This window comes from Nicotiana tomentosiformis, chromosome 3, assembly GCF_000390325.3.
Source record: "Nicotiana tomentosiformis chromosome 3, ASM39032v3, whole genome shotgun sequence".
Lineage (NCBI taxonomy): Eukaryota > Viridiplantae > Streptophyta > Magnoliopsida > Solanales > Solanaceae > Nicotiana > Nicotiana tomentosiformis.
This window is the reverse complement of record NC_090814.1, coordinates 113,198,164-113,342,342: the sequence shown is the minus strand read 5'-3', so window position 1 is coordinate 113,342,342 and position 144,179 is coordinate 113,198,164. Positions and strand designations below refer to the sequence as shown.

The following is a 144,179-nucleotide window of genomic DNA, read 5'->3' as shown; positions in this document are numbered from 1 at the left end:
GTAGTATGCCTTTCCCTCAATTTTCCGACTCCGATCGACTCAAATCTAGTCATAATAATTCGATACACTCTACAAAAATTATAGGAATCAAGTTCATAAGAAAATATTACTTTTTTCAATAAAATCCGAAATTAACTCAAAAATCGCCCGTGGGGCCCACATCTCGGAATCCGGAGAAAGTTATGAAATATGAACTCTCATTTAACCACGAGTCTAACCATACCAAAATTACTAAATTCCGATAACAATTCGGCCCTCAAATCCTCAAATTTATCCAAGAGGGTTTACAAACTTTTCCAACTTAATTCACCAATTAAATGATAAAAATAGTGATGGATTCGGGTAATCTAAACAAAATTGAGTTAAGAACACTTACCCCAATGTTTTCTCTGAAAATCTCCCGAAAATCGCCTCTCCTCGAGCTCCATTTCGTCTAAAATCTCAAATAAACTCTCTGTCCAGTGGTTTCTTCTTCGTGAACGCGGCCCTTGCCTCGCATTCGCGAAGCACAAAAATGTGCTGCCCAACTTTACTCTTCGTGAATGCAGGGATCCTCTCGTGAATGCGATGCCTTGCCAGGCTTGGCCTTCGCGAACGCGAGCTGCCCTTCGCGAACGCGAAGACCAAAAATCCTCTTTGGCCATTTCCCCTTCGCGAACATGAGGGTTCGATCGCGAATGCGAAGCTTTGCACCTCGACCCTTCGCGAACGCGTGCTCTCGGTCGCGAACGCGAAGCACAAAATGTGCTAGTACAAATTTCCTCTTCGCGAATGCGAGACTCCCTTCGCGAACGCGAAGAAGGAAATCAGAACAGGCATCTGAAAATTTCCAGCAGCATTTCTAGTCCGAAATTGATCCGTTAACCTTCCGGAACTCACTCGAGGCCTCAGGACCTCAATCAAATACACAAACAAGCCCTAAAACATCATACAGACTTAGTCGAAACCTCAAATCACATCAAATAATGCTAAAATCACAAGTCACACCCCAATTCAAGCTTAATGAAATTTAAGAATTTCTAACTTCTACATTCGATGCCTAAACCTATGAAATCAAGTCTGATTGACCTCAAATTTTGCACACAAGTCATAAATGACATAACGGAGCTATGAAAATTTTCGGAACTGGATTCTGACCCCGATATCAAAAAGTCAACTCCCCGGTCAAACTTCCAAACTTAAATTCCTATTTTACATTTCAAGCCTAATTTAGTTACGGACTTCCAAATAAAATTCCGATCACGCTACTAAGTCCAAAATCACCATACGGAGTTGTTGGAATCATCAAAATTCTATTCCGGGGTCGTTTATACATAGGTCGACATCCAGCCAACCTTTTCAATTTAAGTTTTAAACTTTGAAACTAAGTGTTCCAATTCATTCTAATATCTCTCCGAACCTAAACCAATTACTCCGACAAATTAAATATCAGTTATAAAGTATAAAATGAGCAGTAATTAGGGAAATAGGGCTACAACTTTTAAAATAACTGGCCGGGTCGTTACATATCCCAACACATATAACAACAGTGAAATGCCACCCTTATGCCCGCATAATGTCAACAATAGGATGCCACCCTTATACGCCGCATAACAGTAACCCAAATCACACAACAATTCACACAGAATATTATCACAACAGCACATCATCATCAACTCGTATTTATAAATTTCCCGTAGACCACAACCATTCCAAAGATACAATAAAGTCAATTAATTTTACAACAGATAGTCCACGGTTCAACACAATGTATATAAAATCTCAAAAATAACCATAAGGATGGGAGAATAACTCATTATAGAACAACACCTTCTTTAATACAAATTTTAGATAAATATATAAATGCCTCAATTTAAACATATTTAATTAATTATAATGTGCACAACATCTCAACACAATATTCGGGAGTGAACAACTCTACCGAATAATATTTCACAATTTAGCACTTTGCCTCAATATGATTCACGGCCTTTATATTTCAATACCAAGTTTTTAACAATATGAACTGAAAAGTAATTCATCAAGGAACAACACCTCTTTTAAATCACAACATCGTAAAATAATAGATTTATTCATCTTATTAACCAAATTTTCCATTTCAATTATCTGTAGATAAAATCAATAATTGTTACACCCCATATTTTTGTACATTAAAGTATGCCATAAATAAATTAATGGAAGCTCGGAAATGAGATGTTACATCCCGCATTTTCGAACGTTAAAGTTTCATCGTAGGTTAATCGACCCAAGTTCGGGAATGAAATTTATTTTGTGATTATAAGCATTATGCTATTTTAAACAAGTGATGAGTAAATTGGTGAAGGTGAGAGGATAAGCAAATCGAAGAAAATGAATTTCGTCAAAGTTTGACATTTTGGGATAAAATATGGCCCGAGCTAAAATAATCGTTATTTATGGACTAGTATCATACACGGTACCACATGGCCATGATAGTAAGGTGTATAAAGTTTGTTAAAAGTGAGTAGTATTTTAAGTAATTTGAGATAATTCTTAATTATTTGGGTAATTGATTAATTATTGGGTAATGGGATATTACCCAATTAATTAAGGATTAATGGCTGATTAATAATGATTTTGGATAAAGTTTGAACTCCATAACGTGGCAGCAAACCCATCTAAGGATTGTGACTCATAAGTTACTATGATTATGTGGAAAGACTTAAAGAGCATGAGTCATACTCATTAAATAAGGAAATGAGCATTTTGGCTTCTTTGGACATTAGATATTCAAGTAGTAATCTGATAATGATTTCTTAATTGAAAGGTGGCATCATAAGTGAGTACGTGTAAGTCATTTAGTATTTGGCTTCATTGGACTTAAAGAAACAAAGTAAGAGATCTTATAACATTTTTCCTAATTTAAGCATTTCAAACAGACGCTACACTTAGCAAGTTTTCAATAAATTTCATTCTCAAAAACACTTCAAATCAGATTCTAAACCTTACACTAGCAACGTGATTCTTCATATTCCTACACACACACAAAAAAAAAATCCAACGAGAATTATTGAAATCATAGCAACGTAAAATTTTACGGTTCTAAAGGAGTAGGATGCAACCTTTTCCAAGAACATCATATGGACTTTTACCTAATCCAGGTATGTTAAAGCTATCCCTTCTTTCTTTTTGGCATGATCCAAATGATACAAACGAATCGAGCAAAATACGCAACTTTCATAAATGACTCTATTCATAGAAATATTAGGGGTGTCTATATTCTTGATTCCCATGTGAATTATTATTATTATATCCTCTGTTCATGGGTCCCAGAAAAAAATATATTTGATAAAGTTTGTCCGAAAGGAATATTAATTTTATGATATTCGAGAAATCTTATTAACGTATTTCTTATGCATTTCATGCATTTATACATGTACATTGACCCATGACCAGAAGGCGTTATATATGCTTATATTATATGTATATGGGATACGGGAAAAGGTTAAGGCGTTATATACGCACCACCACCTGATTAACTGGTATACGTTGATGATTTTGCCCACAGTGGCTGAGATGATATGATGGGATGCCCTCAGAGGCTTGATGATGTTATGTACCCATATACCTATGCATGGTATGACATTTATACGCACATGTATGACATTATAAATTTTTCATGATTCACAGAGCTATTCAGAATTACAGGTTGAGTTCTTTACTCCATGTTTCTTTCATGTCTTTTATATACTACTGTCATGCCTTACATACTCGGTACTTTATTTGTACTGACGTCCCTTTTGCCTGGGGATACTGCGTTTCATGCCTGCAGGTCCTGATAGATAGGTTAAGCGTTCTCCTAGTAGGCTATTAGCTCAGCAGAAGGTGTTTGTGCACTCCACTTGCTCCGGAGTTGCCTATTTGGTCAGAATGATTTGAATATGTATTGTTTGGTATGGCAGGGCTATGTCCCGACCTTTATGATATTTATCTACTCTTAGAGGCTTGTAGACAGATGTCATAAATATGAATACTGGTATGGCCTTATAGGCCAATACGTCATATGTATAAGTCGTTATATCAAGTTGGGTCACCCTATATTGAGTATTTCCTCATATTTTATTCTACTTATCTCACGACATCCTCTCCGGCTCAATTACTTATGATAGTATGATACGAAAGATACGTTACGTTGGTACTCGGTTGAGTAAGATATTGGGTGCCCGTCGCGGCCCGTCGGTTTGGGTCGTGACAATAATGAAAGTACTTTCCATAAATAGCAACTCAAACAAACACAAAGTTCACATAAAAGTCAAATGTCAATCATACCAAATTATCATATAAAATACAAACTCGACAAACAAAGAATAAGGCATGACAAATCAAGGATTTACTAAGTTCCAACAATTTTCTAATTTAATACACAAGGGAGTCTACGAATTTCAACCGATATAATTTGCACATATAAACCAAGTACGTACTCATCACCTCGCGTACATGGTTTTCAATTACACAATTTCCACATAAGACTCAATGCCTAAGGGGTAATTCCTCCACTCAAGGTTAGGCAAGATACTTACCTTTTTGAACTTAGGCCGATATTCCAAAATAGCTTTCATACGTGAATTGACCTCCGGACGGCTCCAATCTTTCTTGAGCCTTCCTTATATTACTACGAGGTTCCGAAAATCCTAGAAACTTCAATCTATTTAGAAACATAACAAAAGTGAACCATAATTAGGAAGATTTTCATGGTTTCAGCTCATTTGAGCATTTTATCAAACACTAGGTGTGCAAATTTGGTTACAAGATTCTTCTACAAGATTTCCTTCATTCCACAACCCAATATTTACTTATTTTATCTCAAAAATCTTCTCACAAACCTTATTGGTACAAGCATATATACATAATACTCTTACACCCAAGAATCATACTCCCAATCACCAATCTTTTGCCCCAAACTCGAAATTGAAGACTAGGGGTTGAATCTTACCTCTTAGATGAAGATATTGTGATTAGCTTCCTTGATTCTTGAAGATTGGATGATTAGAATATTAGGTTCCCTCATTCTCTCTCTAAAACACTCTTACCTCTCTCTAAAACCCTCAGAAAAACACCCCAAAATAAGCCCCAAAGGCTATTTATTAGAATGCGGTTGGGTTATGAAAATAGAAAAATTAACCCTCCGAAATCAGGTCTTCGGTCGCATAATGGACCGTAGAATGGGTATGCAGGCCGCACAACTGATCGCAAAAATCGGTGCCCAGAACTGGGCTGTTCTGGTCCATTCTGCGACCAGTTTTGCGGTTGCAGAAGAATTTTCACGATCGCATAACGATTTTGCGATCGCAGAATTGGTTGCAAAATCGCATTTTTCCAGCCTTTGGTAATTTGGTCATAACTTCTTGTAGGAGTGTCCAAATGATGAACGGTTTAAAGAGTTAGAAACTAGATTCAAAGGTCTTTTATTTGATAGGTAATACATCATATAACACTTCATATCATGAGAGTTATGCTCATTTAAAGTTAGGTATTGTGCGAACTTACTTAAAACTTTAGTCTATTATGAAATTTGCAACTTGACCATAAACCATTCTTAATGCACCTCATACATATATTATCATGATCAATTGATATCATTCACATAATAGTCCTTGTCTGCACCCGAAATAATATAATTAGAGCACATCAACTTTCTTAATAGCGCTTAAGTACTTCAAAATTTTTACGGGGTGTTACAAATAGTCACGAAAGAACACAACCCTAGAACGTGAAGTTTAGCTCCACATAGATATGTGTGATCACCCAAAAGATCATCTTATGTTTTAGAACTAGAATCTGTGATCTTAAGCCTTAAAAATCTTATTTTTACCTTCTCGATTTGCGTGCACATTCTGGGCATGTTTCTGGAAAGCTTTTATGTTGAAAATAAGAATTTATGCCTTAAAAATTGATTTTAGTTGACTTCGGTCAATAGTTTTGGTAAGCGGGCCCGAATCCATATTTTGACGGTCCTGGTAGGTCCGTATCGAATTATGGGACCTGGGCGTATGCCCCGAATCGAATTCGGAGGTCCCTAGCTTGAGTTATGAATTTTTGAAAAAAATTAAAAGTCTAAAAATTATTTGTTTTTAAGAATTGATTGATGTTTGACATTGTTAGTATCAGGTCCATATTTTGATTTCGGAGACCGGTACAGGTTCATCATGATATTTAAGACTTGTCTGTGAAATTTGGTGAGAAACGAAGTTGATTTGACGTGATTCAGACGTCCAGTTGAGAAAATAGAAATTTTAAAGTGTTCTTGAGAATTTCATTTGATTTGGTGCAAAATTTGGAGTTCTAGGTGTTATTTTGGCGATTTGATCGCGCGAGCAGGCACGTATGATGTTTTTAGACTTGTGTGCATATTTGGTTTGGAGCCCCGAGGGATCGGGTGAGTTTCGGATAGGCCACAGGATGTTTTGGACTTGGGAAAAATCTGATTTTCTGCAGATTCTGGTGTCTGGCATATCCTTGTTCGCGTTCGCGAAGGTTCTCTCGCGAACGCGAAGAGTAAACTGGTGAGGATGAGACTTCTTCTTCACGAACGCGACGGCCTGGTCGCGAACGCGAAGTGATGGGGGATTTACCCTTTGTGAACGCGACCGGGTCATCGCGAACGCGAAGCTCTTGGGGACCTGGGGGGGGGGGGGTCGTTCCTTCATCACGAACGAGCAATGTCTCGCGAAGGCCAGGGGGGAGTAACCATCGCGAATGCGAGCAGCGTCTCACGAATGCGAAGGCTTGGCAGCCAGTACCCTTCGCGAACGCGACAGTGTACTCGCGAACGCGTTACACACTGTCGCCGAGTGCATAAAACAGAATCAAACACGGGTTTAAGCCATTTCTTCAACATTTTTCAAGAACCAAAGGTGTAGAGGCGATTTTCAAGAGTTATTTTCTTCCCCAAAGTGTTGCTAAGTGATTCTAAACTATTTTTTTTTAATTACCCATTACATTTCTTGAATTATCAACCTAAAATCTAGAGTTTTCATGGTAGAATTAGGGGTTAGGGTAGAAACTAGGAAATTCGGAAATTTGGGGATTTACACTTCAATTTGAGGTCGGATTCCAAAACTAATTACATATTCGGGCTCGGGGGTGAATGGTTAAATGGATTTTGGTACGAATCTCGGATTTTTACCAAGCAGGCCCAGGGTCGATTTTTCGACTTTTTAGAGGAAAATTTGGGAAATTTAATTTATACAATATAATTGATTTCTTTAGCAATATTTGATATTATTGAGTCATTTTTGAATAGATACGAGTGGTTTGTGATTGAGAATTAAGTGGCCTTCAGAGCGAGGTAAGTGTCGTGTCTAACTTTGGCTCGAGGGAATATGTATTATGTGTTTATTTGCTTCGTGTTTGGTTGTTAAATATGATGTATAGGTGAGGTGACGAACATCTATGTGTCGTTGTCGAGTCATAGCCTGCGAGTGAAATTTTATTCTTGTCTATTTTGTAGCCTTAAATTCTACTATCCATGCTTAGCGGGTTATTTTAAATGTTGGGTGAATTATATCTGGTTTCACTGAGATTTGGTAACTTTCGAATATTGATTCAAGGCTGTGGTTACATTATGCTATTGATTATGGGTAAAATACTGGTTTCCTTTTGATACTCCTATCTATCCGTTGTTATTGATTCTGCGATTTGTGAGGAGGAGTGTAAAGCACGAAGGGTGATGCCGTGCATACATTATTTATATTGTGAGGAAGAGTGTAAAGCATGAAGGGTAATGCCGTGTATATTATGAGAGTAGAAGCACGAAGGGTGATGCTGTGTCGTTCTATTTATTTATTTGGTGAGGTTGAGAGTAAAAGCACGAAGGGTGATGCCGTGCAGTTTTTCCCTGCTGTTTTATTTGCTCAATTCGTTTAAGGATTTTCGGTTTAATTCTGTCTTTTCATTATTCTCACTCTTTATATTGTATCCCCCCACTGTATGTCCCCTTTCCATTATTTTTGCATTATTTCTTTATTTATTGTTGTTGCCACTAGCATGATTATACTGTTCAGGTTATATGTGGGTGTCTTGTCCTAGCCTCGTCACTACTTTGTCGAGGTTAGGCTCGACACTTACCAGTACATGGGGTCGGTTGTACCGATATTGCACTATGAACTTTCTGTGCAGATTTTGATACCGGCTCGGGTTGATCGAAATTTTGCTACTGGTCCGCTGTCCGGAGACTCAAGGTAGATCTGTCAGCGTTCACAAACCTTGAAGTCCCCGTCTATCTTTTCTATTCTACTGTTTCTTTCATTCAGACAGTTGTATTTCTTTCAGACTATTACTTGTAGTAAATTCTAGAATGCTCGTGAATTGTGACTCCAGATCCGGGTGGTAGTAATTAATATTATATTTTATCTTAGTTAATTATTGTTAATTACTGAATGGAAATAAGGAATTGGTTTAATGATTCTCTAACGTTGGCTTGCCTAGCAAGTGAAATGTTAGGCGCCATCACGGTCCCGTCGATGGAAAATTCTGGGTCGTGACAGTTGGTATCAGGGCACTAGGTTGCCTAGGTCTCACGATTCACGAGCAAGCTTAGTAGAGTCTGGAGGATCGGTACGGAGACGTCTGTGCTTATCTTCTAGAGGCTATGAAGTTTAGGAACAAGTTTCACTTCTATTATTCTCTGTCGTGCGATTTTTCTTTCTTAATGCTGATTAAACTCTTCTACTCTTATTCTCTCACAGATGGCGAGAACACGTACCTCTTTCTCAGCTGAGCAGCAGCCAAAGCCTCCAGTGGCAGCTCCTACGCGGGGCAGAGGTCGAGGCCGCGGCTGAGGCCGAGACCGAGGCCGTGCCAGAAGCAGAGGCAGGGGCAGGGCTCAGCCTAGAGCCCGAGCAGCAGCCCCAGCAGTGGAGCCTCAAATAGAGCTTGACGAGGAGGTTCCAGCCTAGACTGTTCCTACCGGACTAACTCAGGTTCCAGAGGGGTTCATTGCCACCCCAGTGCTTCAGGACGCTTTGGTCAGTTTGGTGGGCCTTATGGAGAGTGTGGCCCAGACTGGCACATTTCCCATGGCACCAACAGTCTCTCACGCTGGAGGAGGAGCCCTGACTCCCACCACTCCCGCTCCGGAGCAGATAGCTCCCTAGTATCAGGCTCCAGCAGCTCAGCCAGTCGGATTAGTTCAGCCGATTATTGCGGCACAGGTCGGAGATGGGCCAGCTATGTCTTCTGAGGCTTTATGGAGATTGGACAGGTTTATCAAGCTCTTTCCTGTTCACTTCAGTGGTGCTCCTTCAGAGGATCCCCAGGAGTATCTTGATAGTTGTCACGAGGTTCTACGGAACATGGGTATAGTGGAGACCAATGGGGTTGATTTTGCTGCATTTCAGATGACTGGTTCCGCCAAGAAATGGTGGAGAGATTACTTGTTGACCAGACCGGCTGGGTCGCCTGCTCTTACTTGGGACCAGTTCTCTCAGCTCTTCATAGAGAAGTTTCTGCCTATCACATTGAGAGAGGAGCGTCGCCGTCAGTTTGAGCGTCTCCAGCAGGGTAGTATTACTGTTACTCAGTTTGAGACCCGTTTTGTGGATTTGGCCTATCATGCTATTCTTCTGCTTCCCACAGAGAGAGAGAGAGAGAGAGAGAGAGAGAGAGAGAGAGAGAGAGAGAGAGAGAGAGAGAGAGAGAGGGTGATGAGGTTTATTGATGGACTTGCTCATCCTATCAGATTGTAGATGGCTAAGGAGACTGGGAGTGAGATTTCTTTTCAGGCGGCTGCTAATGTCGCCAGGGAGGTCAGGGGTCTGACAAGAGACCTCATCATTCCGGTGAGTTCAGCGGTGCCTCATCTAGAGGCAGGAGTAATTTTGGTAGAGGCCATCCTCCCAGGCCGTTTCATTCAGCACTCCAGGCATCCCACGGTGCCTCAGGTGGTCGTATTAGTGCACCACCAGCTCCTATTAGTGCACCTCCACTCTAGAGTTATCAGGGTGGTTATTCAGGTTGACAAGGTCAGTTTCAGGGTTAGAAGTCACGACAGCCGAGGTTATGTTATACTTGTGGTGATCCGAGGCACATTGCTTTATTTTGCCCTCGGGCAACGGGCAGCTCACAGCATTAGAGTTCTCGTGCTTTGGTTTCGGTACCAGTTGCTGCACCATCTGCTCAGCCATCCAGAGGCAGGGGTCAGGCAGCCAAAGGTTGAGGCCAGACTGTTAGAGGTGGAGGTCAGGCCGTTAGAGGTGGAGACCAGCCAGTTAGAGGCCGTCCTAGGGACATAGTTCAGGGTGGTATGGCTCAGCCCTGGTGTTATGCTTTCCCAGCCAGGCCTGAGGCTGAGTCATCTGACGCTGTTTTCACAAGTACTATTTCAGTTTGCAGTAGAGATGCTTTAGTTCTATTTGATCTGGGATCTACTTACTCCTATGTGTCATCCTATTTTGCTTCTTATTTGGTTGTGCCCCGTGATTATTTGAGTGCTCATGTGTATGTGTCCACACCAGTGGGAGATGCTATTGTTGTAGATCGTGTTTATCGTTCGTGTGTGGTCACCATTGGGAGTCTTGAGACTCGTGTAGATCTTATACTTCTTGATATGGTTGATTTTGATGTCATACTGGGTATGGATTGGCTATCACCTTATCATGCTATATTAGATTGTCACGCCAAGACGGTGACCTTAGCCTTGCAGGGATTGCCTTGATTAGAGTGGAAAGGGACTCTTGGCCATTATACCAGCAGTTTTATCTCTTATGTGAAGGCTCGGCATATGGTCGAGAAGGGGCGTCTAGCTTATTTGGCTTATGTCCGCGATTCTAGTGCGGAGGTTCCTTCCATGGATTCAGTGCCAGTTGTTCGTGAGTTTCCAGAGGTGTTTCCTGAAGACCTGCCGGGGATGCCACCTGACAGGGATATTGATTTTTGCATTAATTTGGCTCCGGGCACTCAGCCCATTTCCATTCCGCTATACCGCATGGCCCCGCCAGAATTGAAAGAATTGAAGGATTAGTTACAAGATTTGCTTGATAAGGGCTTCATTAGACCTAGTGTATCGCCCTGGGGTGCACCTGTGTTGTTTGTGAAGAAGAAAGATGGATCGATGAGGATGTGTATAGATTATCGGCAGTTGAACAAAGTCACAATCAAGAATAAGTATCCATTGCTGAGGATTGATGATTTATTTGATCAGCTTCAGGGTGCCAAGGTGTTTTCAAAGATTGATTTGAGATCTGGCTACCATCAATTGAGGATTAGGGTATCTGATGTTCCTAAGACAACCTTTCGGACTCGGTATGGGGATTATGAGTTTCTAGTGATGTTATTTGGGCTGACAAAATATCCAGCAGCATTCATGGATTTGATGAACCGGGTGTTGACCCTACTTGGATTCCTTTGTGATTGTGTTTATTGATTATATCTTGATCTACTCCCACAGTCGAGAAGAGCATGAGCAGCACCTTCGGATCGTTCTTCAGACTCAGAAAGACAGCCAGTTATATGCTAAGTTCTCAAAATGCGAGTTTTGTTTGAGTTCAGTTACTTTCTTGGGTCACGTTGTATCAGCAGAGGGTATTCAGGTGGATCCTAGGAAGATTGCGGCAGTTCAGAACTAGCCTAGACCCACATCAACTACAGAGATCTGTAGTTTCCTGGGTTTGGCGGGCTATTACCATTAATTTGTGGGGGGATTTTCATCCATAGCAGCCCCGTTGACCAGATTGACCCAGAAGGGTGCCCCGTTCAGGTGGTCAGACGAGTGTGAAGCGAGCTTTCAGAAGCTCAAAACAGCTTTGACTATGACACCGGTATTGGTGTTACCCACAGGTTCATGATCTTATATAGTATATTGTGACGCATCTCGTATTAGTATGGGTGCGGTGTTGATGCAGGGTGGCAAAGTTATTGCATATGCTTTGCGGCAGCTGAAGGTTCACGATAAGAATTACCCTATTCATGATCTAGAGATGGCAGCCATTGTTCAAGCGCTGAAGTTTGGAGGCACTATCTTTGCGGCATGCCATGTGAGGTATTCACTGATCATCGGAGCTTGCAGTATTTGTTCAAGCAGAAGGAACTCAATTTGAGGCAGATGAGGTGGCTGGAGCTATTGAAAGACTATGATATCACTATATTGTACCATCTGGGAAAGGCCAATGTGGTGGCCGATGCATTGAGTAGAAAAGCAGTGAGTATGGGCAGCCTTGCTTATATTCCAATTAGTGAGAGACCACTAGCATTGGAGGTTCAGGCCCTGGCCAGCCAGTTCGTGGCGTTAGATGTTTCTGAGCCCAGCTGTGTTCTAGCTTGTACAGTTGCTCGGTCTTCTTTGTTTCAGCGCATCAGAGATCGGCAGGATGACGATCCTCATTTACTTGTCCTTAGAGACACAGTGCGGCACGGTGGTGCCAAGCCGATTACTGTTGGATATGACAGAGGTTTAAGGATGCAGGGTCGTATTTGTGTGCCTAATGTGAATGGGCTTCGTGAGTTGATCCTTGAGGAGGCTCACAGTTCTCGGTATTCTATTCACCTGGGCACTGCCAAGATGTACCAGGACCTGCGGCAGCATTATTGGTTGTGGAGGATGAAGAAAGATATAGTTGCTTACGTGGCTCGGTGCTTGAATTGTCAGCAGGTGAAATATGAGCATCAGAGACCCGGTGGTTTACTTCAGCAGATGGAGATTCCTGAGTGGAAGTGGGAGCGTATCACTATGGACTTTGTTGTTGGACTCCCATGGACTCAGAGGAAGTTCGATGCCGTGTGGGTTATTGTGGATAGACAGACTATGTCAGCGTATTTCATTCCCGTGGCAGTTACCTATTCCTCGGAGCGGTTAGCAGAGATTTATATTCGGGAGATCGTCCGTCTTCACGGTGTGCCCGTGTCTATCATTTTTGATCGAGGTACATATTTTACCTCGTATTTTTGAAGGGCAGTACATCGTGATTTGGGTATGCGGGTTGAGTTGAGCACATTATTCCATCCTTAGACGGACGGGCAGTCCGAGCGTACTATTCAGATCTTGGATGATATGCTCCGTGCTTGTGTCATAGACTTTGGAGGTTCTTGGGATCAGTTCTTGCCCCTTGCAGAGTTCGCCTACAACAACCGTTACCAGTCGAGCATTCAGATGGCTCCCTATGAGGCATTATATGGTAGGCGGTATCGGTCGCCTGTTGGGTGGTTCGAGCCGGGAGAGGCTCGGTTGTTTGTCACAGACTTAGTACAGGATGCCTTGGATAAGGTCAAGATTATTCAGGATCGACTTCGCACAGCTCAGTCCAGGCATGAGAGTTATGCCAACCATAGAGTTCGTGATGTTGCAATCATGGTCGGATAGAGAGTGTTACTTCGGGTATCACCCATGAAGGGTGTAATGAGGTTAGGAAAGAAGGGCAAGTTGAGCCCTAGGTATATCGTACCTTTTGAGATTCTGGAGAGAGTGGGAGAGGTGGCTTACAGGCTTGCGTTGTCACCTAGTTTACCAGCTATTCATCCGGTATTCCACGTGTCCATGCTTCCAAAGTATCACGACGATCCGTCCATGTGTTAGATTTCAGCTCTGTCCAGTTGGACAAGGATTTGACTTACGAGGACGAGCCGGTGGCAATTCTAGCCCGGCAAGTTCGCCAATTGACATCAAAGAGTTACCCTTCAGTTCGAGTGCAGTGGAGAGGTCAGCCTATTGAGGCAGCTACTTGGGAGTCCGAGTCCGATATGCGGAGTAGATATCCCCACCTTTTCACCAGCCCAGGTACTTTTCTATGTCTGTTCGAGGACGAACGGTTATTTTAGAGGTGGAGAATGTGATGACCTAAAAGGTCATCTTATGTTTTAGAACTCGAATCTGTGCTCTTAAGCCTTAAAAATCTCAATTTTATCCTCCTTGATTTGCGTGCGCAATCCGGACATGTTTCCGGAAAGCTTTTATGTTAAAAATTGATGAAAATAAGAATTTATGCCTTAAATGTTGATTGTAGTTGACTTCGATCAACAATTTTGGTAAGCGGGCTCGGATCCATGTTTTGACGGCCCCGATGGGTCCGTATCGAATTATGGGACCTGAGTGTATGCCCAGAATCAAATTCGGAGGTCCCTAACTTGAGTTATGAATTTTTGAAAAAGGTTAAAAGTCTGAAAATTATTTGTTTTTAAGAATTGATTGATGTTTGGCATTGTTAGTATCGGATCCGTATTTTGGTTTCGGAGCCCGGTACAGGTTCATTATGATATTTAAGACTTGTATATGAATATTGGTGAGAAACGGAGTTGATTTGACGTGATTCGGACGTCTAGTTGAGAAAATAGAAATTTTAAAGTGTTCTTGAGAATTTCATTTGATTTGGTACTAAATTCGGAGTTCTAGGTATTATTTTGGCGATTTGATCTCGCGAGCAGGCCCGTATGATATTTTTAGACTGGTGTGAATGTTTGGTTTGGAGCCCCGAGGGCTCGGGTGAGTTTAGGATAGGCCACAAGATGTTTTGGACTTGGGAAAAATCTGGTTTTCTGCAGATTCTGGTGTCTGGCTTATCCCTCTTCACGTTCGCGAAGGTTACTTTGCGAACACGATGAGTAAACTGGTGAGGCTGAGACTTCTTCTTCGCGAACCGGGGGAGGGGGGGTGGTCGTTCCTTCATTGCGAACGCGAGCAATATCTCGCAAACTCGAAGGCTAGGGGGGAGTAACCATCGTGAACGCGAGCAGCGTCTCGCGAAGGCTTGGCAGCCAATACCCTTCGCGAACACAACAGTGTCCTCACGAATGCGATGCACACTGTCGCCCAGTGCATAAAACAGAATCAAACACGAGTTTAAGCCATTTGTTCAACATTTTTCAAGAACCAAACGGGTAGAGGCGATTTTCAAGAGTCATTTTCTTTCCTAAAGTATTGGTAAGTGATTCTAAACCATTTGTTTTTCAATTACCCATTACATTTCTTGAATTATCAACCTAAAATCTAGAGTTTTTATGGTAGAATTAGGGGTTAGGGTAGAAACTAGGAAATTCGAAAATTTGGGGATTTAGACTTCAATTTGAGGTCGGATCCCAAAACTAATTACATATTCGGGCTCGGGGGTGAATGGGTAAATGGATTTTGGTCCGAATCTCGGGTTTGACTAAGCGGGCCCGGGGTCGATTATTCGACTTTTTGGAGAAAAATTTGGAAAATTTAATTTATGCAATTTAATTGATTTCTTTAGCAATATTTGATATTATTGAGTCATTTTTGAATAGATACGAGTGGTTTGGAGGTGAATTCCAAAGAAAAAGTTGTGATTGAGAATTAAGTGGCCTTCAGAGCAAGGTAAGTATCATGTCTAACTTTGGCGTGAGGGAATATGTATTATGTGCTTATTTGCTACGTGTTTGGTTATTAAATACGATGTATAGGTTAGGTGACGAGCATCTATGTGTCGTTGTCGAGTCATAGCCTGCGAGTGAAATTTTATTCTTGTCTATTTTATAGCCTTAAATTCTACTATCCATGCTTAGCGGGTTATTTGAAATGTTGGGTGACTTATATCTGATTTCACTGAGATTTGGTAACTTTCAAATATTGATTCAAGGTTGTGGTTACATTGTGCTATTGATTATAGGTAAAATACTGGTTTCCTTATGATACTCCTACTATCCGTTGTTATTAATTCTGTGATTTATGAGGAGGAGTGTAAAGCACGAAGAGTGATGCCGTGCATACATTATTTATATTGTGAGGAAGAGTGTAAAGCACGCAGGGTAGTGCCGTGTATATTATGAGAGTAGAAGCACGAAAGGTGATGCCGTGCCATTCTATTTATTTATTTGGTGAGGTTGAGAGTAAAATCACGAAGGGTGATGCCGTGCAGTTTTTCCCTGCTATTTTATTTGCTCAATTCGTTTAAGGATTTTCGGTTTAATTCTGTCTTTTCATTATTCTCACTTTTTATATTGTATCCCTCCACTGTATGTCCCCTTCCCATTATTTTTGCATTATGTCTTTATTTATTGTTGTTGCCACTAGCATGATTATACTGTTCAGGTTATATGTGGGTGTCTTGTCCTAGCCTCGTCACTACTTTGCCAAGGTTAGGCTCGACACTTACCAGTACATGGGGTCGGTTGTACCGATATTGCACTCTGCACTTTCTGTGCAGATTTTGATACCGGCTCGAGTTGATCGAGATTTTGCTACTGGTCCGCTGTCCGGAGACTCAAGGTAGATCTGTCGGCGTTCACAGACCTTGAAGTCCCCGTCTATCTTTTCTGCTCTACTGTTTCTTTCATTCAGACAGTTGCATTTCTTTCAGACTATTAGTTATAGTAAATTCTAGAATGCTCGTGAATTGTGACTCCAGATCCGGGTGGTAGTAATTAATACAGTTTTATGATATTCCGCACTTATTATATTTCATCTTAGTTATTTATTGTTAATTTCTGAATAAAAATAAGGAATTGGTTTAATGATTCTCTAACGTTGGCTTGCCTAGCAAGTGAAATGTTAGGCGCCATCACGATTCCGTCGGTGGAAAATTCCGGATCGTAACAACATGGTAGCCAAATAATAAATCATACAAAGAAACATAAAAATTACTAAGTTTGCCGAAGAAAGATGGAATTTGATGAATTTCGGCCTGCACGACGGCTTCATACTTGTGTTTTTCTCTAAAAAACGCCCCCTCTAAAATAGGTTAAGGACCCTTTTTATACGAGTTGGGGGAGTATAGGGCCGAAATAACCAAGTTCCGGGTGAAATAGGACAAGTCCCCATCACGCAGGGTCCAGGCCAGCGCTGTCCCTGACGCACAAACCAAAAATGTTTTGCCTTCAATTTGCTCTAAGCGCGATAGAGCATGTGTTATGGTCTATTGCAAGGTATGGGACTTGAGTCCCACATCGGTATTGCAATGTGCTGATATGGGGTTTATATAGCATTGGGCTCTCCCACCTTAATAGCTAGCTTTTAGGGTGTGATTCTCCCTAGGTTGTATCAATGGTATCAGAGTCGCCCACCGCCTTTCGTGTCCACCGTGCCATGGATGGTGACACCGGTATTGCAGTGTTCGCCCGGGGCTAGAAAAGTCTAGCGCACAACTGTCGGGGACGACGAATGTGGAGCGTGGTGGTTTGTTATAGTCCATTGCAAGGTATGAGACTTGAGTCCCACATCAGTATTGCAATATGTTGATGTGGAGTTTATATAGCCTTGAGATCTTCCACCTTAATAGCTAGCTTTTGGGGTGCGCTTCTCCATACGTTGTATAAGCATGCGTCATTGCCCAAAATGCACAAACTCCAATTCGATGTCTATTCCTTCCAAGTGCTCCTTCACGTGTTGCTTTCCAATGGCTCCATGCTAATAATTTTTCTTTCTTTCTAATTAAATGACTATCCACGTGATGCCTCCCTCTTCTTCCTCTTTTAGCATGTTTTTATCCAATTCAGTCTATATTTGTCCTAATTCAACAATTATTAAATAATTAGTATAACCTCCATAATTGAGTAATATTGGACATAATTTATATAAAATATAACCCAAAAGCAATAAAAATGTAAATCAAGTAATATTCAAAAACACATAAATACGTCCAACATCACATTCTAATAAAAAAGGCCAAGTACGTAGTACGGCAAGCGAAACTTGAAGTGAGCTTTTCCTCTCGTTTTGGATAGTACGGCAGTTATAGTGTGATTATTAAAACAAATATCTTCGTTTAACAATCGATCAAGTAATTTTTTTATGAGAATAAAATATCCTTAAATATGAAATTCAATTTGAAGCTCTGAACCAACCAAGTCTTAAAAAGTAATGATACTCCTGACATGCAATAGTAAAGACTTTGGTAAAACAAAGTACTAGTTTATTTAGTATTTTACACTTCAATCCTATTTCCCCAAATCGTAATTTCTATCTCGAGACCGTGCGGACTCCTGCATCCATGGAAGGTGACTTGAAAGTGTCATACAATTTGTTATTATATATTCGAAATAAACTCAGGTAAATAAAACTAAAAATAAAAATAAAAAGACAAATACATATGAAGAATAGAATCTAAGTTCACTGATTTCACAGTGTGTCCTTAAGAAACTTAATCTTTGGTACCTGAGGTATAGAATTATTTCCTTCCAGAATAGAACGGATTAACCAAACTGGTGTAGCGCGGTACTTCAAACACCAGTGAACAATGAATAGAAATAGCGGCAACAAATCACACTTTATTTTTGCAAGAAAATAATGCAAAAAAGAAGAAGAGATTTCAAAATTTTCGCAAGAAAAATTTGAGAGAATGACTAGTATTTATAGCCAATAGGTTGCGCTAAACCGAAGAGTTGCAACAACTCTTCCTTTGAGGATGCAATTTACCTAATGTCTATTCACGCAAAACAATCAATTTCGAATTTTAATGAAAAAATTAAAAACGAAGGTCAATCATTCAAGTCAGGAATAAGTCCAGGATTTGAAGGCGACGGGTGCCATATTTGATTAGTGTATCTGACTGGTTCGGATCCTTTTCAGTTTGATATTAAAGTTACATCTCTTCTTCAACATAACAAGCAAACATTTTCAATAGGGAATCATACCTCAACTACCATCAACACAACTGAAAACACCATTTTCAATAGGTAAACCACAAAATTTCCTATTTTCGTCCAATTAAAAGTGAATTTGCATAAGTAAAGATTAACAACATTTTCAATAAGGGAATCATTACGTTTCTATTAAAAAGAAATTTGCACAATTAGAACCGCAATGGGGCAATCTCACTAATTTTATGAAAGTATAAGAAAAAAATAACGTCTTCAATATTAATACAAGCAAAAACCATTGTGAAGAAAACAATTATTATAACTTTTTTTTATTAATGTAAGTGTTAGATTTCAGCTTCATCCTCGGATAATTAATTGAAATGCAATACAAAGATAGCTAGTAGCTATACATTCACATCAACTCTATCCGTATTTCAAAATACTTTATATATGCAAAGGGATCAAATTTAAAACAAAAGTATTTATAGATTAATCTAAACTAGATTAATTAAAATTAAGTTTCAAACACAATACTAAAAAATTTCATGGTTTCTCTATCCCAATTTATAAGTAAATTGAATTGAACAACCATAGAAAATCACAAAATTTCATGATAATAAACACAAGAAATAATTTTAATTCGATCGCAATCCAATTTTGCCAATGAGATGAATGTTTTCTAAACTTGATAAAAGAAAGTTGGATTTGAGGTTAAGATCTATGACTTTTATTTATGAAATTTTGAATTCTCGATCACTTCAAGGTAGCTGACAAAGAAATTGAATTGTGGAGGAAAAGGATAACGTAAAAAGAAAAACAAGGAAAAAAGGGAATGGGGGTAGACGAAAAGGAAAAAGGATTGAAAAAATAAGAAATAAAAAAGGCAACGAAAAGGGAAAGAAAAGAGAAAGATAGCAGGAAAGTTTGTGAATTAAAGCAAACTTGAACTCTGGACCTCACACTAAAAACACCTTTAAGGGCATCTCTAACCTTTACCCCCATTTTGGATAATTTTTTTATTTTGAGGACAACTTACTCCCACCATTCATTCGTTTTTTCCCCCAAAGAATATTCTTCTCTCTCTTTTATATTATATTATTATCTTTCATTTCAATTTTAATTTTTAATTTTTATTAAACAAATTCCATCTTTTATTTTTATTAATTTGTAATTTCCATTAAAATAATTTCATAAAATTTTAAATAATATAATTTGTAAGCAATTATTATAGATTAACTAATAATTCAAATAAAAGTGAAATCATATTTTATATTTGCACCTTTTATTTTTTGTGATGGTTATATCTTTTTCATACAATTATAACTCATAATAAAATTAACTACCAATTTTACATAAAAATAATAGATGCAAAATAATTAATTTTTTAAAATTATACGTCAAAGTTAAGATGAAAAATTAATTAGATAACTATATTATATAAATATAATTAAGTATATATAAAAAGATAAATTAAAAAATTAAATAATAAAAATAATAATATTTTAATGGAAAATAGTAAACGGAGAGATGAATAGTGTGTCCCCAAATTTGGGGAGACACTATTCACTCCCCATTTTTGTCTCCAAAATGGGGGAGGGTTGGAGTGAAATTTTTTCATTTTTGGGGGTGAAATTTCTCCATTTTTGTCCCCAAAAATGGAGAAATCCCCATTTTGGTGACAAGGTTGGAGTTGCTCTAAAGAACATGTTCTCAGCCATTGCACCCGTCTTAAGTTTGAGGTTGTAGTTAGCAAGGTAATATCTATATTATATTAAAAGTACGAAGGCCCTTACCAAAATATCATTCGCATTTTTTACCCTTTAAAAATAAGTTTCACGTTGGACAAACTTGTAATTGTAATTTACTTATTTTCCTAATACTTAGGACTTTAAAATCTACTAAACTTTATTTATTAAATTCTTCCTTATTTGAACTATGTGGAAACTCCTAATACTTAGGAATCTAAAATTGAGTAAAATTTTACATATGTAATTATTTTCTTATTTAAATTGTGTAACTATAATAAAAACGTTATTTCAAAGTTTGTCTTCTTTTTAATTCTTTGTAGACCGAACCACGTAAAAATATCATCAAACATGTCAAATTTCAATTTATTTTGTCAATTTCTTTTTTAAAATATGTGAGTATTTTTAACTCTAATGATAGATAACACGTACATCATATTATACATTAAACAATATTTTTCTATTTAATTATTTATTAACATTTATAACTTTAAAATTTACTACAAAAATTTACCATAATATAACTCCTAAAATTTACAAATTCAAAATTGAATGATATTTCAGCTTATATGAATCATTTTCTTATTTAAAAGAACATAATTTTTGAAACTTTGATATGAAGTAATACTTGAGGGAAAATTTAATATTAAGAGAAAAAAGATGCTATAGAAGATAAGTTTGGTCAAAGACCAAAAAATTGAATATGGAGAAATCATCTATTCTTTAAAGTTTGATTTAGAGACAACTGACAAGCTCAAAGATAAACTAAAGTTAGAGCTCTTTTGTGAACGACGATAACAATTCAGTGATCACAAGTTCACAACTATAAAAAGGTGTATTTGAAAAGTTCTATATATTTATTAGACAAGAAAATAATTAAAATTATCTTATTAATTCTACTAATGTTTTGATTTTAAGTTAGTGAACTTCAAATTCAATTCGACTTATGTCCACTTAATTATTTTTTGATAAATCAATAATGGACTATATTCTTCGTATTCAAATTACTTATGGCATTCTTTTGTGATGCGAAGGAAGAAACTATAGGTTAATCAAAATCGAGTTAAATGTATGTGTTGTTTGGATTTATATTTTATATCAATATTTTATTTTAGAGTTTTATCCTATTAGTTTTTGTATTATATGTTTGGGAATTTTGTATGGTAAGACTTCTTCCTTTATCGATCTATAATATTAATATTAATATTCATTTTCAAGAACTTACACTTTTTAAATTTTTATTTATAACTCAATTATTTTATTTAATAATATTTTATTGATTTTGAAAAAAAATTATATACTCGTTGATATAGGTACACGCGCAACGCGCGTACACTAAAGCTAGTTATTTTAAAAAATATCAACATAAATATATGCCAAGTTGGCAGGTGCGTGGATAATCAAGCCGAAGCCGAGTTACGACGGCGTGAGGCTGGCCTTCTTCTCAACTCTCTACGGGATAGAAGAAGTGCATTTATATATATATATATATATATATATATATATATATATATATATATATATATATATATATATATATATACTAACAAAATATCTCAGGACAATGTTCCTTTATAAAGGATAAAAAATCAAATATTATTTTTTTTCTCTTTATTTCTCATTCACACAACTTTAAGCCAAAACACTCATATATATATATATATATATATATATATAAAGTAAGGGATGATTTGGCACTTCTCCTGGGATTAGAAAGACATTTATCTTTTTTGTCATTTTTTTTGCCTTTTCCTCTCATTTCTCTATTAAATTAACCCCAGGAAAAACGTTTCGGCAACTTTAGACTTCAAAAGACACTAATTAAAGTCCCAATTTGTCTTAAAGTTCTATTGAGAGTGATATTTAATTATCTTAAAGTAAGAAAATGAGCCAGCTCCCGTTACACAAAGTTTGTAATGTTTGATGAAGCGGCCCACGCGTCGCAGATGCGGGAAAGGGGGAAGGGGCAGCCTTGCACAGAAGCGGACTCCTTTCGCAGAAGCGAGTCCGCAGATGCGGAAATTGGTCCGCAGATGCGAAAAAGTTGGACAGAATACATAAAATCGGGTTTTAGCCATCTTTACTCATTTTTGAGTTTTGAGTCTTGTATTTGGGCGATTTCAAAGGGGTTTTTCATGACTTTGAATTGAGTAAGTATTCTATAACTAAAAGTGATTATATTTCATAAATCCATGTCTATATTCATCATTTATTTCGGATTTAGATGGAAGAAATTGGAATTTTTGTAAAACTTTCCAAAAACGAAAAATTAAGATTTGAAGGTCCATTTGACATCGGAATTTGGTAATTTTTATATGGTTGGACTCGTCTCGGAATGGGTGTTCAGATTTCGTAAGTTTTTCCGAGATTCGAGACGTGGGCCCCACTGATAATTTTTGAGATGAATTTCGGATTTTAATCTGAAAAATTAGTAATTCATATGGAATTAATTCTTACGATTTGTATTGAGTATATTGAATTGTTTATGACTAGATTTGAGGATTTCGGACATGAATTCGTGAGGCAAAGATTTATTGGATTCTTTAACTTGGCTGCAAAGCGAGTGTAACGACCCGACTTGTCGTTTTACGAATTAATGCCCCATTCAGCGACTTAAGGTCTCGAGCAGCTTCGTATTATGTGTATTGTCTTGCGTGCATAGTTGAATTCAGTTACCGAATAATTTGGGGTGATTTGGGATACTTGGTCCCTAAAACGGAAGCTTAAGTCTTAGGATTTTGACCATAGTAGGAACTATGTGAAGACGACTCCGGAATGCAGTTCCGTTGGTTCCATTAGCTCCGTTGGGTGATTTTAGACTTAGAAGTGTATTCGAAAAATTATTTGGAGGTCCGTAGTGGAATTAAGCTTGAAATGGCGAAAGTCGAATTTTTGAAAAGTTTGACCGGGGAGTTGACTTTTAGATATCGGGGTTGAAATCCGATTCTGGAAATTGGAATAGCTTCGTTATGTCAATTATGACTTGTGTACAAAATTTAAATAATTCCGGATTGATTTGATGTGTTTCGGCACAAGATATAGAATTTGAGAGTTCAAAATTCACAGATTTTGATTTGAGGTGTGATTCGTCGTTTTGATGTTGTTCAATGTGATTTGAGGCCTCAAGCAGGTCCGTGTTATGTTATGAGACTGGATGGTGTGATTGGACGGGGGTCCCGAGGGGCTCGGGTGAGTTTCAGGGTGGTTTCGGACCATTTCTAGGCCATTTTTAGTTGCTGGTTTTTGGCTACAACAGTATGCTATGCGATAGCGGGTAAATGAGCGCGATAGCGATGAGTAAAACGGGACAAAATTGGCCTGTGCTTCACGATCTCGGATGAGCTTTCGCGATCGCATAGAGGAAACTTATGCTGCACTGAACCGACTTTGGAAGCTTATATCTCGCAATCTATAAGGAATTTGGAGATAATTCAAAAATAAACGTTGTAGCCCTTTGGAAATCACGATGAAGAAATTTGTGTTGCACAGGGCTAATTTTGGCAGCTTATATTTCGAAATCTATAAGGAATTGGGAAATGACCAAAGCATGAAAGTTGTAGATCTTGATGTCAGTTTTCAGAAAGATAAACCTATTATTATTATTTGTAGTTTTGTACAAAAAGTTATGACTATTATACTAGAGGCAGTCCGAAAGAGTTGGAAAAATTTGTTCTTCGCGATCGCGGGAGAATGGCCGCGATCGCATAGAGTAAAAAAATACTAGAATAATTTTGTGCTTCGCGATCGCGGGAGTTTGGCCGCGATCACATAGAGGAAATGACTGGGCAGCAAATTTAAGTTCTGATTTCCATCTTTGACGATTTGGATCTCGGGGAGAGGCGATTTTCGGGAGATTTTCAAGGGAAACATCGGGGGTAAGAGTTCTTAACTCAATTTTGATTAAATTATCCGAATCTATTATTATTTTTATCATTAAATTAGTGTTTTGGGTTGAAAATGGTAGAAATTGTATAGACTTTAAATTGAAGATTTGGAGGTCGATTCGTTATCGGAATTTGATAAAATTGGTATGGTTGAACTCGTAACGGAATGGGTGTTCGGATTTCGTAGAAATTCCACCGGGTTCCGAGGGGCGAGCCCCGCGTTGACTTTTGTTGACCTTTTGGAATAAATTTTTAAGTCGACGTATTAGTATCCGGAATTATTTTCGATGAATTTTAATGAAGTTATACAATTAATTTGGATAGATTTGAGCGTTCCGGAGGTCAATTCAAGCAAGAAGGCGATTTTGGAATATAGACATAACTTCAAAAAGGTAAGTATCTTGCTTAACCTGAGTGGAGAAAATACCCCTTAGGCATTGAGTATTATGTACAAATTGTGTAATTGAAAATCATGTACGCGAGGTGACGAGTACGTACTTGGTTTATATGTCCAAATTTCGTTGATTAAAATCCTTAGACGCCCTTAGGTATTAAATTGGAAATTATTGACACTTATTAAATCCTCTATTTGTCATGCCTAGATCCTTGTTTGTTGAAATTGTTTTATACGATGATTTGGTGTGATTGCCACCTTGATTTTATATGAAATATTATTTTGTTGAGCTGTTCACTTCCGGATATTTTTGTTAAGATTTTGAGCACATTATGGTCGAGCCATGGGCTCCTTATTGTGAAAAATAATGTACTGTTGATTTCTGTGGCAAGTTGTAATATTTGGACACTTGATGTGCAATTTGTGATATATTGTAAGATTTAAGCACTTGATGTGCAATTTGTGAAATATTGTAATATTTGGGCACTTGAGGTGCAAGTTGTGAAATGATGTGATATTTGAGCACTTGAGGTGCGATTTGTCAAATATTGTGATATTGATACGCATGCGGTGAGATAAGGGCGGCTTGAAATGCGTGGCTAGTAGGGGAACTACTAGAAGTCATGCGGTGATATAAGGTCAGGGTGTTGAAATGCATGCGGTGAGATAAGGCTGGCTTGAAACGCGTGGCTAGTAGGAGAACTATTAGAAGTCGTGCGGTGTAATAAGGATGGCTAAAACGCGGGATGCTATTTCGGGAAAAATAAATTCTTTAAAATTAAATGTGAAGGCTCCCGCAGTGATATAAGGAAATGAGATATTGTGAATTTATTTATGATTTGGGACTACGAGGCGGTACCTCGGGAGTGCCCTGTTGATATTTCTTTATTTATATTCTTGCCTTGGGTGATTTTGTTTCATTTAATATGTAAATTCTTGTCTTCTTCAGTGATGTACTAGTTGATTTTATTATTATATGTTTTGTGCTCCTAGTTGTATTGTGTTGGCTTTGGCTTTTTAGCACGAGACTCTGAAAAAGTATATTTCTGATTTTTCTTACTGATTTTCGATGATTGAGTTGATTTAAATAAAAGGAATTATTATTATATTTTAAATTAAATAGTTTTACAACCAAACCAGTAGTTTATCTGATACTTTAATTTAAGTACAATGTTATTTTTTTCGCCTAAATGATTCCAAAAAAATAAATTCAATTCTTTGTTGATTTCTTACTTGATTTAAAAATTCTAAACTCACTTTAGTGGAAATAAATTGATCATGTGGATCTTATATACATTGAGGATATTGGCATGTGAATTGTCCTTGCAGTTGTGATATGAAATTAGGGCACGAGGTACCGGAAAAATATGATGATTTAATTATGGGCACGAAATGCCGTGGAGATATGAAAAATGGACCGAGACCTGTGTTTATCAAAAATATAAAAATGGGCTGAGACCCGTATTTTTATGATTATGAAATGAGGTGTCTCATGGTGACTTTTTAATTGAAGAATTATATTCAAAATATTTATTTGAAAGAATTTTTTTTAGAAGTATTATATGAAAGAATTATATTTGAAAGATATTTATTTGAGAAAAATTATATTTGAAAGAGAGTTATTTGGTAGAATTATATGTGAAGGATATTTATTTGAAGAATTTGATTTAATTGGGTGTACTTGTATTTATTATTTGTTGAGCGACATTAAATAGTGTTTTGTTGTCTTGCTGTGCATATCACTGGTTGTTTTATGATATCCTTATTGTTATCTGTTTCCTACTATCTTGTATATTGTATTGCACAGGATATTAGACTAGTGAGTGTCTTGACTGTACCTCGTCTCTACTCTACTGAGGTTAGTCTTGATACTTACTGGGTACCGACTGTGGTGTACTCATACTACGCTTCTACACATTTTTGTGTAGAGCCAGGTATTGAAGATATCAGACTTGAGCAGAGTTAAAGCAGGACCATAAGGATTCAAAGTAGAGCTGCTTGGTCGTCGTAATCCCTTGGAGTCTTTTCATTTCATTGTACTGTTAATTTTTAATCAAACAGTATTGTATATTCGGTCCTTGTGATCATTTCATGTATTCAGTTAGAGTTCGTGACTCAGTACTACCAGTCTTGGGAGGTTGTATATTCATATTTATTCCGTTGTTAGTTTTGGTTACTTATTTTATTCAAAACAAAATGGCTTCAAAATGTAATAGAAATCGGCTTACCTAGTCTTAGAGACTAGGTGCCATCACGACGCCTGTGGTAGGATTTTGGGTCGTGACAAGTTGGTATCAGAGCTCTAGGTTCATAGGTTCTACGAGTCACGACGAGTCTAGTAGAGTCTTGCGGATCGGTACAGAGACGTCTGTACTTATTTTCGAGAGACTACAGAGCTAGTCGGAAAACTTTTTACTTCTTTCATTCCTTATTGTGAGGCATTTATTTAGCTTGAAGCATATATCTTATGTTCTTTTGTATCTACTCGTATATGAAATTACGCACTCGGTATCAACTATGTGCTATCGGTTCGTGATATTACAGAGGAGTTATAAGGGAGCCAGGGTTGCTCAACCATTGTTACAACGTGTCGTCCAGATCGAGGATGCGGAAGTATTGAGAAATCATTCAGTTGTGCACATTGGGGTGCATCAGGTTCTAACATCTGGTTGATAAGTATGATCTTAAGAAGGTTTGATTAACTGCCTAATCGTCACAATCGTGGCAGGGTCACGAGGTGGATGTAGGTCTGAAATAGTTGGTAGTATTAAAGACTATGTAGTTCGTATGGGATTTCTATTCAGCGAAGGGTACATACGCAGCCAAGGCACTGGAGGAAACGAGTTTAACTGTCATGAGGATGACATGCGCCAAATAAATGGCTTGAGGTGTCTTATGACCGGTGTCCTACGAGAGATGAAGGTTAGTATTGTGGATCATCGAAATATGTCTTATGGCTTCGCGTCAAGTCAGGGAGTCCACTATCAACGATCAGATTGCGGGGTCATGTGCTATATCAGTTTTGTCCTGAGATGTATTTATATGGTATTGAAAGGTTCTCCAAAACTTGTATATGATTAAGAGGTGAGATTTGTATGGGATGATGCTGGGGCTTGCGGTATTTCCGCGTCCTTAATAATTCTACATTTTAGTATCAGCGGGGTCACAAAAATAATTTCAGAATATTCAGGGTGCTACAGTAAGTTCTTTTAATGCACCACCAGTACGTGGTTCTTACACAGTTATCCGGCAGAGATTCAGTAAGAATAGTCGCGTCCGCAAAGGGGTTGTTATGAGAGTGGTGATACTAGTCACATCAAGAGAAATTATCCCAGACTTGGGAGGGGTGGATTTCATCAGAACACTCGGGCTACAAGCTTTATTCCAGTTAATACTCCACGTGCAAAGTCAGTAAGAGGTGGAGGACATGCGGGTAGAGGGCGCCTAAGAGGTGGAGGCCCGACCCGTTAATATAATCGCTATGATTTGGCTGAGGCCGATACACCAAATGGTGTCGTTACAGGTACGATCCCGATTTGTTATAAAAAGGATATTTTTCCTTAATTTGATTCGGATCTGAATATTGAGGCGAGTCCTCCTATTATGCTCCGCATATGGGTGAGCTTCGTAATTTTGTGACCCACTTATATATTTATCCATGTTGGGAGATTTGAATATGTGAGCCCGTGTCTGTCATTTTTATTTTTGAGCACCATTGAGGGCTATAAGTCTAAAAAGTAACTTTTATTATTCATTACAGTGGGTTTGATGTGTTTCGGAATAATTGATTCCAATTTTATGAATTATATGCCCTACCTGTATGAGGGTTCATTATGTATTATGAAAAATATTTATGAAATTTATTGAAAAGAAGAAAAGAAAGGAAATTGAAAATTTCAGTTGGCACAATGTGCAAAATATTTTTGATTCGGAGTTGAGGATGAGATCCTCGTATTTTTATATGATGTGAAATATTTAAACCAGGTTACAAGCTGCGGTGGAAGTTGTATAAGGACAAGGTCCTTATGGTAAAATATTCATGAGTTTAAAATTTCCCCTTTGTGAGATTTAATTTGTACAATAGCATTAATAGGGAGTCATGCATGTTAGGCTTATTTAATAGTTCTTGTATAATTTCTGTGCATATTCAACCATTTTCGTACTATAAACATTGAGTTTTAGCCTATGAGGCGAGCGCCCAGGTGGTGTACAAAAAGTTATGACTATTATACTAGAGGCAGTCCGGAAGAGTTGGAAAAATTTGTTCTTCGCGATCGCGGGAGAATGGCCGCGATCGCATAGAGTAAAAAAATACTAGAATAATTTTATGCTTCGCGATCGCTGGAGTTTGGCTGCGATCGCATAGAGGAAATGACTGGGCAGCATATTTAAGTTCTGAAAATGGGACTTCCCATTTTCCATCTTTGACGATTTGGAGCTCGGGGAGATTTTCAAGGAAAACATCGGGCAAGAGTTCTTAACTCAATTTTTGTTAAATTACCCGAATCTATTATTATTTTTATCATTAAATTAGTGTTTTGGGTTGAAAATGGTAGAAGTTTTATAGACTTTAAATTGAAGATTTGGAGGTCGATTCGTTATCGGAATTTGATAAGATTTGTATGGTTGAACTCGTAACGGAATGTGTGTTCGGATTTCGTAAACATTCCACCAGGTTCCGAGGGGCGGGCCCCACGTTAATTTTTCTTGACTTTTTGGAATAAATTTTTAAGTCGACGTATTATTATCCGGAATTATTTTCGATAAATTTTAATGAAGTTATACAATTAATTTGGATAGATATAAGCGGTCCGGAGGTCAATTCAAGCAAGAAGGCGATTTTGGAATATCGACATAACTTCAAAAAGGTAAGTGTCTTGCTTAACCTCGAGTGGGGAAAATACCCCTTAGGCATTAAGTATTATGTACAAATAGTGTAATTGAAAACCATGTACACGAGGTGACGAGTACGTACTTGGTTTATATGTGCAAATTTCGTTTATTAAAATCCTTAGACGCCCTTAGGTATTAAATTGGAAATTATTGACACTTATTAAATCCTCTATTTTTCATGCCTAGATCCTTGTTTGTTGAAATTGTTTTATACGATGATTTGGTGTGATTGCCACCTTAATTTTATGTGAAATATTATTTTGTTGAGCTGTTCACTTCCGGATATTTTTGTTAAGATTTTGTGCACATTATGGTCGAGCCATGGGCTCCTTATTGTGGAAAATAATGTACTGTTGATTTCTGTGGCAAGTTGTAATATTTGGGCACTTGATGTGCAATTTGTGATATGTTGTAAGATTTGAGCACTTGATGTGCAATTTATGATATGTCGTAAGATTTGAGCATTTGATGTGCAATCTGTGATATGTTATAAGATTTGTGCACTTGATGTGCAATTTGTGAAATGTTATAATATTTGGGCATTTGAGGTGCAAGTTGTGAAATGATGTGATATTTGGGCACTTGAGGTGCGATTTGTCAAATATTGTGATATTGATACGCATGCGGTGAGATAAGGGTGGCTTGAAGCGCGTGGATAGTAGGGAAACTACTAGAAGTCATGCGGTGATATAAGGTCAGGGTGTTGAAACTGTAGTGTCCCGACCGGTCGTTTTGAGAATTTAAATCCCGTCCGGCGACATAAGGCCCTTAGCAACTTCGTATTATAGGCCTTGACTTGCGTGCGTGGTTGAATTCAATTATCGGGTGATTTTCGAGTGCTTAACGGATCAAAATTTGGATTTGAGTTGCTGCTGAAGTCTTCAGGCATCTGTCATTTTCGCACATGCGGTGGAGAGACCGCAGGTGCGTGATCGCACATGCGGGGAGGCAAGCGCAGAAGCAGGAAAATGGAGGAGTGCCAGGGGTCGCAGGTGGGGGGTGAATTCCGCATCTACGATGCCCGCAGATGCCTTAGGGTCATCGCAGGTGCGCAAGGTCCGTAGAAGCGGAAGGGATTTCCGCAGGCGCGCACGCACAAGTGCGGCCCTTTCATTGCAGGTGCGAAGGCAGAGGGGGTAAGTGATTTGCGTAGATGTGCACTTTTTGGCCGCACAAGCGCACCCGCAGGTGCGGAAATACCTGGGCAGTGGTTAAAACCGAAGGGCTTCGCGATTTTTGTCATTTTTTGGACCTTGCAACTCGGTTTAGGGCGATTTTTAAGAGCATTATCGAGAGATTTCTTGAGGTAAGTCCCTTGTGCTTATTTTTGATCAATGATCATGCTTCCCCATGTATTTTCCCACCTAGTTAGTGTATATTTAAGGTGAAAATTGAAAGTTGGAGGCTATGGATTTGGGGAAGTTGGATTGTGAATTTGGAGGACCATTTGGTGTCGGATTTTAGTAAATTTGATATGGTTAGACTCGTGAGTGAATAGGATTTCAGATTTTGTGATTTTTACCCGATTTCGAGATGTGGGCCAGTGTCGACTTTTTAGGGCGAATTTCAGAATTTTTGTTAAAGTATTGATTTAATTAATTAGATGAGTCTATTATGATTGTAATTATGATATGTAATTGCTTTTGGCTAGATTTGGGCCATTCAGAGCTGGATATTTGTTGAAAGGGCATTCTTACGGATTGATTGAGCTTGACTCGAGGTAGGTATCTTGCCTAAATTTGTGTGGGGAACTTCCCCTTAGGATTTGAGTCATCTATGTTGATTGTAGTCTGTGTACGCGAGGTGACGAGTGCGTGCTCGGAATTATTTGTGGAAAATTGGCCTTTTAGGGTTCTTATGTTCTTATATTCACCGTGTATGATGTTGTTTTCGATACATTTGAATTCCTATTTTCTAGGTTCACCTCCACATGCTTTGATTATAGATAATTGCTTTAGGATTCACTATTACAGTTTATTTGACCCTTATTCGACTTAACCAAAGATTTTACCTCTTCTATCGTCGTGCTATATTTTTCATAACTGCTTATCTTTAATTGAAATCATTATTTTCTCATCTTATAATTGTTTAGTCTTAATTGGGGTTATGATTATCTTCCGCTGCTTATCCTTACTTGAATTGTTTAATATTTATCATAATTTCTCAACCTCAAAAGGAGTTTAGATAACCTATATCTTAGTTGATTTGCCATTATTTGGAACTATTTGACTCGTGTTGGCTTCTTATTGTTGACTTAAATATTATGGAATCGTTGCTACATTTTTGTTTTGTTTTCCCTTGTTAAGCTGTTCTCCTTGTGCCTAACATTCTTTACTGTGGTTATTTCTTGTGAATGAGTTCTACCGTTCTTGTGATTTAAATTCTTGAGTTGATTTGCTCGCCGTACTTTGCATTTCTATAATTATTGCTTTTGTACTCATTGTGGTGATGTATAAGGTTTCTGTCGTGTTATAGTTGTTATCTCTGTTGTTTGCGCTGCATATTTAAATTGGGACTATGGACGTATTCCGAGAGATCCCCCAGCACTGCATATTTATTTTTTGACTACGGACGTATTCCGGGAGATCCCCCAGCACTGATATTTAAATTGGGACTACCGACGTATTCCGGGAGATTTCCCCCATACTACATAATTAATTCGGGACTACGGGATAATATCCCGGTAGATTTTCCCTGTGGTTATATCTGTGTTCGGAGCTGCTAATCTTCTATGCTTAGGTGTCACAGGGTGACTTATACTCGAAGGATATTACTTGAAAAGTTTATATTTGAAAAGTATTTATCTTGAAGGAACTATGTTTGAAGATATTTATTTGAAAGGGTTATACTTGAAAAGTTTTTATCTTGAGAGAACTATGTTTGAAGGCTAATTATTTGAAAAGTTTATATTTGAAAGGTTTTATGTTGAAAGAACTATGTTTGAAAGATATTTATTTGAAGGAAGTATATTTCAAAAATAATTTCTTATTGGAAAGGATTATATTCTAAAGACCTCAATTTAAAAACTTACGGGTAAAAGTTTACACTTGAAGGATTTGACTAATTTATTGGGGTTGTTGGCTGAGACCTGATGTGAAAACTATTGTAGCTGCTGAGTTACTACTTGCCTTTACTGTATTGTGATTTTTGGATTTGGGTTGTGTTTTCGTTCATTCTTCTGTGTCTTATTCTGGTGTTCTGTTGTTACTTGCTGTTTTTCCTTCCTTATTGCAGTTGCTATGTCGTTAGCCATATCGCGGGGTCCTTAGATAGATGTCATGTTCTGTCATCCCTATACTTATGCTTGTTCAGTTTATTAGACCAGTGGGTGTCTTGACTAGTCCTCGTCACTACTTCACCGAGGTTAGTTTTGATACTTACTGGGCATCGCTGTGGTGTGCTCATGCTACTCTTTTTCACAATTTGTTTTTTTGTACAGACCCAGGCATTTGTTCGTTAGCTAGCTGTGTGGACTGTCGCTGCGGAAACTCAAGGTAAACCTGCCGCTGCATTCGCAGGTTTCGGAGTCACCTTCTAGTTTTTGTTTTGCACTGTTTATTCTTATTTCTGGACAGTTGTATTTAGAAGTTTTCTAGCAAATACTTTGTAGAGCTTATGACTTGTACTACTGATTTTGGGAATTGTAAGAGATTTCTATTTATTTTGTTAGATGTTAATTAAATAATGTTGTTTCAATTAATGTTAGACTTACCTAGTCCCTAAGACTAGGTGCCATCACGATACCAAACGGAGGGAAAAAATTGGACCGTGACAGTTGATATCAGAGCCCTAGGTTCATAGGTGCTACGAGTCATAAGCGAGTTTAGTAGAGTCTTGCGGATCGGTACGGAGACGTCTGTACTTCTCTTCAAGAGGCTACAGAACTATTAGGACAATTTCATTTCCTTTATTCCTATCGTGCGAGTTCATTGATCTTGAAGTTTGAAATTTACCATTTCATTCTCTCACAAATGGTGAGGACACGAGCTGCGGTTCCTGATGACTTCACCCCCAGAGTAGATGCCGCTATGGTCAGAGGCAGAGGCCGACGAGGAGCACGTGCCGCAGCTAGGGCACCTAGCAGAGCAACAGTTGGGGAGCCGCCAGTAGTTCCAGTTGGGGGCAAGTACCGGAGGTGCGTGATATTACCCCGGACTTCAGGAGACTTTAGCACAGTTCCTGAGCATGTTTGGTATATTGGCTCAGGCGTGGATATTCCGGTTGCACCAGTTACTTCACAGACCGGGGGAGGAGCCCAGACTCTCGCCGCCTACACTCCAGAGCTGTGAGTTCACATTGGTCAAGTTCCAGGTGTCAAGGTAACACAAGCCGTGGTTCCAGTTTAGCTTATGGTCAGAGCAGCAGCATCCGAGGAAGGGCAGCTTAGATTTGCAAGGTTCAAGAGATATAACCCTCCTACATTCAGCGGTTTGGCTTTAGAGAGTGCACATGGTTTTCTGGAGGAGTGCCATAACATCCTCCACACTATGGATATTGTTGAGACGAGTGGGGTTGCTTTTACTATGTTTCAGCTTAAGGGAGCGGCTTATCAGTGGTGGCGGGCATATGAGATGGGTAGCCTAGCCAAGTTAGCTTCACTTACATGGGTTCAGTTATCAGAGATGTTCCTGAGAGAGTTTGTACCTCAGTCCCGTCGAGATGCATGGCGCACAGAGTTTGAGCAGCTGCGCTAGGGCACTATGTCAGTGTCAGAGTATGCCGTGAGATTTAGTGATTTGGCCAGGCATGCACCTGCTTTGGTCGCCACAATTAGAGAGCGTGTCTGTAGATTCATTGAGGGACTCAGGCATGATATTCGGTTCAGTATGGCTCGGGAGTTAGAGTCAGATGTTTCGTTTCAGCAGGTGGTAGGGATCGCTCGCTGTGTAGAGGACATGCGGGGCTATGAGAGAGAGTACAAGCGAGATCAAGAGAGAGAGAGGACATGGAGGTGAGGAGGCCTCGTAGACCGGAGAGATCTACTGGTCCTTATTTTGGAGGCAGGGTACGACATGGTAGAGGTTTTGTGGGTCAGCCAGTTCGGTTTGCACTTCAGGCTTCGCATAGTGTGTCAGGTGCTCATGGGTCTCAGAGTACCCGTACCACACAGTTCCCACAACCATGTCAGTATAAGGTTGCTTCGAGTATGGAGATACCATCCACAAGGTGAGAGATTGTCCTAGACTCAGGATAGGTGTGTCACAACAGAGTATTCAGGCGAGTAGAGGGCACCCAAGAGGGGAAGGCCCGACCCATTGATGTGTTTCATATAATAGGCTTGAGGCCACTGCACTAGATGATGTCATACAAGTATGCTTTTGATTTGTTACAGAGGGGCACCATTCGTATTTTGATTCGGTTCTGCTTATCGGGGCGAGTTCCCCTATTTGTTGTCCCACCTATGGGTGAGTTCATGACTTAGTATTATTTTTAGGTGTTTACCCCTGTTGGGAGACTCTATGAGTGGTAGCCCGTGTCTATCTTTTGTTTCTATTCATTATCGAAAGTTTTGAGACTAGAAGTGAATTCATGTTGTCCATTATGGCAGGTTTGATGTGATTCCTGAGTAAATTGGTTACGATTTGTGATTTGATACTCTACTAGGGTGAGGGTTTAGTAAGTGTTGTGATTTTATTGGCAGAATTGAATTAGTGGAATATTTCCATTGGTATGATGTGTATTCGACTTGTGATTCAGAGTTGAGGGTGAGACCCTCGCGATTCCATGTGATTTGATATGTTTGAACCGGGCAGAGTACTGTGGTGGAAGTTATATCAGGATGGGACCCTTGTGATTGTTCATATGATTTAATTCTTTCCTTGTTATATTGTTTTGTAGGTTAGTATTGATAGAGAGTTGTGCTTGTCGAGCTTGCTTAGTAGTTTCCTTATGCGTTTCTCTTTTCATATTCAGTCAATTGCATTCTGTGCTTCTTCAGTTTTAGCTTGCGGGGTGTGTGCCCAGTGGTGTTAGTTGTGACTTGTTGATTCGAGTGTATAGTTAAGAGGTCTTCGAGTTTCTTGTATCGTTGTCAGTGTTGTGGAGGTTTGAACAGGGTTATAACGGATATGAGGCTAATTACCGGTGATGGTTTTGATTACGGGCAACTATTGTGATCAGAAATGCTATTATGGGCCTATGTATGGTGTGTCTTGTTATATGGTCGTACCTTGTGGGTGTAGGCATGAGTTGTTACAACTGGTTAAGACTGATATCGATTATGGATTTAGAATCGGGTCTTTTGAAGACAAATGAAAGGTGAGAATTTTGATTCTAAGGCTTATCGGTGTTGATAGAAAGGATAAATTACAGTTGGGATGGTGTCGTTAGGCTTATGTGGATTGGGGTGACGTGGGGTCCCCCGCGGGTGTATGTTGAATATGTTCTTTCAGTGATTGAAGACTTCGCGGCGATTCTTAGCACGTTCGAGGATGAACGTTTGTTTAAGAGGGGAAGGATGTAACGACCCGGCCGGTCGTTTTGAGAATTTAAATCCCATCCGACGACATAAGGCCCTTAATAGCTTCGTATTATGCTCCTTGACTTGCGTGCATGGTTGAATTCAATTATCGGGTGAGTTTTGAGTGCTTAACGGATCAAAAGTTGGATTTGAGTTGCTGCTGAAGTCTTCAGGCATCTATCATTTTCGCACATGTGGGGAGGCAAGCGCAGAAGCAGAAAAATAGAGGAGTGCCAGGGGTGGCAGGTGCGAGGTGAATTCCGCATCTGCGATGCCTGCAGATGCGTTAGGGTCATCGCAGGTGCGCAAGGTCCGCAGAAGCGGAAGGGATTTCCGCAGGCGCGCACGCGCAGGTGCGGCCCTTTCTCGCAGGTGCGAAGGCAGAGAGGGTAAGTGATTTGCGCAGATGCGCACTTTTTGGCCGCACAAGTGCACCCGCAGGTGCGAGCCTAGGCTCCGCAGGTGTGGAAATACCTGGGTAGTGGTTAAAACCAAAGGGCTTCGCGATTTTTGTCATTTTTTGGACTTTGCAACTCGGTTTAGGGGCGATATTTGAGAGCATTGTCGAGAGAGTTCTTGAGGTAAGTCCCTTGTGCTTATTTTTGATCAATAATCATGCTTCCCCATGTATTTTTCCACCTAGTTAGTGTGTATTTAAGGTGGAAATTGGAAGTTGGAGGCTAGGGATTTGGGGAGTTGGATTGTGGATTTGGAGGACCATTTGGTGTCGTATTTTAGTAAATTTGATATGGTTAGACTCGTGAGTGAATAGGATTTCAGATTTACTGACTTTTACCCTATTCCGAGACGTGGGCCCGTGTCGACCTTGTAGGGCGAATTTTGGAATTTTTGTTAAAGTATTGATTTAATTAATTAGATTAGTCTATTATGATTGTAATTATGTTATGTAATTGCTTTTGGCTAGATTTGGGCCATTCAGAGCTGGATATTTGTTGAAAGGGCATTCTTACGGATTGATTGAGCTTGACTCGAGGTAGGTATCTTGCCTAAATTTGTGTGGGGAACTTCCCCTTAGGATTTGAGTCATCTATGTTGATTGTAGTCTGTGTACGCGAGGTGACGAGTACGTGCTCAGACTTATTTGTGGAAAGTTGGCCTTTTAGGGTTCTTATGTCCTTATATTCACCGTGTATGATGTTGTTTTTGACACATTTGAATTCCTATTTGCTAGTTTCACCTCTACATGCTTTGATTAGAGATAATTGCTTTCGGATTCACTATTACTGTCTATTTGACCCTTATTCGAATTAACCAAAGATTTACCTCTTCTATCGTCGTGCTATATTTTTCATAACTGCTTATCTTTAATTAAAATCATTATTTTCTCATCCTATAATTGTTTAGTCTTAATTGGGGTTATGATTATCTTCCGCTGCTTATCCTTACTTGAATTGTTGAATATTCCTCGTAATTTCTCAACCTCAAAAGGAGTTTAGATAACCTATATCTTAGTTGATTTGCCATTATTTGGAACTATTTGACTCGTGTTGGCTTCTTATTGTTGACTTGAATATTGTGGAATCGTTGCTATAGTTTTATTTTGTTTTCCCTTGTTAAGATGTTCTCCTTGTGCCTAGCATTCTTTACTCTGGTTATTCCTTGTGAATGAGTTCTACCATTCTTGTGATTTAAATTCTTGAGTTGATTTGCTCACTGTACTTTGCATTTCTGTCATTGTTGCTTTTGTACCCGTGGTGATGTACGAGGTTTGTGTCGTGTTATAGTTGTTATCTCTGTTATTTGCGCTGCATATTTAAATTGGGACTACGGATGTATTCCGGGAGATCCTCCAGTACTGCATATTTATTTTGGGACTACAGACGTATTTCGGGAGATCCCCCAGCACTGCATATTTAAATTGGGACTACGGACGTATTCCGGGAGATCCCCCTGTCTTGCATATTTACTTTGGGACTACAGACGAATTTCAGGAGATGCCCCAGCACTGCATATTTATTTTGGGACTACGGACGTATTTCGGGAGATCTCCCCCGTACTGCATAATTAATTCGGGACTACGGGACGATATCCCGGTAGATTTTCCCTGTGGTTATATTTGTGTTCGGAGCTGCTAGTCTTCTATGCTTAGGTGTCACAGGGTGACTTATACTCGAAGGATATTACTTGAAAAGTTTATATTTGAAAAGTATTTATCTTGGAGGAACTATGTTTGAAGATATTTATTTGAAAGGGTTATACTTGAAAAGTTTTTATCTTGAAAGAACTATGTTTGAAGGTTAATTATTTGAAAAGTTTATATTTGAAAGGTTTTATGTTGAAAGAACTATGTTTGAAAGATATTTATTTGAAGGAAGTATATTTCAAAACTAATTTCTTATTGGAAAGGATTATATTCTAAAGACCTCAATTTAAAAGCTTACGGGTGAAAGTTTACACTTGAAGGATTTTACTAATTTATTGGGGTTGTTGGCTGAGACCTGATGTGAAAACTATTGCAGATGCTGAGTTACTACTTGCCTTTATTGTATTGTGATTTTTGGATTTGGGTTGTATTTTCGTTCATTCTTCTGTGTCTTATTCTGGTGTTCCGCTGTTACTTGCTATTTTTTCTTCCTTATTGCAGTTGCTATGTTGTTAGCCATATCGCAGGGTCCTTAGATAGATGTCATGTTTTGTCATCCTTATACTTATGCTTGTTCAGTTTATTAGACCAGTGGGTGTCTTGACTAGTCCTCGTCACTACTTCACCAAGGTTAGTCTTGATACTTACTGGGCACCGCTGTGGTGTGCTCATGCTACTCTTCTGCACAAATTTTGTGTGTGCAGACCCAGGTATTTGTTCGTTAGCTAGTTGTGCGGACTGTCGCTGTGGAGACTCAAGGTAAACCTGCCGCTGTGTTTGCAGGTTTCAGAGTTACCTTCAAGTTTTCTTTTTGACTGTTTATTCTTATTTCTCGACAGTTGTATTTAGAAGTTTTCTAGCAAACACTGTGTAGAGCTTATTACTTATACTACCGGTTTTGGGAATTGTAAGATATTTCTATTTATTTTGTTAGATGTTAATTAAATAATATTATTTCAATTAATGTTAGGCTTACCTAGTCCCTAAGACTAGGTGCCATCATGATACTAAACGGAGGGAAAAATTTGGGTCATGACAGGAACGCATGCGGTAAGATAAGTGTGGCTTAAAACGCGTGGCTAGTAGGGGAACTACTAGAAGTCATGTGGTGTAATAAGGATGGCTAAAACGCGGGATGCTATTTCGGGAAAAATAATTTCTTTAAAATTAAATGTGAAGGCTCCCGCAGTGATATAAGGAAATGAGATATTGTGAATTTATTTATGATTTGGGACTACAAGGCGTTACCTCGGGAGTGTCCTGTTGATATTTCTTTATTTATGTTCTTGCCTTGGGTGATTTTGTTTCATTTAATATGTAAATTCTTGTCTTTTTCCGTGATTTACTAGTTGACTTTATTATTATGTGTTTTGTGCTCCTAGTTGTATTGTGTTGTCTTTGGCTTTTTAGTACGAGACTCTGAAGAAGTATATTTCTGGTTTTTCTTACTGATTTTGGATGATTGAGTTATTTTAAATAGAAGGAATTATTATTATATTTTAAATTAAATAGTTTTACAACAAAACCAGTAGTTTATCTGATACTTTAATTTAAGTGCAATGTTATTTTTTTCGCCCAAATGATTCCAAAAAAATAAATTCAATTCTTTGTTGATTTCTTACTTGATTTAAAAACTCTAAACTCACTTTAGTGAAAATAAATTGATCATGTGGATCTTATATACATTTAGGATATTGGCATGTGAATTGTCTGTGTAGTTGTGATATGAAATTAGGGCACGAGGTGCCGGAAAAATTTGATGATTTAATTATGGGCACGAAGTGCCGTGGAGATATGAAAAATGGGCTGAGACCCGTATTTATGAAAAATATGAAACTGGGCTGAGACCCGTATTTTTATGATTATAAAATGAGGTGTCACATGGTAACTTTTTAATTGAAGAATTATATTCAAAATAATTTTTTGGAAGGATTTTTATTTAGAATATGAAAGAATTATATTTGAAAGATATTTATTTGAGAAAAATTATATTTGAAAGAAAGTTATTTGGTAGAATTATATGTGAAAGATATTTATTTGAAGAATTTGATTTAATTGGGTGTACTTGTATTTATTATTTGTTGTGCGATATTAAATGGTATTTTGTTGTCTTGCTGAGCATATCACTGGTTGTTTTATGATGTCCTTATTGTTATCTGTTTCCTACTATCTTGTATATTATATTGCACAAGCTATTAGACTAGTGAGTGTCTTGACTGTACCTAATCTCTAATCCACTGAGGTTAGTCTTGATACTTACTGGGTACCGACCGTGGTGTACTCATACTACACTTCTACATATTTTTGTGCAGAGCCAGGTATTGGAGATATCGGACTTGAGCAGAGTTAAAGCAGGACCATAAGGATTCAAGGTAGAGCTGCTTGGTTGTCGCAGTCCCTTGGAGTCTTTTTATTTCATTGTACTATTAATTTTTAATCAAACAATATTGTATATTCGGTCCTCGTGATCATTTCATGTATTCAGTTAGAGTTCGTGACTCAGTACTACCAGTCTTGGGAGGTTGTATATTTCTATTTATTCCGCCGTTAGTTTTGGTTACTTATTTAATTCAAAAAGAAAAATGGCTTCAAAATGTAATAGAAATTGGCTTACCTAGTCTTAGAGACTAGGTGCCATCACGACGCCTGTGGTGGGATTTTGGGTCGTGACAACGAGGTAAGTGTCGTGGTTAACCCTGACTTGAGGGAATAGAACCCCTGAATTATTTGCTTTGTGAATTTCATATGCAACGATGTATAGGCAAGGTGACAAGTGCCTATACTTTGTCAATTTAATTGTTTGCTTAATTATTTAAACATCTTAAATTATTTTAAGACATGAATTAATTGTTTTAAGACAGGATTATCTTGACAGCTGTCATGAGAAATTGCAGAACAAGGGTATAGTTGAGACCAATGGGGTCGATTTTGCTGTATTTCAGATGACGGGTTCCTCCAAGAGGTGGTGGAGAGATTATATGTGGACCAGACCAGCTGGGTCGCCTGCATTGCCTTGGGATCAGTTCTCACGGCTATTTCTAGAGAAGTTCCTCCCTATCACATTGAGAGAGGATTACTGCATGCAATTTGAGCGTCTACAATAGGGCAGCATGACTGTTACTCAGTATGAGTCCCGTTTTGTGGATCTAGCCCACCATGCTCTCCTTTTACTTCCTATCGAGGGAGAGAGAGTGAGGAGATTTATTGATGGAATAACTCACCCTATCAGGCTTCAGATGGCCAAGGAGACCAGAAGTGAGATTTTCTTTCATACGGAAGCTAACGTTGCTAGGAGGATCGAGATGTTTCTTGCATAGGATAGAGGGCAGGGGTCTGATAAGAGGCCTCGTCAGTTCGGTGGGTTTAGTGGTGCCTCGTTTGGAGGCAGTGGTAATTTTTGTAGGGGTCATACTCCTAGGACGTTTCATTCAGCACTTCAGGCATCTCATGGTGCTTCAGCGAGTTATGGTCCTATTATGCCTTACTCTGGGTAGCCAGCATTTAGTAAACATTCAGCTCCTATTAGTGCACCACCACTCCAGAGTCACTACAGTGGTTATCCGGCCAGTTCGGGTCAGCTTCAGCTTCAGCAACCACGACAGCAGGATGGGTGTCATGAGTGTGGAAATATTGGTCACATCAAGAGGTATTGCCCTAGGTTGTCGAGAAACAGATCTCGACAGGATTCTCGTGCCATCGTACCGGTACCGGTTGCCTCACCGCCTGCTCAACTAGCTAGAGATGGAGGTCAGGCTGTTAGAGGTGGAGGCCAGCCAGTTAGAGGTCATCCCAGAGACGCGGTTCAGAGTGGTGGGGCCCAACCCCGATTTTATGCTTTTCCAGCTAGGCTTGAGGACGAGTCATCCGATGCTATGATCACAGGTATTGTTCCAGTTTGACATAGAGATGCTTCAGTTTTATTTGATCCAAGATCTACTTATTCCTATATGTCTTCCTATTTTGCTTCATATTTGGTTGTGCCTTATGATTCTCTGAGTGCTTTTGTGTGTGTATCTACACCGGTGGGAGACTCTGTTGTAGTAGATCATGTCTATCGTTCGTGTGTGGTTACTATTGGGAGTCTTGAGACTAGCGTGAATCTTCTACTTGTTGACATGGTAGAGTTTGATGTTATCTTGGGTATGGATTGGCTGTCACCTTATCATTCTATATTGGATTTTCACACCAAAACGGTGACCTTAGCCATGCCGGGGTTACCTCGACTAGAGTTGAAAGGGACTCTTGGTCATTTTATCAGCAAGGTTATCTCTTATGTGAAAGCTCGGTGTATGGTCGAGAAGGGGTGTCTAGCTTAATTGGCTTATATTCGTGATCCCAGCGCGGAAGTTCCTTATATGGATTTAGTTCTAGTTGTCCCTGAATTTCTAGATGTATTTCCTGCAGATCTGCCGGAATGCCGCCCGATAGAGATGTTGATTTCTGTATTGATTTAACTTCGGGCACTCAACCCATTTCTATTCTACCATACCGTATGGCCCAGCCGGAGTTGAAAGAATTAAATGAGCAATTACAAGACTTGCTTGATCAGGGATTCATTAGACCCAGTGTCTTGCCTTGGGCTGCACCAGTACTATTTGTAAAGAAGAAAGATGGCTCTATGCTGATGTGTATAGATTATCGGCAGTTGAACCAGACCACTATCAAAAACAAATATACGTTGCCTAGAATTGACGACTTATTCGATCAGCTTCAGGATGCCAAGGTGTTTTCAAAGATCGACTTGAGGTCTGGTTACCGTCAGTTGAAGATTAGGGCATCTGATGTCCCTAAGACAGCTTTTCGAACTCGGTATGGGCATTACGAATTCCTAGTGATGTCATTTGGGTTGACAAATGCCCAACATCATTTATGGATTTAATAAATCGGGTGTTCAAACCCTATTTGGATTCTTTTGTAGTTGTATTCATTGATGATATCTTGATTTACTCCAGCAGTCGAGAGAAGCATGAGCATCATCTTCGGAGTGTGCTTCAAACTTTGAAGAATAATTAGTTATATGCCAAATTTTCAAAATGTGAATTTTAGTTAGACTCAGTTGCCTTTTGGGGCATGTTGTATCGGTAGAAGGCATAAAGATGGATCCTAAGAAGATTGAGGCTGTTCAGAATTGGCCTAGACCTGCTTTAGGTTATTATCGTCGGTTTGTGGAAAGGTTTTGATCTATAGCAAGCCCATTGACCAGACTGACCCAGAAAGGTACCCCATTCAGATGGTCATACGAGTGTGAGTTGTGCTTTTAGAAGCTCAAGACTGCTTTGACTACAGTGCCAGTGCTGGTATTACCCACAGATTCAGGCAGTTGAAAGTTCACGAGAAGAATTATCATGTTCATGACTTTGAATTGGCAGCCATTTTTCACGCACTGAAGATTTGAAGGCATTACCTCTACGGTGTCTCGTGTGAGGTATTTACTAATCATCGTAGCCTTCAATATATGTTCAAACAAAAAGATCTTTACTTGAGGTAGAGAAGATGGTTGGAGTTATTGAAAGATTATGATATCACCATTTTGTATCACCCCGAAAAGGCCAATGTGGTGGCCGATGCTTTGAGTAGAAAGGTTGTGAGTATGGGCAGCCTTGCTTATATTTTGGTTGGTGAGAGACCGTTAGCTATAGATATCCAGACTTTGGCTAATCAGTTTGTAAGGTTAGATATTTCAGCACCTAGTTGGGTTCTAGCTTGCACAGTCGCTCGGTCTTCTTTATATGAGGGCATCAGAGAGAGACAGTATGATGATCCCCATTTACTTGTCCTCAAGGACACAGTGATGCCAAATAGGTTGTTGTGGGGGGAAGATGGAGTTCTGCGAATGCAGGGTCGTATTTGTGTGCCTAATGTGGATGAGCTTCATGAATTAATTCAGGAAGAAGCCCACAGTTCCAGGTATTCTATTCATCCAGGTGCTACCAAAATGTATCAAGATTTGCGGCAACATTATTGGTGGAGGAGGATGAAAAAGGATATAGTTGCATATGTAGCTTGGTGTCTGAATTGTCAGCAAGTCAAGTACTAGCATCAAAGACCTGGTGGTTTGTTTAGAAGTTAGAAGTTCCCGAGTGGAAGTGGGAGCGTATCACTATGGATTTTGTTGTTGGGTTCCCACGGACTCAGAGAAAATTTGACGCAGTTTGGGTCATTGTGGACAGGTTGACCAAGCCAGCACATTTCATTCCAGTGGAAGTTACCTATTCTTCAGAGCGTTTAGCTGAAATTTACATTCGTGAGATTGTCCGCCTTCATGGTGTGCCCGTGTCTATTATTTCAGATCGAGGTACGCAGTTTACCTCACACTTCTGGAGGGCTGAGTTAGGCACGCGGGTTGAGTTGAGCACAACATTTTATCCACAGACAGATGGACAGTCAGAGCGCACCATTCAAATATTGGAAGATATGCTTCGCGCTTGTGTTATAGACTTTGGAGGTTCTTGGGATCATTTCTTGCCACTTGCGGAGTTTGCCAATAATAATAGCTACCAGTCGAGCATTCAGATGGCTCCATATGAAGCATTGTACATGAGGGGATATAGTTCGCCAGTTGGCTGATTTGAACCGAGAGAGGCTCGGTTGATGGGTACCGATTTGGTACAGGATGCCTTGGATAAGGTCAAAATTATTCAGGATAGACTTCACACAGCTCAGTCTAGGAAAAAGAGTTATGACGACCGCAAGGTTCGTGATATTGTATTCATGATTGGAGAAAGAGTATTGCTCTGGTTGTCACCTATGAAAGGTGTAATGAGGTTTGGAAAGAAGGGCATGTTGAGCCCTAGGTATATTAGACCCTTTGAAATTCTTGAAAGGGTGGGTAAAATAGCCTACAGACTTTCACTACCACCTAGTTTATCAGTAGTTCATCCGGTGTTCTATGTGTCTATGCTCCAGAAATATCATGATGATCCGTCCCATGTATTAGATTTCAGCTCAGTCCAATTGGACAAAGATTTGACTTATAAAGAGGAGCCAGTAGCTATTCTAGCCTGGCAGGTCCGACAGTTGAGGTCTAAGAGTTATCCATCAGTTCGAGTGCGATGGAGAGGTCAGCCGGTAGAAGCATCTACCTGGGAGTCTGAGTCGGACATGCGGAGTAAATATCCACACCTTTTCACCAGCTCAAGTACTTTTCTAATTCCGTTCGAGGATGAATGTTTGTTTTAGAGGTGTAGAATGTGATGACCCAAAAGGTAATCTTTAAATTTAATAATTAATTATATATTCTAAGACCTCGAAAAGAATTATTTATCATTCCTCGACTTGCGTACGCAGTCCGTATAATTTTCTGAAAAGTTTTTATATGAAAAATTGATTAAAATGTGAAATAGAGCCTTAAAACTCAACTGAGTTGACTTTGGTCAATATTTTGAGCAAAGGGATCCGGATCAGTATTTTGATAGTTCCGATAGGTTCGTATTGTGATTTGGGACTTGGGCGTATGCCCGGAATTTAATTTGGAGGCCCCTAACTCAAGTTATGACCATTTAACGGAAACTAGAAATTTAAAGGCTAAAGATTTCCAAGTTTGACCACCGAGTTGACTTTTTGATATCGGGCCGGAATCTGATTCTGGAAATTTGAATAGTTCCGTTATCTCATTTATGACTTGTATGCCAAATTTGAAGTCATTCCGGATTCATTTAATATGTTTCGGCACAAGATTTGTAAATTGAAAAGTTTGAAAACTTAAAATTTCGAATCGAGGTGTGAATTGTAATTTCAGCGTTGTTTGACGTGATATGAGACCCCGAGTAAGTCCGTATTATGTTATGGGACTGGTTGGTATATTCGGACGGGGTCCCAAGTACCCGAGTGTGATTCGAATCGAAATCGGAACAAGAATTGGACTTAAGCAAAATCTGAAAGTTTGCTGCTTCTGGTGCCTTCGCTTCTACGAAGTCTTGGCCGTAGAAGCGAGCTCGCAGAAGCGAGCCATGCCTCGCAAAAGCGGACAGTCCGCAGAAGCGGATGGGTTATCGCAGAAGCGGCCCACGTGTCGTAGAAGCGGGAAAGGGGGAAGGGGCAGCCTTGCGCAGATGCGGACTCCTCTTCGCAGAAGCGAGACCAAAGATGCGAAAATTGGTCCGCATATGAGAAAAAGCTGGACAGAATAGATAAAATTGGGTTTTAGCCATCTTTACTCATTTTTGAGTTTTGAGTCCCGTATTTTTGCGATTCCAAAGAGGTGTTTTAACGACTTTGAATTGGGTAAGTGTTCTATAATCAAAAGTGATTATATTTCATAAATCCATGTCTGTATTCATCATTTATTTCGGATTTATATGGAAGAAATTGAAATTTTTGTAAAACTGTCCAAAACGAAAAATTAAGATTTGAAGATCCATTTGACATCGGAATTTGGTAATTTTTGTATGGTTGGACTCGACTCGATACGGGTGTTCGGATTTCGTAAGTTTTTCCGAGATTCAAGACGTGGGCCCCACTGATGATTTTTGAGATGAATTTCGGATTTTAATCCGAAAAATTAGTAAATTCGTATGGAATTAATTCCTACAATTTTTATTGAGTATATTGAATTGTTTATGACTAGATTTGAGGATTTCAGACACGAATTCGCGGGGCAAAGGTTTATTGGATTCTTGAACTTTGCTGCAAAACGAGGTAAGTGTCGTGGTTAACCTTGACTTGAGGGAATAGAACCCCTGATTTATTTGCTTTGTCAATTTCATGTGTATAGGCGAGGTGACGAGTGCCTATACTTTGTAAATTTAATTATTTGCTTAATTATTTAAACATCTTAAATTATTTTAAGACACGAATTAATTGTTATAATAATTGTTTCTCTCCTATTCCTTGTCAAATACTAATTCTTGAATTCCTGTAATAATTGTCACATGTTTATTTGATTTATGTGTCTTAATTGCTACTTGACATTTAATATATTAAATATTATACTGCCTATTTTCTCCCTGATTTCCATAATTAATTGCTACTTGTCATTAGTTATTTCATAAATGAATTATAATTATTGTACGCCTTGATTCTTAATAGTTTCTCATTGAACGTGGTATTTATTGGAGTATTTTTATTACATTTAAGAGTTGTTAAAATATATAGGGGGATCGGGTTGCACGCCACAACGGAAATAAAAATAAATATATTGGGGGATCGGGTTGCACGCCGCAACAGAGTTGTTTAAAGTTTATATTGGGGGATCGGGTTGCACGCCGTAATAAATTTATTTAAAGTTTATATTGTCGGAGCGGGTTACACACCGCAACGGAAATTTATTGAGGAATTATATTAATGGGGCAGGTTGCACGTCGCAACAGAATTGATTGAAATGAATATATTGGAGGAATGGGTTGCACGCCGCAATATAATTAATTGAAATGAATATATTGGAGGATCGGGTTGCACGGCGCAACAGAAATTGATTGAAATAATAATTGGTTATGACTGCCGAGTTGGCTTCAATTGTTGAAAAGAGATACCTGTTTTGTTTCTATTATTATTGTTGTTGTTATTATTATTATTATTATTATTATTATTATTATTATTATTATTATTATTATTATTATTATTATTATTATTATTATTATTATTATTATTATTATTATTATTATTATTATTATTATTATTATTATTATTATTATTATTATTAGCATACAGATTAATGTAAGTGACCTGTCTTAGCCTCGTCACTACTTCGTCGAGGTTAGGCTCGGCACTTACCAGTACCTAGGGTCTGTTGTACTGATACTGCACTCTGCACTTCTTGTACAGATTTTGAAATTGGTCCCAGCGGCGTACTATAGACTTGCTCGGATTTCAGCTACCCAGAGGAGACTTGAGGTATAACTGCACAATGTCCGCAGTTCTGAAGTCCCCGTTTACTTTATTTTAGCTGTGTGTTTGTTTTTAGACAGCTTTATTTTATTCAGACCCTAATTTGTATCATTCTAGAAGCTCGTGCACTTGTAACTCCAGTTCTGGAATGGTATTTAGATATCGCGATTATTGTGGATTATTTCAGATATTATTTTCGTATTTGTTTCCTTGGTATTAATTAATTTAATTTTTTTTAAAATGGCTAATTATATTCTAACGTTGGCTTGCCTAGCAAGTGAAATGTTAGGCACCATCACAGTTTCGAAGGTAGAAATTTTGGGTCGTGACAAAAGCTTATTGTTGTCAATTGATGATCAAATTAGGAGTAATAACTTATCTGGGACTAGAGTTTACAGGTTCACGATGCATTAAGCATATCGATCAAGGTCAAGACTATTGTAAATAAGAGCAAACTTTCAATAATAACACAACAATATTATTATTTGTGAGCAAAAATACATGAATTGGCTTGAATCGTGCTGGGCACTGTCCTAAGAAACTATTTCAGCAGTGTGAAATGTCTTCCCAGGATTAAACAAGCCTACCTCTATTTAAGAGTATACATGAATCAATAAAATATTAAATTACAAACCGAGCTGGTAAGAATAAAAGAAGAAAAATGACAACTAGATAATATAAAAGAAGGAGTAACCGTAGGAAATGTTGGAAGGAGGAAAGAGTGAAGACTTCTTGTGTGATGCTATTTCTTCAAGTATTTGAGACTATTTATAGGCACTTTTGCATGAAAGGATTTGATCACTTGTTAAAAGTCTTGATACTTGTTGTTGAAAGCCTTGCCACTTGTTAAAAGCCATGCCACTTGGCCATAAGTCTTCATAAAGAAGACACCAAATTTTTTGTCTTTTTACTTAAAAATAATCATTTGAAATTATTTATTACAATAATATCCCCCACATTTCAAAATATTATTTTATTCTCTTTCTAAAAATAGAAGAATAAACTTGCTGGATTTGTATGGTCTAAATGCAATAGATTTGGTGTGTTTTGGACTATGAACCAAACTTAGACCGATAAAGCTTGACCCACAGAATTACTGGTGAAATATAATATTTTTATGAACCAATAATTCTTATTGTAACTCAGAGATTTTATCAATCACATTTCGACCCTCACAATTTTACTGCTCAATGCGGTTTTGCGCCCAATAGGCCATACACGCGCCTGGTTATTCATAAAAGCTCTAAAGGCTAGGTCAAAATCTTATAGGAGCGGCCCCACTCCACTCTCATATAGGTAAATTAATCAAGTATATACTGCTTTTAAATACACCACCCATAAGGGATATGAATTCATGAAGAGTTATAACTCAACCTCTCAATTAGTAGCAGTCAAGCACTCTCTTTTAGTGCTTGAGTGCCAATATCAACTTGTTATTACCCATATGAACCTACTTCATGGGATCTCCAATCACATAGGCTGAGTTACCATCTCTATTGACAATATGTCGGCCTTAAGCCCATGTCTTTTGAGGTTTGAAGAATTAATTTTCTTCCCACAGGTTTAGTCAAAGGATCAACCAAATTTATCTCTGACTTCACATATTCAATGAAAATTATGCTATCTCTCAAAAATTATTTAACGACATCATGTCTCAATTTTATGTGTTTACTCTTACAATTATAAGATTTATTCCTTGCAATAGCTATTTCTGCCTGACAATCATAATGCATAGACACATGAGGCAATACGTGTGATGACCCAAAGTGTCATATTTAAATTTAATAAGTAATTCTGTGTTCTAAGACCTCGAAAAGCACTATTTATCATTCCTTGACTTACGTGCGCAGTCCGTATAATTTTCCGAAAAGGTTTTATGTGAAAAATGGAGTAAAATATAAAATAGAGCTTTAAAACTCAACTGAGTTGGGATCAGTATTTTAACAATGCCGGTAGGTCCATATCGTGATTTGGGACTTGGACGTACGCCCGAAATCGAATTCCGAGGTCCCTAGCCCGAGATATGGAATTTTGATGAAAATTAAAAGTTTGGAAGCTTAATGATTTTTAAGAATTTTCTGATGTTGGATTTATTGACACCGAGTCCGTATTTTGGTTCCGGAGCCCGGTATAGGTCCACTATAATATTTATGACTTGTCTGTCGAATTTGGTGAGAAACGGAGTTGATTTGATGTGATTCAGACGTCCGGTTATGAAAATTTAAGTTTTAAAATTTTCTTGAAAATATCATTCGATTTGGGGTTCAATTCGTAGTTCTAGGTGTTATTTTGGCAATGTGATCACGCGAGCAAGTTTGTATGATGTTTTAGGTTTTTTGTGCATGTTTGGTTTGGAGCCCTGAGGGCTAGGGTGAGTTTTGGATAGGCCACAGGATGATTTTGAACTTAGAAAATCTGGTTTTTTTGAGCATCAGCAGTCATCTGGTTTCCTTCTATGCGATCGCGTGGCTACATCCGCGATCGCGAAGGCTTGTTGAACACTGATGGAAATTTGAACTATGCGATCACATAGTATTGTACGCGATCGCACAGTTGGAGAAGCTAAGGCATCGCGAACGCGTAGGCAAAGCCGTATTTGCGTAAAAGGAATGAGGCAGAGGCTGAAGCACAAAGTTTGTGCTATGCGATCGCACAAGGTGGTCCGCGATCGCGGAAGGCAGAGAAGCTATGCTTCGCGTTCGCATAAGCCCTTACGCGTTCGCGTAGAGCAAAAAGCTGGGCGTCGCGATCGCGGAGAGTAAAATGAACCTGGGCGAAAGTTGTTCTACGCGATCGCGAACGAATTTCCGCGATCGCGATGCGTAAAAATCTGAAAAACAGAACTTAAGTTCTGAAAATAGGATTTCGACCCATTTTCAACCATTTCCAATTTTTGAGCTCGGGTAAGGTGATTCTTAGGCGATTTTTACGGGAAAATATTAAAGTAAGTGTTCCTTATCCTATATTGATAATATTTTATGATTCCATACTCATTTACATCATGAATCCGTGAATTTATGGAAGAAATATCAGATTTTTATAAAATCTTTCAAAAACGAAAATTTAAGATTTGAAGGTCCATTTGACATCGGAATTGGATAAATTTTATATGGTTGAACTTGTATCGGAACGGTACTGACGAATATTAAAATGAATTTCGAATTTTTATCTGGAAAATTAGTAATTTTATATGGAATTAATTCCCATGATTCGTATTGAGTATATCGAATTATTTGTGAATAGATTTGAAGCTTTTGGAGACAAATTTAAAAGGAAAAGCTGTGGTCGAGTAATTGATTGGAATTTGCAAAGCGAGGTAAGTGTCGTGATTAATCTTGACTTGACGGAATATAACCCTTAAATTATTTGTTATGTGAAATACATGTGCGATGTATAGGCGAGGTGACGAGTGTCTATACGTCGTCAAATAATTGTTTGCATAATTACTTGAAAAATCATAAATTATTTTAAATTATGAATTAATTATTATAATAATTATTTCTCTCATATTCTTTGTCAAAAATTAATTCTTGAATTCCTGCATTAATTGTTACATGTTATTTGAATTATGTGTCTTAATTGTTATTTGACATTTAGCATATTAAATATTAAACTGCCTATTTTCTCCCTGATTTTCATAATAATTTGCGATTTGTCATTGTGTATTTCATAATTAAATCATAATTATTGTATGCTTGTTGTCTTATAATTTTATATTAATTATTGCATTTATTGTTGAAATTTCTTCTATAAGAATTGGTAAATGAATATATTGGAGGAGCGGGTTGCACACCACAACAAAATTGATTGAAATGGATATATTGGAGGATCGGGTTGCACGCCGCAACATACTTATTAAAAGTTCATATTGGAGGATCGGGTTGCACGCCGCAACAGACTTATTTAAAGTCCATATTGGAGGATCGAGTTGCACGCCGCAACAAACTTATTTAAAGTCCATATTGGAGGATTGGGTTACACGCCGCAACAGACTTATTAAAAGTCCATATTGGAGGATCGGGTTGTACGCCGCAACAGACTTATTAAAAGTCCATATTGGAGGATCAGATTTCGGAGTTTTGATCACGGTCCGAAGGTGGAAAATTCGGGTTGTGATCCTCCAATATGGACTTTTAATAAGTCTGTTGCGGCGTGCAACCCGATCCTCCAATATGGACTTTTAATAAGTCTGTTGCGGCGTGTAACCTAATCCTCCAATATGGACTTTTAATAAGTCTGTTGCGTCGTGCAACCCGATCCTCCAATATGGACTTTTAATAAGTCTATTGCAGCGTGCAACCCGATCCTTCAATATATTCATTATAATAAATACTGTTGTGGCGTGCAACCCGCTCCTCCAACATATTCATTTATCAACTCTTATAGAAGAAAATTTTCCAATAAATGTAACAATTAATATAAAATTATAAGACAACAAGCATTCAATAATTATGATTTAATCATGAAACAAACAATGACAAATAGCAAATTATTATGGGAATCAGGGAGAAAATAGGCAGTTTAATATTTAATATGCTAAATGTCAAATAACAATTAAACACGTAATTCAAATAGCATGTAACAATTAATGCAGGAATTCAAGAATTAATATTTGACAAAGAATAGGAGAGAAATAATTATTATGATAATTAATTTATGATTTAAAATAATTTATGATTTTTCAAGTAAGCAGGAAAATAATTAATTTGATGACGTATAGACACTCGTCACCTCACCTATACGTCGTTCACATGCAATTCACATAACAAATAATTTAAGGGTTCTATTCCCTCAAGTCAAAGTTAACCACGACATTTATCTCGCTTTGCAAATTTCAATCAATTATTCAACCATAACTTTTCCTTTTAAATTTGTCTCCAAAAGCTTCAAATTTATTCACAAACAATTTGATATATTCAATACGAATATTAGGAATTAATTCTATATGAATTTACTAATTTTTCGGATAAAAATCTAAAATTCATTAAACTATTCGGCAGTGGGACCCACATCTCAAATATCGGAAAAACTTACGAAATCCGAACACCCATTCTGAGACGAGTCCAACCATATAGAAATTATCCAATTTCAATGTCAAATGGACCTTCAGATCTTAAATTTTGGTTTTTGGAAGATTTTAGAAAAATCTGATTTTTCTTTCATAAATTCACGGATTCATGATGTAAACGAGTATGGAATCATGAAATATAATCAATATAGGATAAGGAACACTTATCCCAATGTTTTCCCATGAAAATCGCCCAAAAATCGCCTTAACCGAGCTCAAAAATGGGAAGAAGTTGAAAATGGGAAGAAGTTGAAAATGTCCAGAACTTAAGTTCTGTTTCTGGGATTTTTACCCTTCGCGTTCGCGAAGGTAATCTCGCGATCGCGAAGCACAACTTTGTGCTGTCCAACTTTTACTCTTCACGAACGCGAGGCTACTTCGCCAACGCGAAGCTTGCCTGGCTTGGGCTTCGCGAACGCGAAGGCAATTGATCTGGCCAGTCTCTTTCCCTTTGCGAACGCGAGGCTTCGATCGCGAACGCGAAGCTTCGCATCCCAAGCCTTCGCGAACGCGTTATCTCTGTTGCAAACGCGAAGCACAAAATGTGCCAGCCCCAATTTTCTCTTTGCGAACGCGAGACTCCCCTCGCGAACGCGAAGAAGGAAATCAGAAGCAGGTTTCTGCATTTTCCTCAAGTCCATAAATAATCCGTTAACCACCCGAAACTAACCCGAGCCCTCGGGGCTCCAAAAAAACATGCACCTAAGTCCAAAAATATCATACAAACTTGGTCGCGTGATCGAATCGCCAAAATAACACCAAGAACTACGAATCGGACACCAAATCAAAGGAAATTTTCAAGAAAACTTTAAAACTTATATCTTTACAACCGGGCGGCCGAATCTCGTCAAATCAACTCCGATTATCACCAAATTCGGCAGACAAGTCATAAATATTATAGTGGACCTATACCAGGCTCCGGAACCAGAATACGGACCCGAGGTCAATAAATCCAACTTAAGTAATTTCTTAAAAGTCATTAAGCTTTCAAGCTTTTAATTTTTCATCAAAATTCCATATCTCGGGCTAGGGACCTCGGAATTCGATTCCGGGCATACGCCCAAGTCCCAAATCACGATACGGACCTACCGAAATTGTCAAAATATTGATCCAGGTCTGTTTGCTCAAAATATTAACCAAAGTCAACTCAGTTGAGTTTTAAAGCTCTATTTTACATTTTAATCTATTTTTCACATAAAAACTTTCCCGAAAATTGTACGGACTGCGCACGCAAGTCGAAGAATTATACATGGTGTTTTTCGAGGTCTTAGAACACATAATTACTTATTAAATTTAAAAATAATATTTTGGGTCATCACATTCTCCACCTCTAAAACAAACGTTCGTCCTCGAACGGAGTTAGAAAAAGTACCTGAGCTGGAGAAAAGGTGTGGATATTTACTCCTCATGTCCGACTCGAACTCCCAGGTAGATGCCTCTACCGGCTGACCTCTTCATTGAACCCGAACTAAAGGATAACTCTTATACCTCAACTGTCGGACCTGCCCGGCTAGAATAGCCACCGGCTCCTCCTCGTAAGTCAAATCTTTTTCCAACTGGACAGAGCTAAAATCTAACACATGGGATGGATCATCATGATATTTCCGGAGCATAGACACATGGAACACCAGATGAACCGCTGATAAACTAGGTGGTAATGCAAGCCTGTAGGCTACTTCACCCACACTTTCAAGAATTTCAAAGGGTCCGATATACCTAAGGCTCAACTTGCCCTTCTTTTCGAACCTCATTACACCTTTCCTAGGTGAAACCCGGAGCAATATTCTTTCTCCAACCATGAATGCAATACCACGAACTTTATGGTCGGCATAACTCTTTTGCCTAGATTGAGCTATACGAAGTCGATCCTGAATAATCTTGACCTTATCCAAGGCATCCTGTACCAAATCGGTACCCAACAACCGAGCCTCTCCCGGTTCAAACCAACCAACTGGCGATCGGCATCGCCTTCCATATAATGCCTCATATGGAGCCATCTGAATGCTCGACTGGTAGCTAGTATTATAAGCAAACTCCGCAAGTGGCAAGAAATGATCCCAAGAACCTCCAAAGTCTATAACACAAGCGCGGAGCATATCTTCCAATATCTAAATAGTGCGCTCTGACTGTCCGTCTGTCTGTGGATGAAATATTGTACTCAACTCCATCCGCGTGCCTAACTCATGTTGTACAGCCCTCCAGAAATGTGAGGTAAACTGCGTACCTCGATCTGGAATAATAGACACGGGCACCCCGTGAAGGCGGACTATCTCACAAATGTATATTTCAGCTAACCTCTCTGAGGAATAGGTAACTGCCACTGGAATGAAATGTGCTGACTTGGTCAACCTGTCCACAATGGCCCAAACTGCATCAAAGTTTCTCTAAGTCCGTGGGAGCCCAACAACAAAATCCATAGTGATATGCTCCCACTTCCACTCAGGAATTTCTAACTTCTGAAGTAAACCACCAGGTCTCTGATGCTCAACTTAACTTGCTGACAATTCAGACACCGAGCTACATATGTTACTATATCCTTTTTCATCCTCCTCCAACAATAATGTTACCGCAAATCTTGATACATTTTGGCGATACCTGGATGAATAGAATACATGGAACTATATGCCTCTTCAAGAATTAATTCACGAGGCCCATCCATATTAGGCACACAAATACGACCCTGCATTCGCAGAACTCCATCTTCCCCCACAACAACATATTTGGCATCACCGTGCCGCACCGTTTCCTTAAAGACAAGTAAATGAGGATCATCATACCGCCTCTCTCTGATGCACTCATATAAAGAAGACCGAGCGACTGTGCAAGCTAGAACTTGACTGGGTTCTGAAACATCTAACCTCACGAACTGATTAGCCAAAGTCTGAATATCTGCAGCTAATGACCTCTCACCAACCGGAATATACGCAAGACTGCCCATACTCACAGCCTTTCTACTCAAAGTATCGGCCACCACATTGGCCTTTTCGGGGTGATACAAAATGGTGATATCATAGTCTCTCAACAACTCCAACCATCTCTTCTGCCTCAAATTAAGATCTTTTTGTTTGAATAGATACTGAAGGCTACGATGATCAGTAAATGCCTCACACGAGACACCGTAGAGGTAATGCCTCCAAATCTTCAACGCATGATGGCTGCCAATTCTAAGTAATGGACATGATAATTCTTCTCATGAACTTTCAACTGCCGCGACACATATGCAATTACCTTTCCATCTTGCATTAATACTACACCAAGCCCAATGTGAGATGCGTCACAATATACCATATACGATCCTGAACCTATGGGTAATACCGACACTGGTGCCATAGTCAAAGCGGTCTTGAGCTTCTGAAAGCTCAACTCACACTCGTCTGACCATCTGAATGGGACACCTTTCTGGGTCAATCTGGTCTTAATAGTTGTTCATAATCAATTACAGAATCGTCAATTAACTTCATATTAACAAAAATCTCATTTCAAACCTTCACAATACTAATAACGAGATGCGATACATGTAGACCTCATAATTATTTACCCGAATTAACGAGTCACATTTAACGCCACCTGGGCGGGCACCTACCTCGTAGGTTACAACTCAATATTACAACACGAATTTGGCAAGTATGCACAGAGAATTTCATACGAATATTTTTCAAATAAGCCTAGCAGGCATGACTCCCTATTAGTACTATAGTACAAATTTAATTTTCACTAGGGAGAATTTAAACACAAGAATTTTTTTTTCACAAGGATCTCGTCCTTATATAACTTCCACCGCAGCTCATAGCCCAGTTTAAACATATCAATTTATTTTAAAACACGAGGACCTCAGCCTCAGTTCTGAATCACAAGAAATATGCACATCTTGCCAATCGATACTTTCCGTTTTCTCCTTTTAAATAACTTTCGTTAAACAAAATCACAACACATAGTGAACCCCACACCGGTAGGGCATATAATTCACAATTTGTAATTAATTATCCGGGAATACATCAGAACATACCGAAATAAGTACCAGAAAGGCACCTTTATCCTCACAGATCTTATTAGAGTCCATCATGGAATGATAGGTGTAGTTATCTCCATAAAACCTCCCAACAGAAGTAGACACATAAGTAGATTATAGAATTACGAAGCCAACTCATAAGTGGGGCACAATAGGAGGACTCGTCTTGATTCTCAGAACCGAATCAAGTTAAGAAAATTATTCCTTTATTTTAAATCGAGGTCGTACCTATAACGACACTATCTGAAGTAACGACCTCCACCATACCATAAAACAAATATAACAACGGCTGGGTCTTCACCTCTAGGACGCCTTCTATCCGCCTGTCCTCCATCCTTAACTGGTCGTATGGGTGGTGTAGTAACTGCAATGGGGCATGTAGCCTGAGTGCTTTGATGAAATATGCCTCTCCCAAGTTTGGGACAATTTTCTCATGATGTGCCTAGTATCGCCGTATTCATAACAACCCCTTTGCGGGTTTGGCTGCTCATATTGAGTCCGTGCCAGATGACTGGAATAACCATCGTAGGAAACTCATGCCGGTGGTGCATTAAAAGAACTTACTGGAGCACCCCAGGTAATCCGATGTGCGGACTGGGCTGGCCGACTGTCCGAGCCCCTGCCATAATGATTTTTTCAGTAGAATACACTGAATCCCCCAAAACTTCGAAGCGTCTTGGTTTCCTTATCTTGGCAATTGCTACTACTAGCGGAAATGAAGTATTAGTCTGTAGCTCCTGAGTCATACAAAATTTTACGATCTTAATTAAGTCCTTTAATGAGTCTGTGGACTCACTCTCTGGCTGTAGGAAGCAAAGTAGGAATATGACGGGCTAACTTATTGAACCCGATGGCATAGTATGACACTGTCATGGTGACCTGACACAATCATTCAAAACCTATACGCCATGCATTACGGAGAGTCCGGGAAACAAACTCTTTCAAAAGCATTTCTGAGAACCGAGCCAAGTGGGCGGTGTTGTATTGACTGGTCTGCCCTCTTCATATGCTTGCCACGGACACCTGTGGAGAATTATCTCTCCCAAGACCAATTTCTTCTTTTGTTATGCTGACTCAACACTGTTGGCTGACCCATTTCTTAACATACTCTTCGATTCTTCTCAAAGGTAACCCTTACCCCTATTTATACACAACGATCATAAAAGTAGAGCTCCATACAGACAAATCTTGGCACAAACCACATAGTCCAGAATCTCGTCAACCACTGTACTTCCTCCGAAGCACCCCAAAATCCGTAACCGTGACGTCCACGCTGAGTAGACCTTCTGTAAATTTAATGTTATTTCTCTAACTCCTTTGGTATTGAAGAATAAGATTATTACGGAGGCGGACATACCGTAAGTCCCAACCTTATTCTCTACAAGATCTCAGGTCTTAAACACATGTAAATTTTAGAAGAACCTTTCAGTACCACATATATATATTTTAGGCCAAAACTGATATAATACATGACTCGCAATCCATTAATTGATAGTGGACTCCCCCACTCAGCGCGAAGTCATAGTTCATCACGTCCGATGGTCCACAATATTAACCTTCATAACTCGTATAAATCAACTAGATGCCAAGGTACGTTGCACCCCCAACATTATTCACTGGGTGATCTCTTTATACGTCCGTATCTTCAGTCGGAATCACACGTTGAGGCAATGTTTGAGCATCTCTGGCTCCCTCGTAGTTCATCTGCGGCATCACGAACTATTGACGCACAACTGATACTGAGTGCGCAATGTCATACACGAGTAGATACAAAGGAATGTGAGATATATGTTTCAAGCAAAATTAATGTTGCACGATAAGGAATGAAAGTGGTGATATTGTTTCTAAACTTCATAGCCTCTGAGAGATAAGTACATACGTCTCCTTACTGATCCTTCAGACTCTACTAAGCTTGCTCGTGACTCGTGAGACCTATGTAACCTAGTGCTTTGATACCAACTGTCACAACCCGAATTTCTCACCTCCGGACCGTGATGGCGCCTAATATTTCACTTGCTAGGCAAGCCAACGTTAGAATAATATTAACCAATTTTTAAACAATCTTTACATTGTTAATAATCAAGGAAACAAAAGCGGAAGCAAAGTTTGAAATATAGTGAAATAATCCAAAAATGCAACGGTGTCTAAATACCATCCCAGAATTGGTGTCACAAGTGCACGAGCTTCTAGAATAAATACAAATAAAGGTCTGAATAAATTAAAGCTGTCTGGAAAAAAATACACAACTAAAGTAAAAATAGATGGGGACTTCAGAACTACGGACTCCATGCAGTTATACCTCAATTCTCCTCTGATAGCTAAAATCCGAGCAAGTCTACGGTACGCCGCTGGGACCAACTCCAAAATCTATACAAGAAGTGCAGAGTGTAGTATCAGTACAACCGACCCCATGTACCGATAAGTGCTGAGCCTAACATCGACGAAGTAGTGACGAGGCTAAGGCGGGTCACTTACATTAACCTGTACGCAATATTAGTAACAACAACAATAATAAAAAATAATTCAGGTAACTCATTTATAATAATTGAAGTCAACTCAGCAGTCATAACCAATTATCAATTCCATCAATTGTGTTGCAGCGTGCAACCCGCTCTTACCATATATTCACACTCAATTCTGTTGCAGCGTGCAACCCGCTCTCACAATATATTCACATTCAATTCTGTTTCAGCGTGCAACCCGCTCTCATAATATATTCACATTAATCAAGTCTGTTGCGGCGTGCAACCCGATCCCCCAATATATATATATATATATATATATATATATATATATATATATATATATATATATATGTGGACTTTTAAATAAGTCCGTTGTGGCGTGCAACCCGATCCTCCAATATGGACTTTTAATAAGTCTGTTGCGGCGTGCAACCCGATCCTCCAATATGGACTTTTAATAAGTCTGTTGCGGCGTCCAACCTGATCCTCCAATATGGACTTTTAATAAGTCTGTTGCGGCGTGCAACCCGATCTTCCAATATATTCATTATAATCAATCCTGTTGCGGCGTGTAACCCGATCCTCCAATATATTCATTATAATTAATCCTGTTGCGGCGTGCAACCCGCTCCTCCAAGATATTCATTTATCAACTCTTATAGAAGAAATTTTCCCAATAAATATAATAATTAATATAAAATTATAAGACAACAAGCATTCAATAATTATGATTTAATCATGAAATAAACAATGACAAATAGTAAATTATTATGGGAATCAGGGAGAAAATAGGCAGTTTAATATTTAATATGCTAAATATCAAATAACGATTAAACATGTAATTCAAATAACATGTAACAATTAATGCAGGAATTCAAGAATTAATATTTGACAAAGAATAGGAGAGAAATAATTATTATGATAATTAATTCATGATTTAAAACGATTTATGATTTTTCAAGTAAGCAGGCAAACAATTAATTTGACGACCTATAGACACTCGTCACCTCACCTATACGTCGTTCACATGCAATTCACATAACAAATAATTTAAGGGTTCTATTCTCTCAAGTCAAAGTTAACCACGACACTTATCTCGCTTTGCAAATTCCAATCAATTATTCCACCACAACTTTCCTTTTAAATTTGTCTCCAAAAGCATCAAATTTATTCACAAACAATTCGATATATTCAATACGAATATTAGGAATTAATTCCATATGAATTTACTAATTTTTCGGATAAAAATCCGAAATTCATTAAAATATTCGGCAGTGGAACCCACGTCTCAAATCTTAGAAAAACTTACAAAATCCGAACACCCATTCCGAGACGAGTCCAACCATACAGAAATTATCCAATTCCGATGTCAAATGGACCTTCAAATCTTAAATTTTTATTTTTGGAAGATTTTAGAAAAATTTGATTTTTCTTCCATAATTTCACGGATTCATGATATAAACGAGTACGGAATCATGAAATATAATCAATATAGGATAAGGAACACTTACCCCAATGTTTTCCCATGAAAATCGCCCAAAAAGCGCCTTAACCGAGCTCAAAAATGGGAAGGAGTTGAAAATGGGTCGAAACCCCATTTCCAGAACTTAAGTTCTGTTTCTGGGATTTTTACCCTTCGCGTTCGCGAAGGTACTCTCGCGAATGTGAAGCAAAACTTTGTGCTGTCTAACTTTTACTCTTCGCGAACACGAGGTCTACTTTGCGAACGCGAAGCTTGCCTGGCTTGGCCTTCGCGAACGCTAGATGCCCTTCGCGAACGCGAAGGCAATTGACCTGGCCAGTCTCTTTCCCTTCGCGAACGCGAGGCATCGATCGCGAACGCGAAGCTTCATATCCCAAGCCTTCGTAAACGCATTCTCTCTGTCGTGAATGTGAAGCACAAAATGTGCCAGCCCCAATTTGCTCTTCGCGAACGCGAGATTCCCCTCTCGAACGCGAAGAAGGAAACCAGAAGCAGGTTTTTGCGTTTTCCTCAAGTCCAAAAATGAACCATTAACCACCCGAAACCAACCCGAGCCCTCGGGGCTCCAAACCAAATATGCACCCAAGTCCTAAAACATCATACGAACTTGCTCGCGCGATCGAATCGCCAAAATAACACCAAGAACTGCGAATCAGACACCAAATCAAAGAAAATTTTCAAGAAAACTTTAAAACTTATATCTTTACAACCGGGCGTCCGAATCTCGTTAAATCAACTCTGATTCTCACCAAATTCGGCAGACAAGTCATAAATATTATAGTGGACATATACCGGGCTCCAAAACTAAAATACGGACCCGAGATCAATAAATCCAACTTCAGTAATTTTTTAAAAATCATTAAGCTTTCAAGCTTTTAAGTTTTCATCAAAATTCCATATCTCGGGATAAGAACCTCGAAATTCGATTCCGGGCATACTTCCAAGTCTCAAATCACGATACGGACCTACCAAAATTGTTAAAATACTGATCCGGGTCCGTTTGCTTAAAATGTTGACTAAAGTCAACTCAGTTGAGTTTTAAAGCTCTATTTCACATTTTAATCCATTTTTCACATAAAAACTTTTCGGAAAATTGTACGGACTGCGCATGCAAGTCGAGGAATTATACATGGTGCTTTTCGAGGTCTTAGAATACAGAATTACTTATTAAATTTAAAGATGACATTTAGGGTCATCACAAATATAAGCATGTCATCAACATACGAACATATTATCACATAATCATTGTCTACCACTTTTGTATAAATATATTTATCCACCTCCATTGAAGAAAAATCATCGCTCAGCAAGACTTGTTCAAATTGCTCATACCACTACTTGGGAGCTTGTTTAAGGCCATAAAGAGATTTAATTAATTTACAAACTTTATTTTCTTGTCCAGGAATGACTCAACCTTCAGGTTGAACCATATAAATCTCTCTTCTTCTAAATCACCATTTAAAAAAGCTATTTTGACATCTATTTGATGGATAAAAAGTTTATGGATTGAAGCTAAGGCAATTAACACTCTATTAGAAGAAATTCTAGTTATTGGTGCAAAAGTATCAAAATAATCAATATTTTAATTTTGAGAAAATCCTTTTGCTACTAATGAACCTTTATATTTATCTAAAGATCCATCAGAATTAAATTTTCTTTTGAAAATCCATTTACAACCAATAGGTTTTGCACTAGGAGGTAAATCAGTTAAGATCCATGTGTTATTTTTTCTGATAGAAATAATTTCAACTTTTATTGCCTCTTTCCAATAATTAGCTTCTGAAGAAGATACAACTTCAAAATAATTTGATGGTTCATTATCGACAAGAAAAGTTTGAAATCATTTCCATAAGAAAAATCTTCCTTAGCCTTTTACTCCTTCTCAGTTACTCGTTAGAGGTAATTTTATTATTTATTTTAACAGGTATATGAAAATTTTTATCAGACAGTGGATAAATATATTCAAAGAACTCAATATTATTTGTCTCAATTATAGTATTGCAATCAAGCACATCACTTTTTAAAACAAGAAATCTATATGCAACACTATGTTCAGCATATCCAATAAGCATGCAATCAGTAATTTTAGAACTTATTTTTCTCTTTTTAGGTCCAGGCTAAAGAACTTTAGCAATGCACCCCACACTTTTAAATATTTCAAGTTAGGTTTATAACCCTTCCACAATTCATACAGAGTTTTGCCAGTTCTTCTATGTGGTATTCTATTTTGTAAGTGACACACAAATAATATAGCTTCACCCTACAAATTATCATGTGCATTAGAACTAACTAACGTGGAGTTCATCATCTCTTTCAATCTTTTATTTTTTCTTTCAGCTACACCATTTGACTCAGGGGAATAAGGCAGAGTTACTTCATGAATTATTCCTTCCTTTTTTCACAAAAATCATTCAAAGACAAATATTCTTCACCTCTATCAGATCTAATTCTCTTGAGTTTTCTACTAAGTTGATTTTCAACCTCAGTTTTATAAGAAATAAAAGTGTTAAATGCATCATCTTTATTTCTAAGCAAATACAACTTAGTAAATCTTGAATGATCATCAATAAAAGTCACATAATATCTTTTACCACCTCTATTCATAGTCTGCTTTAAATCACCTAAATTAGTGTGAATCAAGGATAATAATTCAATTTCTCCATTTACAGAAAAATAAGTCTTTTTAGTACTTTTAGCTTCAGCACATATTTCATACTTGTCAATATTGTTTGAGTCTAAATAAGATATTAAACCTAATGAGAGCATTTTTCTTATATATGCAATATTAACATTTCTAATCTAGCATGTCATATAGAAATAGACTCAACCATATAAGCAGATGCATTTCCATTGATAACATCAGAAACATTAAATACAAAGAGTCCCCGGTTAAAATAGCCCTTTCCCACAAACATATTATTTTTGGTCATTATAATCTTATCAGATTCAAATGACACTTTTACTCATGCTCTTCCCAACAAGGATACAGAGATCAAGTTTGCCCTCATAGTAGGAACATGCAGTACATCAACAAGGGCTAAAGTTTTCCCTGAAGTGAGTTTCAGGAGAACTTTACCCTTACCCAAGACTTTGGTAGTACTTGAGTCTCCAAGATAGACCTCTTCTTTATTATCCTCTACAGGAGTATAAGGAGAAAATGTTTTTCGATTTGCACAAATGCACCGAGTAGCCCCAGAGTCTACCACCCATTCTTTTGCATGTGCTACAATATTTACTTGAGGAATGATAGCCGCAATAATATCACTTCCTTCAGCTAAGTTAACTTTAGGAGTATTAGTTTTTCCTTTGTCATTTCCTGCTCTGTACTTGCACTGTGAGGCATGATGACCTGGTTTTCCAGAGAACAAACAAGAGCCTTTTTTTCTCTTAAGGTTAGGATTTTTAGGCTTGTAATCTTGATGGTAGGCTATAATTGCGTATTTTAGTCGCTTATCACACTCTAATTCACTGCACTTTACTTGTGTTGGCTTTAATTGATAGTGTTTTGCACTCACTGTGTTTTTTATGCCTTGTAGGAGTGATTCCGATCTATGTAGATATTGTGAAATGAATTTGAGTGATTTGGAGCTTTGAAGTCTGAGTAAAAGCAAAAAAGATTAAGCTAGGATCGTGTTCGGGGGTCGAGGACCAAGTCTGGATGTCAAAAATTGAAGTATAGTCCGTACTATGAGAAATCTCCACTGCCGCGGCGCATTGGGCGCCATGGCTGTGCAATTCTCTACTTCCTGTCAGAACTTGCTCTCTGAATTTTCCCACTAATTTCCCGCATGGCACGTCGCCCCATGCGGTGCGCCTGTGCAACCTTTACAGAGTACTTTTCCAATTTCAACTAGGAAAAAGTGATTTCGTCTGGGCCCGACCCTACTTGGTATAATTATTAAATACATGAAAAACTTTATTTTCTAGACTTTTGACACATATTCGACCTAAGGAGGCTAAGGAGGAGTTGGAAGAACACGAGCACAAGGATTTCATCATTCCTTCCTCACTCAAGACCCGAGTCTGGATTGAATTTATGTTTTTCTATACTTTAATTTTATTTGTGATGAATTGCTCCATATCTATGGAGTAATTTTCTTTAGGGTTTGATGGATTTGGTGTGTTGATGATTGTTTGTGGATTATAACTCTAGTTTTACATATTAAAGCATTTTTGGATGATTTAATTGTTGCATCTATACTCACTAGTTCATGTAATCAAGAGAGGCATAACTTATGATATCTTTGCATTATATTGTTGGTTGAGTTCATAAATTCTTCTAAGTAATCGAAAGAGGTTAGTTGAATAATTGATTAAACCTAGTTAGGAGGGTAATCGAGAAAGGTTCTCCTAAAGACCAATCCACTACGCATTCTTGCATATCTTCACGTGCTTAAATTCGTTCATCTTGTGAGGTTAAGACTTAATCGAGAGAGAAATTTTTGCTGAACGTTTGAACTAATAATTGAGTGAATTCGAGAGACTCACTTAAACATTAGAAGTGAATTACCTAGAGTTAGATTCCAAACAATTATCTTGCACCTATCTTATCAAAACCCTATCTTCTCCCATTGATAACCTTCTTTACTTGTTCCTTGTTGCGATTTTCATTAGTCAATAGCTTTAGATACTTAGTTAATTTTAGTTAGAAATCATATAAATCTCAATTGTTGATCATCTTGGATAGCAACCAAGCTAGAAACTATGAGAATACGCTTTAAATTCAATCCATGTGGATACGATATTATACTATACTATATTTGATTAGCGAGCATAATTTAGGTGTGTATTTTGAGCTCGTCAAATTTTGGTACCGTTGCCGGAGATTGGCAATCAACAATGTTTGAAATAGTTACTAGTGCTAATTTAGGAATTTTTTTTCTTTTTATTTAATTTTATTTTTCTCTTTTTATTGTTGGTGTTCTTTGACTGTGCGCAGGTTATAGGTTAAGATTGGTGCATGACTCGAACTTCTGCGAAGGAAGTGCTACCATACGAGCCAGAAATTGAAAAACAATTGCGACAACTGAGGAAGGAAATAAATCTTACCGAGACGTCATAAAAGGTTGGGGAATCCTCAACCAAAGAAATTATGGCTGGAAACGGTGAGGATAATGTAGATTTGGCTGCGAGAGAAGTAACTCAATAAAGAGAACAAGCTACACGGGATGCTGAGGAAGCAGCTATTAGAGATGCACAGATTATCTACGAAGAAGAGAGGGGTTGGAGAATTGCTCAAAAGTAACCCTTGGCTGTAGATAAGTTCAGAAATATAGTTCCCGGGCCTGGGAGACCACTTGGCGATTATGCTAGATCGGTCTACAATCAAGGTTTATCAAGTGTTAGACCACCTCCAATTGCATCAAACAATTTCGAGTTGAAGCAACCCTTCAGAATTGTTGTGTCTTTAGAGGGAAGCCAAATGAAGATCTAAACACACATCTAATGGACTTCGAGGAGATTATGAACACCTTTCAATACAATGATGTGTCACAAGATGCAGTGTATTTAAGGGCATTCCTTTTTTCTCTTAAAGATGATGCAAAACAGTGGGTTCGAAGCTTGCCCACGGGATCAATTAGAACTTGGGAGGAGATGATCAGAAAATTCCTTGAGAAATATTTCTCCTCAGCTAAAACGAGCAAGTTTATAAGAGAAATCCCTAACTTCTGCCAGAAAGATACGAAAATTATTTTTGAAGCATGTGAGAGGTTTAAGGAGATTGTTCGAAAGTGTCAACATAGCGTAATTGAACTCTGGATGCAACTTCAGAACTTTTGGGATGGATTGACACCGGTCTCGCGTAGAACATTGAGCAATGCAGCTGGAGGCCCGTTGATGAAGAAGACTCCAGAGGAGATAGTTACAATTCTTGATGAGTTATCTGAAGATGCAAATCAGTGGCCCTCTGAGAGTGCTGAAAGAAGAAGATTGACTGGTGTTCACCAGGTTGATGCTAATACATATGTGCAGGTACATCTTGATGCTATGGATAAAGAAATAAGAAAGCTGACCTTAGCCTCGATACAAAATGAGCCTCACGCAACTTGTGATATATGTGGAAGAGGACACCCTACTCATGAGCGTCAAGCCTCAACTGAGGAAGTGAATGCAGTGGGAAACTATAATTTTAATGTAATGGGTCAGAAGCACCCCAGAGTTTCATGGAGTTCAGCTGGGGGCACTGCAAATATGTGGAAACAAAACAACCCCAGATTTCAGGGACAAGGAGCTCCTAATTTTTTGAATCAGCCGGGGCAGCAGTTTCAACCTCAATAGCCCAATCAACCTGGTTTAGAAGATCTTATGAAGGCATTCATTGTGAAAACTGATAAAAGATTTGAAATACAAGGGGCATCAATTCGAAATTTAGAGAAGCAAGTGGGATAGATTGCAACAATATTATCTAAGAGAGTTTCAGGAACTGTCACTGCTGATACAGAAAAGAATCCCAAAGAAAAGGTGAATGTTGTGACCCCTTGAGAAGTGGGCAAGTGTTGAAAGATCCTATCCCGATCCAGAAAGATGTGGTACTTGCAAAAGAAAGGGGGAGCAGCTAAAAAGTGATGATGACAAGAAGAAGACATTACAAAAAAAATGGGTAAATTGCGGAGGTTTATTTGCGGATGGTATAAGTAAACCTCCAGAATTTACATAATTTTGTGGCAATTTATTAGCCCCTCAAAATTATACAATTGACGAGGGTTATGAACTTCCGCAACCCTAAAATAATAGCGCGTAATTTATATCACACTCCCTCCTCTCCTCCCCCAACCTTTTCAGTCTAGAAACTTTCGCCTTTTATAGATACTTCATAGATGAGTCTCTCTCTCTCTCCGCATGAACTCTTTGAATTGAAATTCTCTCTCTGCAACATTTAGGGATTGTGCAAGCTTGAAGAAAGAGGAAGTTCTATTCATCAAAGAAATCTTACAAGTTTCACGGTGGAAGGAATCAAATAATACCCAAACTAACCACTTATCAAACACAAAGATTATCCCGGTTCTTCCTATTTGTATTTTGGTTCTGGATTCATTATTAATTTATATTAGATGCTTTTGGATTCAGCCACTAAATCCTCTCCCTTACCATTTTACCCATTTGATGAAACCTAGCAATTTTGCTGTTGTGAATAGTTTAATCGTGAAGTTAAGGGGCAATTCTTATATATCCCCAAAAGAAAAAATTCTGCCCTATTAGGGTCTTAACCATAATTAGGATAATGAATATTTTCATACATTTCTCCAATTACTACTTCTTGTGTTAGATGCTTTTTGATTATTACATGATTTTTCCTTTCTTCATTGTTAATTGAAGTATTTTCTTAATAGTTGTGAATAATTTTGAAAATTTATATGCACTTTTGTGCATGCACTTATGGTAAATCGTAAGAGAAGTTTTTTTTTTTGCTTGTTCTTCGCTAAACTATTGGTTAACTTTGCTGAAATTCTAAGGATTTGAAATCCAGTATTTTTTTCTTACAATCGGCATGCATTTGTTTTCTTACTTTTGGTTGATCCTTAAAAAATCTAAAACCACATTTACTATTTAGAGTTTTGACATTGAAATTACCTTGTTTGTGTAGGTACAATGCTTTAAAGTTGGCCAGCTCCTTTTTATTGTTCAAAACTTCTTTTTCTATTTTTTATTTTATTGTTTTGGGTAAGTAATTTAGATAATTTGGATTACATGATGGAAAATTTGTTCCAGACTAGTTTCTTCTATTTTTGGGTATTTGAATTTGATTATAGGCACAAAATTTCGCTTAACATCTAAGAATCATTGACTTTTACTTCTCTCATGGAGTTTGGTTTGAAAAATAAAAAACTGAATCTGAAGTTCTCTGTATTTGTAATTCTGCTTTGTTTTAGTTTTCAATTTGTCAAATATTTTTCTGTTTCGAGTATAATTTTTATCGTTTTTATCAAATAGGATAGGGAGACCGATTTATCGGAAAATATAGTCGAAGTTTTTGAAATTCTGTTGATATCGGAGATAAGAAATTTATTTTTGTACATTCCAGTATTATTATCCATTCTGTTCCCATACAAGGAGAAAACTGAACATTTCTGATGTATACTTCGAATTATTAGGCAGAAGGGACTGTCTTCCTCAAGTTATTTTGTATTTGGATAATTATGGAATCTTCTTGGTATATTAAGTTAAATTATTGAGCCCCTGGTAGTTTTTAACATTATTGTGTAATGCAGGGCTAAAGTTCAGACACTAGTTGTGTTTTGATACACTTTATCTTTCATATCCCAGCTAAGAACGTTAAAAAGTATAGGCATATTGTAAATTTGTAGCTTTGTGTACTATAGAAAGAAATGAATTAGTACAAAAATTGCTCTATGTGCATAAGTTTGACAATGATATTATATGGATTCTGAAAATTTTGCTTGTTAAAGAATTTGACAGGGACTGACATTTGCTTGTAATGCATTTCAAAAACTACAGCAGTTTTCTCCGTAATTTTTATCTTCTATGAGATTTCTATATTTATAGGTCACATATTTTCTTATACAATAAAGGAAAATGACAGATTCTTGCTTGGGATATTAATATATGAATATTTAAACTAATGGCAGGTACAAATCAAATTATTATATTTTAGATCAGGGACTTTTTGCCTACAAATTTCTCCAAATTAGATGCTTTGCGACAAATATTTTACAGTAAACTGCTTCCTTTTTGATAACTTACAGTGAATTTATTTTCTATCATGATGCGTATAATTTGTTGACTTCCATGTCTTTGAATTTACTTATTATTATTGGGACGTATGACTATGACTATGCAAATACATTTTTTGTTTGGGGATTTTCAAGTTTGGTAGTGTTAATGATTATAGATGGGTTTTGTTGTATGTATTTATTGCTTCATAGTTAATATTCTGCTGTCTAATAATAGAGAACTGATATTTTCTCTTTATATTCTGAAAAGTTCATCAGCTACACTTGAAAGTTAATACTTTCCTATGGATAAATCTTGGATTAGAAAGCCAAGGAACACCACTGAATATTTGTTTGGTTTAAATTAGTTTTAGATTTTGCATTTGCTAATGTTGTTGTAGGAGATAGAATAAAATGTCCTTGTCCTAAATGTGAATTCGCAAAGTGGCAGACTAGAGATGTAGCGCTCGATCATTTGATTTGCAAACGATTCCCTTAAAATTATGCCACTTGGAGTATTCATGGTGAAAGAAATGTACTGCCTAATTCTATAAATATTGAGGTTATACAAGATACATTACCTCCTGAAAATCCTGTAGAATTATTAATCAATGAAGCTGTAACGACTCGACGTTTTGAGTATTACAGTCCTGTTCGCCCATTTACTGCTCAATTTATTCTTTACAACTGTTATGTGACTTGCCGGGGTAATTGGTTCTGGTCCGGTGAGGTTTCGAGATGAATTGATATACTTAGTCCTAATGATGAAAGCTTAATTTGAAAAGGTTGACCGGATGTTGACTTATGTATAAACGACCCCGGAATAGAGTTTTGATGATTTCAATAGTTTTGTATGGTGATTTTGGACTTAGGAGTGTGTCCGAAAAATTATTTGGAAGCCCGTAGTTAAATTAGGCTTGAAATGGCAAAAATAGGAAGTTTAAGTTAGAAGTTTGACAGGGGAGTTGACTTTTTGATATCGGGGTCGGAATTCAGTTCTGAAAATTTTTATAGGTCCGTTATGTCATTTAAGACTTGTGTGCAAAATTTGAGGTCAATCGGATTTGATTTGATAGGTTTCAGCGTCGAATATAGAAGTTCAAATTTCTTAGTTTTGTTAAGCTTGAACTGGGGGTATAATTCGTGATTTTAGCATTGTTTAATGTGATTTTAGGTTTTAACTAAGTCCGTAATATATTTTGAGACTTGTTGATATGTTCGGACGGGGTCCCGAGTGGCTCAGATGAGTTTCGGCGTAGTTTCGGACCATTTCTAGCTGTTGGTTTTTGGCTACAATAGTGTGCAATGCGATCACGTAGAATTGGCCGCGATCACTGATAAGTGGGGATTTTGACTACTTATTATCACCTTTTTGCTTTCGTTTTAGTCAAAAGCATTTAATTGTGTTCCTGAAAACTGATGCAATATGATTTATTGTAGGAATAGTGGAAAATGAGTCCCTAAGATGAAATCCAACTCAAGAAGGAGTGATCTGAACTCAAGGACACAAACATGCATAAAAGCTTAGAAGTGCGGATCGTAGATTTTCATCTGCGGCCGTAGATTGTGAAGAAACTCCTATTAGAGACAAGTGCAAAGTGCGGTCCACACATGACATGTGCGGCCGCAGAACCTGGGCAAGAGCAAAAGTTCAGAGAACTTGCATCTCAAGTTCAATAGAAGTGCGGACCGCACAATTATTGTGTGGCCGTAGAAGAATAGCTACGCTGCCGCAGCCACATTTGTGCGGTCCGCAGAAGAGCAATGTGCTGCCGCACTTAGAAATGCGCGGATCGCAGAAAGAGAGAAGTGCGACCACAGTTCAGAATTATGCGGCCGCATATTTCGATTCATGTCAGGCTGAAGCAAAGTGCGGACCGCACATGAAATTGTGCGGCCACAGAACCTCCGAAAGGGTATTTGTGTCAGAAAAATCCAGCACTATATAAATAGAAGAGTTTCACTTTTTTAGGTCAAATTTTGACATCAGCAGCTACAATAGACGTTTTCTTTCTTTTTTTAGTAGTTGTTGCTATTTTGAGCTTTTTGAATATTGATTTCATCATTTTAATTATCAATATGGGTTTAATTATCACTTCTTCTTCTTCTTTTTCTTCTAATTTAAGAATGAGTAGCTAAATTTTCTCTAGGGTTGTGACCCAACCCTAGTGTGTAAACTTAATGAGTGTTTGATTTATTGCTTGTTTATGGTTGGGTGTTGATTATCTAGTCTAGTTCTTGCTTTTATGTGAAGAATTAATGGTTGCAAACATTATTTCATGCCTATTTGACTTGGTCTCTACTTAGGAAAGAGAGACTTACTCTAGAAGAATTTGGCTAGCAAGAAATTGGGTCAATCAAAAGATTGATAAGCCCAATTAAAGGGTTGAACCTAGATATAGTAAAACCTGACTTGAGCTTATCATCAACTATTTTGTTCAATACCCATTTGGACTTGAGAAAGCCAAATTGGGCAAAATCACTCTCTGACTGAGAGGTATTGAGTGGGTACTTTGGTGTTGATAGCTATAATACACCCCAACCAATAAAATAAGGTTTAAAGTTCACAACCCATTAGGCGAACACCTAGGTGAAGGTCATAACCCTAGGACTTTTATATCATTTAAAAAACAACCAAAAACACTTTCCTAGTTTAAATTCTTAGTTTGTAATCTTAGTTTAAATCAGACCTAGAAACAACCCAAGTTTGTAGAAGTGCAATTTGAGATAATTCAAGCTCATACACTATAATATATATCTCTAAGACCCATTCATAGCTCCCTGTGGAAAATCGACCCCAACTCTTTGTTAGGTATTACTATAGCATCGACCGTTTTCATATCCTCAAATAGAGGAGTGAAATTGGACGAGACCAATTTTTGGCGCCGTTTCCGGGGAGCTAAAAACGACATTATCTATATATTTAGGTGTGTTTTTGGAATATCTTCTTTTTCTTCCTTGTTACTAACGTGTGAGTATTGTAGGTGCAATCATGGTAAACAACAAGCTCAGAAACATAGCCATGGGGGATGTGGACGTTGATGATGATGCAATGGATGAGGTCCCTCTTGAACCTCAAGCCAATAGACAAGGCCGACCACCTCAAGACAATGTACCTGTTCCACCTCCACCTCCACCACGTGCGGCTCCACACCGGGTGTTGCCGAATGAAGGGTATGCAATGCTATAGTCCCACCCTGTATTAGGGCAGGTAACTTTTAAATAACCAACGTAATGCTCACTTTGCTTGAGCAACGAGGGTTCTTCACCGGTGCACCGTGTCAAAATACATATAAACCCTTGAAGAGGTTCGTTGATACATGTTGGGGGAGCAAACAAACAAATGTCTCCGAGGATACTTTGAGGCTAAGGCTTTTTTCCTTCTCTCTACGAGGAAAGCTTTAGATTGGTTGAAACATTTGTCAAATCATTCCATTCATACTTGGGATGAACTAGCGGAGCAATTTATTTCAAAGTACTTCTCTCTCGTGCACATGGCCATTCTTCAGGATGAAATTCTAGCATTCAACCAAGAGCCTAATGAACCACTACACGAGATATGGGAAAGATATAGGACAATGGTGAAAGAGTGCCCCAACATTGATATGACGGAGAACATGATTCAACAAACTTTCTATCGGGGGATCAATACCACCAACCAATGTGTAGTGAATCAACTTACCAGAGGTAACTTCATGACTACGCCTTATGTAGAGGCATGTGATATTTTGGATGAGATGGCAGATACTTCATCGGCATGGAAATCTAGAGCCAATGATCTACACGGTGATCCAAATGTGATTCTTCTTCATAAAGAGTTACATGCCCATGGGTAATTCATAGCCCAGTTGACAATCACCATGAACTAATTGGCAAAGGCTCAACTTCAACAAGTGTAAAACCCGAGGCAGGTCAATGCTATGGAGGGAGTCAATATAATGGTAAATAAGAGAATAACAAGAAGTCCACAGGTGCAACAAAGAGTGGACAATTTTGTGCAAGATGTTAGTGGGTTTGATCAAGGAGATTCTTACAATGATCAAGATGAAGAGGTCCAATATGTGAACAACTTTCAAGGGCAAAGAAACAACTACCAAGGCCCTAGTCAACAACAATGGAGACCTTCGAATAATTAAGGCAATTGGAATTCTAACAACAATCAAGGTAATTGGAGTGGAAGCAATAATAAAGGGAATTGGCAAAACAATAATAACCAAGGCAATTGGGGAGGCAACAACCAAGGCGGGTGGAACAATAACCAAGGAAATCGGGGGTCGAGTTTTCAAAGGCCCCCAATGTATCAACAATCGAGCAACCCACCTCCTTATCCTTCTCATGGTCCTAGTTCCTCCAATAATTAAGTGGGTCGTATTGAGAAAATTTTCAAGCAAATGATGGAGAAGAATGGCAATTCCGATGCCCAACTTGCTTCACACAACACATAAATTTGAAACTTAGAAGTGCAAATGGGTCAAATCTCTCAAGCTTTAAATTCTCGTCCTAAGGAGGCACAACCAAGCGATACGGTGGTGAACTCGAAGGGTGGGAACAATACGGGGCATGCCATGGCCGTTACTACAAGAAGTGGAAGAGGTGGGAATGCACCTACCTCAGGTCATAAGCGATTTGTGGATGATGAGCAAGTAGTAGAAGAAGAGGAGATCACGAACAATGTCGTGCAAGCAAATGATGAAGTGCGGATTGATATTGATGACACGGCGGAAGAGACTCAAGAGGATGTGACACCGTCTAGGGATCATGTGATTGACATCCTCCCTATCCTCAAAGCCTTGCCAAGAAAAATGGCGAGAATCAATTCAAGAAGTTCATTGATATGATGAAGAGTCTCTCTATAAATATGCCATTAGTTGAAGCCTTGGAGCAAATGCCCGGATATGCAAAGTTTATGAAGGACTTGGTGACAAATAAGAGATCGATGAATTTTGAAACTATCAAAGTCACTCACCAAGTGAGCGCAATTGTGCATTCAATGGCTCCTAAGTTGGAAGATCCCGGTACTTTTATAATTCCTTGTACCATTGGAAGTGCCGAGTTTGCAAAAGCTCTTTGTGACCTTGGAGCGAGTATCAACCTGATGCCCTATTCGGTTTTCAAGACATTGGAAATTAGGCAACCAAGACCCATATCTATGAGATTACAAATGGCCGATCGTACAATGAAGAGATTGTTGGGGGTGATTGAGGATGTATTGGTTCAAGTTGACAAGTTCATTCTCCCGACGGATTTTATTATTCATGATTGTGAAGTGGACTATGAGGTACCGATTATTATTGGTAGACCTTTCCTTGCTACGTGAAAGACTCTTGTTGATGTGGAAGCCAGTGAACTCACTTTCCGGGTGGGTGATGAAAAGGTGGTGTTCCACGTGTGCAAATCTATGAGGCAATGGAATAGCAATGAAGTGTGTTCGTTTGTGGACTTGGTGACCAATGTGATTATTGATGATATAAGTGCTACGGCTAATGTGGGTGACATGTTGGGGGCCGTTTTGCTCAATTTTGATGATGAGGATATGGATAGCTTCATGGAATGTGTTAATTCTTTGCAAGGGATGGGGTCATATAATTATGCACCTCAGAAACTTTCCTTGTATCTTGAGAATAGGAAAACTCCTCCTACAAAGCCTTCAATTGAAGAGTCTCCTATCTTGGAGTTGAAGCCATTGCCTCCACATCTCAGGTATGAATTCCTTGGCCCTTGCTCTACTTTACCGGTTATTCTTTCCTCTTGTTTGACTAACGTGCAGGTTGACTCTACATTGGTGGTGCTCCACAAGAGGAAGAAAGCTATTGGGTGGACTTTGGCAGATATTTGGGGAACAATCCCCGCATTTTGTATGCACATGATTAATTTGGAGGAAGATGTCAAACCCTCAATTGAACATCAAAGGAGACTCAATGAAGCCATGCAATAGGTAGTCATAAAGGAGGTCATAAAGTGGTTAGATGCCGGGGTTGTCTACCCCATTTCTGACAGTTCGTGGACTTCTCCGGTGCAATGTGTTCCGAAGAAGGGGGCATAACTGTGGTCATCAATGATAAGAACGAGTTGATTCCAACAAGAACGGTGACCGGATGGAGAGTGTGTATGGACTATCGGAAGCTAAAGAAAGTCACAAGGAAAGACCATTTTCCACTACCTTTTTTTGACCAGATGCTTGATAGGTTGGCCGGTCGGGCATTCTATTGCTTTCTAGATGGATATTCGGGCTACAATCAAATACTTATTGCCCCGGAAGATCAAGAGAAAACAACTTTCACTTTTTCCTATGGTACTTTCTCTTTCAAGCGGATGTCATTTGGCTTATGCAATGCACATGCAACTTTTCAACGGTGTATGGTGGCGATCTTTACGGATATGGTAGAGGACTACCTTGAAGTCTTCATGGATGACTTTTCGATAGTCGGGGAATCTTTTGATAATTGCTTGGCAAATTTGGATAAGGTACTGGCAAGGTGTGAAGAAATGAACTTGGTATTGAATTGGGACAAATGCCATTTCATGGTCGAGGAGGGTATTGTCCTTGGCCACAAGATTTCAAAGAAGGGAATAGAGGTCGACAAAGCGAAAAGAGAGGTGATTTCTAAACTTCCACCTCCAACATTTGTGAAGGGCGTGAGAAGTTTCTTGGGTCATGTGTGGTTCTATAGGCATTTCATAAAGGATTTTTCCAAAGTGGTGAACCCCTTGTGCAAGCTTTTGGAGAAAGATGCTAAATTTCACTTCAATGATTATTGCATGAGAGCGTTTGAATTTCTCAAGTTCAAGTTGATAACTACTCCCATTATCACCGCTCCTAATTGGAGAATTCCTTTTGAGCTCATGTGTGATGCTAGTGATATAATGGTTAGAGCAGGTTTGGGGAAACGTATCAACAAGATCTTTCATCCGGTCTACTATGCTAGTAAGACCATGAATGATGCCCAAGTCAATTACATTGTGACCGAAAAAGAGCTCCTTGCCATAGTGTTTGCTGTTGAGAAATTCCGCCCGTACTTGATTGGTGCAAAAGTGATTGTCCATACGGATCATGCAATACTTCGTTACCTTATGAGCAAGAAATATTACAAAGCCCGGTTAATGAGATGGGTGCTTCTGTTACAAAAGTTTGATATAGACATCCATGACCGAAAAGGAAGTGAAAACCAAGTGGCGGACCACTTGTCTCATTTGGAGGAGGAGGGGAGGCCGCATGATGGCCTTAAAATCAATGACTCCTTCCTCGATGAGAAACTCTTAGCCATTTCAATTAAAGAGGTGCCATGGTTTGCAGATCTAGCAAAGTTTCTTGTAAGTGGTATCACCCCGGATGATTCTCTTCAAACCAAAGGAAGAAGTTCAAACGGGATTGTCAAGACTAATATTGGGATGAACCGTACCTTTTCCGGATTTGTACGGATGGAGTGATTAGAAGATGTGTACCGGAGGAGGAACAAGTTGAAATTCTGGGGCTTGTCATTCTTCGCAGTATGGTGGTCACCGTGGTGGAGCAAGAACAACGGCCAAAGTGCTAAGTTACGGTTTCTATTGGCCCACTATTTACAAGGATGCAAGTGATCTAGTCAAGCGTTGTGATGAATGTCAAAGGGCCAGTGGAATATCAGAGAAAAATGAAATTCCCCTCACCACCATTTTGGAGATTGATATTTTTGATGTGTGGGGTATTGACTTCATGAGATCGTTTGTGAGTTCTTGTGGAAACACCTACATCTTGGTCGCGGTTGATTATGTGTCGAAATGGGTTGAGGCCGTTGCTCTACCCAACAATGAAGCAAGAAGTGTGGTGGCATTTTTGAAGAAGAACATCTTCACAAGATTTGGTACTCCGCGGGCTATCATAAGCGATGTGGGGGACACCTTGTTTAGCAAGTATGGTGTTACTCATAAAGTTACGACTCCCTATCACCCTCAAGCTAGCGGTCAAGTGGAAGTCTCCAACTGGGAGATAAAGAGTATTTTGTCCAAAACAGTGAATGTTAACCGGACGAATTGGTCAAAGAAGCTTGATGATGCACTATGGGCTTATCGGACTGCTTTCAAAACTCCTATAGGGATGTCTACATACCGGTTGGTGTTTGGAAAAGCTTGTCATCTTCTAGTGGAACTCGAGCACAAGGCCATATGGGCTTTAAAGAAGTTAAACCTTGATTGGGATGCAGCTGCTAACTTGCGGGTTGCACATTTGAATGAATTAGATAAATTTTGGTACCATGCATATGCAAGTTCGTCTTTGTACAAAGAAAGAATGAAATACCTTCATGACAAATACATTCAAAACAGGGAGTTCAAGGTGGGCGATCTTGTTTTGTTGTTCAACTCACGATTGAAGATGTTTCCCGGAAAGCTGAAATCCAAATGGAGTGGTCCCTTTAAAATTGTGGGTGTGACACCTTTTGGTGCAATTGACTTAAAGAACAAAAATGATGAGGTATTCTGAGTCAATGGTCACCGGATGAAGCATTATTTGGGACAAGCTGATGATGGCCACGTGGTGGCAGTGATTCATTTGAAGTGATGGTAATCTACGTCGTGCTGCGACGTTAAATTAGGCGCTTCTTGGGAGGCAACCCATGTTTTTTTTTCCTTTTCTTCTTCTTTAGATAGGTCTTATTTTGTGCTAACTGGATTTGAAGTGTGTTGCAGGAAGGTGTGTGCTTTACAGGAATTGTGCTCAGAAAAATTGTCTAAGTATGGAAAAAGTGCGGACCGCACAATTTTGGACGCTACAACAGAAGGAAAATGCGGCCGCACAATTTCTGTGCGGACCGCACAACTTGAGATGGAAAAATGTAAATTCTCTGAATTTTGTTTGTTAGAGAAACAGTCAAAGTGCGGCCGCACAGCGAATTCTGCGGTCCGCATCAAAATCTACGCCCGCACAGCTAAATCTGCGGACCGCAGATCATCAAAAGAAAGTGGAACACCAGGTAATAGAGTGCGAACCGCAGAAGATATTGTGTTTTATTGAGGTTGTCGGCTTGCCTAGTATTGAGATATGCTCCATCATGACTATTAGATTTTGGGTCGTGACAGAAGCATTTTGGGGCCTAAGTCATAATGAGGTTGATGTAGGTCCGTCACAAGTAGCGGGTGGTGAAGAGAGGTTAAATGATGAGCCCGCTTCAAATGACAAAGACTTTTTCGAGTTGCTTAGAGAAGGAAGTCAAGAATTGTATGAAGGGTCCAAGAACTCAAAACTAGAATTTGTATTAAAATTTTAACACATAAAGTGTTTGTTTGGGCTAATTGAAAAGGGAATGACCATGATACTAGATTTGTTGAGGGACACATTTAAATTTGCACGGATTCTTGATTCTTTTTATGAGGCCAAGAAAACCATCAGTAAGCTTTGTCTTGACTATATGAAAATAGATGTTTGTCCAAATGATTGTATATTATTTTGGGGGAATGATGCTAATGAGGAAACATGTAAGTAATGTCACACTTCTAGGTGGAAGCCTAACAAGAAGAGAAATGAAGATCTTGTGTCTGCTACAGGTAAGAAGAAAATCAAGAAGCCTGCAAAGATTTTGCGTTACTTTCCATTAAAACCAAGGTTGCAGAGATTGTTCATGTGCTCTAAAATAGCAAAATATATGAGATAGCATGCTGAGGATAGTAACAAATATAAAATCATGAGGCATCCTAGAGATGGTGAGGCGTGACTCATTTTGGTGATCTAAGGATGTGTGGAAGATTTAAAAAAATGAGCACAAACAGAGAATCATGTATCTGATTACCTTACTTTGATGTGTAATAATGTGTATTGTGTTTAGGAAAAACATAAGCCAGCAGTGAGTGAAAGTACAGTGGATGAGTCTGAAATTTCTTCAAATGATGTTGTTGGTAAGGTGCTAGGAAAGAGCATCCTGGAAGGGTAAGATATTTGGGATTAGGAGCTACTCCAAGCAATACTTTCAGACAGATAAATCTTCGTCTTGGTAATATTAGAATTATGAGTAATAATATTGGATGTTCTTCTTCTGGATGCCAAGAGAAGTACAATCAATTGTTGAATACTCTCAAAGCATACATGATAATGAAGGAAGGGTCAATACCAGAATAATTTGTTGGGATCTTTGCTTCTCCTCCTACAACGGTAAACTCTAAGTTCTTTTATTTTTGATATATTGTGCAATTTTATTTTTCATTTGTAAAGTGATGAGAGTCACTATGATAACTTGTGCGACTATGGAGTTTTGCGAGTGATATTGATCACTTCAAGTATCTTTGTTTTTGATCTTGGTGAAAGTTTTTATTTAAAAAAAAAAAATCATGATGATAAGAGACTAGCCAGAGCTTCTGATGAGAAATATGTTAGATGTGGTTATAACACATTAGTGATGATGTTAATGATTCTGAAAGGCCACAATGTAATTAATGTCTTTCTTCATGTGTGCATGTCTAATAAGAACGAATGAGCTGCTCCAGTTAGATTATCCACGTCGATTATGGTTCTTTAAAATTGAGTATCCTGTTTTCTTAGGTTGACAATTCTGGTATTCTATAATATGGAGTTATAAAACTGGTTGCACTGACTACTTGTGCTAATTTTGTCATACATTCTCGACGATAATTATACAATTCATTTTGAATGCTTTAGAAGGTGTGTTGGTTGTTAAGAATGATCAATGTGGAATAGTTTGCTTTTCTGGAGATTTAATTCTTGGATTATGACCTATTGTATTAAACCCAAATTACTTCTCAGGGGTGCTTAGGTTTCTTTTCATTCTGTTGGTGCTGCTATATTAATTTTATGAATCTATTTAAAAACCAAGATGCTTTTAACTTTTTATCTTCATCTTTTTTTTTTGGTTTAAGTAGACAACATATATTTCATCTCAATGACTTGTTTCCTAATACTCCTCTTAATAGTTGTATTTGTTTTACTTTTTGCTGCAGTCAAGTGATACAGCTAGTGGACCCGTTTCACCCATGGATGCAAAAAGATCTTCTGACGCTAGTAATCCCAGTGACAACCATTGAGATTCGTTTTAATTGAAGTGGATGTATTAGGACAATGTAATAGCTGACTCATATGGATGATTAACTGTGTTTTAATTTAGCTTGATGACATATGATACTACTCTGTCATAGTATTTTTCATGGTTAATGAAATATTGATGTTTCTTAATTTTAATGTTTTAGTTTAAGCATTAATATTTCAATTTATATTAGGGAAAAAGTATGGCATATTGATGATAAAATATCAATTCTATAATATATTTAAAAATAGATGGGGTTAAAACCCCCAAAAAGAAATAAGAACAAATTTTGATGGTGTACACATAAGAAATTGCGGGGGTTTACAACCCCTAAACTCAAAAAAAATTAAATTTAAAAAATAAAAATCTATTTTCGCGCATGAGATTGCGGGGGTTAAAATTATAATTTGCGGAGGTTAGAAACCTCCGCTATTTGCTGTCATGGCGGTTCGAAAAACCCCCGCATTTATCTGCCGCAAATTAATAGTGGTGATACTTACTACGGGGGTCTGTTCAACCGTCGTGACAGCAAATAGCAGAGGTTTCTAACCTCCCTAAATTACAATTTTAACCTCCGCAAATTACCCATTTATTTGTAGTGAGAAAGGCCCAATGAAAACTGAGAAGAAGAATAAGGAAGAAAAGGCAAGAAGGGAGGAACATGAGGAGAGCAAACATATACATGTGTTACCTTTCCCTCAAAAGCTATATAGAGAAAAGCTGGACAAGTAGTTTGAGAGATTTCTGGATATGCTTAAACAGGTTCATGTAAATTTACCATTCATAGAAGTGCTCTCACAAATGCCTGCTTATGCCAAATGTTTGAAGGAGATCCTTAAAAAGAAGTGAAAGATCGAGGAGACCTTAGTGGTGAAGCTCACAGAGCATTGCAACACGATATTGCAAAACAAACTCCCACAAAAGTGTGGAGATCCAGGAAGTTTAACTATACCTTGCTCATTAGGAACTATAAATTTTGATAAATCTTTATGTAATTCTAGTGCCTCAATTAACTTAATGACTCTATCTATTTACAGGAAACTGGAGAAGGAGATTGGAGAGATAAGGTCGGTGCCAATATCTTTGCAGCTGGCAGACCAAATGACTATAACACATGAGGGGATAGTGGAAGATGTGTTAGTTTCGGTGGATAAGTTTGTATTTCCTATAAACTTTATAGTGGTGAATATGGAGGAGAACAAGGAGGTCCTCCTTATCCTAGGAAGACCATTCTTAGCAACGGGTAGAGCAATATTGGATATACACAAGAGGAAACTCATGCTTAGAGTGGGTGAGGAGACTGTGAGTTTTGAGACGAAATGTAATGACCCGACCATTCATTTGAAGCTCTAGCGTGTCGTTCAGCGGTTTGAGGCATTAAGTAGCTTTACTTCAGGTATTGTGACTTGTACGTGTAGTTAAAATTAAATTTCGGGAAGTTCAGGATTGATTTGGAAAGAAAATTCTAATTTTGGAAGCTTTAAGTTGGAAACATTGACTAAGATTTGGCTTTTGAGTAAACAATCTCGGAATCAAGATTTGAAGGTTCTGATAGGTTCGTATGATGATTTCAGACTTAAACGTATGTTCGGGTTGAGTATTGAATCACCCGGGAGCATTTCAGCGCTTATTATGGAAAGTTGGCATTTTTAGAAGTTTAATAAATTCTTAAGTTTGATTTGAAATAAATTTTTGGTGTTATCGATGTCTGTTCGAAGTTCTGATCCTTGGAATAGGTTCATATCGTGATTTGTGACTTGCACATAAAGTGTGGCATCATTCCAGAATGTTTTGATATGGTTCGGACGCGTTCGTCGAAGTTTAAAGGTTTGAAAGTTTAAAGAAGGGTTTGATCGTCGATCCGTAGTTTTGATGTTGTTTGGAATGATTTGAGGCTTCGACTAAGTCCGTGTCGTGTTTTAGGATGCGTTGGTATTTTTGGATGGGGTCCCGAGGGGGCTCGGGATTGATTCAGATTGAATCGGAGTGGGAATTTGGCCTTATGCATTTTCTGGTTGCAGCACATCTGGTGTAACCACACCTGCGAGGTTTTGGCCGCATGTGCGGAGCTGCATAAGTGGCCAAGAGGCTCGCAGAAGCGGCTCTGAGCGAGCTGGGTAGTGGCACAGGTGCGAGACCATTTTTGCATCTGCGATGGCATAGATGCGGCGTCATTGAGTGCGGAAACGGAATGACTGGGGAAGGCTGGGACCGCATATGCGGTCGAGTTCCGCAGAAGCGAACCGCTCCTGCTCGTGAGGAGCTGTAGAAGCGAAGGCGCAAAAGCACTGGAGGGGCAGCAGATGCGGAGGTTGAGGGGCATGAAGGGAGACGCAGAAGCGTCTCATGTTCCGCATATGCGAAAATGTCGTTGGGCAGTGAGGTTCTTATAAAAATGAGATTTGGCCCATTTTCTTCCATTTTCACTTAGTTGGGGCGATTTTGGAGAGCTTCAAGGAGAGATTTTCATCAAGCAACACAAGGTAAGTGACTTCCACCTATTACAAGTTAAATACATGGTTTGTATAGGGATTTAAACATGGAAATTTGTAGAAATTTGGGAATTTTGGTAGAAAACCTAGAATTTGGTATTTTTGGATATTGACCACGAAATTGGACATGGAATTGAGAATAAATTATATATTTGAGTTCGTGGTATTATGGGTAGGGTTTATCTTCAAGAATAATTTCGGAATCCGGGCACGTGGGCCCGAGAGTTGACTTTATCGACTTTTTGAGCGTAGTTGGGAATTATTTAAATTAATTAATTTTGGGTATTAGAATATATTTTGATTAGTTTGCACATTGTTTAAATAGTTTTGGATCGACATGCATGGGTTTGAGCTGTTGAGAGGCCTTGGAGCTGGTTATGGAACTTCGGGGCAAGGTAAGTCTCCTGTCTAACTTTGTGAGGGGAAAACTATCCCTAGGTGATGTGTTTGTTATGTGCTACTTTTTGCGGGGGCTACGTACATACAAGGTGACGAGAATCCTTACGTAGCTAGATTTATGTTATGTTCAGGTAGACTTAGGTTCCCGCCATGCTATAACTGTACTATTTGAGTTCTCTATTGCCTATTAAATTCCTTTATTTTACATTACGACTTGCGACTAGACTTTCGTATAGTGATAGGCTTGCTATTGTAGAGATTTGATGGGCTTCATGATAAGCCGCGAATGAATTGTACTCTCCTTATAAAATTCTCCCTCGTTATGCGTTCTCATCGAAAGGTTCCCTTAAAAATCTATAACTCACAGGACTATTCGTGAGTGGGGTCGAGGACCCATCAAAGCTTCTTATTCTAATGGGATCAGGTCGTTTGCCTTGGCAGGATAGATACATCTATGGTTCGTGTCGTTCGACCCCCGGCAGTGCGCACATTATGATGGATCGGGTCATACGCCTCAGCAGGATTATGTACCACACTTTCATGGGAGCGCACCGTTCGCCTCAGCAATTCAATAGATGTATCTATGGTTTGGAAATATTATGATGGATCGGGCCGTACGCCTCGACATTTCTATAAAATACTCTTATGGAATCGTGCGTAATAATTGATAAGAAGGCAGTATATCTGTGAGTTTTCCTGATTTGAACTGTGGCGACCTATCTGGTGAGGTCCATTATATATACTCTAATTGAGGAGCTAAATACTAGCTGAGAGTTTGAGTTATTGCTGAGAGGAGGATTTTACCACGTATTTATACTTGTTATTTCGTTTATTCCCCTGACTCACATGTGTTTACTTCTACTGTATTTGTCTTATTGGACCACTAGTAAGTGTTGATATCGATCCTTTGTCACTACTTCTCTAGGGTTACTCGGTATGCGTTGATTTACGTACTCATTCTACACTTGCTGCACTTATTGTGCAGGTACATATATGTCTGGTGGTCGTTTAGGCACAGAGGCGCGGCTATTGCAGGAACTTTACCGTGAGCTGCATTTCATGTTACGATCCTCAGCATGTAGAGTCTCCATCAGAGTTATTTATATTTTGCCTGTCTAATTTGTATTACGGACAGATGTTGTATTTTATTATATTTCCTAGTTGATGCTCATGTACTTGTGACACCGGATTTTGGGGATTCCTACAGGTTGTTCATCATTGTATTTCATGTAAATATTATCATTCACTCTGTAAATTCTATTTCATACTATCTAATTAATAAAAAATTATGATTTTAAAGTACTAGAATGAGTAATTAAATTGATCAATCATTGTTGGCTTGCCTGGCTGCGGTGTTAGGTGTCATCACGACCTATAGTAAATTTTGGGTCATGACATGAATGTAGCAAAGGGGGAACAAAAAGAAAAACCAGCTGCAAGTGTTGAGTGGAAAGTGAAGGGCTCGAAAGAGAAGGCTGCACTGAGTGAGAGAGATAAGTGTGGGGTATACCCCAAAAAGGCTTAGAAGAAGTTGTCTGCATAGATGTGCGCATTAGTCTGGGCGTGAGGAATGGAGCCCGACTTCCACTCAGACCCCGACTAGATATTTAGGGAAGTTTCCTTTACCTTATACTTTTTAATTGTGTGTCATGGGGACATGCCACAACTTAAAGTGTGGGGTGGGGGATATTTGTATGTATGTATAGTAGTTTTCTCTTTGTTAATTGTAGTAGTTAGAGATAGAAAATAATTGATAAAAGCATAAAAAATTTAAAATTTTTGATTTTTCCCGACGAGGGATATCATCGACAAGTTTCTTGAGAGATTAAAGTCGAAAGAAAATAAGATAAAAAGATTTTGTTTTGTTAGGTAGTGTATTACTTCCTCCTTAGTTTTTCTTTGTGCCTCAGTTCTTTTCCAAGGGTTTTGTTTGAACCCAGTGTAGTTAGTTTTTATTTTTATTAGGAGTAGAAAATCTTGTGCTGTGATTTGAATTGAAGGAAATATCTCTAAACTTTATTATACCTTGAGAATAATGAGTGCTTTACTTGTGACGCTTAGGCTCATATTTTGATTCTAGTATGAGTACCTTAAACAGTATGATCTTAACTTTGCTTAACTGCTTTGACTAGAGTGTCTTGATAGTCCAATCTTGAGTGAGTTATGTGCCATATATATGTGAGATTTTGTGTTATTCTGTGTATTGCATTTGATGTCTAGAACTTGCCCGTAGTGTACTGCTCAACTAATCGAGCCCATTCAGTCAATGATCAAGTAGGATTTCAATTGGTTGTAATGTAGGCTGCGGGATGGGTAAGATACATTTAGATATAAGAGTGACTACACCTCCCTAAGCACTTTAATATATACATTCCATTATTCAAAACCCCACACTTATGTCAAACCAAAACTCCACCTTCACATCAATATACATTAACTCCCTACTTATTTAAGCATAATTACATCAAGTTACCACTATCAATGAATATCTTTTCTTCACGACAATACAACTACTTTTTTTTTCTTTTCAATTCAAGTGGCTCTTAGTTTTTTCAATACAATGCACCTTTCTCCTTATTTCATTAGTTCCACTCAAAAGCCAAATCAACTACCCCACACTTCAACTTTTACAAAGTTCATACCAAATTCAAGTGCTCACAAGAGGTACAAGGTTCAAATAGATGGTCAATTCGAACAAATAGGTAAGGTTTGTAATGTGGTTGCCAAAGAAATAAGATTACATGCTCAACAGGGTTAACTAAGATACATAACAATTAGATGGGTAAAAGCGTATAACTGGCTCAACAAAGAAATGCCTATATCACTTCCAAGACTGAATAAAACTACTATTTCTCTTAAAGTTAGTATTTTTAGGCTTGTAACCTTGAGAATTATTCTCATCCCTTTTACGGTTGCTGCTGCTACTTTGTATTAAGTTTGCTTTGAAAGTTGTCATCCTAGCTTTGGCCAATTCTATTATGTTGGAATCTTCAATTAGAATGTGGGTCACAATTTCCTCAATGGTGAAATGTTTCTGTTTGTGGTTTAGGTTGTTCTTGTAGCCACTCCATGAGTCAGGCAGTTTCTCAATTAGCACTCTAGCAACAAACATTTCTGGTAATGACAACCCCTCGGCCTTTAAGTCTTTTAGCAATTTTTGATATCCATTGATTTAAACATTCATCTCTTTATCATCTGTCATCTGCCACAAATAAAATTTTCCTACTACAAATTTTTGTTTTTTAGCATCTTAAGTAGTGAATTTTCTAATTAGGGCTTCCCAAATAGCTTTTGCTTCCTTATAACTGCAATACACATCATATAGTTCATTAGAAATAGTTTGTAATATAGTATAACGATATACCTTGCTGGCGTGTTGCCATTATTCTACTATTTTATTATTAGCGTCTGTACTAGGTTGTGGATGCAGCAGTGCATGTGCAACACCATGGACATCAAGTAGTGAGAAAATACGTTCTTGCCAACGTTTGAAATTTTCATTGGCGAAAATTTCAATATTTGACACATCTGAAAATGGCCTGGCATATGGCAGTGCAACTGGGGCTGGAGCAGCAGATAGCTCCAGACAAGAAGTCTTCACTCTTTCCTCCTTCCAACATTTCCTATGTTTCCACCTTTTTTATATTATCTAGTTATCAATTTTATTCTTTTATTCTTACTAGCTGGGTTTATGTCACGACCCCATTTTCCCCTCCGTAGGATGTCGTGATGGCACCTAGTCTCTAAGACTAGGTAAGCCTAACAATTTGCGAAATCGGTGAATAATAAACTGAAATCCAATCTCAACACATGATATATAAATATAAAACTGCCATTCAATAATTACAACTCCCAAAACCCGATGAAAACAAGTCACAAGCTTCTAAGAGCAAATACTAAGTGTCTCTATACATCAGAGTCTAAAGAGAATAAAGAAAATAACATAATAAGGATAGAAGGAGGACTCCGAGCTCTGCGGATGCTGGCACATATACCTTGAAGTCTCCACGTGCGGTCCAACTCACTGGTATCTGGTCTGGTAGGAAGAACCTGGATCTGCACAAATTGATGTGAAGGAGTGTAGTATGAGTACACCACAACGGTGCCCAATAAGTGCCAAGGCTAACCTCGGTATAGTAGTGAAGAGGTCTGGTTAGGGCCCTACTGGTTTAAAAGAAAAGTAAGGCAGAAGATATAATAATATTTTGAAATGACTGAGAATTAAAACAATAAGATGTTTCAAAAAATAACAACACAATAAATAGAGGTAAACAACAAGGGCACTCCCGAGGTACCGCCTCATAGTCCCAAATGTAAATATGCACGACAGGGGGGATCTCCCGAGGTACCGCCTCGTAGTCCCAAAGTAAATATGCAGTACATGGGGATCTCCCGCGTAAACGCCTCATAGTCCGAAAGTAAATATGCAGTACAGGGGGATCTCCCGAGGAACTGCCTCGTAGTCCCAAAGTAAATATGCAGTACAGGGGGATCTGCCGAGGAACCTAAAGTAAATATGCATCAGGTAATCAAAGGAAACACGAATTTACAGTAAGGATCTTACCGTTAAAGGTTTAATTCAAATTAAGGAAAGCATGTAATTCAGCTAAGCATGTTGCACAAATTGCAAGTAAGAGTTAAGGCACGTAGACATGCGATACTAGGCTAAACATGATAACTACATATTCTAAGGCAACTCAGTAAATCAATTTTAAAAGGAGACAACTCAGTTAAGGAATTCAAAAGATGACAAATTAGCAAGAACCAAATTTTCCATAATCAGCCCGTGTACGCACTCGTCACCTAGCGTACACAGCGCTCACATATCACAAATTGTTACAACAGTACCAAATCCTAAGGGGATTTCCCCCACACAAGGTTAGACAAGTCACTTACCTCAAATCTCTCCCAATCAGTCAAGTAGTATGCCTTTCCCTCGACTTTCCAACTCCGATCAGCTCGAATCTAGCAAAAATAGTTTCATACTGTAAATATAACTACAAAAAACTAATTTAAATAATGAAACTACGACTTTAGCAAAAAATCAAAAATTTGGCCCAAAAAATCGATCCGGGCCCATATCTCGAAATCGGGTAAAAGTCATAAAATATGAACACCCATTTGATATCGAGTTCACCCATACCAAAATTACTAAAATCCGACATCTACTCAACCCTCAAATCCTCAAATCAAACTCTCCAAATCCCTAGTCTCAAACTCCCAAATTCCACCTTAAACACACACAATCTAGGTGGGAAAATAAATGGGGAAACAAGGTTGTTGATAACAAATGAGTACAAGAGACTTACCTCAAGAAATCCCTCGAAGATGCTCTCAAAAATCTCCAAACCGGAGCTTAAAATATTTAAAATAAGCAAAAATCGCAAACCCTTGCATTTAATGTTCTGTCCAACATTTTCGCTTCTGCGGACACTTAGCCGCATCTGCGGCATCGCAGAAGCGACGACATACCCGCATCTATGGTTCTCTTGCTCCTGCGGTCGACTCTTCCGCACCTGCGGCACTTCCGCTTCTGCGGTCCAAATCCAGCTTCTGCGGGTGCGCATATGCGCCCATACATCCGCTGCTGCGGACAGGCCTCCCCAAGCACTCATCCGCTTCTGTGATCGCTCTTCCACAGAAGCGACTCCGCTTCTGCAGCCATCACACCGCACCTGCAACCACTGGCCATTTCCCCTAGCCCTGCACCTGCGTCCCATCACTTGCTTCTACGGGCTCGCACCTGCGGTCAACCTTGCGCAGGTGTGATTACACCAGAACCAGCCCAGCACCAGAAAAATTTACTAAGTGCAAAATTATTTTGTTAACCATCGGAAACTCAACCGAGGCCCCCGGGATCTCAACCATTTATGACAACCAGCCCTAAAACATCATACGAACTTAGTCGAGCCTTTAAATCAAATCAAACAACGCTAAAAACACAAATCGCGCATCGATTCAAGCTTAATAAACTTTAAAACATCAAACTTCTACATCCGATGCCGAAACCTATCAAATCAAGTCTGATTGACCTCAAGTTTTTTTACACAAGTTATAATTGACATTACGGACCTACTCCAACTTCCAGATTTGGAATCCAACCCCGATATGAAAAAGTCCACTCCCGGTCAAACCTTCCAAAAATTTATCAAATTTTCAAATTTCTCCAATTGGCGCTAAAATGACCTACGAACCTCCAATTCAATATTCGAACATGCTCCTAATACCAAAATCACCCTACAGAGCTATTAAAACCGTCGAAACGCCATTTCGGAGTCGGCTTCATACAGTTCGAACTACGGTCGATTCCTACAACTTAAACTTCTATTTTAAGGACTATGTGTCCCATTTCACTCCGAAATCAAAAACAAATCTTCCCGGCAAGTTACATAACCACTAAATGAAGTAGAGGGAGCAATAAATAGGGGTTTGGGGATAAAACACTCAAAACGATCGGCCGAGTCGTTACACCCCCCCCCCCTAAAACATACATTCGTCCTCGAATGAGTATAGAGATATACCTGAAGTGGTGAAAAGATGAGGATAACTGTTGCGCTTATCATGATCGGTCTCCCAAGTCGCCTCCTCAACTTTCGAACCTGCCTGTCCAAAATGGCCATTGGCTCCTCAACATAAGATAGGTCCTTTTCCAACTGGACTGAGCTGAAGTCTAACACATGATACGGATCGCCGGTGATACTTCTGGAGCATGGAAACATGGAATACTGGATGAACTGCAGAGAGACTAGGTGGTAGTGAAAGTCTATAAGCCACCTCTCTAACCGTCTCAAGGATCTCAAAAGGTCCGATATATCTAGGGTAAACTTGCCTTTCTTTCCGAACCTCATAACACCCTTCATGGGCGAAACACGGAGCAAGACCCGTTCCCCAACCATGAATGAAACGTCGCAAACCTTTCGATCCGCATAACTCTTTTTCCTGGACTGGGCTGTTCGAAGTCGATCCTGAATTAATTTTAACTTTTTCCAAGGCATCCTGAACCAAGTCTGTACCCATTAGCCTAGCCTCGCCCGGCTCAAACCAACCTACTGGAGTCCGGCACCGTCTACCATACAAAGCCTCATACTTCGCCATCTGAATGCTCGACTGATAACTGTTGTTGTAGGCAAAATCCGCAAGTGGCAAGAATTGATCTGAAGCACCCCCAAAATCAATCACATACGCACAAAGCATATCCTCCAATATCTGAATAGTGCACTCAGACTGTCCGTTCGTCTGAGGATGAAATGTTGTACTCAACTCCACCCGAGTACCCAACTCACATTGTACGGCTCTCCAGAACCGCGATGTAAACTGCATACCCCTGTTAGAGATGATGGATACCGGTTCTCCATGAAGCCTGAGAGCCCAACAACAAAATCCATAGTGATCCTCTCCCATTTCCTCTCTGGAATCTCTAACTTCTTAAGCAATCCCCTCGGTCGCTGATGCTCATACTTCACCTGATGACAATTTAGGCAACGAGCTACATATTCCACTATGTCCTTCTTCATCCGCCTCCACCAATAGTGCTGCCTCAAATCCTGATACATCTTCGTGGAACCTGGATGAATGGAGTACTGTGAACTATGAGCCTCCTGAAGAATCAACTCATGTAAACCATCTACATTAGGCACACATAGCCTGCCCTGCATCCGTAATACACCATCGTCTCTAATAGTAACTTCATTGGCATCGCCGTGCTGAACCGTGTCCTTAAGGACAAGTAGAAAGGGGTCATCCTACTGATGCTCTCTGATACGATCATAAAGAGAAGACTGAGAAACCACACAAGCCAAAACTCTGCTCGGCTAAAAAACATCCAATCTGACAAGCTGGTTGGCTAAGGCCCGAACATCCAAGGCTAAAGGCTATAGGATAATTCTTCTCATGCACCTTCAATTGTCTGGACGCGTAGGCAATCACCTTACCGTCTTGCTCACACTTCAAAAATTTTGCATTCAACTTCTTCTCCCTCAAGGTCTGAAGAACAGTCCTAAGGTGTTTCTCATGATCCTCCCGACTCCGGGAGTACACCAGAATATCGTCAATAAACATAATGACGAAAGAGTCAAGATGGGGTTGAAATACGATGTTCATCAAGTGCATGAATGTTGCTGGGGCGTTGGTCAGACCAAAAGACATCACAAGGAACTTGTAATGACCATACCAAGTCCTGAAAGCAGTCTTCAAGATATCTGGCTCGCGAATCTTCAATTGATGATAGCCTGAACGCAAGTCGATCTTAGAGAACACTCTGGCACCCTGAAGCTGATCAAATAGGTCATCAATACGTGGCAATGGATACCTGTTCTTCGCTGTAACCTTGTTCAACTGGCGAAAATCAATACACATTCGCATAAAACCATCCTTCTTTTTCACAAACAAGACAGGAGCACCCTAAGGCGATACACTAGGCCGAATGAAGCCCTTATCGAGCAATTCTTGCAACTGCTCCTTTAATTCTTTCAACTCTGATAGGGCCATCCGATAAGGTGGAATAGAAATGGGCTGAGAGCTCGGTAACAAATCAATGCCAAAGTCAATATCCCTGTCGAACGGCATGCCCGGAAGGTTCGCTGGAAATACGTCTGCAAAATCCCTCACTATCGGACTGACTCGACGGTAGGAGTATCAACACTAACATCTCTCACGTAGGCCAGATACGCATCATACCCCTTCTCAACCATTCGCTTAGCTTTAAGAAATAAAACAACCCTACTAGGAATATGATCCAAGGTACCTCTCCACTCTAGCCGCGGTAGACCTAGCATAGCCAATGTCACCGTCTTGGAATGACAATCAAGGATAGCTTGATAGGGCGACAACCAATCCATGCCCAAAATAACATCGAAATCCACCATACTGAGCAATAATAAATCAGCTCTGGACTAAAAACCACTAAGAACAATCAAACACGATCGATACACATGGTCAACAATAATAGAATCACCCATGGGTGTAGATACATAAACAAGTGAACTCGGAGAATCACGGGACACACCCAAATACGAAGTAAAATAAGATGACACATAGGAATAAGTGGATCTTGGATCAAATAAGACTGATGCATCTCTATAACAGACCGGAATGGTACCTGTGATGAAATTATCAGATTCAACTTCCTCCGTCCTAGCAGGAAGGGCATAATATCTGGCTTGACCTCCCCCTCTAGGGCGACCTCTACCTGTCTGACCTCTACATATAGCTGGATGTGCAGGTGGGGTGGTAGCTGGTGCTACAATCATAGCCTAAGGACCCGGTGGAGCACGTGGTGCCTAAGAAATATGTGGGGGTGCACCTCTCCTGAATCTGGGGCAATCCCTCACCAAATGACGAGTGTCGCCACACTCAAAACAAGCTCTCGGAGGACATGGCTGTTGCGACTGGTTCGGGCCTGATCGACTAGACTGACCATTGGAAGCACTCCGTACAGGAGGCATACTAGACACTGGCGGTGCATAATAAGGATCCTGGGGCCTAGTAGTGGACAGAGCACCGCTGGCGGTTGGAAGTGCTGAATGAACAGGGCGACCCATATAACCCCTGCCATGACGAGCTACCGTTGGAGCACGAGTACCACTATAAGTGCCAAAATCTCGAGACCTCTTGGCCTCCTTCTCCTTTCTATCCCGAGTTAGCATGCTCTCTAACATCCTAGCAATCCCCACTACCTGCTGATACGCAATAGCAATTTCTAACCCTCGGGCCATGCTCAATATGATGCTGGGGTTGAGCCCCTCAATAAACAGACAAACCTTCTCTCGAACAGTAGCAACCAAGGCTCGTGCATGCCTAGACAAATCACTGAATCAGACCGCATACTCTGACACGGTCATAGAACATTGGCGCAACTGCTCAATCTCTGTGCGTCAAGCATCTTTGAGACTTTGGGGAACATACTCCCTCAAGAAAATATCTGATAAATGAGTCCAAGTGAGTGAGGCTGCCTCAGCCGGACTATCCAACTTGTATGCATGCCACCACGGATAGGCTGCTCCTCTAAGCTGGAACGCAGTGAAAGAAACTCCACTAGTCTCCGCAACACCCATAGTACGGAGGATACGGTGGAACTCCTTAAGAAAACCCTGGGCATCCTCTGACTCCAAGCCACTGAAAGTAGAAGGGTGGTACTTCTTGTACCTCTCGAGCCTAAACTTCTCTACCTCAGAAGTTGCTGCCCTAACCTTGAGCTGAACTGGAGCTACTGCTGTATCGGTATGATCTCTAGATCCTGATCTACCTGAACCCGCTGCTCTGGTTTACCGGCGACGGGAGTCTGTGCTACTCCCCTGGCCTGAGATGTGGCAAGAGCAAGAGGTATCAATCCTGCCTAAGCCAAGGTGCTGAACATGCTCAGAAACTGGGGTAGAGTCTCCTGGAGGGTTGATATAGTAACAGGCGTCTCAGGTGCCTGTTGTCCAATTGGAGCTACTGGTAGATCCTTTGTAGCAGCTCATGTGGGTGCTCTGTCTACACCACGTGGACGTCCTTGGCCTTTACCCCGGCCCCGGCCTCTCGCGGCTCTAGTAGGGGGCGCGGGTGTCTGGTCATCTGATCCAGCTGTATGATTCCTCACCATCTGTGAGAGAATAGAAAGATAGAATTTTAGAATTCGAAGTCAAAATCTCGCACGATAAGGAATCAAAGAAGCGACGCTTTTCCTAACAGTTCCTTAGCCTCCCGAAGATAAGTACAGACATCTACGTATCGATCTGCGGGAATCTACTAAACCTGCTTGTGACTCATAACATCTATGGACCTAGAGCTCTGATACCAACTCGTCACGACCCCATTTTCCCCTCTGTAGGATGTCCTGATGGCACCTAGTCTCTAAGACTAGGTAAGCCTAACAATTTGCGGAATCGATGAATAATAAACTGAACTCCAATCTCAACACATAATATATAAATATAAAACTGTCATTCAATAATTACAACTCCCAAAATCCGGTGGAAACAAGTCACAAGCTTCTAAGAGCAAATACTAAGTGTCTCTATACATCAGAGTCTAAAGAGAATAAGGAAAACAACATAGTAAGGATAGAGGGGGGACTCCGAGGTCTGTGGACGCTGGCAGATATACTTTGAAGTCTTCACATGCGGTCCGACTCACTGGTATCTGGTCTGATGGGAAGAACCTGGATATGCACAAAAATATATGCAGAAGTGTAGTATGAGTATACCATAATGGTACCTAGTAAGTGCCAAGCCTCACCTCACCTCGCTAGAGTAGTGACGAGGTCAGGTCAGGACCCTACTGGTTTAACAGAAAAGTAAGGTAGAAGATATAATAATATTTTGAAATGAATGAGAATTTAAACAATAAGAAGTTTCAGAAAATATCAGCACAGTAAATAGAGGTAAACAACAGGGGCACTCCCGAGGTTTCGTAGTCCCAAATGTAAATATGCACGATAGGGGGGATCTCTCAGGTACCGCCTCGTAGTCCCAGAGTATATATGCAAGACAAGGGGATCTCCCGAGTAAACGCCTCGTAGTCCCAAAGTAAATATGCAGTACAGTGGGATCTCCTGAGTAAACGCCTCGTAGTCCCAAAGTAATATGCAGTACAGGGGGATCTCCCGAGGAACCGCCTCGTAGTCCCAAAGTAAATATACAATACAGGGGGATCTCCCGAGGAACTGCCTCGTAGTCCCAAAGTAAATATGCAGCATGTAATCGAAGGAAACACAAATTTACAACAAGGATCTCATAGTTAAAGATTTAATTCAAATCAAGGAAAGCAGGTAATTCAGCTAAGCATGTTGCACAAATTGCAAGTAAGAATTAAGATACGTAGACATGCGATACTAGGCTAAACATGATCACTACATATGTTAAGGCAACTCAAAAAATGAATTTTAAAAGGAGATAACTCAGTTAAGGAATTCAAAAGATGACAAATCAGAAAGAACCGAATTTTCCATAATCATCCCGTGTACACACTTGTCATCTCGCGTGCACGGTGCTCACATATCACAAATTATTACAACAGTACCAAATCCTAAGGGTATTTCCCCACATAAGGTTAGACAAGTCACTTACCTCAAATCTCGCCCAATCTATCAAGCAGTATGCCTTTCCCTCGCCTTTCTAACTCCGATCAGCTTGAATCTAGCCAAAATAATTTCATACTATAAATATAACTACAAGAAACTAATTTAAATAATAAAACTATGACTTTAGCAAAGAATCGAAAATTTGGCCCAAAAGGTCGACCCGGGCCCACATCTCGGAATCGGGTAAAATTCATAAAATACGAACACCCATTCGATATCGAGTTCACCCATACCAAAATTACCAAAATCCAACATCAACTCGACCCTCAAATCCTCAACTCAAACTCTCCAAATCCCTAGCCTCAAACTCCCAAATTCCACCTTAAACACAAACAATCTAAGTGGGAAAATCAATGGGGAAATAAGGTTGTTGATAAAACATGAGTACAAGAGACTTACCTCAAGAAATCCCTCGAAAATGCTCTCAAAAATTGCCAAACCCGAGCTCAAACTGTTTAAAATGAGCGAAATTCGCGAACCCTTGTATTTAAGTGTTCTGTCTAGCATTTCCGCTTCTGCGGACAGTTAGCCGCATCTGCGGCGTCGCAGGAGCGACAACATACCCGCATCTGCGGTTCTCTCGCTCTTGCGGTCAAATCTTCCTCACCCGCGGGACTTCCACTTCTGCGGTCCAAATCCCGCTTCTTCGGGTGCACATCTGTGCCCATACGTCTGCTTCTGCGGACATGCCTCCCCAAACACTCGTCTGCTTCTGCGATCGTCCTTCCGCAGAAACGAATCCGCTTCTGCGGACCTCAAAGCATACCTACGACCACTGGAAAATTCCCCCTAGCCCAGCACCTGCGTCCCATCGCTCGCTTCTGCGGCTCGCACCTGCGGTCAACCTTGCGCAGGTGCGATTACACCAGAACCAGCCCAGCACCAGAAATTCTTCTAAGTCCAAAATTGATTAGTTAACCATCCGAAATTCACCCGAGGCTCCCGGGACCCCAACCAATTATACCAACTAGTTTTAAAACATCATACAAACTTAGTCGAGCCTTTAAATCACATCAAACAACTCTACAAACACAAATCGCGTATCAATTCAAGCCTAATGAACGTTAAAACTTCAAATTACTACATCTGATGCCAAAACCTATCAAATCAAGTTCGATTGACCTCAAAATTTGCACACAAGTCATAATTGACATTATGGACCTATTCCAACTTCCGAATTCAGAATCCGACCCTGATATCAAAACGTCCACTTCTGGTCAAACCTTCCAAAAATTCTTCAAATTTTCAATTTTTGCCAATTTACGTTAAAATGACCTACGGACCTCCAATTCAACATCTGAACATGCTCCTAAGACCAAAATCACCCTACGGAGCTATTAGAATTGTTGAAACTCCATTCTGGAGTCGTCTTCACACAGTTCAAACTACGGTCGATTCCTACGACTTAAACTTCCATTTTAAGGACTATGTGTCTTATTTCACTCCGAAACCAAAAATAAATCCTCCCGGCAAGTTATTATGTGTCCCGATAGTTATTCGATGTTATTATGTGTGATTTGAGGCCTCGAGTAAATTTGTATCATGTATTAGGACATGTTGGTATAATTGGTAGAGGTCCCGGGGGCCTCGGGTGAGTTTCGGATGGTTAAGAGATAAAAAATTTGGACTTAGAGGAAATCTAAGAATTCTACCTTCTGGTGAAATCACACCTGCGGAGATATTCTCGCAAGTGCGAGCTCACAGAAACAAGTTGTCCATCGCAGATGCGGCCAGGCGTGGGCTGGGGCTGTGATCGCAGAAGCGGGCAGGTAGACCATAGAAGGGGGTCGCACCTACGGGAGTTTGATCGCAGAAGCGCAAGGGCGCTTGGTGAGGCAACTTTGCAGAAGCGTGTCTACACAAGCGGACTACATTCCGCAGAAGTGTGGTTAGTTGCATAAGCGGCATCTTTGCCGTAGAAGCGGCTTAGTGAGCCGCAGAAGTGAAAGAACTAGGCAGAGTATAAAACAGAGGGGTTCCGACATTTTTGTCATTTTGGACCTTTCAAGCACGGTTTGGGGCGAATTTTCAGAGGGATTTCGCGGGAAAACTTTAGCTAAGTCAATTGTTATCATTGTTAGTCAATAATATTGAATTATCATCGAGTATTTTGACTAGGTTACGTGTTTTGAGGTGAAATTTGAGGATTTGGGCATAGGGATTTCAAAATAAGAATTTAAGATTTGGAGGTCGAGTTGATGTCAGAATTTAGTAAATTTGGAATGGTTGGACTCGTAATTGAATGGGCGATCGGATTTTGTGAGTTTCATCGGATTTCGAGACATGGGCCCCACTGGCAATTTTTGAGTGTAATTTCGGATTTTGTGGGTTTTTGGAGCATTGTTTACCTTGCTCGATATTGGACTCGGCTTATTCGAGGTAAGTAGCATTTCTAAACTTAGTGCTGAGGGTATGAAACCCCAAGTTTTGTGTAATGTGTTATGTGTTTGTTGTTGAGGTGATGCACATGCTAGGTGACGGGCGTGTGGGCATGCACCGTGTGAATTGTAACTTCGTTATTTCTGTGGTGCTGTGTAGTTACTTGAACTTATTTGTAATCATGAAATCTCTAATTACTAGAGTTATTGAGCTGTGATCCATGTTAGAAATCATGTTTAGGCTACATGTTTATTTTGTTGGGACCCACTGAGGCCATTAGTGTTGTTGAGTTATTTACTTACATTGAAATTTCATACTCAGTCATGTTCATTCATTTCATATCATATCTCAGTCTCTGTTGCTATATATTGACATATCATATCATCATATTTAGGTTAGTTTCACGGCATTGTGGGCCCGAGAGACTAGAGAGATTAATGACTGAGTAAGACCGAGCGCCTGATTGTGAGGTTATTGATACTATAGCACGTGAGTTGTCCGTGTGGATCCAGATATTGAACTATAGCACATGAGTTGTCTGTACAGCACGTGAGTTGTCTGTGCAGCACGTGAGCTGTCTGTGCAGTACGTGAGTTGTCCGTGCAGATCCAGATATTAATACTATAGCACGTGAGTTATCCGTGCAGCATGTGAGTTGTCCGTGCGAATCCAGATATTGATATTATAGCACGTGAGTTGTCCATGCGGATTATAGCACTTGGGCTGAAGGAGCCCCTCCGGAGTCTGTACATACCCCTAGTGAGTGCAGGTACCTATTCAGTGAGAGTGCGTTCCAAGTGATTGGGAGGACTGAGTGGATTGATACTCTGAGAGTATGCATATGGTTGTTCACTATGTTGCACTGCATTGACATAAACACTTGACATACAGTCATAGATATGCATTTTTCCTCATGTTGTACGATAGTGTCATTGATGACTTCCCAAGCACATTGACATGTAGGAATAGAGATGTACTTTTTCTCCTGCCATTTGACAATGAAACATTTACCTGTGGAATAGTTTTGGAAGAAAAAATCATGATTTTACAAACTTACTCATATTTTGGTGTTTTCGGTAAAAGATTTGGGTTTTCACTTTTATACTTGAAAAACATGTCTATTTTCTGGAACTGTGAACGAGCTGAACATTTTATTTCTGAGTTATTTCCTGTACCACTTTTGTAATATTGTTATGAGTTGTTGTTGGACTTTGACCGTGTTCCACCTCGTCACTACTTTCAACCTAAGGTTAAGTTTGTCACTTATTGAGTACATGGGTCGGTTGTACTCATACTACACTTCTGCACCTTGCGTGCAGATTTTTTACATTGATGTTGCTGCGTAGGACGGGAGCTGGATCTGAAGATGTACCTGTGTTCTAGCCATTGCTGCCTCTTATTCATGGTAGCTTTAGAATTTTTAATTTGTTCATGTATATTTCAGACAGATGACGTATTGTTTTTATTTCACACCAGTTTTGTAAATTCTAATCTTAGAAGCTCATGATTTATACTACCAGTCCTTGGGGAGTGTATTAGAGTTAGTTAAATATTAATTGAATCGGATTGTTGTTATTTAGTTTACCTAGCGGGTGAGGTTAGGTGCCATCACGGCTAGTTAGATTTTGGATCGTGATAAGGTGGTATCAGAGCTCTAGGTTCATAGGTTCTACAAGTCATGAGCAAGTGTCTAGTAGAGTCTTTCGGATCGGTATGATGACGTCCATACTTATGTTTGAGAGGCTATAGGGCATTTAGGATAAACTTCCCATCTTTCTTTCTTTATCATGCAGAATTGATTCAGCTTGAAACATAACTCTTTGAAATCCTTCCACGCATTCGTGAGCGCTCGGTATTAGTTGTGCATCGTCGGCTTGTGATTTCATGAACGATATTCGAAATGTTTATTATGTGTTTTGGTGATGAGCCAGTGTGGAGGGCTTGAGGCCAGGTTTAGACCATAGCTTAGGCTCAGTAGCTTCAGTTGTAACTTGTATATTTGGACTCATATGTCCGGTAGTGTCCCTATGAGTAGAACTTGTGGCTCGATGAGTGATCAAATGGCTATATGATAAGTATGATGTGACTGCGGGATGTGTTAAGATGGTTTGAATGTGACGAGAAGTGTTTTCTTGGAATGTAAAGAGGGCCATTGGGTGCTTGAGTTTTCGTTTTGATGTGACGTACGGTATCGAGTTGTGAGTGTGTAGAAGGATCTGTCATGTGGTTTAATTGTGGATCGAATTAGATTATCATGTTCTGTTGATAAGTTCAAACTCAGAAAGATTAAGTGATTGCATAGTAATTGTGGCTGCGAAAGGGCATAGCAAGATGCCAATTTGAGGCTAAACATGTGGGTTATCTCCTGCGGGGTAATTTATGGATCTGTGATCCTTATAATGTTGAGTGGATAGTTTCTTTTCTACCAGCGGAGTGTATATGTTGAGATTTGAATTTGAATCTGTGTGAAAAGGTTGACTTGACTGTCAAGAGAATAAATATGAGTTTAGCGGATGATTGAGGTATTTTATAGTTGGTGTTGCATGAGCTTGAGAAGAATTTTTATTGAACCGACTACAGTATCATGGCAGTAGTACGGTATGAGTATTGTGAGTTATGAGATATTTTATTCTACGGTTTTGAGCTAAGTGGGGGATCCTGCTATTAACGATTTGATTTCATGGTGATGTGTTAAATACTAGTGTTGGGTTTGAGGCATAATTGTGGACCCATTATGACTTGCGGAGGTTGTGATCGAGGATGACACAAGTAAGGAAATTCCTGGATACAGGTTATATTGCACTTTATGAGTATATAAAAATCATGGGATGATCGAGTTGTTATTGTGAAGGATGTAGTATGCACGGAGTATGGATTTGATTGGTGGTGTTAAGGTAGGGTTACCTCTTTGAGTGTTATTAAGCTAAGGGAGCACGTGTATTTTTGCCTGTTTGGGCGGTGCAATTTATATTTGAGCATAGTGGATTACTCTCTAGAAGGTTCTAATGGGTTCGAGATTTATATATAGCAATCGAGAATTTTTCCGGATTTATGTATGGATAAAATCTGAGATTTACATTTGATAGTGCCGAGACTTGCGGTAATTCTGTATGACTATGGATTCTACATTCCAGTATAAGAAAGGTAAAAGAATAATTTTAAATTCACATAAGGTATTTTCATAGTGGGTGTTTCAGTTGTGGTACTTATGGGGTGCTTAAGAAGAATACAGTGACTTATGGGCCTTAGGGCGAGTGTGGTTTTATGTTAGGATGTCTTGTAGTGAGCTTTGGGTAAGTATCGTAGTGTTCTAACAAAGAGAAGTGTCAACTTGAGGGTAATTTAGAAGAAACTCGGAGAAAATAGGACAATTGGGTAATAGGCTAGACCAATATGGTAATGGTATGCTCGGTTCTTTTGGGTACTTATGATGTGGTGAGGCTTTATGGGTATTTTGTGGAAATACTCTCGGATTTGGCAACCTGTGTGGATTGGTCGAGTTAGAGGAATTCAGTTTTGATAGCTTGGTTATGTGCAAATATGTTTCGAATAGTTCTCGATGGTTTCTATCACGGTTTGAGATGGATATGTCCTACCGGCATGAGGAACATGTTTTGTATTGTGATTTCCTCCGATATGGGAGCGGATGGAAGGTTTCTAAATAACCGAGTATGTATTTTGCTTGTGACTTAGAGTTTTAATGAGGTTCTCATATTTTCATAGGATGGCCTAATAGAGGCGGTGCGTGGAGTGATATTGGGATTTGCATGTGCAAGTATACGATTCAGTTTCAAAAGGAAGGTCATGAGTTTATGGAGCATAGACGATTTCAGATATTGGCACTAGTGGTATTACCTGAGAAGAGTGTACATTCAAAAAGGGCACACTATGTTTTGACGTACGGATGTTTCGTTGGTATTGCGGTATTCGCCTGGTTGATCGACTGCTGATATTCAGATTTTTGCTATGTGGCACGGGAGAATTATAGAAGTTTTCCTCGTGGGATAATCGTTCATGAAAGATGTGTTAGTCATTCGAGTGTTGGAGTTGGAATCAGTTACGGTGATTCATGTGTTCTATGAAATTGAAGTCTGGGAGTTCTCAGAAGCATATTGTTTCAGGGTTGCGGCCTGTTTGAGGTGAGTATTTTATTTAAACTCAGTAGAGGCACTAGTTGCATTAATTATTTGCGATAGCTACGCGCTATGAGTGCGCATATGTATGGGGTTTGAACCCATGTGCGGGCGTCAGGGCAAGTGTTAATACTCAAAAGAATGCTTAGGCTATAATATGCCTAGAGTTGACTGTTAAGCATAAAGTTATAACGTTTCTCGCATTCGTACTTTTATGGAGAACTATCTGGGCTATACTTGAGGTTACAAAGAGGCTAATTCCCTGAATAAACTTGGTAATTACTATTTCTGCGTTAACTTGCCGATTTGAATTGTGATAGCACACTTTGCATATGCCTACTCTATGGCGTGTTATTTATACCAGTCCAGGAGCATAAGAGTCTTATTTCAATTATCATATACATGTGTACTTATTTGATTTCTCCTGTATGATATGCTTAGACTGGAGGCATATGACCATGTTGTGCGGTTGATGTTAATGTGAGCTCTAGGAGAGTTGGTTACCGTTATTTGATTTGTGTGTCTTGGTTCTACTAAGTAGGATGAGCTCATAGCATTGCAGTTGTGGTGGTCCTTGTTGAACTTGTGAAATGGTTCTCTTCTTTGAGACATTTTCCAATTTTTGGGAACACAGATTGTGCAATTTGTGGCTTGAGTTATATTGGTGTGGCATATCTATGGAATAGTTATTTTAATAATATAAGGTCATTGGACCTAGAATGAGTACTATCAGGTTTGATTATGGTTTATTCAGGAGGATAATATTGAAAATTCGGCTTAGAAAGTGATTTTGGTTCTGATTGGGGCGAGAGAGCTCCATGACTTGTTGATCTGATAAGGGGTCATGAGTGTTTCTTTCATTATCAGCAGTGTACGAAGGTTTTGGAACAAAGTTTTGTTTGATATGGTGTTTAATGCAAGTACCAGATTGATTTCAAGTAGTTACCAAGATCGGAAATGGTGATGCGAGTATGCGAGTTGTATGATATATCATGTGATTACATCTTGAGTTATAGCTATAGCTTGATACAGTTGTTTAGACTTATACAATGTGTAGGTATGAGATTCGTGTCTTGAAAAGAAATTCTAAATGTTGGAAATTGAATTCCAAGGTTTATGAGCTAAGGTTGAATTAATGACTTATAGTTATGTTGTGTTGTCAGGCCTATACACAATAGGGTGATGTGGGATCACCCCTGGGAATGTGTGTGGTAGGGTGGAACCATGATTTGAAGGCTTAGGAACAACTCTTGGCACATTCGAGGATGAACATATGTTTAAGTGGGGGAGAATGTAACGACTCGGCTGGTCGTTTTGAGTATCACAACCTCGTTTCCCCATTTACTGCTTATCCTGTGTTCAATTATAATTATGCGACTCGTCGGAGAGATTTCAGAATGAATTGGAACACTTTCATATTTAAAGCTTAAGTTGAAATAGTTGACCGAATGTTGACTTATGTGTAAACGACCCCGGAATAGAGTTTTGATGATTCCAATAGCTCTGTATGGTGATTTTGGACTTAGGAGTGTGTCCGGAAAATTGTTTGGACGTCCGTAGTTAAATTAGGTTTGAAATGGCGAAAATATGAAGTTTAAGTTTGGAAGTTTGACCGGGGAGTTGACTTTTTTATATCGGAGTCGGAATCCAGATCTGAAAATTTTCATAGGTTTGTTAGGTCAATTATGAATTGTGTGCAAAATTTAAGGTCAATTGGACTTGATTTGATAGGTTTCGGCATCGAGTGTAGAAGTTGGAATTTCTTAGTTTCATTAAGCTTGTATTGGGGTATGATTTGCATTTTTCGATGTTATTATGTGTGATTTGAGGCTTTGAATAAGTTTTTATCGTGTTTTAGGACGTGTTGGTATAATTGGTAGAGGTTTCGGGGGCCTCGGGTGAGTTTCAGATGGTTAACGGATCAAAAATTTGGACTTAGAGAAAATCTAAGAATTCTGCCTTCTGGTGCAATCACACCTGCGGAGATTTTCTCGCAGGTGCGAGCTCGCAGAAGCTAGTTGTCCACCGCAGATGCGGCCAGGCGTGGGCTGAGGCTTTGATCGCAGAAGTGGGCAGGTGGACCACAGAAGCAGGTCGCACCCGCGGGAGTTTGATCGCAGAAGCGCAAGGCCGCTTGGCGAAGCAGCTTCGCAGAAGCGTTTTCGCACAAGCAGACTGCATTCCGCAGAAGCATGATTAGTCACAGAAGCGGCAGCTTCGCCGCAGAAGCGGCTTCGTGAGCCGCAAAAGCGAAAGAACTGGGCAGAGTACAAAACAGAGGGGTTCCGACAGTTTTTTGTTATTTTGGACATTTCAAGCATGGTTTGGGCGATTTTTCAGAGGGATTTCACGGGAAAACGTGAAGTAAGTCACTTTTGATCATTTTTAGTCAATAATATTGAATTATCATCGAGTATTTTGGCTAGGTTACTTGTTTTGAGGTGAAATTCGAGGATTTGGGCCTAGGGATTTCAAAATAAGAATTTAAGATTTGAAGATCGAGTTTATGCCGGAATTTAGTAAATTTGGTTTGGTTGGACTCGTAATTGAATGTGCTATCGGATTTTGTGAGTTTCGTCAGATTCTGAGACGTGGTCCCCACTGGCAATTTTTGAGTGTAATTTTAAATTTTGTGGGAAAATTAGTATTTTCGTACGGAATTAATTCCTATAATTTGTGTTGATTGAATCGAATTAATTGTGACTAAATTCGAGCCGTTCGGAAGTTAATACGCGCAGAATGGAATTTCTGGTGCATTGTTTAACTTGCTCGATATTGGACTCGGCTTGTTCGAGGTAAGTACCATTTCTAAACTTATTGTTGAGGGTATGAAACCCTGAGTTTCGTGTTATGTGTTTGTTGTTGAGGTGACGTACATGCTAGGGGACGGGCGTTTGGGCATGCACCGTGTGAATTGTAACTCCGTTATTTTTGTGGTGCTGTATAGTTACCTAAACTTATTTGTAATCATGGAATCTCTACGTACTAGAGTTATTGAGTTGTGATCCATGTTAGAAATCATGTTTAGGTTACATGCTTATTCTGTTGGGACCTACTGAGGCCATTACTGCTGTTGAGTTATTTGCTTACATTGAAATTTCATACTCAGTCATGTTCATTCATTTCATATCATATCTCAGTCTTTGTTGCTATATATTGACACATCTTATCATCATTTTTGGGATAGTTTCATGGTATTGTGGACCCGAGAAATGGGAAAGATTGATGATTGAGTGAGGTCGAGGGCCTAATTATGAGGTTATTGATACTATAGCACGTGATTTGTCCGTGCGGATCCTGATATTGACACTATAGCATGTGAGTTGTCCGTGCGGATCCAGATATTGATACTATAGCACGTGAGTTGTCCGTGCGGCTCTAGATATTGATACTATAGCACATGAGTTATCCATGCAGATTATAGCGTTTGGGTTGAAGGAGCCCCTCCGGAGTCTGCACACACCCCCAGTGAGCGTAGATACCTATTGAGTGAGAGTGAGAGTGCCGAGTAATTAAGAGGATTGAGTGGAATGATACTCTGAGAGTATGCATATGGTTGTTCACTATGTTACATTTTATTGACATACACACTTGACATACAGTCATAGAGATGCATTTTTTCTCATGTTGTACGATATTGCGTCATTCATGATTTCACAGGCACATTGACATGTAGGCATAGAGATATACTTTTTCTCAGGCCATTTGATAATGAAATATTTACCTGTTGAACAGTTTTGGAAGAAAAAATGATGATTTTACAAACTTACTCATATTTTGGTATTTTCGGTAAAAGATTTGGGTTTTCACTTTTATACTTGAAAAGCATGTCTATTTTCTAGAACTGTGAACGAGCTGAACATTTTATTTCTAAGTTATTTCCTATACCACTTTTGTTATATTGTTATGAGCTATTGTTGGACTTTGACCGTGCTCCAACTCGTCACTACTTTCAACCTAAGATTAGGTTTGTTACTTATTGAGTACATGGGGTCGGTTGTACTCATACTACACTTCTACATCTTGCGTGCAGATTATTGACGTTGATGTTGTTGCGTACGACGGGAGCTGGATCTGAAGATGTACCTGCGTTCCAGCCACTGCTGCCTCTTATTCATGGTATCTTTAGAATTTTTAATTTGTTCATGTATATTTGAGACAGATGACGTATTTTTTTATTTCACACCAGTTTTGTAAATTCTAATCTTAGAAGCTCATGATTTGTACTACAAGTCCTTGGAGAGTGTATTAGAGTTAGTTAAATATTAATTGAATCGGATTGTTGTTATTTGGCTTACCTAACAGATGAGGTTAGGTGCCATCATAGCTAATTGAATTTTGGGTCGAGACAGTTATTATTGAAATTTTTTGCTCTTGTTTATTACAATCTAATTTGCCACTTTTTAAAAGTCTTGACACTTATTGTTGAAAGCCTTGCCACTTGTTGAAGGACATGCCACTTGGCCATAAGTTTTCATATACAAGACACCAATTTGTTTGTCTTTTCACTTAAAAATAATCATTTGAAATTTATTACAACAAAAACATCCTAATATACCCATTTTCTCCGGGTTTTGCGCTTTTTACTCCTTTTGTGAGTACGAAAGATGAGGCATGAATTTTTAATTTATATTGATACTTAATAATGTCTCTTAAGCAATTTTGTTGCATGAGCTATCTCGAGACTACTAAAGACAGGAATTAGTAACGGTAAATTCTGTAGCTAAATAATAAAATTCGTCACTAATTTTACTTAGTGACGAATTAGCAATAAATTATCAAAAAATTATATTAGCTACGAGCGATTTAGTAACAGATTATCGACGAAATTCGTAGCTAATTTCAGTTTTTTTTTATAGATACCATAAGTTTATGGAGTGTGGCTCCCCCCCCCCCTCCCCCTCCCCAAGTTCGCTTATTTGATACTCCCTCCATTTCAATTTATGTGAACTTATTTTTTTTTAGCCCGTGCCAAAAATAAATGACCCCCTTTTCTTATTTAGAAATAATTTACCTTTATGCAATGATTTATAGCCACACAAAATATTTATGCCTCATTTTACACTACAAGTTCAAAAGTCTTCTCTCTTTTCTTAAATTTTGTGCTCAGTCAAATAAATTCACATAAATTGAATGGAGAAAGTATTATATTAAGCAAGTTATGTCAAAGATAAAAATTCCTTTCTTCATGTATTAACTTAATTGATAAGTGAAGATTAATCTATTTTTCATAAAAAATACGAACTTAATCTTTGATCATATCTTAATTTTCTCTAATTCACTAGTGTATTGTAAAAGAGAAAATAACAATAATGATCCCTTAAGTTTGGTATTAGGCGAATTGAAACTGTAGTAGAATAATACATAAACATCCCCTCAAATTTAATCTTAGCTAGCAAGTATGCCCTTCAACTTTAGCTATACACATGTGATGACGCAAAATGTCATCTCTAAATTTAATAATTAATTATGTGTTCTAAGACCTAAAAAAGTACCTTACTATTTGTCACGACCCAAATTCACCTGTAGGTCGTGATGGCGCCCAACACTACAGCTAGGCAAGCCAACTAATAAATCAAACGTACATTGATTAAACTGTTATTCCAAGAAAATAATAAAATACCAGCTTCTACCAATGTGTGTGCCAAGACCCGGTGTCACAAGTGAATGAGCATCTAGTAGATTATACAAAACTCCAAATACTGTCTGAAATAAAATAGACAGAATATAAATATCAGAAGAGACACTGGTAGCTGCAGAACGGCATCAGAAAGGCAGCTCACCACTATGCCTCTAGATAACGTGGGTATGTGATGATAGGTCCTCCACTAGTACCTGTCTCAGATCCTGCACGAAAAGTGCAGCAAGTGTAGTATGAGTACGTAAACAACGTGTACCCAGTAAGTATCAAGCCTAATCTCAAAGTGGTAGAGACGAGATGGCCAACTTTGACACTCACTATAGGTCAATAACAATTGAAATAAAACTAGGATACTTAAATCAATGTGAGTTACAGAATTTATTTAATCGGCAGAAATAATCAAATTCCTTCAAATGTATCAATTTTTATTATATTAATTAAATTCCTTTAAGTCAAATAAATTCTAATTTATCAATTAAATCTCATTTACAGGAGTAACAATTAATTCCTTAACAAGCAAGAATAATAATTCATTAAATTTCCAAAGATTTTTCAATTTACTAAGTAGCTTTACAAGCTGAAATAAATTATTAAAGCATCGTGTAATTATTATTATTAAGCACGATTTCTGCCGAGGACGTACGGCCCGATCCAGAGTGTCGTGTACACTTTCGAGGGACGTGCGGCGCGATCCATAGATGCATCTATCCTGCCGAGGCGTTCGGCCCGCTCCACAAGAAAGGAGGACATTTTCTTATGTGCCTCCGGAAGGACAGTATATTTGTTATAAGATAAATTTGGGAGGAGAACAATTTCTTTTGACAGTTAATTGATTTAAAACAGACAATCAAGCCTGTGAGATTTCCATCCTTTAATATCTTTATCTAACAATTCACAATATATATTCATATAGATATCAATTAATATTAATTAATCAAAGAATACAATTTACACAAGTAATACATGCTTTGAGTCCTAAACTACCCGGACTTTAGCATTAATAGTAGCTACGCACGGACTCTCGTCACCTCGTGCGTACGTAGCCCCCACAATTAGCAACAATTATTTAATCTTAATCACCTATGAGGTAATTTTCCCCTCACAAGATTAGACAAGAGACTTTCCTCGTCTTGCTCCAATTTAATCCTCTATAAGGCCTTTTCCACGATTATTCAACTCCGTCTGGCTCGAATCTAGCCAAAAATAATTCGATACAATCACTAGATATTATAGGAATCAATTCTATAAGAAAATACTACATTTTAAAGAAAAGATCCGAAATTAATTAAAAATTCGTCCGCGGGGCCCACATCTCGGAATCCTGCAAAAGTTATGAAATCCGACAACCCATTCAATTACGAGTCCAACCATACCAGTTTCACTCAAATCCGACTCCGAATCGATACCGAAATCTCAAAATTTCGTTTCTATGAGATTTCTAAATTTTTCCAAATTTAAATCTCAAAACACTAATTAAATTGTGAAAACAATGATATATTTATGCTCATAGGCCAAATCCAAGTTAGAATCACTTACCCCAATATTTTTCCCTTGAAAATCTGCTAAAAGTCGCTTCTGCTCAAGCTCAAGTTTGCCAAAAATGGCAAATGGGACGAATGTCCTCTGTTTTTATAACACTGCCCAGCACTTCGGAACTGGGCGTCGAACAGGGCCTCGATCAGGCCTCGATCATGGCCCTCGATCAGGCCTCGATCGTGGCTTCGATCACAGGATCGAGCCGGGACCTCGGATCATGGCCTCGATCATGGCATCGAGTCCGGTCCTTCGATTATAGCCTCGATCATGGCATCGAGCTTGAGTCTAAGATTGTGACCCTCAATCTTGGGTCTCGATCCTATCCCTCGAGCCTCACCTTCGATCATGCCATCGAGCCTTACCTTCGATAGTGACTTCGATCACAGGCTCGAGCCTGGACCTCGGTCATGGCCTCGATCAGGGTATCGAGGTTGGGCCTTCGATCATGCCCTCGAGCCTTCCCTTCGATCGAGGCTTTGATACTGAGCCTCGTCCCTGGCTTTGACCCAGGCCTCGATCGTGGGCTCGATATCTGGGGCTCGATCACAGCCCAGAAAATGCAGCAGAAGAGAAAATTGCAGCAGCTTTTTAAATCCAACTTTTGATCCGTTAACCATCCGAAACTCACCCGAGGCCCTCGGGACCTCAACCAAATATACCAACAAGTCCTAAAACATCATACGAACTTAGTCGAACCTCTAAATCACATCAAACAACGCTAAAACCATGAATCATACCCCAATTCAAGCTTAATGAAACTAAGAGTTTTTAACTTCTACGTTCAATGTCGGAACCTATCAAATCAATTCCTATTGACCTCAAATTTTACACACAAGTCATAAATTACATAACGGAGCTATGAAAATTTTCGGAATTGGATTCCGACTCCGATATCAAAAAGTCAACTCCCCGGTCAAACTTTCAAACTTTAAATTCCTATTTTAGCCATTTCAAGCCTAATTTCACTACGGACTTCTAAATAAAATTCCGATCACGCTCCTAAGTCCAAAATCACCATACGGAGCTGTTGGGATCATCAAAATTCTATTCCGGGGTCGTTTTCTCAAAATATTGATCGAAGTCAAACTTAGCAATTTAAGGCCAACTTAAGGAACCAAGTGTTCCGGTTTCACCTCAAACACTTCCAAATCCCGAACCAACCATCCCCGCAAGTCATAAATCATTACAAGCACCTACAGAAAGTTTTATTTTATGGAACGGGGTTCTAAAAGTTAAAATGACCGGTTGGGTCATTACACTATTTCTCGACTTACGTGCGCAGTCCGTAAAATTTTCCGAAAAGTTTTTATGTGAAAAATGGATTAAAATATGAATTAGAGCTTTAAAACTCGACTGAGTTGACTTTGGTCAATATTTTGAGCAAACAGACTCGGATCAGTGCTTTGACAGTTCCGACAGGTTCGTATCCTGATTTGGGACTTGGGCATATGCCCAGAATCAAATTATGAGGTCCCTGGCCCGAGATATATTGAAATATGATAAAAAATTAAAAGTTTAAGTTCAAATACTTATCGGATGTCGAATTATATACAAACAACCCCGGAATAAAATTTTGATGATTCCAACAGCTCCGTATGGTGATTTTGGACTTAAAAGCGTGATTGGAATTTTTTTTAGAAGTCCGTAGTGAAATTAAGCTTGAAATGGCTAAAATAGGAATTTAAGTTTGGAAGTTTGACCGGGGAGTTGACTTTTGATATCGGGGTCGAAATCCAGTTCTAAAAATTTTCTCAACTCCGTTATGTCAATTATGACTTGTGTGCAAAATTTGAGGTCAATCCAACTTGATTTGATAGGTTTCGACATCGAATTTAGAAGTTGGAAATTCTAAGTTTCATTAAGCTTGAATTGGAGCATGATGCATGATTTTAGCATCATTTTATGTGATTTGAGGTTTCAAATAAGTTCGTATGATGTTTTAGGACTTGTTGGTATATTTTCTTGAGGTCCCGAAGGCCTCGGATGAGTTTTGGATGGTTAACGGATCAAAAGTTGGACTTAAAACAGCTGCTGTAATTTTTCACTTCAGCTGGAAATTCTGGACTGTGATCGAGCCCAAGATCGAGGCAATCCAAGATTGAGGCAGTCCATGATCGAAGCCATGATCGAGCCCCATGATCGAAGCCATGATCGAATCCCCATGATCGAAGCCCCAGGATCGAAGGCCAGGATCGAGGGTCATGATCGAGGGCCATTGTCACGACCCAAAATCCAACTAGTCATGATGACACCTAATACAACCCGCTAGGTAAGCCAACTTTCAATTTCCAATTCCAATAGCAATTATTAGAGCAATTTAACTAAAAAAAGATCTTAATCATATACATTCCAAAAAAACTGGTAGTACAAATAATGAGCTTCTAAGAATAGAGTTTACAAAGTGAAAATGAAATAAATACATAGTTTGTTTGAATAGTATATAAACAGAGCTTTTATAAATCTAAGGCTACCATGAACAAGAGGCAGCTACAACAGGAACGCAAGTACATCTTCAATTCCTGCAACCATCGAGCACAGCAACAACAACAGCCAACATCTGCACGCAATGTGCAGAAGTGTAGTATCAGTACAACCGACTCCATGTACTGAGTAAGTAACAAACCTAGCCTTAGGTTGAAAGTAGTGACGAGCTTCCACCAAGGTCGGGTCCAAAACCAATAGTCCACAACAGTCCATAACAACATAAAGCAGATAATACCAGAAGTAATTCAGAGATAAAAATTCAGCAAAATCATGATTTCAAAAATAATAGTTCTTCCTGTCAAGTACATCAGTGAAAACCCAAATCGTTTACCGAAGTTGCCGAAAATATGAATAAGTTTGAAAAAAATAATTTTTCCAAAAATTCCTTTCAATAATAAATGAGATGTTTCATTTTTCCTTCTAGATAACCCGTGTAAAAACAAATGCATCACTATGCCCATCTGTCAAAAATGTGTGAAAATCATGAATGATGTGATGCAGTACAACATGAGAAAAAATACATCTCTATGCTTGTATGTCATGTGTGCATGCCAATGCGATGCAACTAAATGATAAAATCATAAACAACCCCTCGGGCAGACCTCACAATCACTCGTATACAGCCACTCGGGCATACCTCACAATCACTCGTAAACAACCCCTCGGGCATACCTCACAATAACTCGTAAACAGCCCCTCGGGCATACCTCACCATCTCTCATGCCTCCCAGTCACTCAGCACTCGACACTCGCACTCTGTAGGTACCTGCGCTCACTGGGGGTGTGTACAGACTCCGGAGGGGCTCCTACAGCCCAAGCGCTATAATCTGCACGGACAACTCACGTGCTATAATATCATATCATAATCTGCACGGACAACTCACGTGCCATAATAAGCCAATAAGGCCCGCTGCAAGCGGGACAGCCCCGATCTATATAATAGTAATAATATATATAAAGCCAACATAGCATGCTGCGGCGTACATCCCGATCCCAAAATATCCTCACAATCAGGCCCTCGGCCTCCCTCAGTCATCAATCTCTCCAGTCTCTCTCTCATGGGCTCACAATGTCATGAGAATAGCCCAAAAATAATGATATGATATATCAATGAATAACAACAGAGACTGAGATATGATATGTAATGAAATGAATATGACTGAGTATGAATTTTCAATTTAAAATAAATAATTCACAACAATATGACCTCTGTGGGTCCCAAAATACTGGCACATAGCCTCAACATAATTTTTAATATGCTTTACAGCTCAATTTCTTTGACACATAAAATCACATGGAGAATGCCAAGATTATTTAACTACAACATTTTATAGAAATAATTATGTTACAATTTCTATAGTGCACGCCCACACGCCCGTCACCTACCATGTGCGTCACCTCCCAACAATTCACATAATACATATATTTAGGGTTCATACCCTCAGCTCCAAGATTACAAGAGTTACTTACCTCGAACAAGCCAAATCCAATGCCGAGCAAGCTAAAGAATGCTCCAAAAATCCCATTCTGCGCGTATCAACTTCCGAACAGCTCGAATCTAGTCACAATTAATTTGATTCAGTCCATATAATTTATGAGAATAAATTCCATATCAAAATACTAATATTTTCCACAAAAATCCGAAATTACGCCCAAAAATCACCTGTGGGGCCCGAGTCTTGGAATCCAACGAAACTCACAAAATACGACAACCCATCCAATTACAAGTTCAACCATACTAATTTCACTCAATCCCGACTCTGAATCGATATTCAAACTTGAAAAAAATCGTTTTGTGACATTATAGAAATTTTCTTCTATTTCTCTTGAAGATTCAATAATCTTACATCAAAAATGAAGATTAATTCATGAAATATAACTACAAGAAAGTCAAGAACACTTACCCCAAGTTGTGTGAAAATTTTCATCTCCAGAATCCCCCAAACCAAGCTCCAAAATCGGAAAATGGATAAAAATCACGAAACCCCGAATTTAAGCTTCTGTACCAGCGATTTCCGCATCTGTGGACAAGGGGTCGCACCTGTGACCCTTGCTTCTGTGGACAAAATTGCGTGCCTGCGGAAACAGCCGGCCTTCTCAAATCTCACATATGCAGCGCCTTCTCGCATCTGCAGGCTCGCAGATGCGCATTCCCCTTCGCACCTGCGTTCGCCCCACGCCAGCCCCAGTCCGCATCTGTGCCAACACCTTCGTACCTGCGGCCTCGCAGATGCGGCAAATTCCTCGCACCTGCGAGCACTGCCCAGTTCCACACTTGGCCGCTTCTGCGATTGATTTCGCACACATACAGCTTCGCACCTCGGATCAAAAGTTTCGCAGGTGCGATCACACCAATAGGCAGCAGTTCCAAAAATGTTTCAAGTTAAATTTGATCTGTTAACCATCCAAAACTCACCAGAGCCACTCGAGACCCCGTCCAAATACATCAACAAGTCCTAACACACACCACAGACCTATTCAAGGCCTCAAATCACATCAAACAACCTCAAAAATACGAACTACACACGGATTCAAGCCTAATAAATTTTGAAATTTCCAAATTCTACAAATGACGCCGAAACCTATCAAATCACGTCCGATTGACCTCAAATTTTGAACACAAGTCACATTTGACATTACGGACCTATTCAAATTTCCAAAATCCGATTCCGATGCCGATATCAAAAAGTCAACCCCCCGGTCAAACTTTCCAAAAATTCAACTTTCGGCATTTCAAGCCAAATTACACTACGTACTTTCAAGTAATTTTCCGGACACGCTCCTAAGTCCAAAATCACCATACGGAGCTATTGAAATCATCAAAACTCCATTCCGAGGTCGTTTACACATAAGTCGACATCCGGTCACTATTTTAACTTAACCTTTAAACCTTGGAACTAAGTGTTCCAATTCATTCCAAAACCTCACCGGACCCGAACCATTTACCCCAGCAATTCACACAACAACTGTAAAGTACAATTTGAGCAGTAAAGGGGAAGAGGTGTTGTAATACTCAAAATGACCGGCCGGGTCTTTACATTCTCCCCCACTTAAACATACATTGGTCATCGAACGTGCCAAGAGTTGTTTCCAAGCCATCAAATCATTGTTCCATCTTACCACACATATACCCGGGGGTGAACCCACGTCACCCTATTCCATATAAGCTTGACAACACAATACAACTAAAATCATTGATTTAACTTTAGCTCATAAACCTTGGAATTTAATTTCCAACCTTTAGAAATTTCTTTTCAAGACACAAATCTTACATTTACACACTGTATGAGTTTGAATAGCTGTATCAAGTCATAACCATAACCACGGATATAATCAACTAACATATTACACAACTCGCATGCTCGTAGAACCATTCCTGATCATAGTGACTACTCCAAAACCAACCACATACTAGTATTACACCCCTATCGAACCAAACCTCATCCCAAAACCTTCGCACACTGTTGATAATAAAATAAACACGTGAAATTTCATGATCACTTACCAGATCAACAAGTCACAGAGCTCTCTCCCCAACCAGAACCATAATCGCTTTCTGAGATGACTTTCAATATTATACTCCCGAACATACCATAATCAAACCTGATAGTACCCATTCTAGGTCCAATGACCTTATATTACTAAACACAACTATTCCACAGACATGCCGCACCAATATAACTCAGAGCCACAACCCGTGCCATCCGTGCACTAATACGCAACAATTCAAATGTACTCAGTCATGGAAAATGACTCAAATGAGAGAACTGCCCCGCCAGATTAACAAGTACCACCACAACGAAATGCTGAAAATTCATCATACACCGTAGAACCATCACCCGATCCTAACACAAGGTTCATACCTTAACATAATTCCGCTACAATGTGTGACCCCATCCAAACGTTGGTCCATAATATATACCTCGAGCCACCCCACTCAAAATTAATAACCACAGAGAGGCAAATGACAAAAATGCCACACAAAACCTGAAAGAACATAACCATTACGCAATCGATCATGCAATACCCAAATACTCATCACGCTCAAATTCCACTATAAGGCTCAAATAGAACCGCACCATCTGTGCACATAACCAATGAATCACAATTCCTCGTAGCATAAAGGAGTAACTCATAGATCATTTCAGAACACGAATAAGTTCAACATCAACCGAATGACACATCCCTCAACAATAGCAGTATGGAGCCAACTATTCCGGCTCGGTGTAGGATACACATCTTAATTGGGCCTACCAATAGACCCTCAAATCAACTCTGGTCACCCACAAATAGACAAATAACCCTCTGAAAGTCCACAACGACCGAATCATAAAACATACTATCATTTGGCTAGCTTTGGCCACGACCTCATAGTCTACCGCCATGAAACAATCTGCTCTTGATAACTCCCCGTCTCCACCGCCCGAATGTCTAACACATTTCTCATACACGATCATCCCACGAGGAATATTTCTCCCATTCTTTCGTTCCACTTAGTAGTGTCTTAAAATCAGCAGTCGATCAACCAGGAGAGTGCCGCAATACCTATAAACTATCCATAATTCAAAACATAGCGCGCCTTCTGAAATGTACACTCTACTCACGCAATACGAAATAGTTATAGCATTCATCTAAATATCGAAAACTGTTCATGCCCTCTAAGAATTTATGACCTCCCTTTCAAAGCTAAACTGTGACCTTGCACACACCAACCTTAATCCCACACAACATACTGCATCAATCATGCCATTATATGAAAAATACGAGAACCTCATAATCATTTTGAGTCGCATATAAAATACATATCTGATCAGCCAGAAGCCTTCCATTTGTTCCCATCCGGTATAAAATCACAATAATCAACATGCTCCTCAGGCCGGTAAGAAAATACCCATCTCAGATCGTGAAAGGAATCCTCGAGAATGCTTTGGAATCCATTTGCACATAATCAAGCCATCAGAGTTGAATCTCTCTAGCTCAACCAAGCCACGCAGGTCACCAAACCCAAGAATATTGCCACCAAACATCTGTAAAGTCTTACCATGTCGTAATTACCCAAAGGACTGATCCTACCATTACCATACTAGTCCAGTCTACTACCCAGTTATTCTATTTTCTCCCAATCCCTTCCGAATTTGCCTTCAAATTGATACCTCTCCTTGCTAAAACACCACGATCTTTAGCCACAACTTCCCCATGAACCCTAGCATAGAACCACAACTGTAATACTCACTCTGAAAATACCTTATGTGAATTTAAAATTGTTCTTCTTACCTTCCTTATAAAAAAAATGTAGAATCCATAGTCATACAGAATGTTTTTCGTAAGTCCAGGCACCATCAAATACAAACCTCAGGTTTTATCCATACGCAAGTCCGGAAACATTCTCAATTGTTATATATAAACCTCGAACCTATTGAAACTTTCCTGAGAGTCACCCATTTTGTTCAAATCCAAATTGCACCGCCCAAATGGGCTAAAAGACACATGTCCCATAGCACAACAACACTCAAAGAAGTAACTCCACTTTAACACAACATATCAAATTCATACTCTGTGCGCACTACATCATTCACCAATAACAACTCACTCATCCCACGATTTTTATATACTCATACGTGCAACATAACCCGTAACTAGGAATTTCCTTATTCGAGTCATCCTCGATCTCAACTTCTGCAAGTCATAACTAACCCAAAACTAAACCTTTACATATAACCATGAAATTGAATTATCAATAGCAGGCTCCCCCACTTGGCTCAAAGCCGTAGATTAAAACACTTCATAACTCACCATACTCTTACTCTATTACTGTCATGATGCCACAGTCAGTTCAACGAAACCTCTTCTCAAACTCATGCAACGCCAACCATATAAATACCCCAAATCATCCGCTAAACTCGCAATCATTCTCTTGGCACTCAAGTCAACTTTCTCAGCCAGATTCAAATTCCAATCCCAACACATACGCCCCATCGGCAGAAGAGAAACTCTCTACTCACATCATAAGGAATACACCTACGTAGATTACTCCACAGGGGATAACCCCCTGCTTAGCCTCAAACTGGTATCTTGTTATACCCTTTCACAGTCACAATTACTATGTAATCACTTAGTATATCTAAGTCCAAACTCATTAACCAGACATGAGAGTTTAATTATCCCAAAATTTAAACAATGTGAAAGATCCTTCGAAATATTCATACTCGAGATTGTACGCCACATCAAAACAAAAATCAAGCACCCAATGGCCTTCCTTTACACTTCAAGGAAACACTTCTCGTCACCTTCACATTTTCTTAACACATACTGCAGTTACATCATACTCATCACAAAGCCATTTTACCGCTCATCGAGCCACCAATTTCCACTCTTAGGGACATTACCGGACATATGATTCCAAATGTACAAGTTACAACTAAAGCTACCAAGCTTAAGCTACGGTCTAAACCTGGCCTCAAGTCCTCCAGACTCGCCCATCACCAAAACACATAATACACATCTCGAACCTCGTTCATAGAATCACAAGCCGGCAATGCACAACTGATACTGAGTGATTATGTGCGCATACGAATACGTGGAAGGAATTCAAAGAGTTATGTCTCAAGCTGAATCAATCTCGCATGATAAGGAAAGAAAGATTGGAAGTATATATCATAAATGCCCTGTAGCCTCTCGAAGATAAGTATGGATGTCATCATACCGATCCGCAAGACTCTACTAGGAACTTGCTCATGACTTGTAGAACCTATGAACCTTGGGATCTGATACCACCTTATCATGACCCAAAATCCAACTAAGTCGTGATGGCACCTAACCCAACCCGCTAGGTAAGCCAACTTTCAATTTCCAATTCCAATAGCAATTATTAGAGCAATTTAACTAAATAAAGATCTTAATCAGGTACATTCCTCAAGAACTGGTAGTACAAATCATGAGCTTCTAAGAATAGAGTTTACAAAGCGAAAATGAGATAAATATATAGTCTATTTGAATAGTACATAAACAGAGCTTTTATAAATCTAAGGCTACCATGAACAAAAGGCAGCTACAACAGGAACGCAGGTACATCTTCAATTCCCGCAACCATCGAGCACAGCAACAACAGCAGCCAACATCTACACGCAATATGCAGAAGTGTAGTATCATTCCAACAGACCCCATGTACTGAGTAAGTAACAAACCTAGCCTTAGGTTAAAAGTAGTGACGAGCTTCCACCAAGGTCGGGTCCAAAACCAATAGTCCACAACAGTCCATAACAACATAAAGCAGATAATACCGGAAGTAACTCAAAGATAAAATGCTCAGCAAAATCATGATTTCAAAAATAATAGTTCTTTCTGTCAAGTACATCAGTGAAAACCCAAATCGTTTACCGAAGTTACCGAAAATATGAATAAGTTTGAAAACTATAATTTTTCCCAAAAATCCTTTCAATAATAAATGAGATATTTTATTTTCCCTTCTAGATAACCCGTGTAAAAATAAATGCATCATTATGCCCATCTATCAAAAATGTGTGAAAATCATGAATGATGTGATGTAGTACAGCATGAGGAAAAATACATCTCTATGCTTGTATGTCATGTGTTCATGCCAATGCGATGCAACTCAATGATAAAATTACAAACAGCCCCTCGAGCAGACCTCACAATCACTCGTATACAGCCACTCGGGCATACCTCACAATCACTCGTAAACAACCCCTCGGGTATACCTCACAATCACTCGTAAACAGCCCCTCGGGCATACCTCACCATCTTTCATGCCTCCCAGTCACTCAGCACTCGGCTCTCGGCACTCGCACTCAGTAGGTACCTGCGCTCACTGGGGGTGTGTACAGATTCCGGATAGGCTCCTACAGCCCAAGCGCTCTAATCTGAACGGACAACTCACGTGTTGCACGGACAATTCACATGCTATAATATCATATCAGAATCCGCACGGACAACTCACGTATCATAATAAGCAAATAAGGCATGCTGCAGGCGGGCAGCCCCGATCCATATAATAGTAATAATATATATAAAGCCAACATGGCCTTCTGCGACGTGCAATCCGATCCCAAAATATCCTCACAATCAGGCCCTCGGCCTCCCTCAGTCATCAATCTCTCCAGTCTCTCTCTCATGGGCTCACAATGTCATGAGAATAGCCCAAAAATGATAATATGATGTATCAATGAATAACAACAGAGTCTGCGATATGATATGTAATGAAATGAATATGACTGAGTACGAATTTTCAATTTAAAACAAATAATTCACAACAATATGACCTTTGTGGGTCCCAAAATACTGGCACATAGCCTCAGCATAATTTTTAATATGCTTTACAGCTCAATTTCTTTGACACATAAAACCGCATGGAGAATGCCAAGTTTATTTAACTACAAAATTTCACAGAAACAATTATGTCATAATTTCTATAGTGCACGCCCACACGCCTGTCACCTAGCATGTGCGTCACCTCCCAACAATTCACATAATACATATATTCAGGGTTCATACCCTCAGCTCCAAGATTAGAAGAGTTAACTACCTCGAACAAGCCAAATCCAATGCCGAGCAAGCTAAACAATGCTCCAAAAATCCCATTCTGCGCGTATCAACTTCCGAACGGCTCGAATCTAGTCACAATTAATTTGATTCAGTCGATATAATTTATAAGAATTAATTCCATATCAAAATACTAATATTTTCCAAAAAAATCTGAAATTACGCCCCAAAAATTACTTGTGGAGCCCACATCTCGGAATCCGACGAAACTCATAAAATATGATAACCCATCCAATTACAAGCTCAACCATACTAATTTCACTCAATCCCGACTCCGAATCGATATTCAAACTTGAAAAAAATCGTTTTGTGATATTATAGAAATTTCCTTCTATTTCTCTTGAAGATTCAATAATCTTACACCAAAAATGAAGATTAATTCATAAAATATAACCATAAGGGAGTCAAGAACACTTACCTCAGGTTGTGTGGAAAATTTCCTCTCTAGAATCCCCCAAACCGAGCTCCAAAATAGGAAAATGGGTAAAAATCACGAAACCCCGAATTTAAGCTTCTGTCCCAGTGATTTCCGCATCTGCGGACAAGGGGTCGCACCTGCAACCCTCGCTTCTGCAGACAAAATTGTGCGCCTGCAGAAACAGACGGCCTTCTCAAATCTCGCATATGTGGCGTCTTCTCGCATCTACGATCTCGCAGATGCGCATTTCCCTTCGCACCTGCGTTCTCCCTATGCCAGCCCCAGTCCGCATCTGCGCCAACACCTTCGCACATGTGGCCTCGCACGTGCGAGCACTTCCCAGTTCCACACTTGGACGCTTCTGCGACTGATTTCATGTACATGCGGCTTCGCACCTGCGATCAAAATCTTCGCAGGTGCGATCACACCAGTAGGCAGCAGTTCCAGAAATGTTTCAAGTTGAATTTGATCCGTTAACCATCTGAAACTCACCCGAGCCACTCGGGACCCCGTCCAAATACACCAACAAGTCCTAACACACACCACGGACCTACTCAAGGCCTCAAATCACATCAAACAACCTCAAAAATATGAACTACACACGGATTCAAGCCTAATAAATTTTGAAATTTCCAAATTCTACAAACGACGCTGAAACCTATCAAATCACGTCCGATTGACCTCAAATTTTGCACACTAGTCACATTTGACATTACGGACCTATTCAAATTTCCAAAATCAAATTCCGACCCCGATATCAAAAAGTCACCCCCCGATCAAACTTTCCAAAAATTCAACTTTCGGCATTTCAAGCCAAATTCCACTACGTACCTCCAAGTAATTTTCCGGACACGTTCCTAAATCCAAAATTACCATACTGAGCGATTGGAATCATCAAAACTCAATTCAGGGGTTGTTCACACATAAGTCGGAATCCGGTCACTATTTTAACTTAAGCTTTAAATATTGAAACTAAGTATTCCAATTCATTCCAAAACCTCACCGGACCCGAACCATTTACCCCGGCAATTCACACAACAATTGTAAAGTACAATTTGAGCAGTAAAGGGGAAGCGGGGTTGTAATACTCAAAACAACCGGTCGGGTCGTTACAGCCATGATCGAGGGTCATGATCGAGGTAATGATCGAGGGTCATGATCGAGGGCTGCCTGGGCAGAATTATAAAGGAGGGCATTCGTCCCATTCGACATTTTTAACAAATTGGAGCTTGAGAAGAGGCGATTTTGATAGATTTTCAAGGAAAAGACATTGGGGTAAGTGATTCTAACTTGGATTTATTCAATATACACGAATATATCATTATTTTCACCATTTAATTAGTGTTTTGAGATTGAAAATTGGAAAATTTTAGAAATCTCATAGAAACATATTTTTGAGATTTCGGTGTCGATCCAGAGTCGGATTTGACTGAAACTGGTATGGCTGGACTCGTAATTGAATGGGTTGTTGGATTTTGTGAGTTTTACCAAATTCCGACGCGTGGGCCCACGGGTAATTTTTGAGTTAATTTCGGATTTTATTGAAAAATATAGTATTTTCTTATGAAATTGATTCGTTTAATTTTTCTTGACTGTATTGAATTAATTATGACTAGATTCGAGTTGATCGGAGTTGGAAAATCGAGGAAAAGGCATACTACTTGATTAAATTGGAGCAAGTCGAGGTAAGTGACTTGTCTAACTTTGTGTGGGGGGGATTTCCCCTAGGATTGATAATTATAATATGTGAAAAATCGTGTACACGAGGTAACGAGTGTGTACACGGGCTAAATGTGAAAGGTTATATTTTTAAATTGTGTAGATCACTATTGCGTATTAATTAAATTATTTTATTTTGTTATATTCTTCATCATTGATTTAATGTTTATATTTTAAGTTATCTTGACCTTTTCCGGCTAATTGTTTTATCTGTTTAGTTGAAACTTGATTTTCTTTTATTTTGTGCATTATTTGAAGGGTGATTTTTCTTAAATTAAATATTATTAATATAAATTATTTGACATTTTAAATTTGTTATTTAAGCAATGTATTAAAATTTTGAAATATTATTTTTTTGAGTTATTTATTCCCGAATATTTTGTAAGATTTTCGTACTCGTTGTGATGGAGCCGTGAGCTCTTTATTATGGAAAAATATTATTAATGATTTATTTTGGCATGAGCCGTGACCTCTTTATTGTGAAAAAATATTATTGTTGAATTATTTTGGCAAATTAAATTATTTGAGCACTTGAGGTGCAAATTGCGATATATTCTGATATTGATACGCATGCAGTGGTATAAGGTCTGGGTATTGAAACGCATGCGGTGAGATAAGGGTGGCTTGATACGCGTGGCTAGTAGGGGGAACTACTAGAAGTCATGCGGTATGATAAGGATGGCTAAAACACGGGATGCTATTTCGAAAAAAATATTTTCTTTAAAATAAATTATGAAGGCTCCCGCGGTGAGATAAGGAAATGAGATATTGTGAATTTATTTATGATTTGGGACTACGAGGCGGTACCTCGTGAGTGCCCTTGTTGATATTGATTTATGGCCACAGTTGCCTTTGATTATTTGTTGTGAATTTCTTAAAGTTGAAAGGGATTTTGTTTTGATTCCACGAGATATTATTTGCTATTATTTTGTGTAATTAAATGGTGACATGATACTTGATTCATTTCCATTATCATTTTATTTTATTATATTGTTAAACATTTTACCATGCCATTATTATTTTTCAATAGGGCCTGACCTGACCTCGTCACTACTCTACTGAGGTTAGGCTTGGCACTTACTGGGTACCGTTGTGGTGTACTCATACTATGCTTATGCACATCTTTTTGTGCATATCCAGGTACTTCTTACCAGCCCCGACTATAGTGAGTTACCTGTGCACGGAGACTTCGAGTTATATCTTCCAGCGTCCGCAGACTCCGCAGTCCCATTCTATCATTATTATGCTGCTTCCTTATTTTTATTTAGACCTTGATATATAGAGACATTGATGATAAATTCTTAGAAGCTTGTGACTTATTTCTACCGGGTTTTGGGAGTTGAAATTGTTTGAATTGTAGTTTATTTATTTCAGATATTTATTATTATTCCGCATTGATAGGCTTACCTAGTCTTAGAGACTAGGTGCCACCACGACATCCTACGGAGGGAATTTGGGGTCGTGACAAGTTGGTATCATACCTCTAGGTTCATAGGTGTCATGAGTCACAAGCAGGTTTAGTAGAGTCCTGTGGATCGGTACGGAGACGTCTATACTTATCTTTGGGAGGCTATGGAACTATTAGGAAAATATTCACTTCTTTGATTCCTTATCATGCGCATTTATTGATTTCAAAGTTCTAAACCATTGTCTTTCAATTCTCTCACAGATGGTGAGGACACACACAACTGGATCCGATGATCAGACACCCGCACCCCCTGTTGGAGCCGCAAGAGGCCGGGGTCGGGGCAGAGACCGAACCAGAGGCCGAGAAACACCTTGTGGTGTAGCCAGAGCACCTACACGAGCTGCTGCACCAGAGCCACCAGTAGCTCCAGTTGGAGAGCAGGCACCTGAGACGCCTGTTACTACTCCCGCACTTCAGGAGACTCTTGCTCAGTTTTTGAGCATGTTTGGCACTCTAGCTCAGGCAGGGTTAATTCCACTTGCTCCTGCCACATCTCAGGCCGGGGGAGGAGCACAGACTCCCGCCGCCTGTACTCCAGAGCCACGGGCCCAAGTTGACCATGCCCTAGAGGTTATACCAGTATAGCCAGTTATCCCAGTTTGGCCTGAGATTAGGACAATAGTTTCAGAGGGGGAGCAGCTCAGGCTCGAAAGGTACAAAAAGTACCACCCTCTCACTTTCAGCGGTTTAGCTTCAGAGGATGCTCAGGGTTTTCTAGAGGAATGTCACTGTATCCTTCATACTATGGGTATTGTGGATTCCAGTGGGGTTTCTTTCACGGCATTCCAGTTTAGAGGAGCAGATTACCAGTGGTGGCGGGCAAATGAGTTGGATAGTCCTAATGAGGCATCTTCACTCACTTGGACTCAATTTTTAGATATGTTCTTAAGGGAGTATTACTTAGAGTCTTAGAGATGTATGGCGCGCAGAGTTTGAGCAGTTGCGCTAGGGTTCTATGACTGTGTCAGAGTATGCGGTCTGATTAACTGATTTGGCGAGATATGCACCAGCCTTAGTTGCTACTGTTCGAGAGCGGGTTCGCAGATTTATTGAGGGTCTCCACCCTAATATCAGATATAGTATGGCCCGAGAGCTAGAGATGGACATCACATACCAACAGGTGGTGTCAATTGCTAAAAGATTGGAAGGTATGTGAGTCAGGAAGAGGGAAGAGAGGAAAGCTAAGAGACCCCGAGATTTTGGCACATATAATAATTCTCGTGCCCCAGTTGCAGCCCGTCATGGTAGAGGTTATGTGAGTCATGCTATTCATTCAGCACTTTAAGCTTCCAGTGGTATTCTGGCTACTCCCAAACCTCAGGTTCCATATTATGCACCGCCAGTGTCTACTGTACCTCCTGTATGGGGTGCTTTCAGTGGGCAGTCTAGTTGATCAGGCCCGAGCTAGTCCCAGCAGCCACGTCCTCCGAGGGCTTATTTTGAGTGTGGTGACACTCGTCATATCATGAGGGATTGCCCCAGATTTAGGAGGGTTTCACCCCCACAGATTTCTCAGGCCCCACCTATTCCACAGGGCCCTCAGGCTTCTCAAGCCATGATTACTGCACCAGTAGCCACTCCACCTGCACAGCCAGCCAGAGGTGGAGGTCGGACAGGTAGAGGTCACCCTAGAAAGGGAGGTCAGGCCAGATATTATGCCCTTCCTGCTAGGACAAAGTCTTAGAGATGCATGGCGCGTAGAGTTTGAGCAGCTGCACCAGGGTTCTATGACTGTGTCAGAGTATGAGGTCCAATTCAGTGATTTGGCGAGATATGCACCAGCCTTAGTTGCTACTGTTCGAGAGCAAGTTTGCAAATTTATTGAGAGTCTCCACCCTAATATCAGATACAGTATGGCCCGAGAGCTAGAGACAGACATCATATACTAACAGGTGGTGTTAATTGCTAGGAGATTGGAAGGTATGCGGGTCTAGGAGAGGGAAGAGAGGGAAGCTAAGAGACCCCGAGATTTTGGCACATATAATAATTCTCGTGCCCTAGTTGCAGCCCGTCATGGTAGAGGTTATGTGAGTCATCCTATTCATTCAGCACTTCCAGCTTCCAGTGGTAATCCGGCTAGTCCCAGACTTCAGGTTCAATATTATGCACCGCCAGTGTCTACTGTACCTCCTGTACGGGGTGCTTTCAGCGGGCAGTCTAGTCGATTAGGCCTGAGCCAGTCCCAGTAGCCACGTCCTACGAGGGCTTATTTTGAGTGTGGTGACACTCGTCATATCATGAGGGATTACCTCAGATTTAGGAGGGGTGCACCTCCACAGATTTCTCAGGCCCCACATATTCCACATGACCCTCAGGCTTCTCAGGCCATGATTACTGCACCAGTTGTCACTCCACCTGCACAGCCAGCCAGAGGTAGAGGTCGGACAGGTAGAGGTCGCCCTAGAGGGGGAGGCCAGGCCAGATATTATGCCCTTCCTGCTAGGACAGAGACTGTTGCATCCGATTCTGTTATCACAGGTATTATTCCGGTCTGTCATAGAGATGCATCAGTCTTATTTGATCCAGGCTCCACTTATTCTTATGTGTCATTTTATTTTGCCCTGTACTTGGGCATATCACGTGATTCCTTGAGTTCTTCCATTTATGTATCTACACCTGTGGGTGAATCTATTATTGTGGACCGTGTGTATCGGTCGTGTTTAATTGTTATCAGTGGTTTTGAGACCAGGGCTGATTTATTGTTGCTCAGTATGGTGGATTTCGATATTATTTTGGGCATGGACTGGTTGTCGCCCTATCATGCTATTCTTGATTATTACGCCAAGACGGTGATGTTGGCTATGCCAGGTCTACCGCAGCTAGAGTGGAGAGGTACCTCAGATCATGTTCCTAGCAGGGTTGTTTTATTTCTTAAAGCTCAACGAATGGTTGAGAAGGGGTGTGATGCGTATCTGGCCTATGTGAGAGATGTTAGTATTGATACTCCTACTGTGGAGTCAGTTCTTGTAGTAAGGGATTTTTCTGATGTATTTCCAGCAGATCTTTCGGGTATGCCACCCAAAAGGGATATTTACTTTGGCATTGATTTATTACTGGGTACTCAGCCCATTTCTATTCCACCATATCGTATGGCCCTAGCAGAGTTGAAAGAATTAAAAGAATAGTTACAAGAGTTGCTTGATAAGGGTTTCATTCGGCCCAGTGTATCACCTTGGGGTGCTCTCGTCTTATTTGTAAAGAAGAAGGATGGTTCTATGCGGATGTGTATTGATTACCGCCAGCTGAACAAGGCTATAGTGAAGAACATGCATCCATTGCCACGTATTGATGATCTATTTGATCAGCTTCAGGGTGCCAGAGTGTTCTCTAAGATCGAATTACGTTCAGGCTATCATCAGTTGAAGATTCGGGAGCCAGATATCCCGAAGACTACTTTCAGGACTCGGTACGGTCATTACGAGTTTCTTGTGATGTCTTTTGGGCTGACCAACGCCCCAGCAGCATTTATGCACTTAATGAATAGTGTATTTCAGACCTATCTTGATTCTTTCGTCATTGCATTTATTGACGACATTCTGGTATTCCCGGAGTCGGGAGGATCATGAACAGCACCTGAGGACTGTGCTTCAGATTTTGAGAGGAAAAAAGTTATATGCAAAATTTTCAAAGTGTGAATTATGGCTTGATTCAGTGGAATTTTTGGGTCATATAGTTTTGTGCGAGGGAATCAAGGTAGATCCAAAGAAGATTGAAGCAGTGCAGAGTTGGTCCAGACCGTCCTCAGCTACGGAAATCTAGGGTTTCCTTGGTTTGGCAAGGTATTATCGTCGTTTTGTAGAGGGTTTCTCTTCTATTGCTGCATCTATGACAAAATTGACCCAAAAAGGTTCTCCGTTCATGTGGACCGAGGAATGTGAGGAGAGCTTCCAAAAGCTCAAGACAGCTTTGACTACAGTCCCAGTATTGGTATTACCTACAGGTTCAGGGTCTTATACTGTGTATTGTGATGCATCGCACATTGGTCTCGGCGCAGTGTTGATGTAAGACGGTAGGGTGATTGCCTACACGTCCAGACAGTTAAAGGTGCATGAGAAGAATTATCCAGTACGCGACCTTGAGTTAGCAGCTATTGTTCATGCCTTGAAGATTTAGCGGCATTATTTGTACGATGTCCATTGTGAGGTATACACTGATCACCGAACTCTACAACATCTATTTAAACAGAAAGATCTTAATTTACGGCAGCGGAGATGGTTGGAGTTTCTTAAGGATAATGATATCACCATTCTCTATCATCCTGGGAAGGCCAATATAATGGCCGATGCCTTGAGTTGTAAGGCAGAAAGTTTGGCCAGCTTAGCATATTTACCGGTAGCAGAGAGACCTTTAGCCTTGGATGTTCAGGCCTTGGCCAACCAGTTTGTCGGATTGGATGTTTCTGAGTCGAGTCGAGTTTTAGCTTGTGTGGTTTCTCAGTCTTCTCTTTATGACCGTATCAAGGAGTGTCAGTATGATGACCCCCATTTGCTTGTCCTTAAGGATACAGTTCAGCACGGCGATGCCGAGGAAGTCACTATTGGAGATAACGGTGTATTACGGATGCAGGGCAGGCTATGTGTGCCTAATGTGGACGGCTTGCGTGAGTTGATTCTCCAGGAGGCTCACAGTTCGCGGTACTCCATTCATCCGGGTGCTGCGAAGATATATCAGGATGTGAGACAACACTATTGGTGGAGGCGGATGAAGAAGGACATAGTGGGGTATGTATCTCGGTGTTTAAATTGTCAACAGGTAAAATATGAGCATCAGCGACCGGGTGGATTGCTTCAGAAGTTAGAGATTCCAGAATGGAAATGGGAGCGGATCACTATGGATTTCATTGTTGGGCTCCCACGGACTAAGAGGAAGTTCGATGCAGTTTGGGTGATTGTGGATAGATTGACCAAGTCAGCTCATTTGATACCTGTGATTACTACTTACTCTTTAGAGCAGCTGGCTCAGGTATATATTCGCGAGATAGTCAGATTTCACGGCGTACCGGTATCTATCATCTCTGACCGGGGTACGCAGTTTACATCACGGTTCTGGAGGGCAGTATAGCGTGAGTTGAGTACTCGGGTAGAGTTGAGCACAACATTTCACCCTCAGACGGACGGGCAGTCCGAACGCACTATTCTGATACTAGAGGATATGCTTCGTGCATGTGTGATAGATTTTGGGGGTGCTTGGGATCAGTTCTTACCACTTGCGTAGTTTGCTTACAATAACAGTTACCAGTCAAGCATTCAGATAGCTCCGTATGAGGCCTTGTATGGTAGGCGGTGCCGGTCTCCAGTGGGTTGGTTCGAACCGTGCAAGGCTAGACTATTGGGTACAGACTTGGTTCAGGATGCCTTGGAAAAGGTTAAGTTGATTAAGGATTGACTTCGTATAGCCCAATCTAGACAGAAGAGTTATGCAGATCGGAAGGTTCGTGATATTGCATTCATGGTTGGTGAGCGGGTATTGCTCCGGGTTTCGCCTATGAAGGGTGTGATGAGGTTCGGGAAAAAGGGCAAGTTGAGCCCTAGGTATATTGGGGCTTTTGAGATTCTTGAGAGAGCTGAAGAGGTGGCTTATAGACTTGCACTACCACCTAGTCTCTCTGCAGTTCATCCGGTATTCGATGTTTCTATGCTTCAGAAATATCACGGTGATCTGTTTCATGTGTTAGACTTTAGTTCGATTCAGTTGGACAAGGATCTATCTTATGTTGAGGAACCAATGGCTATTTTAGATAGGCAGGTTCGAAAGATGAGGTCAAAGAACATTGCTTCCGTGAAGGTTCAGTGGAGGGGTCATCCAGTCGAGGAGGCGACTTGGGAGACCGAGTATGATATGTGCAGCTGTTATCCACACTTATTCACTAGCTCAGGTACTTTTTCTAACTCCGTTCGAGGACGAACGTTTGTTTTAGAGGTGGAGAATGTGATGACCCAAAATGTCATATCTAAATTTAATAATTAATTCTGTGTTCTAAGACCTCAAAAAGCACTATTTATCATTCCTCGACTTGCGTGTGTAGTCTGTAAAATTTTTCGAAAAGTTTTTATGTGAAAAATGGATTAAAATGTGAATTAGAACTTTAAAACTCAAATGAGTTGACTTTGGTCAATATTTTGAGCAAACGGACTCGGATCAATGTTTTTACAGTTCCGGCAGGTCCGTATCGTTATCTGGGACTTGAGCGTATGCCCATAATCAAATTCCGAGGTCCCTAGCCCGAGATATGGAATTTTAATAAAAAATTAAAAGTTTAAGTATAAATAGTTATCGGATGTCGAATTATGTGCAAACGACCCCGGAATAGAATTTTGATGATTCCAATAGCTCCGTATGGTTCTTTTGGACTTAGGAACATGATCGAAATTTTATTTGGAAGTCCGTAGTGAAATTAGTCTTGAAATGGCTAAAATAGAAATTTAAGTTTAGAAATTTGACCGGGGAGTTGACTTTTTGATATCGGGGTCGAAATCCAGTTCTGAAAATTTTCAAAGCTCTGTTATGTCATTTATGACCTATGTGCAAAATTTGAGGTCAATCAGACTTGATTTGATAGGTTTCGACATCGAATTTAGAAGTTGGAAATTCTAAGTTTTAACAAGCTTGAATTGGAACATGATTCGTGATTTTTGCGTCGTTTATGTGATTTGAGGTTTTAAATAAGTTTGTATGATATTTTAGGACTTGTTGGCATATTTACTTGAGGTCCCGAAGGCCTCGGGTGAGTTTCGTATGGTTAACGGATCAAAAGTTGGACTTAAAACAGCTGCTGCAATATTTCTTTTCTGCTGGAAATTCTCGGCTGTGATCGAGCCCAAGATCGAGGCCCAAGATCGAGGTAGCCCATGATCGAAGTCATGATCGTAGCCCCAGGATCGAAGTCCCAGGATCGAAGGCCGGGATCGAGGGTCATGATCGAGGGTCATGATCGAGGTCATGATCGAGGGTCATGATCGAGGGCTGCCTGGGCAGAATTATAAAAGAGGGCATTCGTCTTATTTGCCATTTTTAACAAATTGAAGCTTGGGCAAAGGCGATTTTGATAGATTTTCAAGGAAAGGACATTGGGGTAAGTGATTCTAACTCGGATTTGGTCAATATACACGAATATATCATTGTTTTCACCATTTAATTAGTGTTTTGAGATTGAAATTTGGGAAATTTTAGAAATCTCATATAAATGTATTTTTGAGATTTCGGTGTCGATCCGGAGTTGGATTTGACTGAACCTGGTATGCTTGGACTCGTAATTGAATGGGTTGTCGGATTTTTTGAGTTTTGCCGGATTCCGAGACGTGGGCCCCACGGGTAATTTTTGAGTTAATTTCGGATTTTATTGAAAAATATAGTATTTTCTTATGAAATTGATTCCTTTAATTTTTGTTGACTGTATCGAATTAATTATGACTAGATTCGAGTTGATCGGAGCCGAAAAATCGAGAAAAAGGCATACTACTTGATTAAATTAGAGCAAGTCGAGGTAAGTGACTTGTCTAACTTTGTGTGGGGGAAGTTTCTCCTAGGATTGATAATTATAATATGTGAAAAGTCGTGTACATGAGGTGGCGAGTCTGTACACGGGCTAAATGTGAAAGGTTATATTTTTAAATTGTGTAGATCATTGTTGCGCATTAATTAAATTATTTTATTTTGTTATGTTCTTCATCATTGATTTAATGTTTATATTTTAAATTTGCTTGACATTTTTCTGCTAATTATTTTATTTGTTTAGTTGAAACTTGATTTTCTTTTATTTTGTGCATTATTTGAAGGGTGATTTTTCTTAAATTAAATATTATTAATATAAATTATTTGATATTTTAAATTTGGTATTTAAGCAATGTATTAAAATTTTAAAATATTATTTTGTTGAGTTATTTATTCCCGAATATTTTGTAAGATTTTCGTACTCATTGTGATGGAGCCGTGAGCTCTTTATTGTGAAAAAATATTATTGATGATTTATTTTGGCATGAGCCGTGAGCTCTTTATTGTGAAAAAATATTGTTGTTGAATTATTTTTGACAAGTTAAACCATTTGAGCACTTGAGGTGCAAATTGTGATATATTGTGATATTGATACGCATGCGATTGTATAAGGTCTGGGTATTGAAATGCATGTGGTGAGATAAGGGTGGCTTGATATGCGTGGCTAGTAGGGGTAACTACTAGAAGTCATGCGGTGTGATAAGGATGGCTAAAATGCGGGATGTTATTTTGGGAAAAATATTTTCTTTAAAATAAATTGTGAAGGCTCCCGCGGTGAGATAAGAAAATGAGATATTATGCATTTATTTATGATTTGGGACTACGAGGCGGTACCTCGTGAGTGCCCTTGTTGATATTGATTTATGGCCACAGTTGCCTTTGATTATTTGTTGTGAATTTCTTAAAGTTGAAAGGAATTTTGTTTTGATTCCACAAAATATTATTTGCCATTATTTTGTGTAATTAAATGGTGATATGCTACTTGATTCATTTCCATTATCATTTTATTTTATTATATTATTAAACATTTTTCCATGCCATTATTATTTTCTAGTAGGGCCTGACCTGACCTCGTCACTAGTCTACCGAGGTTAGGCTTGGCATTTACTGGGTACCGTTGTGGTGTACTCATACTACGCTTCTGCATATCTTTTTGTGCAAATCCAAGTACTCCTTAACAACCCCGATTTCAGTGAGTTACCTGTGCACGGAGACTTCGAGGTCTATCTTCCAGCATCTGCAGACTCCGGAGTCCCCTTCTATCATTATTATGTTGCTTCCTTATTTTTTTTAGACCTTGATATACAGAGACATTGAGGATAAATTTTTAGAAGCTTGTGACTTATTTCTACCGGGTTTTGGGAGTTGAAATTGTTTGAATTGTAGTTTATTTATTTCAGATATTTATTATTATTCTGCATTGATAGGTTTACCTAGTCTTAGAGACTAGGTGCCATCACGACATCCTACGGAGAGAATTTGGGGTCGTGACAACACAAGTAGGCACCTTAACTTGTATAAAGTTGAACACGTAAAGACAAATGTTGACATGGCGCTGATGTGATACATAAGTTTTGGAAGTGTGTAGATGATCATTTTGTTATAAGTTGAACTGTTCAACTAACAAAGTGGAGACAAGTTGAGTTGCTTACTTGTGCACACCCAAAGTTGAATGGCATACTTGCCAATTGAGGTCCAATTTGAGGGTCTATTTATATATTATGCCAGAAACATATGTATTGAAGAAGAGAAAATCCCAAAAACGGTCCCTTAGGTTTGGGATCAAGTTTAAAATAGTCCTTAAATATATTCCTAAGCAGTTTTTGTCTTTTAATTTTGCCCACAAAAAATAAAATATTTTTAGTGAGGTCAACAAATCTATATATATATATATATATATATATATATATATATATATATATATATATATATAAGTGGGCATTAGAAAAGTGAGATGGCACCTTTTTTAAGCCAAGAAACACATTTATCGTTTTTATCCATTTTTGGGGTTTTCATCATTTTTTCCATTTATTTTATATTAAAAATTCTATCTTCATAACTCACACCTCTTTATCTTCATAACCTATATTTTTAATAATCTCAATAACTCTCATGCATTTCATAATCATAACCTCTAAATATTTAATGTGTAAGTTTATGACTATTTATTATATGTTACTCCATATGTACCTATATAAGGACTTCTATGTTTTGAACAAATATGATTGATACTAATTTTATATTTTGCTTATAATGGTTTGAGCTATCTCTATGTCAAAGGTTGTAGTGGAAAAGAAAAATTATACTAAGATATGGTATAATTTCTATTCTTTATTTTTTGTTTAAGGTAAATGCACGAAGATATTCCATACATGTGTGAATCTTAAGAAGAATGTTTAAGAGGAAGTTTCAAATAACGAGGTGAAGATCGAAGTAAAGCATATTTCACAATTCTCGTTAATGGTCTTTGATTTTTTCATCTTTAGGTTTATGTTGTATAAGTTGAAGTAGTGATTTTTTTTTCAAATAATACATAGAGATTTTGATATCTGTTTTTTGTCGCATATATTTATACTCTACAATTGCAATAACTTTGAGTCGTGATTTTATCCGATGTCGAAGTGAGATTCTAATGTGTTTTTCTTTTCCTGTTATATATAGATTTATCATTTTTATAAATATATTTTTCTATATGTTCTTAATTTTTTTGCATCTATTTTTTTCTTCAATGAACTTTTTTGAACTAGGCATTAATCTATGACATTGACAATTTGTAGGAGTCCATTACTCAAATGATCACTCAACTATCCCAAATTATCTTTTAAAGTCACTTTTCTTTCTTTTGTAACAACAAAGTCACTTAACTATGTCTATAGCACTCAGAAGGTCACTCAACTAGATTTTCCAAATTTTGAATTATCAAATACTTATTTTACCCTCTAAATTATAAATATTTATCTTCTTTTTATTTTTTTTAACTTTTTAATATTATGATTTTTTCCTTTTTAATTTATATTATGGACTTACCTATATAATAAATAAATTTTATTTATAAATTAAAAAAATAAAAAGTATTTAAGCATATATAATGCTGGAATAACAAAATAATGAGCATAGTAAAAAAATTAATTAGAATAATTTATTCTTAATAATTTTAGTATTAACAACAAAAATTAAAAAAATTATTTACACAATTGAGAATAAAAGAAAATAAAAGTTGTAAAATATATATTCCATGCACATAATATAAAAATAATTATTTAAATAAAGGTATTTTTATAATATAAATTATATATAGTTGAAAATTATGCTCAATTATATTATTATTCTGTCATTATATGAGCTGAAAACTAATTTTTATAAATAAAATATATTTTTCTATAGGTAAGTCCACAATGTAGATTAAAAAGATAAAAAAAAACTTATAATATTTAAAAAGTTAAAAAAATGATAATTTAGAGGGTAAAATAGGTATTTGACAATCAAAATTTTGGAAAATCTAGTTGAGTGACCTTCTGAGTGTTATATGTATAGTTAAGTGACTTTGTTGTTACAAACGAAAGAAAAATGACTTTAGCAGATAATTTGGGATAGTTGAGTGACCATTTGAGTAATGAACTCCAATTTATAGATAACTTTAAGTTAACATATAATGTAATCTAATTAATTAAGAAATCGCATGTAATAATAGGTTATTACTGATCAAAAATTTTAACACTGTGAATGGGGTAGGCTTTCAGTAGTTTAAAAATCACTAGACAACGAGTTATTAACTTTATGAAATAAAGTATTTTTTATTTTCGGGTTATACTATCGATGATTAAAAACTTAGTGAAGTTCATAATCAAATTGCAAACAATACTCATTATTCTAATGTTAGGATTTACACACATATAGATTTATCATTTTTTTAAATATATTTTTCTATATGTTCTTAATTATTTTGCCTATATTTCTTTTCTTCAATGAACGTTTTTGAATTAGGCATTAATCTATGACATTGTCAATTTGTAGATAACTTTAACTTAACATATAATGTAATCTAATTAATTAAGAAATCACATGTAATAATAGGTTATTAATTAAGAAATCACATATAATGTAGATAACTTTAACTTAACATATAATGTAATTTAGTTAATTAAGAAATCACATATAATGTAAACTTAGTGAAATCACATGTCAAAAATTTTAACACTGTGAATGGGGTAGGCTTTTAGTAGTTTAAAAATCACTAGACAACGAGTTATTAACTTTATGAAATAAAGTATTTTTTATTTTCGGGTTATACTATCGATGATTGAAAACTTAGTGAAGTTCATAATCAACTTGCAAACAATACTCATTATTCTAATGTTAGGATTTACACACAATTAGTTTTGATTCTTATCTTATTAAGTGTGCTATTGAAAGATTTCTTTATTAAAAAAATTAAATGTTCCTGTGAATGCTTGGTGAATTTTATTCTTTAAAGTGTGACATTATCTTTAATTTAATATTGCAGTTATCCAATTAAATGTATCCCATTTAAGCATGTTTTAACTATCAGAATAATACAATAAATTAACGGAATAAAAGTTTTAACATTTATGTTGCAAAGTAAGAGGAGGAGGTCTTCTGTCACGACCCCAAATTTCCCTCCGTAGGGTGTCGTGATGGCACCTAGTCTCTAAGACTAGGTAAGCCTATCAATGCGGAATAATCATAAATATCTGAAAATAATTAATCTACAGTACAAATGATTACAACTCCCAAAATCCGGTAGAAATAAGTCACAAGCTTCTAAGAATTTATTCTCAATATCTCTATATGTCAAGGTCTAAATAAAATATAAGGAAGCAACATAAAATGATAGAAGGGGACTCCGGAGTCTGCGGATGCTGGCAAATATACCTCGAAATCTCCGTGCGCAGGTAACTCACTGACGTCTAGGCTGGTAAAATGTACTTAGATCTGCACAAAAAGATGTGGAGAAGCATAGTATGAGTACACCACAGCGATACTGTGATGACCCAAAATGTCATCTTTAAATTTAATAATTAATTATGTGATCTAAGCACTATTTACCATTACTCGACTTGCGTGTGCAGCCCGTATAAATTTTCCGAAAAGTTTTCAGGTGAAGAATGGATTAAAATATGGATTAGATGTTTAAAACACAACTGAGTTGACTTTGGTCAATATTTTGAGCAATCGGACTCGGATAAATATTTTGATAGTTCTGGTAGGTCCGTATCGTAAATTGGGACTTGGGTGTATGCCCGGAATCAAATCACGAGGTCCCTAGCACGAGATATGGAATTTTGATAAAAAATTAAAAGTTTAAGTTCAAATAGTGACCGGATGTCAAATTATGTGCAAACGACTCCGGAATAGAATTTTGATGATTTCAACAGCACCGTATAGTGATTTTGGACTTAGGAGTGTGATCGAAATTTTATTTGGAAGTCCGTAGTAGAATTAGGCTTGAAATGCCAAAAGTTAAATTTTTGGGAAGTTTGACCGGGAGGGTTGACTTTTTGATATCGGGGTCGGAATCCAGTTTTGTAAATTTTCACAGCTCCGTTATGTCATTTATAACTTGGGTGCAAAATTTGAGATCAATCGGACTTGATTTGATAGGTTCCGGTATTGTTTGTAGAAATTAGAAATTTTAAAGTTCATTAGGTTTGAATTGGGGTGTAATTCATGGTTTTAGCATTGTTTGAGGTGATTTGAGGATTCGACTAAGTTCGTATGATGTTTTAGGACTTGTTGGTATATTTAGTTGAAGTCCCGAGGACCTAGGGTGAGTTTCGGATGGTTAACGGATCAAGAATTGAACTAGAATAGCTGCTGCAATTTCCTTCTGTTGGAAATTTTACTTCTGCCCAGAAATCGAGGCCAGATCGAGCTTAGGGTCGAGGGCCACGATCGAAGCCCAGATCGAGCTCAGGATCGAGGGCCACGATCGAAGCCATGATCGAGCCCAGAGTCGAGGCCACGATCGAAGCCATGATCGAGCCCAGAGTCGAGGGCCACGATCGAAGCCATGATCGAGCCCAAGGTCGAACCCCATGATCGGACTCCCCATGATCGGACTCCCATGATCGAGGTTCAGGATCGAACTCTCATGATCGAGGTCCAGGTTCGGACTCTCATGATCGAGGTCCAGGATCGGACTCCACGATCGAGGTCAGTCTGGACAGATCCGTAAGTTATAAAAACAGGGGGCTTCGTCCCTTTCGCCATTTTTAACAAATTGGAGTTTGAGCAGAGGCGATTTTTGATATATCTTCAAGGAAAAACATTGGGGTAAGTGTTCTTAACTCAATTTTGGTTAGATTACCCAAATCCATCACTGTTTTCAACATTTAATTGGTGATTTAAGTTGGAAAAATTTGAAAACCCTCTTGGATAGATTTGTGGATTTGAGGGTCGAATCGTTATTGGAATTTAGTCATTTTGGTATGGTTAGACTCGTGGTTGAATGGGCGTTCATATTTCGTAACTTTTGCCGGATTTCGAGATGTGGGCCCCATGGGCCATTTTTGAATTAATTTCGGATTTTTATTGAAAAATATAGTATTTTCTTATAGAATTAATTCTATAATTTTTGTTGACTGTATCGAATTAATTATGACTAGATACGAGTCGATCGGAGTCGGAAAATCGAGAAAAAAGCATAATACTTGATTAAATTGGAGCAAGTCGAGGTAAGTGACTTGTCTAACCTTGTGTGGGGGAAATTTTCCCTAGGATTGATATTAATGTGATTTTTAAATTGTGTTGAAAGTCGTGTACACGAGGTGACGAGTGTGTACACGGGCTAAATTTGAAGAATTATATTTTTAAATTGTGTAAATCATTATTGTGCATTTATTAAAATATTCTATGTTGTTATATTCTTCATCATTGATTAAATATTTATATTTTAAATTTGTTTGATCTTCTCCAGCTAATTGTTTTATCTGTTTAGTTGGAACTTGGTTTCTTTTATTCTGTACATTATTTGAAGGTTGATTTTCTCTAAATTAAACATTATTAATTTGAAGTATTCGGCATTTTAAAACTTGATATGGAAGCAACGTGTTAAAGATTTTAAAATATTATTTTCCTGAATTATTTACTCCTGAATATTTTTGTAAGATTTTCGTACTGATTGTGATGGAACAATGAGCTCTTTATTGTGGAAAAAATATTGTTGTTGAATTATTTTGGAAAGTTAAATTATTTGAGCACTTGAGGTGCAAATTATGATATATTGTGATATTGATACACATGCGGTGGTATAAGGTCTGGGTGTTAAAACGCATGCGGTGAGATAAGGGTGGCTTAATACGCGTGGCTAGTAAGGGTAACTACTAGAAGTCATGCGCTGTGATAAGGGTGGCTAAAACGCGGGATGCTATTTCGGGAAAAATGTTTTCTTTAAATAAATTGTGAAGGCTCCCGCGGTGGTATAAGAAAATGAGATATTGTGAATTTGTTTATGATTTGAAACTACGAGGAGGTACCTCGGGAGTGCCCTTGTTGATATTGATTTATGGCCATAGTTGCTTTCGATTAATTGTTGTGATTTTCCTAAAGTTAAAAAAAATTCTGTTTTGATTCCACGAGATATTATTTGCAATTATTTGGTGTCAATAAATGTGACATACTATTTGATTCACTTCCAATATTATTTTATTTTACTACATTGATAAATATTTTACCATGCCATTATTATATTCCAGTAGGGCCTCACCCGACCTCGTCACTACTCTACCGAGGTTAGGCTTGGCACTTACTAGGTACCGCTGTGGTGTACCCATGCTACGCTTCTGCACATCTTTTTGTGCAGATCCAGGTATATTTTACCAGCCTAGACGTCAGTGAGTTACCTGCGCACGCAGACTTCGAGGTATATCTGCCAGTGTCCGCAGACTCCGGAGTCCCCTTCTATCATTTTATGTTGCTTCCTTATATTTTATTTAAACCTTGACATGTAGAGACATTGAGAATAAATTCTTAGAAGCTTGTGACTTATTTCTACCGGGTTTTGGGAGTTGTAATCATTTGTACTGTAGATTAATTATTTTCAGACATTTATTATTATTCCGCATTGATAGGCTTACCTAGTCTTAGAGACTAGGTGCCATCACGACACCCTACGGAGGGAAATTTGGGGTCGTGACAAGTTGGTATCAGAGCATTAGGTTCATAGGTGTTATGAGTCACAAGCAGGTTTAGTAGAGTCTTGCGGATCGGTACGGAGACGTCTGTACTTATCTTCGAGAGGCTATGGAACTGTTAGGAAATATTCACTTCTTTGATTCCTTATCGTGTGTATTTATTGACTTCAAAATTTTAAACAATTATCTTTCTATTCTCTTCCAGATGGTGAGCACACGCACAATTGGATCTGATGATCAGACACCCGCACCCCCTGTTGGAGCCGCAAGAGGCCGGGGTCGGGGCAGATGCCGAGCCAGAGGCCGAGGAAGACCACGTGGTGCAGCCAGAGCACCTGTACGAACTGCTACACCAGAGCCACCAGTAGCTCCAGTTGGAGAGCAGGCACCTGAGATGCCTGTTACTACTCCTGCACTTCAGGAGACTCTTGCCCAGTTTTTGAGCATGTTTGGCACTTTAGCTCAGGCAGGATTAATTTCACTTGCTCCTGCCACATCTCAGGCTGGGGGAAGAGCGCAGACTTCCGCCGCCCATACTCCAGAGCCACGTGCCCAAGTTGACCATGCCCCAAAGGTTATACCAGTGCATCCAGTTGTCCCAGTTCGGCCTGAGATTAGGACAGCAGTTTCAGAGGGAGAGCAGCTCAGGCTCGAGAGGTATAAGAAGTACCACCCTCCCACTTTCAGCGGTCTAGCTTCAGAGGATGCTCAGGGTTTTCTGGAGGAATCTCACCGTATCCTTCGTACTATGGGTATTGTGGATTCCAGTGGAGTTTCTTTCACAGCATTCCAGTTTAGAGGAGCAGCCTACCAGTGGTGGCGGGCATATGAGTTGGATAGTCCGGCTGAGGCAGCTTCACTTACTTGGACTCGATTTTCAGATATGTTCTTGAGGGAGGATATTCCTCAGAGTCTTCGGGATGCTTGGCGCGCAGAGTTTGAGCAGTTGCGCCAGGATTCTATGACCATGTCAGAATATGTGGTCCGATTTAGTGATTTGGCTAGGCATGCACCGGCCTTAGTTGCTACTGTTCGAGAGCGGGTTCGTAGGTTTATTGAGGGTCTTCACCCTAGTATCAGATACAGTATGGCCCGAGAGCTAGAGATGGACATCACATACCAACAGGTGGTGTCAATTGCTAGAAGATTGGAAGGTATGCGGACTCGGGAGAGGGAAGAGAGGGAAGCTAAGAGACCCCGAGATTCTGGCACATATAATATTTCTCGTGCCCCAGTTGCAGCCCGACATGGTAGAGGTTATGTGAGTCATCCTATTCATTCAGCACTTCCAGCTTCCGGTGGTATTCCGACTACTCCCAGACCTCAGGTTCCATATTATGCACCACCAGTGTCTTCTGTACCTCTTGTACGGGGTGCTTTCAGCGGACAGTCTAGTCGATCAGACCCGAGCCAGTCCCAGCAGCCACGTCCTTCGAGGGCTTGTTTTGAGTGTGGTAACACTCGCCATATTATGAGAGACTGCCCCAGATTTAGGAGGGGTGAACCTCCACAGATTTCTCAGGCCCCACCTATTCCACAGGGTCCTCCGGCTTCTCAGGCCATGATTTCTGCACCAGTTGCCACTCCACCTGCACAGCCAGCTAGAGGTCGCCCTAGAAGGGGAGGCCAGGCCAGATATTATGCCCTTCCTACTAGGACATATGTTGTTGCATCTGATTCTGTTATCACAGGTATTATTCCAGTCTGTCATAGAGATGCGTTAGTCTTATTTGATCCAGGCTCCACTTATTCTTATGTGTCATCTTATTTTGCCCCGTATTTGGGCGTGTCACGTGATTCCTTGAGTTCTTCTGTTTATGTATCTACACCCGTGGGTGAATCTATTATTGTGGATCGTGTGTATCGGTCGTGTTTAATTATTATCAGTGGTTTTGAGACCAGAGCTGATTTATTATTGCTCAGTATGGTGGATTTCGATATTATTTTGGGCATGGACTGGTTGTCACCCTATCACACTATTCTTGATTGTTACGCCAAGAGGGTGACGTTGGCTATGCCAGGTCTACCGCGGCTAAAGTGGAGAGGTACCTCAGATCATGTTCCTAGCAGGGTTGTTTCATTTCTTAAAGCTCAACGAATGGTTGAGAAGGGGTACGATGCGTATCTGGCCTATGTGAGAGATGTTAGTATTGATACTCCTAATGTGGAGTCAGTTTCTGTAGTAATGGATTTTCCTGATGTATTTCCAGCGGATCTTCCGGGTATGCCGCCCGACAGGGATGTTGACTTTGGCATTGATTTGTTACCAGGCACTCAGCCCATTTCTATTCCACCATATCATATGGCCCCAGCAGAGTTGAAAGAATTAAAAGAACAGTTACAGGAGTTGCTTGATAAGGGTTTCATTCGGCCCAGTGTATCGCCTTGGGGTGCTCCTGTCTTATTTGTAAAGAAGAAGGATGGTTTTATGCGGATGTGTATTGATTATCGCCAGTTGAACAAGGTTACAGTGAAGAACAGGTATCCATTGCCACGTATTGATGACTTATTTGATCAGCTTCAAGGTACCAGGGTATTCTCTAAAATTGACTTGCATTCAGGCTATCATCAGTTGAAGATTCAGGAGCCAGATATTCCGAAGACTGCTTTCAGGACTCGGTACGGTCATTACGAGTTCCTTGTGATGTATTTTGGGCTGACCAACGCCCCAGCAACATTTATGCACTTAATGAATAGTGTATTTCAGCCCTATCTTGATTCCTTTGTCATTGTGTTTATTGACGACATCCTGGTGTATTCCCGGAGTCAGGAAGATCATGAACAACACCTGAGGACTGTGCTTCAGATTTTGAGAGAAAAGAAGTTATATGCAAAATTTTCAAAGTATGAATTCTGGCTTGATTCAGTGGGATATTTGGGTCATATAGTTTCGTGCGAGGGGATCAAGGTATATCCAAAGAAGATTGAAGCAGTGCAGAGTTGGTCCAGACCGTCCTCAGTTACGGAAATCCGGAATTTCCTTGGTTTGGCCGGGTATTATCGCCGATTTGTAAAGGGTTTCTCTTCTATTGCTGCATATATGACCAAATTGACCCAGAAGGGTGCTCCGTTCAGGTGGACTGAGAAATGTGAGGAAAGCTTCCCAAAGCTCAAGACAGCTTTGACTACAGCCCCAGTATTGGTATTACCTACAGGTACAGGATCTTATACTGTGTATTGTGACGCGTCGCATATTGGTCTCGGCGCAGTGTTGATGCAAGATGGTAGGGTGATTGCTTACGCATCCAGACAGTTAAAGGTGCATGAAAAGAATTATCATGTACATGACCTGGAGTTAGCAGCTATTGTTCATGCCTTAAAAATTTGGCGGCATTATTTGTACGGTGTCCATTGTGAAATCTACACCGATCACTGGAGTCTACAGCATCTGTTTAAATAGAAGGATCTTAATTTGCGGCAGCGAAGATGGTTGGAGTTACTTAGGGATTATGATATCACCATTCTCTATCATCCGGGGAAGGCCAATATGGTGGCCGATGCCTTGAGTCGTAAGGCGGAGAGTTTGGGCAGCTTAGCATATTTACCGGTAGCAGAGAGGCCTTTAGCCATGGATGTTCAGGCCTTGGCCAACCAGTTTTTTAGATTGGATGTTTCCGAGCCGAGTCGGATTTTGGCTTGCGTGGTTTCCAAATCTTCACTTTATGATCGTATCAGGGAACGTCAGTATGATGACTCCCATCTTCTTGTCCTTAAGGATACAGTTCAGCACGGTGATGCCAAGGAAGTCACTATTGGAGAAGACGATATACTACGGATGCAGAGCAGGCTATGTGTGCCTAATGTGGACGGCTTGCGTGAGTTGATTCTCCAGGAGGCTCACAGTTCGCGGTACTCCATTCATCCAGGTGCTGCGAAGATGTATCAGGATGTGAGACAGCACTATTGGTGGAGGCGGATGAAGAAGGACATAGTGGGGTATGTATCTCGGTGTTTAAATTGTCAACAGGTAAAATATGAGCATCAACGACCGGGTGGATTACTTCAGAAGTTAGAGATTCCAGAATGGAAATGGGAGCAGATCACTATGGATTTCGTTGTTGGGCTCCCACGGACTCAGCGGAAGTTGGACGCAGTTTGGGTGATTGTGGATAGGCTGACCAAATCAGCTCATTTCATTCCTGTGATTACTACTACTCTTCAGAGCAGCTGGCTCAGGTATATATTCGCGAGATTGTCAGACTTCACGCTGTACCAGTATCTATCATCTCTGACCGGGGTACACAGTTTACCTCACGGTTTTGAAGGGCAGTACAACGTGAGTTGAGTACTCGGGTAGAGTTTAGTACAGCATTTCACTCTCAGACGGATGGGCAGTCCTAATGCTCTATTCAGATACTGAAGGATATGCTTCGTACGTGTGTGATAGATTTTGGGGGTGCTTGGGATCAGTTCTTACCACTTGTGGAGTTTGCTTACAACAACAGTTACCAGTCAAGCATTCATATGGCTCGGTATGAGGCCTTGTATGGTATGCGGTGCCGGTCTCCAGTGGGTTGGTTCGAACCAGGCGAGGCTAGACTTTTGGGTACAGACTTGGTTCAGGATGCCTTGGAAAAGGTTAAGTTGATTCAGGATCGACTTCATACAGCCCAATCTAGACAGAAGAGTTATACGGATCGGAAGGTTCGTGATGTTGCATTCATGGTTGGTGAGCGGGTATTGCTCCGGGTTTCGCCTATGAAGGGTGTGATGAGGTTCGGGAAGAAGGGCAAGTTGAGCCCTAGGTATATTGGGCCT

General features: G+C 39.2%; 1 protein-coding gene, 1 long non-coding RNA gene and 1 other non-coding gene across 3 annotated transcripts; 2 read left to right on the top strand and 1 right to left on the bottom strand.

Annotated features, from left to right (window-relative positions):
- Positions 1-33,745: 33,745 nt before the first annotated feature.
- Positions 33,746-72,672, top strand: LOC138908351 (uncharacterized). Its single transcript, XM_070199012.1, has 7 exons — positions 33,746-34,032; positions 34,141-34,261; positions 35,235-35,348; positions 38,540-38,590; positions 40,822-40,893; positions 41,455-41,842; positions 72,467-72,672. The coding sequence occupies exons 1-7, from the start codon at positions 33,746-33,748 to the stop codon at positions 72,670-72,672; spliced, it is 1,239 nt and encodes a 412-aa protein (XP_070055113.1).
- Positions 66,454-66,557, bottom strand: LOC117281238 (small nucleolar RNA R71). The gene has a single exon (XR_004511851.1). It is a non-coding gene; the product is annotated as a small nucleolar RNA R71 (small nucleolar RNA).
- Positions 72,673-79,330: 6,658 nt separating the features above from the next.
- On the top strand, positions 79,331-80,643 carry LOC138908804 (uncharacterized). The gene is made up of 2 exons (XR_011415214.1): positions 79,331-79,602; positions 80,406-80,643. It is a non-coding gene; the product is annotated as an uncharacterized lncRNA (long non-coding RNA).
- Positions 80,644-144,179: the final 63,536 nt, after the last annotated feature.

Excerpts from the sequence above, each read along its gene's own strand:
- LOC138908351 (XM_070199012.1), top strand. The coding sequence starts at position 33,746 with ATGGTCAGAGCAGCAGCATCCGAGGAAGGGCAGCTTAGATTTGCAAGG. Across the intron at positions 34,262-35,234 it reads CAGATGTTTCGTTTCAGCAG|GTTAGTATTGATAGAGAGTT; the intron begins GTGGTAGGGATC and ends ATTGTTTTGTAG. Across the intron at positions 38,591-40,821 it reads CTCGTCACTACTTCACCAAG|GATTATCTTGACAGCTGTCA; the intron begins GTTAGTCTTGAT and ends GTTTTAAGACAG.